Source organism: Tachysurus vachellii, chromosome 6 (genome assembly GCF_030014155.1).
Source record: "Tachysurus vachellii isolate PV-2020 chromosome 6, HZAU_Pvac_v1, whole genome shotgun sequence".
Lineage (NCBI taxonomy): Eukaryota > Metazoa > Chordata > Actinopteri > Siluriformes > Bagridae > Tachysurus > Tachysurus vachellii.
The window spans coordinates 8,825,359-8,969,537 of NC_083465.1; the positions used below are offsets into that span (position 1 = coordinate 8,825,359).

The following is a 144,179-nucleotide window of genomic DNA, read 5'->3' on the forward strand; positions in this document are numbered from 1 at the left end:
GATTCCCCATTCCATCAGACATAATGAAGCTCTTGTTTACCAACAAGTGTTTTTAATATGAACAAATCAATTAAGCAATTTATGCTTAGCTACTCCCTGGCACACAATCTATTGTCTTCATAGAACAATTAACTACCACAGGTTAGGTTACGCCACATTTGCTGATGAGAACACTGCCACGTGAATACACGTAAAAACTGAGAAAGGGTAGAATAGATTAATACTTGATATTGTTGGATGGTGAAAACTGTAAATAAACAAACAGCCAATCTTTTAAAGCATTTACTGCCCTGTAGACTAAGAAAAATCTATAGCCAGTAGCAAAATATAATCTTAATTATTATCCATACAAATGTCTGTTTATGCATCAGAGAGGAAAATAACTAAATCCAAATCTATAAATGGCATACATTTATATTGTCAGAATTCATATTGAATAATCCATCTGGCCTTGGAACTAGAAACTTTCACTATCCTTTATAGCCAAGGGAGCCATTAGGACACAAAAACCCTAAGCAGAGGCCAGATTTTATTTTATGACTATTACCGGTGCAGCTGGTGATAGGAGTAAATTTATCTTGTGTGAAAAGGAATCTCCTTTGCCTGTGTTTATTGTGAAAAGGTTGAGGAGTACTTACACATTAGGACTGCAACGCAATCTGGGTCGCACTGCTTGAAATCATAACCACTTATCCCGAGGCCGGGCTTTTCTCCATGAGCCTCTCGCTGCTGGGGATCTGCCAAGCAGAGCAGAGGAAAATTGGATAGAGAGCTCTGTCAGTGATAGCGGAACATCTTGCTGACACTTTGGGTAATGTATTTTGAAGTCTCTGTTATTCTAATGACCTTGTGCGATTTTGCTTTAACCACCATTACAATTACATTTTACTTTCGGTCACAGATCGGGGCTCCGATGTCCCAGGAGAAAGACAGAATTGCTCAATTTGAGTCGCTTTCTGAGTTGCACAGAAGAAATCAGGCTCCTGGCAGATTTCACTTGGAGGATATTCAGTTTTTTCCAAAAAGGAGGAAATTTTTCATCAAGACAATAAATATAGTTTTTCTGTGTTAGTTGTGTTTATTGCATTGTGCAGTTCTTCCTAATTATGCAGAGCGACTTTTCTTCGGCATTGTTTTTTAGCCTCATGGTCTGAGAGATGAGAGGCTGTAGTTGTGAAGTAAACAGTGACTATTTGTAAAGCCTGCTCAAATTACCTTTTCACACATTATCAGAGCCTGACAGGTTGTTAAAACACAGATATTTTACCATCCAATTTCAATGGCTTTGTAGGCAAAAATGTGAGAAATGAGCAAGGAAAATAGGGGAAGTAAGTTATTTCTATTATAGCTAAATCTTACACAAAAGGAGTTGACCAAGAATTTGCTCTTATCGAGTATAGCACTCTCCTGTTCGTATATATCACCTCCGCTGAAGGATGGTTATTTGTCTCTGAAAGCTGTTTGCTCAGTGGACTGAGAGAGTTTCATTTCAGTTGAGAAACAGAACAAAGCACATGAGCCTTGCTACCTATTAAAGTTCAATTTCAGAAGAAATGGACAAGGAGTCAACAGCACTCCCCAAAACATTGCGAATTAGAACTCAAAGTCTAAAAATGATCTAGCTTAAATGTCCTTCCTCCAAAATTTATATTAGTGACAGTTTTTATGGAGGTCTTTTTTATAACACAGCACTCTGAAATTCACTTTGAGAGATTGTGCAGAACAATACAGAAATAATACAGAACAGCTTGGACTGTAGTGCTAGCTCTCAGGCAACTCACAGGTTTCACTTATTAATTTAGAAAGAGCCAATTAACAAAAAACTGTGAAATAGACAATCTACATAATCTAAGCTTAACAATAAACAAACAGAAGAATGTGTGGTTATTTAACAAAAGACAAAAATATAATTATGATATGGAGAAAGCGATCTGTATGTTTATTTAAAATTTATGGACGTACAGAGTTCCATAGTTTCCAAATTTCTTACATTTTTCAATATGAGAAAATTTAAATAGGTCAAAACTTGCCTCTTGCTTACATCAGAATCACCATACATTTATTTATTTTTTATTTACAAATTATGACTATGATCAATGATCAACAGTAACAGCTATAAAACTATCATGTACATGTGCCATGTTTTCATGTGTGTGTGTATTTATCTTGTGAAAAGTGGACATTTTAGATGAAAGCCTCGACAGACTAATGGTTCTGTACATAAATGCAGACCTTTCGCAAGCTGAAGGCTGCAGTGGACAGACTAAACAATGCTGACCCTAATCCTGACCTTGCCAGTCACCATGGCGCTGGTGCCCCTGTGGCCCCAGCAGTCAACCCCAGCCTGGTAATGAACGCTAGAGACAGGCTTTGTCTCCACAGTGGAGCCTTATACAAACTGTGTGTAACCTATATGAGTGTCATTTCCTCAAGAATTCAGGTGTCCTTTTATGCATACTAAAAACAGGCAACATGTATCTGAGTGGCTTTCTTTGTCTCCAGTGCTTGTGAATACAGATTGTGTTTATTCACACATAAGCCACAATTATAAAATTACAGACAGAGGCTACATACTTCAGGAGACATCACTTTTTAATTATTGTAAATATTATTCAGCCATAGCACTTTATCTTACAAACACTCATGTGGATATGCAGACACGTATATTACCTATAAAAATGAATTACAATGCAGAGATCACTCAGACTAGCTTTTTTTTTTTTTTTTAATTATCCTCAAGGCTGTTTTGCTCCCCAAAGGTCAAACCACAGAAGACCAAAAAAATACCTAGAAACACCTATTCCACCCCCAGAGGGAGAGATTACCAGTGTCTGGTCTTTGTCACACACAGATTCTCACGCTTGCCATGAGTGTAAGCTGTTAGAAAAACAAACCCTATGTTGCGGGCTCATTCTTTTCCCTTTACTGGAATTTGTTAAACATGTGGCTCGGCGTTCCTATTCAAGATTCAAGTCTATACATGCTGTACTACTCGGGGCTTAAAATAATATTGCACATTCAGTTGAGGTTTACTGCTGAACCTTTACACAACCTAAATTAAAAAGGCTTTTGAAAGCAGCCTTCTCAACGCAGGATCACATCTGAATCCTGGCCTGAGGGCACATCATTAGTCGGAGAATCAAAATTTCTAATCCTCCATGACATATCTGACTCGCACGACAAAGCATCTGTGATGAATTCAAAATCTAAGTCATGTTCTACCAACCTGACCTAATCTTTACAAAACCAAAAAAGAAAAGACTCTTTAAGGATGCTTTCATTGCTGCTCTGTTGAAAAGCCCTTCAGAGCACAGGGCAGGGTGAATCAGATTAGACGTTTGGAGGTGAACTATCAAAGCAAGCAGCCCTGCAGGTTTAATAGCTGCAGCACAACCAGCCCTAAACAAGCTGGAGGCTCGTTGACACCCGGCGGCTTCAAGCCACTGCGCTGATGGGGCTGCATTGATGTTCGGATTAGGGCACGCCTCTGTGATCAAGTGCTCAAACACTAGATAAAAATGAGAGAAACACCCTTTAATCCTCCCAAACTCCCCTTTAAATAGGATTTTAAGGCAGGTCGTCTCAAGTGACTTCTTTCTACAATGGCCCAATGTTTTGGGATTAATTCGGATGGCATTTCAGACATGGATTTGTTCAATTGTTGGACAGCTACAAAGTGTGTGTACAGAAGGCTGGCTTACTTGAGCAATTTTTCTGATCAGCTGGCAGTTGGCAAGAGGTTTTTTTTTTATCCACCACTGACCATTCAGTCAAAAGAAAGCCAAATATGATACATAGAGTGAATTCTGTCTGCTGCTAAACAAAGTTTTTAAAGGGACCCCAGAAGTTTGCCCAAGGTCATCAACTTCACTGACAGCTAACGGTAACAAAGAAGCATGACACGTGTCTGTATAAGCACAATAAATATTTGTCTGTGTTAGTCTTTGTCAGTTTCGGGAGAATACATTCTCATAAAAAGACCATTCACAGCCAAAACAGTAAGGTAAAGCATGGAAGCTCCACAAGGTCCAGCGAAATTAGGCTACATCCTCATTAAGAAAAGCTTAATGAAGAGATTGGCCCAGAGCTCTTGCTTCTCTTGATAAGGTAATATGATAAGAAGTAAAAGGTCATTACTTCCTGAGAACAATTACGTTACTGACTGGATTAGCCAGCTGCTTTAAGATCTTATAGCATACCTCAATAAATAGTGCTCAAATGGGTCTAGATTGATGCTTTCATGACATTGTTACTCTGTTGTTACATTGTTCATGACATTGTTCATTGTTACATTGTTCATGACATTGTTATATATATATTTAAATATAAGTCTAATATTAATATTAATATTAATCTTGAAATTTTTGTACTATATTTATTATGTTTTGTAAAGCTGCTTTGAGAAAAATGTCCAAAAAGTGTTATATAAATAATATTTAATTGAAATGAATTGAATTGAATTGAATTATAATTCTAGAAACCGCAGAGCCCTCTGTCCCGAAGACTTTCCTGTGGAGGAAAATTTATTGTCTGTTACATTTTACACTGATGCTATAGACACTAGAGACTCCTTTAAATATAAAAGAAGATAAATAAATGTTTTCTTACAGAACGCTTCGCCACCTAAACAAATATACAATAATATAATTCTGAGATTTTTTTGTTGCTATTATTGGCAGAGCATAAAAAAATAAAAATTAATCAACACCTTTAGACCAATCAGATCTGAGAATTCTCCATGCTGTAAATTGTGATGGTAAGTGGCAGATTTTGTATTTGTCTTTGTCTCCCTCTGTTGGATTTATTTAATTCCACCATTATATAAGATGCTCATCATTCTTAGTAAGAACATAATCTATGAGAAGTTAGTAAAATGATGAAAAACCAAGCTGGCTCTGTGAAACTGCAGTTTCTAAAAACTGAAAGTTGGGCTTTTGAGAGTTAGTCAGGTTTAACATGTCCACTGTTCTGCCAGGCCTGGAGTCATTAATCACGGGGCTGAGTGGTGGTGTGATGGAGGCAGGGGGCTCTGATTACGTCCTGATTAAGGCCTAGTTTGAGTCTGTGTGTGTGTGTGTGTGTGTGTGTGCATGGGAGCGTGCGTGGTGCTGATTATGTCCCCAACACCCCACAATGTGTCTCCACATCAGCTTGGAGAACCACAGGAAGCCACAGAAAACCAGTGTGTGAATGTGTTAGACGGCCATTTAATGGGGCTGTTCATACTGAGCTCAGCAGGAAGGGACAGAAAAAAACTGTGCCATATTCCTGTCGCTACATAAACACAAAGCACAAGGATGTACTTAGTAAATATGAAAAAATAAACATGTTTTTTAGCCCTCTACTGCATGCCTTAATAGAGTAAAAATAGATTTGGCCACATTTCATTTCATTTTCATTCACATATCATGGCACACAATACGCTAATCAATTTTTTTTTCAGGGGAGGAGGTACATTTGAGTTTGTTTGTTTGTTTGTTTGTTTGTTTGTTTGTTTGCTTGTTTGTTTTAAATAGAGGTTTAAAATAGAAACATACATGTTACTGAAGGTTCACTAATGTTAGTGGATCTGATAGTCATTTCAATTAAATGCAATTATATTTGTACAGCACATTTAACAATGTACAGCGGCTTTACAGAAATATATAGCAAGCCTGAGGCAACGGTGACAAGGAAAAACTCCCTGAGACTGTATGAGGAAGAATCCCTGAAAGGGAACCTCATCTGTGTGACACCAGAGAGTGATTATAAAAAAACTGTCTATAGTCAAATGGAGTTGCATAACCAAGTTTTGATCAACTTATAAATCAGAGAAATTTCTATATTCATTAGAGTTTTAACATTTCTTTCTTTCTGTCAAAGACATCAAATGTTCAATGATGGAGACCTGAGTGCAAAACAGCAGTATGGCACCATATTCTCCAAGTGACAGTCCTATATATCCACAGGTACTCCACACATAGTCATCCACAGCAGCCTCACAAGCTGAGACTCTAGCCAGATTTACTGCATCAGGATGGATTAGCCAGAGAGAGAGAGAGAGAGAGAGAGAGAGAGAGAGAGAGAGAGAGAGAGATTTAGGTGTATTTAATGGTTAAGGACAGTACACACACAAACACACACAAACACACAAACACACACAAACACACACACACACATAATTCATTTAATTAAGCAAGTTCACACAAATGAAATTTGTGGTACATTAAAATTACAAGTAACATTAAAATTACAAGACTTCGTAATTAATTCACAAAGTTTTCCTCTGTACTTACATTTGATTCTTCTCAAATGGCAAAAAATATCCACGCAATGACAAGTTCACGCTCAGACAGTTGGGTGGTATGGCCCTGTGTTGTGGATCTAGGGGTGTTGTGTGATTTACAAGTGTCAGCATTAAACATTTTAATGTTCAGTTGTAAGTCTTTTAAGCAGCTGTCATTTTAAGAGACTCAGAAACATTTTAGTTTTTTTTATATTATTGGATTGTGTTAAATCTGCCTCTGTGTTAAGTCTGCTCCCCTTCCCAATGTGCTGAACTACATCTATGCTCGGTTTTGAGGAATAGAATTGACTTTACCACACCTCCTCCCAACAAATAGGTGCCTTACCAAACCTTTGTCTTACCTCAGCTGATGTGAAGAAAACTCTATGCAGAACTAACCCACAAAAAGCTGCTGGACAAGACAATATTCCTGGCTGAATGGTCATGGGATGTCTTTATTGACATCTTTAACATTTCCCTGCGCAGCCTGAACAACCTGGCTCTGAACACTGAGCAAACAAAAGAGACAATTGTTGACTTCATGGGAGCACAGAATAACCATTTTCTCTTGTACATTCACAGATCCTCCATAGAGATCGCCAAGAGCACCAACATTTCTTGACAGAGAACCTCACCTGGTTCCTCAACAGCAGCTCCATCACAGACATTTACACCACACAACACTTTCACTGTGTACTGCAACAGCTATATATGGTTGAAATGACAATAAAAGCTTCTTGACTTGACTAGACTTGACAAAACATCCCAACAGCACAAGAACAGCACACACTTCACAAACACTCTTCACCCTCCTGACATCTGGAAATAGGTGCAGAAGCATTCGTGCCCTCACAACCAGACTTTGTAACAATGAAATGCTTTTTAAGGCCCTATTTCCTCCTTATTTCCTAGAGACTGGACTAAAACCAAAACAACAAACACACACACACACACTCCAACTGCAACCAGTCTCACATCACCCAACCTCAGCTGACTATTTACATAGTATAGACTCTTTGTACAACACCCAGTAATATCAACTGACTCTTCTGCACAGTACACTTTACATTTCTTAAAAAAATTCATATGCATGTTTATTCATAACAGATATTCCTTACAGTCATCCCATATTCATACCACTGTATTCATCAGTAACTGTATCAGGTTTTTTTCCCACCTTATGGCCAATGTTACTCAATTTGCTTTTTATTTACTACTCTTCTTTACACAGCTATTTCCACATTATCTTATTCTATTTTAATATTTCAAATCACCTTTTGACCTTATTTTATTTGATTAAATTTAAATGCGTAATGTAGGTATTATGTAGAAAATATAGAACAATGTCGGAACGTTGCTTCATTTCACTGTGTACTACTTCAGCTATATATGGTTGAAATGACAATAAAAGACTTTTGACTTGACGTGACTTGACTTGATTGACTTGACTTGACTTGACCTAATTAGAATGGGTAGATCCACCTCCACCCTCTACCCCACAGTATTCCTCACCCAGATCCAACACAGGATCCAAGATCCAACACTCTTCACAGATATTTCTTGTATAGTTTATTAGCACTGAAAATCAAAATTTAAGCAATAAAATAAAATAAACTTTACTGTTAAACAGCAATAAGTACTGTATTTATTGTATTATGTATTGTTCCCCATCATCAATTTGAATCCTCTTTTGTCATTATAAGTCATCTGTGAACAGGGTCAATGATTCAGGGTCCCCTCCTGTCTTGATCCTCCAGTCTTTTTTCAGTACACAAATCCCATGCACTGAGGACCAAATTCAATTTCCATGCTGCCCCTGCTGAGCCCATAAACAACACAGAAGAGCATCTGGGGCAATTTATGCGCATTTAAATTGAACCTCCCATGTCCAGAAATGGCACTTTGTAGTTGTCACAATCAGTTGAACACGGCCAAGTCAACATCTCTGTTCTAAATGCAGCCATTTAATCTACTCTCATTTTCACTCTTTGGTCTGACCAGCTATCACAGGTCAGGTTTGTAGATCAAGTTTACCAGCTAGTAAAGGTTTTTTGTGTTTGTTTTATTGTCTATTTGACTATATCAATCAGTAAATGTATATTTTTTTTCAGCAGAGATAGCACTTCTCTCTTTCTCTGGGTAAAAAAATCTGTCTGATGGTCAAATGTTCTAATTTAAAATAAACTTTATATTCAGAGGATTAGCTTTCGGTTGGTTAGAATAAGTAAAGCAGTTCTGCTGTACTGGTGAGAATGAAAAGGATTATATCTATTGATAAGGAGATGTTGCGTTGTAGAGTGATCATATACTGGTCTATTTCTGATAAATATTTACTTAAAATCATGCCTGATTTGAGCTTGTTTGTGTTGTCACCATAATGCACTCATAGTAAATAAAGATAAACCACCTCGTTCACTTCTGTGCTCCTTTAATCATGTGTTTATTTAAGTAACCTTTGAACTTATTGTAGGCGGTTTCCATTTCAGGTCCCTGATTTCTACAGATAGTGTCCGGATGTGTACGGATACAGTATTACACAATCACTGAGCTTTTTTCATCTTGTGATTTAGCAACAAAGCAACTGCAAAAATCAAAGGAAGAATACTTACACAAGTGTACCAGGATCCAGTATTGCAAAAAAGATGCATCGTGTGTAATAGAAGCTGAGAAGTCAAAAGGTCACAGTTAGTTTTGAAGGTTACTGCTAAACCATTACTCTTGGGTAATGAAGTGCTCCGGCTTCATGTGACACCATGCTGGCATTTCTGGCTTCCCCACACTCAAAGCAGCTTTCTTTCATGCTATCAAAAGGCCTAAACACAAAATTTGTCCTCTCTGACCTGGCTGTTACCATGGGACAAGTCAAACAGACATATTTCTACCCACGCTCTATAACCCGAGGGCAATGCTGAGTGTAATTATACATCAGGCACACAGTCTGGCCTGGCTCCTCATAAACAGAGGCCTCACAGCTATTCCAGTGCATTCTTGACACGCTCATTTTCTTTAGCCTCTTGCTGTTTTTTTTTTCCTTTAAATTCTGTTTCACCCTTCTGTTCCATTCTGTTGAACTCTTATAGCTATCTCTGTTTAGCTGGATACTAAGCATTTGTGCGATTTTAAATAATAATTTTCATAATCCGTAATATCATTATGTATGTATTGTGTGTGAAGCAAGAAACTTGCAAACTCGTGCAATTGCTTTAAAGAAAATTAGAAAATAAAAACAAATGAAAAATTTCAGCTGATGCTAGGATGACTAAGCTACTGAGTAAATAAATATAGAAAATATTACAGTGAAATAAAGCTGTGTATTATTATATCATAGCTTTAACATGTTTGTTTTAATTGTTTAAAAATAAGAAATGTGAATGTCTTTTTTTTTGTTACAAATGATTTTAGTTACCAGAACACAAGCCAAGCTGGTCAACACTAGTTATTTTCCAGTTTCCTTATTATTTAATCAATTAATCATTAAATGTTTGAGATTTCCTAATAGCCTTACTCTTTCTTGTAAAATATGATATAGTACTAGCAATGATATAGTACTCAGAAATTGTCTTCTTTCTACTAGTACTGTCCAGATGGCAAAGATTCTCTACCAAGTTGCCCAGCATCAACCAGTTTTCTGTAAGATGAACAGATCAATCAGGACTTTTCAGCAGGGATGCTAATAAAAATATAAGCAGTGATGTTTATGCACATGACGTTTAATGAACAAGTTGTATGTTCTTAGTATATACAGTCCCCTCTAAAAGTATTGGAACTGCATTTGGGTTTGAGATCAAAAGATTTTTGAGATCAAAAATCTGGAAATGAATTCAGAATTATAGGATTCATTTCCAGATTTTTACATCAAGATGTATTAAACAACTTAGAACAGGGCACCTTTGGTGGCTGACCAAGTATTGAAACCGAATATTTGTCTTTGTCTACGTTCCTCCTAATTCTATTTCTATGTAAATTGGCAGACAGAATGTTTCTGAACACTTGTGAATTCATTCTCCTGCAGCCATCATGAGGTACATCATCAACATAAGGATAGTGAGACATGTTACAGTAGAGGCCATGCAAGCCCAAGTCATCACAATCCCGTCACCATGTTTCTCAGATAAACTTGTTATGTATGTTATGGATAATGAGCACAGATCTTTCTGCAAACCTTGGCCTTTACATCACTTTGGTAAGGGATCATCTTGGTTCCAGATTTTTTCTTTTTTTGGTTCAAATCTGTATTTTTTTATTCTGTCATTCAGATTCTTACTGCTGGTGAGTTGTTTGCTTCTGTAGTATGGCCTCTATGTTTGGATGCCTTGTAGAGGTTTTTGGTGATGGTGAGAGATTATGTGATTGCAGTGAAATTATTATTTATTGTCTCATATACATCTTTAGATCTCAAGTATGTATCTGTCTTCAGTGTGTAGCAAAAGCATGGAATTGGCCTTGTTTAGTGGAGACTATAAAGCAATCAACCATAACATTAAAACCACAAGATTAATATTTTGTTTGGTCCCCAAAGACCTCTGAAGGTGTGCTATAGTGTCTGTAACCAAAGACGGCAGATCCTTGAAGTTGTCTAAGCTGTGAGATGGTGCCTCTATGGATCAGACTTGTTTGCCCAGCACAGCCAACAGATGCTCGATCAGCATGAGATCTGGAGAATTTGGAGGCCAAATCAACACCTTGAACATTTTTCTTGTTTCTCAAACCACAGTATGGCAGGGGGCATTATCCTGCTGAAAGTGGCCACTGCCTGTTGCTCTGAAGGTGTGTTCTTGGTCTGCAGAAATGTCCAGATAGGTGGTATGTGTCAAAGTAACATCCGCATGAATGCCTAGAACTAAGGTTTCCCAGCAAACATTTTTCAGTGCATCACACTGTCTCTGCTGGCTTGCCTTCATCCTGTAGTGCATACTATTGCAACCTCTTTCCCAGGTAAGTCTCACGCACACACACACACACACACACACACACACACAAACACACTCACACACAAACACACTCACACACACACAAACACACACACACAACCACACACACACACACACACACACACAGCACATGCACGCACATGCACAAACACAAACACACACACATATACACACACCACACACAGCACACACAGTGTGGAAAATGTGATTCATCAGACCAGGCCACTTTCATCCATTGCTCCATAGTTCACTTCTGATGCTCATTTTGGCAGTGGTCAGGGTTCAGCCTTGGGTGCCCAGTGACCCTGTCGCCACGCCACCTTGGAAAATTTTGGTAGGTACTAACTGCATAACAGGAACACCCCACAAGACCTGCTGTTTTTGGAAATGCATTGACCCAGTCGACTAACCATTTCAATGTGGCCCTTGATAAAGACACAAAACTGACTGTTCACCTGCTCTCTAACTTATCATAACCCTTGAAGGGTGTCATTGTAAGAAGATAATCAATGTTGTTCAATGTTAATGTTAATGTTAAGACTGACCAGTGAACATGAACATCTCTCATCATTCAGTTTCATCTTATCATTAATTTAATAATAACAGTGTTAGACTATTTTAGTTTTAATATAAAAATTAGATGTTTACATATTATTTGTTTTTGTTTTCGTGTTAGAATACATTTTTTAAAATGCTTTTAATATGTCCTCTGTTGGTGTTTGTGCCCTCAACCACTAGATGGCGCTAAATATTAGGAAATGTGTTTAGGTAACCATGGACTCATTTGTCAGTGAATGCTGAAGGAAAGGAGTTGGAATGTTCCTGTGTTTCAGGGAAGTTATTGGATTTGCCTAAGGTGGTGCACTATAGTAATAGAGGGATTGTTACTTTTAAGAAGGGATCATAGTGTAAATTTCTCATACATGTTGCTGTGATCTCTGGCAACCAGACAGAAAAGACAAAGCCATGTGAGGTGTGTTCTCTGGCTGCCTGGAAATGTGTAGGGATAGGGAAATTTATACTGTAACAGATAGCAAACATTTATACCAGACTATATATTATATAGTAATTATTAATATAGTATTTTAATTATATTATTCAGTAATAATCATATAAATTCCAAAACTGTAACTAGTGATTTCAGTGATTTCTTTTAATCACTGAAATCACTAATTGCAGTTTTGGAATTGATATTAATAACAATAATGACAATATTATGATGCAGGTAATAATGTTACCATATTTAAACTGTGTGATTGTTGACTGCTGCATTCATGCATGATGTCAAACTTGTCTATGCTGCTAATTTGTTGTATTATGAATATTTGATAGAAGATATTTTCTGTCAAACATTGTAAGATCTGACCAGCCAAATACTTAACACAGAAATGTATCATAAATGTGTTTGATCCCGTTTCAATGATGTGAAGATCGAGAGCTCCACACAACAGCACACGATGATCAGCACTGGTTCTACTTAGCTGGCACGCAGGACCATTGCAATCCAAATTTGCAATTGTAAGTACCCTACAACAGAGGGCTTCCCCTTTCAACAAAGATCAAAAGTAGAGGCCTGTTAGAAATCTAAAACTGTTAACCACACAAATAACCCTAGAGAAAACCAATATATTATTGTGTATTATTATAGATTCTGTCATGATTAGAAAATGGTCAGTAAGATAAAGCAGCCTGACAACTGCAAAATATAGGAAGTTCAAGAGAAAGAATAGACCGTGCAGACTGCGCTGAATGTGCGTGATGTTTGAGAAGGGGGTGGTAGGGCTGTAATTACATGCTAGACTGTAAAGCACACCACCCCCAGGCCTCCAGGGAAGCGCTTGTAAAGGAAGGAAGGAAGTCATTTTTGGAGCCTAAACAGAGAAAGCCTCAGGAAGAAAAGGAGAAGAAAAGAGAAAGAAAGATAGAGAGGTTAGAAGGGGTAAAGTAGACCAAAAACAGACAGACAAAGTATAAGGAAATGTAAATGTGGCATGATTTTATGGGAGCATTAGAGGAAGAGGCACAGTTTCCAAGCCAGGAATAGAGGAAGAGAGGCGAGGACGAGGTGGAAGGTTATAGCTCATTGTCACACAATGCTCTCTTTCCTTTGGCCATGACTGTCTCCATATCAAGGCCAGGGAGGGTAGGAAGTAACTCAACTTAGCACAGAACACTTCCTGTAGCACATGATCAGCAACAAATCCTCAAGGGACTCATTACTTGATTTCAGGATTAAAGGACCAATATACAAAATGAAATATTCTGTGTAATGAAATTTGCTTTCAGTTATTATTTGTGAGATCTTGTGCTGGAAATATATCTGTAATGCTAATACTGATTTATACATTAGTTGTTTTTCTAGCAATGAAAATAAAACACAATCATTGGTTAAGGCTTACTTTGGGCTTAGTGTCATGAGCAGCTTTTTTGGAGTAGGTACATTTTGTTACTAAATACAGCCAAAACCTTACTACTTTCTACATTTACTGTCATCACAAATGACAAACTATTTACTGGAGTCTATCAGCAAATGTGAGGGTATCTTTCTATTTTCTTTGTCTTCTGTGTGTGTATTTCAATCTGCTGATGTGTAATATCTTGCTCTGTATTGCCGATTTTGTCACACTGTACGTTTCCTATCAGAACCTGGTGCACATGAGCAGAGAACAAATCAGTCTGCAACCTTCAAGATACTTCAAGATAATCTTGTGGCCAGCTATATGTACAAAAGATTTCATAGTGTAGATTCTTCACCAAATGATAATAAAATAGGAACATCTTGGTGATAGTAGTTGACAGTAAACAGTAATGTAACTGCTAGAATATCAAGATTAGTGTATATAATGCAAATGTTCCTGGTGCTTTGGTGAGCTGCTGCTCAAACGGTTAATTGGTGTCACAAACATTCCTTTAAAAAGACAAACAGAAACAGTTTATTTGCTCTGGGCCTGGGTCAATAACATTTTATAAAAATCTTGTGTTTGGAGTTGGTTGTAGTGTCTGTTCATTAATTTCAATGAGCAGAGTGCTGTAGAACAGAAGGGGAGGTGAACACACACTGCTAAAGTCCTATAACACCGAGGCACTGCAGGGAGCTTTGCAAGGGACAGACGGGTATCATGTTCACATTTGTTTCAGATTTCAGCCATGTAAACAAAGGGAGGCAGTCAGACACGCCGGGGCCCGTTTAAATTAGGCCCCAATAAGATCTGTTAAAACCACCCCTCCCTCCTGCCCTGAGCTGTACATAAAGCCCAAATCCTTTGATGGGCTCCAAGTTTGATCTTGTTAACAATTATTGTTGTTTTTGTAATTATTGCCTGGTTCGAGTCAGAAAATGTGCAATGCTTTGGTGGAAATGGGGGCAGGGAACGAAGCCTTTTGCTCACTCAAGCACTTTTGCACATGTAGAGCGAAGCTAGGAGATGTAGCAAAGTTCCCACATGAGGCTTAACTGTGCTTAAAAATGACATCATCCCCTATATGGTTTGTATGTGGGATAATGTAAAAAGAGAAGGCGGTCCAGAGAGTGAGCTGAACCTTTTCTTTTTCATATTCATTCGTCATCCCTGATTCAACTTGGTGAAGTGAGTCAAAAGTAAGTAAGCCTCGAAGTAACACAAATATGAAAACAAACAAACAAAAATTGGAATTCTTGGTGTGGATGTTGAGGAAGCCTCTTCGACTACTGCCCACAACATTGGAGTAACCATGGATAAACTGTCCTTTTCCTCGGACATTGCTAATTTGACACGCTCATGTCAGTTTCTTGTTTGCAACATCAGACGGATTCGGCCATTTGCCTTTGCCTCTGAGCAAAATCACTGACTGTCTTCAAACGGCAGGTGAGGACCTTCCTCTTCACTTTTTTCCTGTTTTATTTTTTCTTCCATGTGATTTATTTCAGACTTCAAATCACTTTTGTACATCACTCTGGATAAAGGTGTGTGCCAAATGCCATAAATGTAAATGCAAATGTAGGAAGTATTCATTGAATTAAGTGCATGGAGTCTAGCTGCACTCTCCAGCCTCTTTACACCACAAGCTGGCTGGAGCAGGCCAGAGCAAACAAGTTAAAAAAAATAGCATGCATTAAGCGAGCCAGGGTCTGAGGAGCTCCACGACACAGATCAAACCAGACTTTGTTAGTTTCTGGAAGCAACTTCTGGGGAAACCAAGCAGCCATTGAGAAGCAGAGGCGCTGTATAGAGGCTGTTTTGTGTGGCAAGGTCAGTCATGGATGTGTGGCCAGACTGGGGAGACTGGAAACCTTGCAGTCCCTCTCTTCCTCTGTGAACATGCAGTGCCTCCCACCATGGCCACAGGCAGCCAGAGATGGGGTTGATAAAGTAGATTTTTGCTTGGCTTCTACTGACCAGTGTGGGAAAGCAAGGGCTCCTCCCAATCTAGGCAGAGGATATGGGGGCCAGCAAGTGTTATCTGTGCACAATAACATCCTGGTACACATTGCTTACCACAGTCTTCCCTTCCGTTACAGCAGAACACAAGAAAGAGACACCTCAAAGGAGGAAGTCCCTCATCAGACGTTAGCTTGAGGACAGTTGGTGATGCCAACTAAATTTGAATCTCATGTACACATTAAAAATACCAGTTAGGAGTTCATTCTTTCAGACAAGCAACAACATCCAGAGCTAGAAATTCATTAAAAAAAAATGCCAAGCAGGTATCCCAAAGCTTTAAGAGAAAACACGCATGAACTCGGTGCATGTGTTCAGACAGTGACCTCCGGCCTGGAGTAACCAGATGGTGCAGCAGCAGCAGCAGGGTCTCAACGAACACAGCACAACATCCGCAACAGGACATAAACAACAGGTGGAGAAGCTGTCCAAACAGGCAAACAGGAAGCAAGTTCAGACAGCTGTCTTCCACTCCCACCAGACAGGAAATGTGGGGCTGAATCTTTAGGTTGCGCTTGATGTGTTCCTTTCCAAAGTATTGTAGTCTCAGACGGAAAAAATACCCGCAAAACCGACAGCATCTTACTGTTTTTTTCAGCTATTTTTGTATGTCCCATGTCTGCCTAAGAGCACAAACTCTGATAAAACACAAAACAAGAGCTGCTATAGACATGTAATGGGCAGATTGTATTTTTATTTAAAGCCTAAAGCAGACTCCGATTATGTGTATTTCTCTATTAAAGGTTATGCAAGGACAAGGAGCTCCCCTGTAAACTGTGACAGCATTGATAAACAGCACAAACACAGGGCCACAGTCAATAATTGTATTTTTGTTTTATTTTTATTGGGAGCTAGGACACACATGTAGAACTACTTACTGGCCAGGCCACACTTCTGATAGTTCTGACACGATCTACCTGTATTTACAAAGTACTTTCTTTCTTTTTCTTTCGTTCTTTCTTTTGTCCTCTGAAAAGCAAAGAGCTTCATTGAAACATACATGTTAGAAACAATAAAAAAAAAATTAATAGAAATAAAAATGTACATCATACACTTGATATAGATTTTTTTGCTTTTTACAGAGGTAAAAATTCTTATTGTAAAAAACAAAACTAATCAATACAATAGGGTTTATTTCGTCTTGCTTTTTAGTATACAAGGAGACAGAATAACAATATGCTTCAGGCACTTTTTAAAACATGTATAATGTGTGTAGTAGCAAGACTGCACTGTGACAGACGTACAGACTTCACTTATTTTTTTTTTTGTTGTGTTTTAACCCACAGGTATCCCGGGCTCTTAGTGAAGAGGATGATGTTTATTCAGTATTGCCAAAGCTGATGGAGAGCCAAAAAGGATGTGCTGTGGATAAAGGATACAGTGACACTCCTCTCCCGAACCTTCCATGTACTGACAGACAATCTACATTTTCAATGAGACACATTTGTGTTTGTAATGTACTAAACACCACACACTCTGAGTGAGACTGTCGCTCCCAGGAGCAGGTTGAATGTCACGGTTTAAACACAGACATTAGTATTAGCCGTGTGCATTCAAAGACACAATCGTGCACATACAGCTTTCCTATCTAAACCAGACAGCATTTTCTTCAATGCATGATTTAGACAAACAGTGACTGGATGATTTCAATGTCAATCATGAGGTTGAACAGGATCTAATGTCCGAGACAGACTTTACAGCCGTACCGGAGCTGCGTCACAGATTGTACGATGCCATTTATCCCTACCATGTCCTTCTACATTTTTAAACACATTCTCTTAATAAAAAAAAGGCTCATTTGAAGTGATCATATCTGATAGATTACAAAAATATTCTTCACTTTCTCTTGATTTAAAAGAACTCACAATGATGCGTCTGTCTTGTGAGTAAACGTCGTGGCAGACACAATGAAATTGCCATCACTTTTTTTTTTGTTTTAACCAAAATTAAGGCTTTGAGTAACATTAGAGATCATTTTGACAAATGTCCCTTTAATAGATGTCCTGTTCTTTTAAGCTTCCTATAGAGCAGGATTTGCTTTGAAAACAAGAAAAAGAAAACTTTTTCCATTAGTTTTAAAGTGTTAAAAGCCACATGTCAGAGTCGGGAAACAGATACGTGTTATGCATTTCAGTCCAAGCATATCTGTGTTATACACTGTTCCAACTGGGCTCCTTCTAACTCTCACATATGACCAGGCTTCCAGTTCAAACTCTATGTCCATATTACCTTCTCCCTTTGGCTGGTGATTCAATTGGACTAGGAAAATAAATATGATCAAAAAAAACAAACAAACAAAGAAAAACAATCTTTGGATATCTATCATGGTCATTTAAAAGATTATCCACTTATCCACTATTCTAATCAACAAAAAGTAAAAACTCCACAAATGTGGTTGTGGACATAATGATCACTTTTAAACATATACATATGAGTATACAGTATTTACATATACTCACACTGCAGCTTATGTAAATTTGGCTTAAATACAATAACGACAATACTATGCTGTAATACAATGTTCTCATTCCTTTACAACACACATGCAGGCTTCTGCACTATTTCTCTCTCACACACACACACACACAGTCAGGCACACACTGCGAACCTCACTACAGGTTTAGTGTCTTGAACTAATCTCATTCTTATTATTTAGTAAATTTTAAGGGTTTCAAGACAGATTACAACTTACCTAGCTGGCCATGGCGAACAAACTTAAAATTAACTGCAATCGAATGCACGCACCATTAAAAATAAAGAATTCAAGTTCTTGAAATTAAACTCAGTGTAAAAATATAAAGTACCTGCATAAGTAATGCTTAACAAGTCGGCTCCTAAAGGGCCACCTGAAAAAAACCAAGAGCCTTTTTTGTTTTTCATTGAAGAGAACGTCTTCAGAAGATGAGAAAAGGAAACATACACAGGAACGCACATACACGCACGCACGCACGCACACATTTATATAATATTCATAATATATATATATATATATATATATATATATATATATATATATATATATATATATATATATATATATATATATATTCATATTTATATATATAAAAAAAAAAAGAAAAAATATTCAAGCCATTTTAAATGCACCATTTTTGTTCTTTTCGTCTGTCTGGAGAAGGAATTGAGGCAGACAAAAAAAGAAACTGAAAAGACACGATGAACTTTCTTCCTGCCTCCTGCTGCCTTCCTCAATGCACCATTTATCTGGGTGCAGTCAAAATGTGATACTTTGGGTATGTTCAGCATCAGGGGTCATGCAGAGGCCTTGTGCTTTCCACCACAGCAGCCACAGGCCACGGCACATCGGTGACAGGCGTGCAGTGGTGGGTAGCAGCAGAGGCAGGGCGCGAGCAGCGCAAGGCCGAGCAGGGCAAGCCAGCGCAGGCAGAAACGTTCGTCAGCCGTGTCGCACGAGCAGGGATCAGAGTAATCGCCCTCTGGATCAGACATGCAGTGGTAGAGCAGGCTATCTGCACACCACATGCAGCTGAAACGACGGATGCACGAGCGTGCCGGGTCTGGAGCATCAGGGCAGCGACCACGGCCGTTCTCCTCATGCCGGAAAAAAACGCCACAGTAGACGCAATGTTGCCTCTCACCCAAACCCTCTTCCTCATCGTCCTTGTGTTTGAAGCTGACTGGCTGTAAAACAACAGCTCTACCCTCTCTGCGAGGGCCCTTGCTCAGTTCTGAGCCCTGTGCATACGGATAACTGTAGTCATGCTTGGCTGGTGCATCCCCTTTGGCGAAGTGCACATATGAGTCGAGACCCTGAGCACGTGCTGCTGCATGCCGGTAGTCCTCATAGCCTGAGAGCCAAGCGCGCTCGCGTGGGTTTATGCGCACAACCTCCTCCTCCTCATCTAGGAAGCTCACACGCCGCGCCAACCTCGGTGCTGCCTGCATGACAGACACAACAAGTTCTGTTTATTTTTTCTAATTAACATTTTAAAGTAACTGATGCTGACCATAGACTGGTCATAAAAACTTAGAAAGGAGAAAGACGAGGAAACACATTGCAGTAAAAGAAACAAGACCCAGTATAGAATTGAATTAAATAAATGTGCAAAGAGTACAATAAAGACTGAGGCCTATATAGGTACACTATATAAGTATTTGACGACTGTGATCTGTCTAAACACCACATTTCCATTCCGGTTAGGTGTTTATTAAGATTGTCTAGGATGCTGTCACCCACCTGGTCCAGAAAGTAGCGCTCTGAGGTCCTGTACTGCTCATGGAAGTGACCCAGAATGTAGTGATGGTGATGCTGGTGGGGTTCGTAGAAGGTGGAGGTGGTCAGTGGCTGCATGACCTGCTCCTTTTTCTGGGATGAGTTGGATGAGCTGTCAGTGGCTGTCTATGGCACAGAGAAGAGGTCCAATCAAAAATACAGCTTAATGATCAGGAAAGTTTAGTGCAAAGTAAAGGTTGAGGTGTAAATACAGATAGCAAAGCAACGTAAGGACGAAATTGTGTGGTCTAGTGTTTTAAGGTAAGATAAGACACCAAACAGGCAGGTGCTGTGCGGTTTAAGAGCGTTTTTTCATGATCTCATAGGCTACACTGCTCTGTGACTATTCAGAATACACTACACAAACACACTCACAGACACACACGTCATTGTAGTAAAACAGACGTGGCTCGACTTCAGTATGCAATTTACCAAAAAAGCCCTTAGGCCACAAGATTTGTAAAAACTGGTCTGAAGTCTCCCTGTTATTAGAGAAGCTCTAAATGAATACAGGCTGCTCAATTTTTGGCCATCGCACATGAAACCCAGAGCTCTAGCCGATGACTTCACCAGGCAGAGATCTATACAGGCAAATACTCACTATAGGCAGCTCTTTTTCTGGAAGAGAAAAAAGGGCCTCTGAAACAGATTAACTTTCAAGAGCTTGATTAATGTGATCACAAAGTGATTAGACTAAATCATGACCAAGGGAAAAGTTTCTAATTACGCATACTTTACACTGCTTCCTGAAAGATTAAGGCGTGTGCTGTAACACCATGAATGTTTTACTGTGCACATTCCAGCATGTGTCTGTGTGGCTATATGAAGTCAAGCAGAAGGGAAATGAGGGTGGATTTGTGCAGCAACACAGCAGCCACACTCACTGCCAGGTAGGAGAAAAAGAGAGGCCCCAAAACACAGCCCTGTTTCAAGCTGTCTGAGAGTCGACGGACATAGGACTCCCCTCCCTCCCTCCCTCCCTCCCTCATTTCCTCCCCCCCTTCTCAGCCTCGCCACAGGTCCTGCATCCAACACGTGAACAGCAATGCAGCCCTTTTTCTCCCAGGCTGCTCTCCAATGAAAACGTCGGCACACTTGCAAAACACAAAACATAAAAGTGGTGCAGACAGCCAACTGCCTGTGGAGAAACAGACAGGCAGACAGATAGACGGACAGAAAGGCAAGGCGGACAGACAGGTTGGTCGGATGAGACACAGCCCCAGAGATTAGTGGCTGAGATTCTGGATGTGCAGCTTCCTTTTTGGCTGCATTGCTTGCATCCACCACTACCGCCTCCAAAACCACCACCTGCCAGGTGAAGCGTCTGCGTGCGCAAACACAGTTTCCTGAATGCAGCATACAGCCAAATGCACTCCTACACAAATATTAGACTTGAAATGTTGGTGAGGTATTAATGAAGGATATTGTTCATCGGCCTACACGGACATAGACCTCAGCGCTGGGTAAATATAACTGCTCACAAAACTGTAGCCAGTCAAAGGGGCTTTGCAATCTCCCCTTTTTAGGACCAACTCGGCAAAGAGTTCACAGACAGCGGGCTTAAAATAAGATCGGCTCAGTACAAGAAAAAGGTTTGCTGAAGTGCCACTCAAACCGAATTTTTCCTTTTTCCATGTGTGTCTGAATACGAACAGAAGAGTTGTACTGAGCTCTCTCTCCAGGTTCCAACCCAAAGCCTCGACCAAGCCGGTCTGATCCACGCTTCCCCTCCATGTTCATGTAAAGCCCTTAGAACTATGGGCCAAAAATAATACAGGCGTCCCTCACAGCACTGCCAGAAGTCTGAGCCAACATGATTTAAAAATATGCTCAGAAGGATAGCTGGACCAGGCCTGCTAGAGATAATTGAAAACACAGACCCATTTAAATGTTTACAAGGCAGGCCCAAAAGCACCAGGCCCAAGCTTCTGGCCCAAGAGGGAGACGATGGAGATCTTACAACTGAGTGAGAACAAAAAGTAGGGGAGAGATGATCGAGGGAATGCAGACACAGCAAATTTACCCAAAACACCAAAAAAAAAAAATACAGTCATCTTATCAAAGGACTCTAAAGTTAGTGGTGTGGTAGAGATAAAGAGGGACTTCAAAAAGCACATGTGGCTTGACTCCAATTCAAAGGCATAGCTTCATAGCAAGCACAGCAAATACAGCAGTCTTAATGATTCGCAATCAGTGGTGCAGCGGAGGAGGACATCAAGATAATGAAGGGGAGACAGGGCTGGGTGGGGGCAAACATTTGGGGGAGAGGGATGGGGGTGGCTGCAAGTTTTTGGATAATTTCACAAATTAGGCTCCCTTCATTAAGTCCAAGAGTCAGAGCGGCTAACCCTGCAGCACCAAACCATGCCAGACCACACCATCGAAACCCTAACGTAATATGGGACATTCTGTCAACCCATATGGGATTGTAAGGGCAAAAACTGTTTAGTATAGCAAGATCAAACCAGAAAATAAAAGGTAAGAAGAGAAAAAAATAATCCATAATAACTGCCTCAAAAACATATATATTTTATTCCTGTACTGTAAAGAAAAATGTCTCATACTTGTACCTGCTTTTTATGTGATTTATCCTGAGTGCTATCACCAAAGAGGCTGATGACCAACCCAGGGGGGAGAATGGGTAAAAGAAGGAGCAACAAAACGGTATCATTCCCCCCCCTCCATCCCTTTTCTCCTCCCTCCCTCCCTCTCCCCAGGACTGTTAGTCCTTCATATCCCACTTCCTTTGTGTGTCCTCCAGGGCCCTGGCTGTGAGCTCCCTAAACAGTGAGGCCCTTCTCTCGCCTGGGCTTTGCTGCTGTAGCACAGGAAGTTGTCAATCACACCCTCCCCCTTCTCCACCCCTTTCCCCAGTCAACAGACAGCCAGAGTCAGAGACACAGCCTTTTTCTCAAACAGCGTGAGTGTGTTTACCGACCCAACCTGAATCACACTGTGTGCAGCAATGGAACTTGTATATTTAACCCACAAGCACACCTCAATTCAACGCTCAGAAGCAAAATCCTAAGAACATAAAGATAAAGTTAAAATGATTTTCACTGTGGTTTATTAATGTGTTGATCTTCCTGTGGCACATTATCACTCTGTGCTGCGACAACACACTAAAGTTTCAGACTCTGACTTTATCATCTGTCCTCAAAAAAAAATTAAAATTAAAAAATATTTAAAAAACCAACCAAACAAACAAACATAGCAACAAGATGTAATATCTACCAAATGTCTACAAGCACCACCTTTGTGTGGAACAATGTTGATTCTACAGGACTGACCTGTCACACATTTTTTGGAACAGAAGAGTTGTAAACAGTGTGTGAGGTGGATCGTCTTGCTCGACCGCTGAGTGCACTATAGGTGACTCATGCAGCATTGGGCTTTTCTCCCGTTTTCTCCTGCGTGGCACGCTAATGTTATGGCTGATGCAACAGAACCATGCAAGGCATGTGCACATGCCCCCACCCTAGCTAAGCGCACAGGTTACACGGGCTAAAAGAATGAAGGACCTCTGCTCTGCTTCTAAGGAAATACAACACAATCAATTCTCAAAGGCACTGCAATTCCTGTGTGAATGGCTAGACCTCCTACAATATGTGTGTGTGTGTTTAAATGACACACCCTGTTTAACTGGAAGCATTTCAACAGTCTTTGAATGACTCCTCTGCCCCATTCTGAATGAACTAAAATAGTGTGAGGTTAAGTATAGGTTAGCTGAGGAGAAATTATTTGGGAGGAATGCACACCCAGGACACCAGTCACCCCTGAACTCCCCCTGCCCACCCCCACCCCACAACTGCAATCATTTGGAGCTGTAAATCTGGAACAGCATTTCCCAACAGCAATATTTGGAAAGGTCATAAGCAGCCTCAAATGCACCACTGCAGCTCAGTGCAGTTCCTACAGCCCATCACCTGCTCCCTGACAAGAAAGCATCTTAATATATCTGATACAAAACAAGACGTGATTCGAGCATATTGAAATAACTTCCTACCTCCATTCCTAACCACTCAGGTTTGATTCAAGAGAATTGTCCTGAATGTGTAAATTCCTGGAATAGGAAATAATTGAGGATTAAGTTTCCCCTAAACTTTGGGGTGTCTGACTTAGCAATTCACTGGTTTTGGCTCAAAAATGAGACAGACAGCAAGGGAAAGAGGAGCCATGAGGTTTCCCCTGAACACTCTACCTCCCTCTCCCCTGACCCTGGTCTGCAGTAAATCAGGATAGCAGTTAGCTAGAAGGCAGCTGCTAATGATAGTTTTACAGAGGGGAGCAGGAAGTCACCTCCTGACCCCGATTGCTGCTCCATGTCTACCACGACTGGTATCAAGACAGGGACAGAAACGTGAATTCTTATTTAAAGAAAAAACCCTACAGGAAACCTGCCCTGTGTTCCTCTACCATCCCACCATCTCGCTGAAACAAAGGGCCACCTCTCCCACTGCAGCTTCTGCAGGGTAAAAATATCACAAGGACCAGGCCTTTTCTGGGATGCTTCACACACAGCCAGACAGTACAAAAAAAACCCAGGAAAAAACAGCTGGAGGGAAATGGATTTGTGTGAACTATGTGGGTGATAAGGTTAAAGTTAACCTTGCAATCTCTGTGGTTCACTTGTGGTTCACACACACAAACAATCTGATTACAACATATTACAGCTTAAACACTGGCAAACTTTGTGCATGATGGGTAAAAATGTCTTACTGTAAAGACGTCATCATCTCCGAGTTCAGCTTCATTGTGGAGTGTTGAAGAGGAAGTTGTGGAACCTAAAATACAGCAAACACACACACACACACACACACACACACACACACACACACACACACACACACGAGACATGACCGGACAGAACCTCACATATCCTGTCTGTCAGAGGCAGTAAAGGAGGGTGGGGGATGGAAAGACAGCAGAAAAGAAAATGCACACAAAGGGACAGGGAGAAAGAGAGAGAGAGAGAGAGAGAGAGAGGGAGAGAGAGAGAGAAACACACAACTGATCATATGACGGTTCGCTGAAGGATGAAATCCAACTCTGAGTGGCTATTCCAGAGCAGATCTCTGAGGCTTGTATCGCATGCACATTGTCAACATGTGCCTTGTGTACTGTTTGCAGCTGGTCAGCATTTAGTTCCTCCGCAAGCTTCATCAGAAGCAATTCAGAACGGAAGCAGTATAGATCATTGCATGTAATGTTAACTAACAGGCCCTGGTCTGATACTGAATGCTGTCATTTCTCTTCCTTTTAGAAACATCCATTTCAGCTTATTAAAATTAATCATGGTTAACGTGTGATTGGTTAAAGCGGTTGTGTAGCAGTAGCAACAGATGCTTAGTCTCAACACTTTTGTAGAATGCACGTACATGTATGAAAATTGTGTTTCTTCTCTAACAACGCTACCTTCTGTTATGTCCTCCAGGGCTTTCCGTACACCTCGGTCAAAAGCACGGGCATCAGCAGGACTCTGGAAAGTGAGGCCACACTTTTTGTTGTCAACCTTCCAGTGATGAAACGTGGGTGTGGCCTTGGTGTAGATAAGATCTTTCCTCACAAAACATTCCAGAACCACCTGGCAGACAAAGCAACACCACCCATCACCAACATCCTACCAGCATGTTAGCACTGTAATAATGAAGTCGCAAATTGAACAGACACCAGTCACGCTACAGTGGACAATGGAAATGATGAAGCTTTGCAGATTGAATGATTCATAGTGCTGGTGTAGTGAATCTAGTGAAACAACAGAAGTTCAGGTTTCTACCTGCTTGTCTTTGAGACGCTCTCCGTGGATGAGGAAGTCGCAGTGGCCGCTCAGCTCAACGGGCGTCACCTTACAGACGCCGACTCGGCTGAGCCCTCCACCCTCCTGCGCTAACCAACCCCCACTCGAGTCATCCCGGGTCATTACCACCGCTTTGACGCGTACAATGTAACTGTCACTGAGAGTGGAGAGAGAGAGAGAGAGAGAGAGAGAGAGAGAGAGAGAGAGAGAGAGCGCAGAGGAAAACAGTTAGGTTTTAGTAAATATAACCAACAGTAAGTAAGAAAAATTGTTATCACTTTACATGAAATGTCCAGTAACTCACATTATTTTTAGCTAAAATTAATATAAAGAAAGCATGTACTTTAGCATGAATACACCAGAAATGATTAACACTTATATGTTCGTTTCACTGATGTGTAAAATTATGCCCACAAATGACCAACATGACACCTTATAATGAATACATTCAGTATTTATAGTTCAATAAGTAAGCGACATGCTGGAATTGAAGCTTTGTTCATTCATTAATATATTTATTCTGAGAATATATATATATATATATATATATGCCAACACGGGTACATTTTAGTACATTTTCATTTTAGGCTTTTGGTAGATGCTCTTATGCAGCGTGACTTACATTTAATCTAATTTTATATAACTGAGCAATGGAGGATTAAGGGCCGTGCTCAGGGGCCCAACAGTGGCAGCTTGGTGGACCTGAGATTAACAAAATTCCAATTGTAAGTACAACATCCTGCTTAACCACTAGGCTACCACATCCCCAGATCTTTTACACCATTTTACACACATGTGAATTAATACATTTTAAACTTGTCAACATTCCTTTTTTCTGAAATAAAGATTATAATGCAAATCCCTATCACCATGAATTCTACTAGATGGAGAGTGGGAACAGGATATTACGCTCAGCAAGTGTGCGAGCAGGACAAACTCTGCACCCACTTGTATTCATCCAGAACTTTGCTCAAAACAAAACAGAGCAACTGTGTTATGTCGCACATTCCAATGAGGCAATCAGCTTGTAACTTTGAGAGTGACCGTACAAACTCAGTGATTGTAAACACTACTCGTGGCCAAGAGACAATAACCCAAACGGAAGAAAATAGCTCCCTTTGGTATATTTGCACAGGAACTAGTCTAAAGACTTGGGTAAAGTTTACTTTTACATTTACTCAACTTAGCAATGCAAACAGCTCAGTGACGTTTCTCTCCTGTTCTTCCTCTGTAATGCTTAGCAAGCCAAGTGTCAGCCTTATATGGTAACCTAAGTCAATGTGTTCAATAATTAACCAGATCGAGAGAGGGGAGAGAAAGTGAAGAAGAGAGACAGAGAAAGAGACAGAGAAGTGATGGGAAGGAGGTAAAATCTGTCTGAATACGACAGTCTCACTTATGGATGACCCAGAATGATCAACCAAATCAATTGGTCTTTTAAAGTCAAGTAAAAAAGAAAAAGACTAGAGAGAATTAGTGGAAGTACTATACACTCATCTAACACTTTGTTAGGAACATTTACTCATTCGTGCTAGAGATCTGCAGAAAACCATGGAGATTTGGGTGAGCTTCAGGTGATGTTCTCCTTAACCAGCAATGGGTAACAGAGTGATCTCAGTGACTTTAAATGTGGCATGAGTTGTGGTGCCAGATGGGCTAGTTTTAGGATAACTAACTGCTCGTCTCCTGAGATTTTCACACACAGCACTCTCTTAAGCTTACTCAGAATGATGCAATTAAGAAAAGCCAACCAGTGAGCAGTAGCTCTGTGAATAGAAATGCCTTATTGATGAGAGCAGTCAATGGGGAATGGGCTGACTGATTCTAACTGACAGAAAGGCCACAATGGCACAGATAAACACTCTGTACAATTGTGCTGAGCAGAAAAGCATCGCTGAAGGCACAACGCATTGAACCTTGAGGCAGAAGACCATGTCAGGATCCACTTCAGCCAAGAGCAGACAGCCGAAGCTGCAGCGGACACAGACTCACTATAGCTGGATAGTTGAAAACTGGAGAAATGTAGCCTGGTCTTATGATATGGTTATAAATCTATGGAACCAAACTGCCATGGGTCAACAATCCATGGCTGGTGGAGGTAGTGAGATGGATGGATGCTAAATATTTTCTTGGCACACAATTGGTCTGTTAATACCAGTAAATCATTGCTTGAATGCCTCAGTCTATGAGTGTTGTTGTATAGTGTTACTAATAAAGTGCTCAATGAGTGTATATAGAATTGTATTATACTGTCACAAGAATGTGACAATGCCAGTAAGTTCAGTCTTCTGAAGAAACTGACATACTTTTTTTTTTTTTTGGGAAAATTCACTCTTTACTTGTTCTAAAATACAGCTTAATAAATACAGGTCCCTAAAAAAGAAATGAGCTAAGAGTGGATGTGGCTTATCAGACCACACAGGACACACTCTTATTGCTACTTAACATAAAGTAACATTCATTACTTTTAATACATTGCAACACCACTGCCACTGAAAGCAACACTTGTACAACAGTGACTTTAAAAGCTTGTTGTACTTCTATTCTCTACCAAACATTCTGCAGTTATTTAGCCAGAATCCATCATAGTCATGGTTTTCGTTAGATTACATTTTACTGGAATAAAAGGTTATGAGGCATGACAGACCACTACCAGGTGGACCAAGAGTAAGACCATGAATGTCTTTGAAAATCAGGGATGGTGATGCAGAGCAAAGAGACAGCAGATTACAAGAGGTCTCATGAACCCTGAAGTTCAGGTGGCAGTCCGTGTTGGCTCTTAAGCATGTTTTTTTGTGTTTGTGTTCCGCTTGTGAAGAAACTAAGAAATATTTTTGTTAAATGTTGAGTTAGACATTAAATTAGAGATCTGCATTTGATCTGTTGAGGGGTGTTTTTTAGCCAAGGCTGGTTTTATAGCCAGTGTGTAATCTTGTGTAGAAATCACACACGCGCACGCACGCACACACTCACACACGCGCACACGCACGTATGCACGCAACCAGCAAATGGGAGGTGGTGGTTTACTGGCAATTGCAACAATGGTCATCTATATTGCTTTATATTAGTAATAATAATTAGTAAAACTATGTAAGTAAAAATTTGCTAAAAATGCTGAATTTGAACGGATTAAACTTACAATACTACTAATAAAAAAATATCACTACTATTAATAATAAAATACTTTCTCAATAGCCAAAGTAAAAGCTTCCGCCAGGTTACATTCATGCTGCCAGACGTATGTGATTGCTCTCATCTAACTCTCAAACAAAATTTTTACTAGTTAAACAATGCAAGGGGAAAGCAGTACGTGCTAAACATTACAGTAGGACAGACCGAGGTGCCATGCTTGAGCAACTCTGGAGAAAGTATCCTCTCTTATGGTCTGGGTGAGAATGTGAGTGTGTTGATACACCCACCTGCAGACCTACCCACACATCACACATGCTCATTAAAGGCAGAGAAAAGAACACGGCAACATTTTAGTCACGTTGACAACCGTGCGATTTGCCACAAACGCAAGACGAGCTATTTGGCAAAACTCTTGATGAGAATGTAGAATATGTGAAACCAGACAAATGCACTGTCCCCTGTCTTCTTCCACAGACACTTCAAACTCATCCAATTCAATTATGTCTTATCTAAGAAATCCATGTATATAACTCACTAGGCTTCTTTATAATAAAAATATGAAGCTGTCTGAGGACAGCTCAGTTAGTTCTGTTTGGAACCCAGAGTGAATGGCAATTTACTAAATTAAACCTTACTGAAATAGACACATGACAGAACTTGGAGCACTTGTCACTTATGCAGCCAAGAGAGAGAAAATGTCAGCGATATATATATGTGTATATATATGTGTGTGTGTTTGTGTGTGTGTGTGTGTGTGTTCGTGTGTGAGAGCATGTGTGCATGTCCGAGTGAGTCATACGTCCCATCTGTGATGTATAATTTCACAAAAACACCTCTCTTTCCGCTTTTCTTTTTCATCTCCTGTTCTGGAGCCATCACCCACTAACGGATGTCCACTGACAGGACACTACCTCAGTGCGAGGCCTGAAATGATGTGCAACACTGAGCAGTACAGTGTGATCGACCAAGGATTGATGCAAGCAAAATAATGTGTTCTTTAACATTCTTTAGCCTGTAAACCTCTTTAGCAAAACATTTATTTACATTCGACATTAAAGACGTCTTAAGAAATCTCAACCTACGTTACAAAACACAGACACAAATCATTATAGGACCTTTTCCTAGATCTTTTCAAGATGATCAAATTTCCAGCCACTAAATTATTGTTACATAATGCACAGGGTGATAGATGGACAGTACACGGTTTGTGTAATACCCTATTTTACATAATGAATCCTTTATGCAAGCATATTCTACCATGGTGCAGGGAAGCAGACTGGAGCAAGGCGACATCAATTAATAACACAATCCATACAAGTGTGTCCTATTACCCAAATGTGTGTGTGTGTGTGTGTGTGTGTGTGTGTGTGTGTGTGTGTGTGTGTGTGTAGAAAAAAGTTTTAAAAGTTTTTTCTTTGTGTAGTCTGTTTACGGCCAAAAACTGAATAGGAACGACATGAAAAGGACAACAAGGAAATGACACATTTGTAATGTGTCAATAAAGGTCATTCTAAGTAATACTAAATGACTTGAAAATATGTCCCAGTGGGAAAAAAAAATCATTTCCATTCCTTCTCGTTATACTTTATCAACATGTTTTCATGTAACTATCAAAACACAAAAATTCAACATGAAATAAAATTTGATTTTTCTGTGGGTAAATGCTGGGAAATATTTACCCTATAGTCAGCTATATAGACAGACAGGCAGCCAGACAGATGTACAGACATGTACAAAGACAGATAAACAATCAATTAAAAATAACAGTGCATACATGACAATATTTTACTCATGTTTACATCGGATATCTTTTGCTGTTTTTCACACTGTTCTTTAAAGCTCTAACTCTGTTGCCTTTATCCATATACATCAACGTGGGAAGATATCTAAAATTTCTGACATGAAGGTCATGTCAAAGAGAAACATAAATAAAATACAAGCTGTCTAAATGCCCTGCAGCATTGAGCATGGCACACAAGGCCAAATCCCACTAGCGTTCCAGCCATTTAAAGCCACGCGGTTACTCTACACACATCCTTACAGTGATGCTAATCTTTCCAAAGCTTAGAACTATGTTTTACATTCTCATTTAGCATTGTCTCCCACCAACTATTTGTGATGGGACACCAAAAATGGGGGTTATAGTGTTATAGACCCACACACACACACACACACACACACACACACACACACACACACGTAAGAAAATGTACAAAGGCATCTGTAGCCATGACTCCCTCTGTTCAATTTCATCCCAGGCTGTTAAGTGTTTTATTGTGTGTGTCTCTGTGTGTGTGTGTCTGTGTGTGGAGTTACACGCTGCTAATTTATATAGATTAAAAAAAGAAACACTCACAAATCTACAAAAGCATAAAGTTCAATTCAGTAGGATTACTACCAATTGGGGCTAAAAATAATCATTTTTGAGGTTGTTTTTTTTGGAAGCAGGAAAATATATATCAGAACTAATGCAGTCACATTATAGTGTAATGTATATATGCTATATACATTTTCTTTCTATATGTTGAGATATTACTTGACTAGAATTTAGTCATTTTAAACCTGCCTTACAAAGACAGCAAAAGTGTGGGATCTTTCATTCATGTGCTTGTGAATTAAAGTTAATGGCAGGTTAGGTCTTCCTCACTGTGTTTGTAATATACACTAACATTAGAAAGTTTGTGATATATTACAGTGGTGGTTATTTTACACAGTTGTTATATACTGTGTTATATCCCATGTAGGGTGCAAACAATGTGATTTTTGTATATACTAAATATTCACAAACACACAGTAAAACAGTGTATTAGTAACACTAGACTAATACTAAGTAATGCCCTTCCTTTGCCTCAATTCTTCGAGACATGGATTCCACAAGATGTTGGAAACACCTAAGTTGGCATGATTACATCACATGATTCCTGCAAGCTTTTTCAGACACACTTTAGTGCTGTAAAACTCCTGCTGTACCACATCCCAAAGATGTTTTACAGGATTCAGATCTGGTTACTGAGGAGATCACTGCCACATTTCCGAATCCAGATTGAGGCGACTTTTGCTTTGCGACACGGTTGTATGTGGTCGTGTCCACTACAGCCTGAGCTTTCTGATCTTGGCTGACAGATGTGGAACCAGACATGGTCTTCTACTGTTGTAGTCAATCTGCCTCAAGGTTTGTGCGTTCTGGCAGGCTTTTCTGTTCACCACAATTGCACAGAGTGGTTATCTGAGGTTCTGCAGCCTTTTGGTCAGCGCAAACTGGACTGGCTATTCTACATTGACCTCATATCAACAAAGCATGTCCATCTGCAGAACTGCTACTCATTGGACTTGTTTCTTTATTACACCATCCAGAGTTCCCAGGACATCTGTGTGTGCATGTGTGCGCATAAGGCCAAGTTGTCTGGTTTAGCTTTAATAGGAAATAACCTAGATCAGCTGCTTACATCATAAAATAAGTTATTGCTGACCACTAAATTCCAATAAACACAAATATTTCCCTGACTAACCACAAAAGGAGGAATAAGGACATCCAGTGGGACAACACAGTGGTTCTTTCCGAACGCGCCACAGACAATAAGGTTGTTCTGCTGCCAGGTTTGACTTCTGTGTCCAGTCTATGACTATAAGGGCTGTTTCAGAGAAATGGCAAAAAGAGAGTAAACACCACTGATTTCCCCGTGTACGAGCTGGAAGAATATTCTCACGTATGTACTGGTTAAAGGTACTGAGAAAAGGGAAGTAAAATTGGAAGATGTCAGTTTTTCCCCTCCGTAGTTATGCCTGTTAGTTATGAACAGGGGACATCCAGGTCTAAAGAGCACACATGACTGAATCCATTCTCACTTAATAGATTGCAATTACTAAGTGAACAATGAGCACCACCAAGAGTACAGACTAACCGTGTCATATTGGGCACCTACAGAACATGTGCACATGTATACGGTTAACTAGGATTCATCAAGAATGAAAATACTAGAAATTCAACAGGAAATTAGATTAGCGCATGTTGCTTTCTACAGTTGTTTCCAACATCAGAGGGTGATAGAGAGGTAATAGGGGAGACGGACATTTTACACATTTCTGAACCTGCATTCTTATAGCACCAAATGCTACCAAAAACACAGAATCGCACACTAAGGGTATTAGTCATCTATTTATGGAGAACTTTTAAAGATGGCAAGCAGCAATTAATGACTCTTTCTGGTCTGGCTAAGATGAGGGTGAGTAGGCGTGTGCTCGGTTTGTGGATTAGGCAGAAGGTGGAAGATGGCTGCATAGAAACACTGTAGGCTTGTTCTGAAGTCCTGCCAGAGGAGGAGGGGAACCTGAAACACCTTTGAACCTACTCACCTCTTTGTAGGGAGGCTGTTTAAAAAATTGAGTAGAATGATACATGTGGTTTGAAATGATGTGCTTATTTCAAACTCCGGATCATTCTCTTTTCTTCATCTACATAAAGTCAGCGGTGAATGCTAAACCCGCACACTAGACCTCCTCCTTTCTTTCAGTGCTTGATGTGTCCTCTCCTATTAAGTGGGTTGGAGTAAGGTCTGAACATTTTGGACATTACTGTCTTGCGTCTTTAATCTTTTGAATGATTATGTGATACTCTGTGTAGCTGTGGGTGCACTGGATGTTCAAAAATCCACACAAAAAAATGAATAAATAAATAAACATTTGAGTTAATGATGGCACTCTGTGTGTTTGTAGGAGGCACTGAGTGCAGCCCACAACGCTCCCTTGCTCAGCCTGAAAACCATGGCACTGATCACCCACACGTGTGCGCACACCCACACACACTCCCACACACCAGAACCGTACAATTCAGAACAGCATCCAGCCAAACCGTCTTCTCTGTCCACAGAAATTACAAAACAGACAGCCACAAGTGCCGCAGCATGGGGAGGAGACGGAGAAAGAAACCAAAGCAGCAAGGAGGAGGAAAAAAAAACAGTCAATCACACAGCAATCTGGAAAAACCAGACATGACAAGGCTTACCGGCTGCTCTCATTCATCTCTGTGCATCCAGTGGTGTCGCTCAGGGCATCGGAAGTACAAAGAATGGAGGATGAGCTCGGCCATGGGCACTGGAGCCTTAGTCCTTAGAGTGCACAACCAAAGCTTCAGCTATTTTCACATACGACGAATGATTCAGTCTCCTTGACAAACATGGCGAGCGGTGGAGGATGAGTCATCCGCAGGCAGCCATTCTGCCTTCAGCCGCCGGCCTACAGCTCAGTGCTGCTTTCGCTCTCTATCCTTATATTCTTTCTTTCTCTCTCTCTCTCTCTCTCTCTCTCTCTCATACCCTCCCTCCTTCCATCCCTCCCCCTCTCTATTCCTTTCTTGCAATCTCAAGATAAGACTGAAAGAGTATGTGATCTCTACACAGCATAGGTCCAACACACCTACACTTTAAGCTAAGGCTACATCTAATGACACCCACACATGCTGTGGGAGGTGCATGTGCATCTGTGTATGTGAGAGAGACAGAGATCAACCTACCATGAAACAGTGCAGTGACTGTGTACCTCCACATCAATCCACCTACATGCACACCAGTAGGTTTCTGAAGCCTATACAAACGCCTATGCTTTTAACGTTCCATAAGCTCATTTAAAAAGAAGCGGTACCTATAGAAAAAGGTTTGTTTAAAAAAAAAAGGTACCTATAACACCTACACTAGAATTCGCGCACAGCAAAGGAACCCTCAGCTTCAGTAGGCACACATAGGAACAAAAGTATATCTAATACCTGCAAGCCTTTCATGTACCATTATCTGTGTGCTCAAGTAAATTGTCAGAAAACAGCACAAAGAAATGGCCAAATCTAAAGGAGGAGCTTTTGAGAGTTGCCAGAGTGCAGGAGTAGCTTGTCATGATAACCAAGGTCAAGCCACATACAATAGAAACTCATTTTTCAATGTTGATGACTAACTGTGAAGGTCTTTAGGCTCCGTCTAGCCCTCTGAATAAGTCAGAGGTTAGAAACCTTAGGGAAACTTTTAAAGCTTCTGAGTAGAACACAAGGCCATAATTACTCTCAGAGATGATTCCATGTAAGTAGATCACTTTCAAAGAACCCCTGAAAAGCCCCATTTTTCTAAGAATGTATGAGACTAGAATATCCGGCATACCTTTAAAACGGCATGGTCCCAGTTAGATGGAGATGAACAATGGTCCGAGTGTAATGCGGGTGCTACCTGTAGAGCCAAATGACTGATGGAAATTTGAAAGATACATTTTATTAATTTTGTTATTCACGCCAACATTTTGTGCAGCTGACAGACATGTAGATGCAGGCAGACAAGTGAACATGTGAGCTGTCACATGATGTTGGAACGGTGAGTAAATTCAGTACAATTTGTGCACACACCTTCAGACGCACAGAAAAATTTTCAGACTGGGATACGACTGATACTCATTTGTGATTTGGCTTCTTTTACCACTGTGTGCTAATGATAAACTCTGATTAACGTTTCTTAAAATTTTAGTGAGTTTCAGTGACAATTTTAGTCAATATTGAATCTATTGTTAATGCTAATGCACTTTAGCCAAAGAGCTGAAAAGGAGTTTGAAAATGGAAATGACAGTGGAACAAATATTAAAAGAAGTCAGAGAACAAACTCAAAAAAAAAAAAAACAGCCTGAGATATTAACATGTAAAGTCTGACATGAGGTAACAGCAGCCAAAGGCTTCAGATGAATAACATCCTGTGACAAGAAAAAGAAAAATAGTGTACAGAAAATTTTAGAAACTTTTCGGGACACTTTGAGAGTGTTCACACCTAACGTCTGCAATTGTCAATTAAGACAATTAGCGCAACATACGATCTCCGACATTAACTGCTTTTGAGAGACATCTGACACAAACTTCATTATTCATAGTATTTCAGAACAGTTGGAGCATTAAAGAAAAAGACATGAGATTTGAAAGTAAACATTGTACTGTTGTCCACTTGAATAAAATGGCAGAATCATGATTGCTATACTGGAGACTGAACTCTGAAAAAAGTTTATAGAGTTTGACTTATTTACTTTAAAATGAGTAGCAAAATTAGCTTTAGATCAGTTAATAACATACAATGTTCTCGGTTAAAGCTATAGCACTGATGGTTCTTATCACGTTTTTGACTACGTAATCATCACTATTATCACTAACAATTGCCAGTTAGCTATCAACTCGCCATTGTCTGCTTGCTAGCTTGTGGCTAAGTTACTCGCTGTTAACTGCAGTGTTAGCTGTTAACTTCAATTACAATCTCAATGTTGTAAGAATGTTTCAGGTTCACTATAATGGAACAGAGCCAATAGCCACTCAGGCCTGTAACTGTTACAGTGAGGTAAAGTAGATTTTTATGGGCTTTACCTGCTCTGACAGAGCAAACAAAAGACACTCACACGGTGGCGTCCATGTTGCTTCCCGCTTCGAAAATTCTGAGGTGGGAAATGATGCCATTAAAACCTGCAAATTACCACTTACAAAGCACCACAAGAGCAGCACAAGCATGTTTAAGGAAATGGCGTGAGACATGCTGTAGGAGCTTCCAGCCCTCCATTCATTCACACATCATATACTCACAGTCTGCGCCATCCCATCCACCTTCCCAAAGCTATGAAAGCATTGGATGCCTTTTCAAATTGAAGTAAAAAAGACCCCAGAACTCCACAGATGAAGTGGAACAGTAAATGTTAGACAGGGAGGAAACAGCTTTTCAAGTCTGTTATGTAATTTGTGACCACAAAGTAGAGGCCTGGTGGTTCATCACTGCCTTTTATTTCGACCATGCAAACTGGCAACAAACACAACAAAGGTCAAATAATAATAATAATAATAATAATAATAATACATTTGTACTGTTTGGTTGCTGAAATGAAGTAGCTGGTTGTTAACAAGAAAAATAAATAAAATTCAGATGCCAAGTATTACAAAAGAATGACAAACGTATTGGTATTCCAAGTATTTACTAACAGCATCTAGGAACTAGGAAAGTTGCAGATCACAGTAACACAATTTTAACCCTAAAACATTTTCAAGTACACTGCCACAACAACGCTCTCTGACTCTTAACTGAACACAGCACTGTGTTGTGTGTGGATGATAACTGAGTTAGTATCTTCATGACATTTTCTGTTCTAGATGCAGGCAGTTTCTGATTGGAGTCAAAGTTCAGCATCATCACCACACATGAAAAGAGACTCTAAAACCACAGGCAAAGGGGGAGGAAAGCCTCGGGCATAGTGGCTTCCGCCCTTCTTGGCAGGTGGGTTGAACAGTTGTACCAAAGCTGATAAGAGTAGACTGTTACTTCCTTAGATAAGGCTTCACTAACCCTTCCTGGCCCACGAACACCACTGATCCAGCACCATGAAAGGAAAAACAGACGCACATTCAGTTCTTAAGGAATGTATTCACTATTCTGTTCTGTATTTATAATATACAAATGTATCCCTGTTACCTCACCGTGTCATACGCAGTGGCATAACTTTATTTCAACGTAATTGGGTGCAGAATAATTTGAGACCAGGCTGACAAGGAGACTGTTTTGGCCCTAAACTATAGCTATAAATGTAAAACTATGTAACAAACCAGACTGGCTGTAAACGGATTGGGTTATGAACCTCTGAAAACTCTTGTCGCTGCATATTCCTCTCAAACGAAATGTGAAAAATAAATATAAAAGTAAACAATTTTTTTATTACAAAACCAAACTTTTAGAAATTTATTTTTATGAACTATAAATACTAAATATTGACACAGATCATTTAAATGTGCTGTTAATATTTTTGCCGCAATAAGACATGAGTTGACAAACTTTTCGTGAGATTGGGGCACAGTAACCACACTAAACATGTGATCATATTTCTGCACCGTAAGGAATCAAATGATTACATTTTTACACATGCTGTTTGTCACTGAGCACAACTGATTGTCAGACTTGTCAAGCTGCTTTTCAAATTACAGGTTTAGATCGTACACTGCATGCTGGCCAACACAAACACAAATGTAAATAATATCTTAATCTATTATCTAGGGAGGGTGTTAACTGCTCTTACTGACCCTGGACTTATTTTTGAATGGACGGTTATAGAAGTGGACTAAGCAGGATGCCTGTGCAGTTGCCTCCAGAGCCCACCTACACATTACCATATGAGAGTGTTGAAATGAAAAGGGCCTCGTTTGCTTGGGCAAGTGTTTAAAAGGGGGAGCATTTTGTCAATTGTAAAGGAACAACAGGTTCAATAAAGCACAGATAATGGCTTCCTGTCTGGGGTATGACTGAAGGACTATCAATGCTCCCTCCCAGCAGAGAACAGGGAGGAGGGGGAAATGACAAGTTTCTCATTCTGTGTGAGGTCCCTGTATGTACAGACCTGTTTTACAGCAGCAAAGCGGCCTACACAAATAAACCATCACATTTTAATACTCAACTTAACCAACAAAGTTCAAGGAAACAATCAAATTAATAATTAACAGCCTGACTGGCTGAGCAAAGAGCATTCAGTCTTTCTGCTGTTCTATTCAACAGAAATTAAACATAAACCTAGAGAATAATGTAAGATCATTAGGATAAACTAATAAAATTAGAGGAGCGCTAGGGCTCTAAAACTTATCTATACCACTTTCAGGAACTGCTCTACTCACAGTACACGCCTTAGATTACACACCAAGAACCGACTGCAGAGGTCAAGATTCGTTCCATATGTGTTTTACAGTGCTGACTCACATGGTCATTAAGTACAAATCAACCATCACTCTGCTTTACCAGACTATTTAATATAAACTAAATATACTCCGATGCGTCAATAAATTGTATGAAGACGTAAATAAAAACGTATGACGACATACCACAGCTCAAAAAGTAATGCAGTTATAAAAATGAGTTATGACAGCTGAAGTTACGTGCAGTTTTGTGCTTCAGGATGCAAACCCTCAGGATACACTCAGAAGTGTGTTTTAACAATGAGTAAAAGGCTGCTGCTGAGCTGTAAGAGCATGAATGAATGTGTGAAAAGTAGATCACACGATTCATTCGCACCATTCTCAGACAAACATGGCAAGCTTCAGTTTATTACTTTTGAATAAAAGACTAAGTGCAAGAAAAGGTAAAACTTTAAAATGTACTCTAGCAATAGAGTCAGTAGAAAAACAGACTGGGACCAGACGGTGCTCAGACTTCTCTCAGCCATGTGCCTTGTGCTTAATGTCTTTTCATCATACAACTGGAAGCACAACTAAACTTTCTAAAACACTTTAGGACAGCATTACCTCAAATCAAATTCCACCAAGAAATAAAGGCTATTTGTACAGAAAAAAGCACCACCATTTAATACATTACCTTCCGATTTGAGCAAACCTAATCTTGTTCAACTGAAAGCCAAAAGAAAGCACACCAGCAATGTATCCTCTTACAGAAAATGAAGTGGTCATCAGAACACATCTTAGATCAATGAGAGGGGCATAATGCATATCACTTCACAAACCACCTCCACGCTGTTTCAAACGGCAGAGACGCCCAACACTAACATAGGACTAAAAGCTATTAATGTGTACATTACTGTCTAAAAACCTGTATAAGTGAATGCACTTGACTCTGTATCCATATTTCTGTTAGACTGGTGCATACTGTATTAGTTATTAACTCTATACAGGTATTAGTATTAGTCTGTAACTATACAGAATATACAATTTTATATTGTTCAGCAAGACTATTTAGTACAGGCACAAGGTTTGTACAGCTGTAAAAAGTTAAAGTTCAATTGAAAGCAGAGCCTGGCCCTGTGAGTCACATTGAAAATGAGGATGTGAAATCGATTCTTGCTGCGCCGGATTGCCCATGGCTGCATTGACCTTTAGCTGAATGTCATTTCTTCATCGTGGTCTTCCTCTGTGCCAATCCCAGAACACATCTGTGTTGTGGAAACGCTGCTAGGATGAACCGAGGTGATCTGACTAGCCAGTGTGTGTTTTTGTCCTCATGCTCAACTGTCTGACACAATGTGGTAATAAACATAACCCAGTTTTAAATCTTACAAAAGATTAAAAACAACAATTAAAAACAAACAAAAAGGGTTTAGTTTAACTAAGTGTTGTAGTGAACATACAGCTAGTGGCTAAGCACAAGTCAGAGCTAAGCTTTATCCTACAGCACACATTTAACTGACTTACTCTCAATTATCTGCTTGTTCACAATTCTCAATATATTAAACATCGACATTCGATGTGATATAAAGGTGTTTATGTGTGTGTTTAACGCTGTGTTTTAATCCACAGAAAATAAAACTCGGCCCACAAGGTCCAGGTACTTGGCCGGGTATCTAAACAGAACACTATGGGACTAAATAGTGGGCAGAATGTTACCCCACTGGCACGATTCTGAAGCGCTAGTGCATGTGTGCGTGTGCGCGCGTCCCGTTGTCCTGCTGAATGACGCGTGCGCGCGCGCGGCCTGACAGTTCAGCTCTTTTATGAATGAGAGCAGCGTCACGCGACCCCGAGGGAGAAAACAACTCCCTCTGCCCTTCTTCCGTCCGATAAAACTGCGTCCATTCAACACCGAGGCCTCTTCTTATTTTTGTCTTTTTACGCGTTTAGAAACACAGCATTGAAATGTCCGCGATATCTGCACGTACATTAATAACACCAATCTATACCTAAAGATCAGACTATAAACAAAAGCGTGGCTTAGAAATAAACGTCTATAAGCCATAAGGAGAAACCCTGCACATATACAAATGAGAAGAAAAAATGAAACTTGAAAATGAATCCTTAAAATTCAGGTACTGAGAAAAAGGATATTTGTAAGTGTAGGAAAGCAAAGCAAGAAAACATTCCCACGTTCTACACGTGAGCTTCACGCGTCACTAAATAATAGTACGACAAATATATACATTATATAGATATGAAACAATACACACACGTCAAGTGTTTGTGTTTGTGTGTGCGTGCGCGTGAGCACGCGCGTGCTACACAAGCATAAACCGCAACAGGGCTTTTTTATGAATGAAACACTGTATGCAAATGAGCGCGATTCAAAAGATGGGGGAGAGAAAAAAACAAATGGCGGATTCACTAAAATCATTCAGCTCCAAAGGCTCTGTTCAGCGTGCTGCATTCGCATAACGTGCTGAACGCCACATACACTTCAGGGCAGAAAGCTAAAGTGTAATTTAGAGTTAAATGTGCACGTAAACCTTGTGAGACGTCAAACGACACGGAGCGACGTGTTTACTAAATGCCTTTAGTGGAGAATGTGATCCGAACCGCCCCCCACTCTCCCCTCTCCCTCTCCCTCTCTCTGTCAATACAAAACATTTAACCCGAAAATAGTTTGTCCAACTTTCCCCGCAGTCACTGATGATCCTCACGTTCACCGAGCAGAAGCTCCACAAGCAAACGCGTGCAAAGGAACAAACAAACTGTAAAAATGTGCATAAATAAATAAATAAATAAATAAATAGATAAATAAATAAATGTCTTCACCGTGTACTTACTCGTTTGGGTGTGTTTCTTCAATCATTTTCTCTTTTCACCTCGCACAAAATCCCAATACGGGTGCATTCTTTTCGCTCGTCATTTTTTCTCTCCACCCTTTTTTTTTTCTTTGTTTTTTCCCCCAAAATTAAATCCCTCACATATCGCAATACTACTGACAATTATTATTTAGCCCTTTTTTGTATTCGGTTTGTTTTTGTTCTCCTCTTCGTCCCTCCGTCCCTGATGGCTCTTTTGGATTTTTTTCCCTCCGGATCGAACCATTTGCTGATGAAAATGGTGAAAAACTGCCGAATCCGCAGACCAGAGTGAATAACGCTTGTTTATTTTTCCCGTAAGGAGCATATGCATGTATTCCGACCCGGCTGTGGTGCTAAATGCGCGGTTGATGTTGCTGAGGGTGGCCCCGTACGAGCCCCATCTCTCATTACTCCATGTTGGATTGTGTGCAGAAGAGAAGGCGAGCAGACGCACAGCGCGAGCAGGGCGGAAGTGATGACGTCACATCGCACCCCATTCGACTGCAGTCTCAACGACTTTCAGGCTCCAAGACCTCACGTCTGCTTCAGATAGAATCGCGTGTCACCCACTAGTTAAAAGTACTATTTTGTACAAATCCCCTGCTGTAGGCACCCGAACATTACATCAGCTGGTCGATTACAGGTTAAAAATGATAACTATATTAAATACTTTACTGTAGCAACCCTGCTGAAAACGAATGTCAATCGCAGCGCCTATGTAGTAACTATAATTTCATCTAAGAAGTGGTTTCTTTACTGTGCCATGTCCTGCGAGACGTGTACTAAAGGAGCAAAGGTGGACAGAGCAGCCTTTCTGGCTCCGTCCCAAACCGCACACTGGCCCACTAGATAGTGACCTACGTCACAACACAATTGGCGTAAGATTGTGACTATTACACGCAGCCTTAGTCTGCTTTTCAGGACCAAGCCTTTATCAGTTTCCCTTAATGAGAGCCCTGAGGATAAGAGCGGCTTTGATCAGGGTTTAACGATGATGTTAAACAGGTCTGCTTTAAATTCCTCACTGATCACTTTATCAGGGCTGTTCTCAAAAAGATCATTAATCATTGCTGTTTTATTCTTAGCGCACTTGACATGACAATAGTTAACTGTTATGGAAATCTCAATGAAAGTTCTCTCACAGCGTTATTTGGATGCCACCATCTGGTCAAATCAGAGATTTTTTATTTTGTTTTATTATTTTTTTTTTTTTTACAATTTCTAAAATCGAGACCATTTGCATGAACAGTTTAAATAAACCCCCTACTTTTTCCGTTCACATAGACTTTAAGAGTGCATAAAAGTTCATTTTAGTAAACCAGTTACTTTGAATGAATACTGAAATATTATGAAGTATTAACAGCTGCAAAAACCTCAGAACACAGATGAATGTGTAAAGACGTTATAAAGAAAATAATGAAACTAAAGAAAAAAGATCCATATTATTTAGAAATCATGGTTTTTATTTAAATCAGCATCAGGCAGTTATGCTATGATCAACAAAAAAAAAAATAGCAACAGGAGATCCAGCCACATCAACTGCCCTTGGCACCAGATTAACATTTATGGAAATGTACATACAGACAGTATGAGGTGCCCCTTGTATACATGAGGCCAGGACACTCAAAGAAATCTTTTCACGTCTGTCCATCATACATCTATTCATTTCACAAGCATCAGGTGTAGATTTCCCCTTCAGACACAAAGCAACTCCCTTTAACATGTAATCTTTTTGTCTCATCTTACAAGACTACACCCTCTCGCATTCTATGCCAGACAATCTGAATAATGCACTGCAAAAGACAAATTTAATGTAAAAAGGCGCAAAGAAAGGCTTAGCAATTTCCTCGTAGGACCATCATCTGGAAACAGCTTGAAGATGAAATAGACTGGCTAATGCCCATTTTAAAGGGATCTTTCGGTAAATGCTAAAGCGAAAGAAAAGTGAAATAGAATGCAATTGAAGCTGAAAAATAGAAAAATACAAAACTAATTTTAGCCCAACACACCAAAAACCCTGAGCATAAGAACTCATTAATGACAAGCACTTGACACCTGGACAAAGAGAGTGGATGATGGGAAAGACTGAGAAGTGCTTAGCAGGTCCCTCACACAAAGATCCATGTTAATGTACACAGAAGACAAAACAAAGAACCACCTTTGCCCTAACAAAGATTCTATAGAGGGTAAAACACTTCAATCTTACTTTAATGGGCAGCCACAACAGTGCTGTGTGAGTTGTCGCAAGAAGCCTTTTCCACTTTTATCAGTTTGTATCCCAATGCATTAAAGTGGTAATGAGGCTCACTTTATAGAGACAGTCTATTTTGGTGTAAGAAAAGCAGAAGGCTGGCTTTGTGTGTGGGACAAACACTGACATAAGTTGAAATGACAACTTGTGACAACTTGATCTGGTGCAAGGATAATAACAGAGAGCCCATAACTATAGATACCAAACTCCTCACCTCCCTCCCCAGTTGCTCTAATACAACTCCCGGTATGTCCTTCCCAAAAGTGATCATGTGACTCAGTGGTACGAGTAGCAGAATGCAGGAGGTGAGAGTACGAGTGACACACAGCTAGACAGACGCTCTGGATATCCTGTAGGCGGGAGAGTGGAGAGGACGAAGAGGGTTTAGCAGACACTAACAGTTTATCTGACTGTGACGCCGAGCTTCTCAAGCACACGCATGCCCTTCTCCTGATACTCCTCCCTTGTTAGCCAGAAGTTGTCCTTGTCCTTCATGATGTCGGCCAGCACGGCTCCACCAAGGAACACCATGTGTTTGCGCCGTGGAGGATCCTCAATCCGTATCTTGAATTTCTGCAGAGTGTTACATAGACAAGCTACAAGTCAAACACAAGGAAACTGTTGTTCTGTTCAGCACTATGTGGTGGGGTGAAGGGGGGGTCTTGGGGGGACCCATGTAAAAAAAATTACATATACAGTATGCAGTAGTTAAGACCATACATTTTAGGCTACACCTTTACTATCTTTAAAAAAAAAAACACATGCTTCATGCCACCTGGGTGAGCATTGTTCTTAAATACTACAAACAAGGTTAGGATTCATTTAGCTAAATCTTACAATTTTCAGGCTATTTTCAGAGATGCCACGGTGACTGAGCTAAAAATTTGCACACTCCTTCTGGCATGAAAATAACCCGAATTTCATTAAATATTATTAGGCCTGCTTTCTGGAATGGACCTCATGAGTACTCAAAAGCAACCCTGGAGATTTTCTTTCCATCAACACATCTGGTCCACTTCATTTTATTATATGCTTTGGATCAGGTGTATTTGCAGTTGAGAAATATTTAAAGAGTGTAGAGCAAAGAGTTCCCTTTAGTTTCCTATTTTATTACAGTTTGAAAACAGCTGACTAAGAACTCCATATAGAAGAGGTAATGACTTGTACACCACAGTTAGATATGCTGACCAACATCATCCGCTGATTTAAAAGCAAACAGCTCAGAGTTTCCTTTAAAACACTTTTCTGAGCTAATGGCAGCCAGAGTACTCAAAGTTCACACAGTTCCACCTGCTGGTCAAAAGGCAGTACTTCAAAACATCTGCTGTGCAATAATAGCAAGAATATATAGGTGGGATGCTGGTGGACACCAAGCAGCATGTGCTGTTGGAAAATCTGCAGTAGTTTTGTGTTAGATTACTGTGTAATTATAGAGCATACTCACAGAGAGCTTGTCTACATCCCCTTTAAGCACTCGCTCTAGATAGAGCTGCTTAAGCTCCCTCTCCAGCCGAGAGGGCAGGCCTGGATACATGGTAGAACCTCCTGAGAGAACAATGTGTTTGTAGAACTCAGACCTAAAAGAGGAAAGAAAAGGAAAGGCACATTCATACGTTTATTATTTATGCTACTGGATTTTCAAATCTGATTGGCCAGAAGGAGTTAATTAATTGTCTATAACAATTCCTCTGACCATTGTTAGGCGTTGCATTTAGTGGTGAAAAGGAGAGACAAAACCTACAGACTGAATATAAATTACTATAAACATTTGTGTTTAACAGTAAACTTCGATCTAGAGTCCAGCCCAGTTTGTCTCTAATTCAACTCTTCACTTCAATATCAAGTTTGAACATAAGTGTTAGATAAAACGCTGCTGGAATCTGACTAACTAGGACTTCTAGTTAGTCAGGACTTAGGTACCTCGGAAGTAAACTGATTTTACCTGGTATCAATGTCCGCTGCCTGAATGGTGTTGAAGAGCAGCTCAGCCACTCCAACTCCCTCCACGTTAATCAGGTGAGGCTGGAAAAGGGCCTCGGGTGCCTCAAACCTCTCCCCTCCCACCTTTATCACTCTGCCATCAGGGAGCTACAGAAAAATAAGAAATAAAAACAGTTTGGTTCTGCACTTGCTATCAATTACTGTTTCTACAAACTACTTAAACTACTTCAAACATCGCTCCTTAACATCTCTATGTTGATATATGGATATAATGGTAGATAAAAATGACTTTACAATCAAACCCTCTATCCTGACTGGTCAGCTGGAACCCAGCCACAGGTCTAAGTGGGATCCCAGAGACCAGCAGTGATGAGATGGCGGAGTGTTGCGTGGGTACATAAAGAGTCTATTGAGGGGTATCCAGATGTGGAAACACCCAGTGGCCCAGCTGGGGAAGGACTGTAGCCACGCAGGAAATGATGTTACATGCTAGTTAGGCAGCTCTAACGCCACACTGACCTCTTTGTTTCCAAACTCTCCATTTTCTTGGCTTTGCTCCCCCATCAGTTCTCTCTTTAGGAAAATGTTGGAAAAATAATTAAGCCTTCAGCGGAAATTTCTACTCCCACACTTAAGACAGGCATGACAACAGAACACACTATTTGTCAGCAAACTCCTGCTTTCCCTCACAGAAACTCATCTCTAACCTGATGCAGTGCCAGCTGATGCTTGTCATTTTGTAACCAGTTGAGTCGAGTCGGTGCCATAATGCCAAGGGCACATTACACAACATTCAGAAGCTCTAAATTACTGACCTCTTCATGTCACACAACTTTCATTTCTTGTGATCACTTGTTTGGTGGAAGTAGGTGTGTGTACATTTGAGGTACACACACTACACACGACCTGGTGAGATCCCTGCCAAGCACTGATCCTGTTTTATCATGAAAATAATTACAGGAGCTGTCGATCATATCACTTTGTGTAGTGTTCAGAAAAACAATTAGGGTATAACATGCCAAATAATCTGTTACTGAAGCAATCAAACAGACTGATGATTAAGAAGAAGTGCAGCACATGAGACTTTTCTCTTTACTTCTCTTTAGTGTACCTGCAGCTGGTAGCAGAAGGGTTCACTCTGTCTAATCTAATCAGATCATCTGCAGGTTACAATGATAATTGCAAAATTTATCCTACAAACATTCACCCACTTGGTTTATGTCATATTATTGCTATAATGAGAATCTCTATATGACAAACAAGAAAGACGACAAATAACCTTGCTGTGATCTTGACCCTGTTTGAAATATTTCTGAAATCTAATCATTTTATCTGGTTACAATGAAACCCGACATTACTGATAGATCAAGTTAACTGAGAATCTGCATAGACACATGGACACAGAACCCAAAAACATAATGTAAGAATGTAAAGCAGCTAAAATAGAGGGGAAATTTAGGTTCAACTGTATTTTTAATCCTTTAGTCAGGATAAAAAAAAGCTTTACTATGAAATGGTAGAGATGATTAAGTAAGGAATAATATATTGTCTGTGAATTCATGCTGGCTGAGGTGGTGTGTGTGATATGTTTCGACCCTGAAACAGATACCACAGAGACTAGCCAAACATTACAGCATTTATTAACAAACGATGACTTGTATTTTAACTTCCTTTGAATTATAGCCACACCACCAGCTATTATCTCTATCTCAAAAAACAAAAACACACACAAATAAAATCCTAGACATTTTACTAGAAAGCGCAAGATCCTTTGTCCTGAAGGTTCTCCTGTGCTGGGGAACTTTGCAAAGCATTGATGCCTTCCATAAAATTTAAATAAAATGTCTCCTACCAAAAAAACGTTACCACATTGATAATTACATATTTTTCTTTGTTAGAAAATAAAAAGGTACTGATTACATTGTTTCTTCGGTTATGCAGAGTGTCCACTGTACATCTCACTGTGTATGCACTGTGTGCACAATAATGACAATAACTTATTAGGATATGTCCACTAATATAAACCTGTCCTTTCTGTTACAGCAAGAACTAGTGTCCGAGTATAATTCACTTGTCATGACTCTTACCCAGCCAGTTTACACACCACAAAGGAGTAAGAGATTACAGCATCAAAAGGGAAAATAAATAAATAAATCACAAGAAGCCACTAACAAGTGAAAATATTTCCACATACTACATATAACTAACTACTGAAACCTATTTAGGGGGCTTTTTACACCTGGTCACTTCACGCGTTTTCTGTGATCGGATAGCTATCCGATTGTAAAAAGACCAGGTGTAAATGCCCTCCGAAACGTTTTCGAGACGGATATAAATCTGATCGTTCAAACCACTTCAGGACGCATTTCAGATGAAACTGGACCGGTGTAAATGAATGTGGTTGTTCAAGCCACATACGTCAGCGCTATACTCCTCCCAAACGGAAGTACGTCACTCACAAGTGATCTTTCACCCAGGTGTCTCATTCGGCCTTAAAATGCACTGCTGCCACCAGCGAAAATGCAGCAAACAGTAAATGCTGTTTTTTGTAGCATAACCATCGTCACAAGTTTTTTAGTCTTCTTTTTGATTGCATTCTGAAAACCGCATACACCAAAGCGTGTTCCATTTCAATTGCCCCGGAAATGAGGTAAAATATATCTGCATTTTGGGCGGGAGTAGAAAGATCGGATTGATATCCGATTCGCCAAGACGCATTTATGTGGCCTAATGTAAATGGAACAGTTTTAACAAATCAGATAGCTATCGGATCAGAGAAAACACATGAAGTGACCAGGTGTAAAAAGGCCCTATAAAATGTACATTTATATTTTGTGTGTGTATGTGTTTTGGACTGACCGTGTAGGATTCCACCAGCACAGTAGTCTCCAAAGCAAGCTTTTGCTCCTGCTCGATATTGTATCCTACATAACAGAGTTTCTCCTTCATCATGCGCACAGTCTCAAAATCTGCAGAGTGGTTGAAAGCATAGCCTCGCAGCAGCAGTAGCTAGAGAAAACACAACGCTCTATTATTTGGCAGCTTTCACTCAACATACACTCCTACACAGAGTCCTTAACCCTTGCTTAATAAAATCAAAACAATTCTTTATTACTAAACGACCCAAAATTAGAATATATTCACTAATCAATGTCAAGTTCAACAAGCAGAAGGAATACCTTTATAAGATATCGAGTGATGTCTCTCCCTGCTATGTCCAGCCTGCGGGTTAAATGAGGAAGAGAGAACCCTTCATATACTGGGCAAATGTGGGTGACGCCGTCACCTGAATCCACCACGACTCCCGTTAGTAGACCTGTGTATCAGAGCAATACAGAATAATTCAGGGGCAAATTAAAACAACATTCATGTAGACAAATACAAAAGCAAAATTCTTAGTTACAGTAGAAATATGTCCCCCCCCCCCCCAAAAGAAAAAAAAAAAAAACAACAACAAAAACAAACTACATATTTCTGCTATTATAAGAAAAAGTTTAAACCAAGATAAGTCAAGTCAGATCTTTTCTATCTTTAATACTGATACTGACAATAAAATGCAAGTGAAAAAAGGTTAGTGGAAGAATACAATGCTTCAGATCTGTGAAATAGTGACAGCCCTCTCCAAGTCCTTCCACAGATTTTTGACCGGATTTAGATCTGGTGCTGTCTGGAACAATCCAAAGCATTGATCATCATCTTCTGAGGTCATTTTTTTTAGTGACTTGGATTTGTGCTTTGGTAAGATATCATGCTGGAAGGCAAAAAAATTCATAATCTTCATCTGTCTGAGACCTGCAGGGTTTTTTTTTGTTTGCCAAAATGGATATAGAATTAAAATATAATAGGGCTGCCCATGTCCCCTGGCATCCTGACTAGAACGCAGGATGAGTGAGATAAACTGTCTAGTACTTGTGCCACACATGCTGCATCTTTTAGAGTTATATAAAAAGGTCAATTTATTCTCATTAAACCCATATAGCACATTTTGCCACATGGTTTGGATGATTCCATGAGAAATGTTCATTTTCTTGCAACCCTACCCCATAAGCATGTACAGAATATTTGCGATTGGTGGCATCCCAACGTCAGGGACGTCCTGTTCTTTGTAACATTACTGCAGCGTCCCAGTTTCTCCAGCTGGTGATGAAGACCTTCACAGTGTTCTGTTGTACATCCAAAGTTTTTAATCTTCTTTTGTACAGTTATCCTGACTTTCAACAATGAGATATTGAGACCAAGATGGGTTCAAAAAGATCCTAAAGTAACAGCTGATCTTTATATGTGGTTAATAAACATCATTGATGAGAGGTGCATCCAAATGACATTTGAGTCATATGCCCCATTAAGAAAGTGTGTGCACCAGCATGTGACCACAGACAGAGCCTCACTACTGCGTTATGCTATAGCCCTGTATTTAATTCTTTAAGGAAACTCAACAATAGGCAGTTGAGAATCAACAGCATACATACAGACATTATGCAAACTAACAGCTTGTTTTTTGGGGGATTTAGACATGTGTGGATCCCCCTGTGGATTAATAAAGTATTCTGATTCTTTTAGCTGTGTTTCTAAGCAATATCATTAACCAGGGTTACAAAATACCTGAATTCTACAAAATACCTGAAACCAGCACAAAAACCTGGGCCTTGGAAAATGGAACAGTTCGTTGGAGCCTCTGAGTGGGAAATAAGTACATCACACGTATTTCTGATGTACAGATATCGTATGTACGTACTCTCCTTTCCCTCACTCGGTCTTTAAAATACATTCTACAACAGAAATAGTTCTGTACATCATAGATTCACTGTCTCTACTTACTGATTGAAAGAAATGTATTACATTTAATTCAGATTATTTGCAGAGATACTGGCCATGGCATATTTTTATAGCCCAATCTGCCATGTTTCTCCTCTGCTGAAAATGTGTCTATAAGCACTTTTTAACCACTAGGGCAGATGTGCCCTCTCTGCCCCATGATTGTGTTTCTAGAGGTTGCAAATGAAACCTAATATGTCAAATTACAACAATGTTTAAAATCACCGGTGACTCAAAAGAGGTCATTAATATATCAAAGAATAGAAATGAAGTGGCTACATTACATATAGGTGGAAAAAGAGCCAACATCATTTATCTTGGTTCCTTTTTACATTGCAATAACAGGCGATTTATTTTCAGAAGACTTTTTATAACCACTGTGTGAATTTGTGCAAATTTAAGTGGGTTTATGTAGTATTGTAATATTGTGCTGATTAAACCATAAGCGACGTGGTAGCTTACCTTGAGCATACAATGTGAGCACGGCCTGAATAGCAATATAAACCCCTGAGAACTGATATGTCTCAAACATAACCTACAAAAAATATAAAAAGAGACAAATTAAAAAGTGCTACCATTTATATTGAGCACATATACAGTGGCACTAAACACCTGGTTTAGAGAAAAGCCTCCTGGGTACTCAGACATGGGATACATGTAGATAGTGATGGGGCCAATAACCGAATAAAAAAAGGCAGATGCACAAACACAAACTCTGCTATGCATATTATTCAATTGACATAAATACGTATTGTGATACCTGTGTAGCATTTTCTAGGGCAATGTGCATACCTCAATGATCTTCTCACGGTTTTTGGTGGGATTCATAGGAGGCTCGGTGAGGAGAATCTTGCAGTTCCTTGAGTCAATGTTCAGTTTCTCCGGACCAAAAGTGTAGTCCCACAGGTGCTTCATGTCATCCCAGTTCCTCACAATGCCATTCTCCATCGGGTAGTTCACCTCCAGCATGGAGCGCAGCTCACTCGCCTCATCACCCACCATCAAGTCCTAAAACGTCAAGGGTTAAATCTTACTAACACTTTTCTCTTCACTTCTGAGTTTATAATCAGTAAAAACCTGTAAAGATATTTACTGCATCTGCAGCGTTTCAACATGTTTTGCTGTTCTGAGAAAAGAACAGAGAACCTGCTCTCTCACTCATAATGAATGTCTAATGGCAGTAAAGGTTGTTCAATTTGTGAAATTTCATGCCCCTCTACGGATGCATCCGACCTACACAGCTGGCATTATGGATGGCTTAAGCAGCATGTCCATAGGATGCACACAGCACTGGGGTCTTTGCATCACAATCCTGACTCTGGTGCCGTCTTTCACCATTTGCACTGTGGGTGACTTATAAACCAAGGATTATAAGTCAAGGATTATTGTCCGCTGTGGCTCACAGTGAGCATTAGCATGAGAGGTGCAGCCACTGAGATGAAATGGATGGAGAGCCGGATAAACCCCTCCTCAAGGGGGCTTAACTATCGTTAGTTACAGCATGCACAGAACTCAACTCCCCATGCACGGCAATATGTTAGCCAATATCACACACATACTGTACAAACCTTATTGACCATTCTTTATTCTTGTCTGCGGTCTTTACTCAAATACACCGAATGTGCAAACTGGTGAGTAATATCTACATCAGTGAGCGCAGCTCCCGTAACCCCAAATTATTAAAAGCTGATTTATGAGAATACGCCAGTGCCTTGTGTTCAATTTGAGCAAAGCAAACACATAATATAATAAAACACCTGAATGATGGGCTATGTTTTCTGAACAAATGGATCAATGGACGCTTTTTTTGCTCTAACCAGTTTCATCATACACCAGGAAATGAAAGAAGAAAGGTTTGTAACCAATAAGAGAAAACTGGATATGCTATGAACACAATCTGGCTCTATTGTTCAATATAAAAAGATTGATTTTCCATTTCTAAATCTCGTCTTCGTTGAGCACACCAAGATAATAACTGCTGTTAGACCATGATACTGACAGTAATGCATTGACTATTTTCACATTGAAAGATGCAACAATAAAAAGCAGAAATGCATTTATTTCAACAAGATCGCACCCTTTTGTGTTTGTGTTTTGTAATCTGTTTTTATTCGTTATTATCATGTTCCCTACATGGTACAAGCTAGCCTTAGACTTGATAAGTAGCATGAATGTAATCACAACTCCACCCATGCTCAAACCAGCAGTACTGCTAAGCGTCGTTGCATGAAATCTTTATTCTGCATAGAAACCTAAAACACACAAGTCACTACAGAGCACACAGATAAAGTGGACAGCTAGTCTTTAACTGAAAGCGGACATCATTAAAGCCTAATGAATCCTGTATCAACAGAAACAAGATATGGCCATAAGTTTGTGGACACTTGGCAATCGTACTCATATGTGCTTGTTGAACAAGTTCCAGATTCGGTTTATCTTTACTGTTATCTTTACTGTTTGTGCTACATTTTGGAGTGTAGTAGTGGGGATTTGCTCATTCAGCTACAAGTAAGGTGAGGCATTGATATTAAATCAGGAGGTCTGACTTACTGATCAGTGGGGTTGAGGTCTGGGCCTTGTGCAGGCTGCTCGGGTTCTTGAACTCAAAACCTGACCATGTTTTCATGTACTTTAATTTGTGCACAGGGTTATCGACATCCACAACCAGGTCTGGGCTTCTTAGTTCCAGTCAAAAGTCATTATACTACAAAGTAAGCACAAAGACATCCTATACGTTTGTGCTTTTAACTTTGTGGCAGCAGTCTGCAGAAGGCCCACATGACATCCACAAACCTGTGATCATGTAGTGTACTCTGCTACCTGTTCTGATACGACTATAAGCTTTGCATGTAAGCACAACGACTTTTTAAAGTACTGCCTCTGCTTGGACTCTGAATGAGTCTGGCAGTGCTGTGTGTTTTGCTGTGTGCTTAAACTGCTTCCTGGGAACGATAGTCTTCTCTGACCTACACAAACATCATCTGCCCTGGAAAAAAAACTCTATCTGAAAGGCACTGTGAAATTATGCAACTGTAATTTAAGAAACAAGGAACAAAAACAATGTTTTAGCAACACTCAATGATCTAGGGCTTGCAAAATCACTAGCCCACCATCCCAGGGCTATTATATATGTCTTCCAGCCAGGCTACCAAAATGAATCCCCACCCTGCCCATCAAGCTCTCATAGGGACAATGATTCCCCTACACTCATTTTACCACATCAAAAATCATCCCTGGCACGGCTGCAGATTCTCAGTGACACAGAGGAGACAAAGGGGTTGCACACCATACACAAAGTGATGCACTAAGTCTTTAAAATTAAGAGTACGGACACCGGAGGCACCACTCAGCGTCTGCCACAGTTCAGAACGCTGTTCAAAATCCTGCCGCGCCTCTCACATAACCGTCCTTTAAATGACGCTATATTTGTCTTAATGCTTACAATATTACTTGTCATAATACTTACATAATAGCATAAATGCATAATAACTTCACCCTAGTAAAACGTTAGTCTTCCTGATTCCTTAAATGTCTTAAACATTTCATATGTGAGCTAGAATAATACTGTGTATAGGGAGCGGCAGTGCTGATTTTTTTCCCTGACGCTCTGGATCTGTCGCACACAAATTCCCTGACATCGTCCTGTTAGTGATTACTATCCTCACACGATAAGTGAAATCTGGTGCAGCAATGTGATAGAGATTGTATTCACAGTGGAGAAAATGACAAAAATCATTTTTGATTGATGTTTTTTCTCTTTTACAATATTCTACACTAGTCGACATTTGAAGTGGATCATCATCATTTGATCATCATCAAAGTTGTCCTAAAACCAAAATGAGTTTCTTTGACAATTCATGCATAACGTGTCTGTCTGTAAAGTTGTCATTAATGAAATCATACGTCATGGCTTTTGATGGTCTCCAGACATGATTGTTTGTCACTAGGTAACAACTGACCTGTCACAGGTGTCCGTAATAATTGTGAACTGGTCATCAATTAAAGGTATTCAATTTTTGAAAGCCAATGTTGACATATAAATCACCAAAACAAACACACCCCTTAGTTAGGTTAGCTAGTTAAGTATGTGTGGACGGAGCTATCAATACAGGGGTGGGACCCCTTTGGGTTAGGGGCCCTAACCCACATGGGCCCCACCCCTGTATTGATAGCTCCGCCCACACATACATACGTAACCCAGGCAACTAATGGAAAGAAATGTGTCTTTATCATAGCTGAAGGGAAGAACAATACGATTGCAGATAAATAAACAAGTAAAAATGACACAAGCATAATCATGCAAAGGACGGCATATATTAGTTCTGTGTAACAAAACAAAACCAACGTTACTCACCTATCGAGAAGGAAAAAAGCGCCTCGGCGAGTTAATAACTCCTGAGCTAAACACTGTTACTACACAAAACACGGTTGTAGCTGCCTCTCTACATTACTACGACAGAATGATAAATACATACACATTGTGAACTATATATATCTAATAATAATCTATTATATTTAATTCTTTATATTATTCCTTATGTTTACCTTCTGTTCTATGTTTATGTTCTGTAAAGCTGCTTTGAGACAATGTCTATTGTAAAAAACGCTATACAAATAAACTTGAATGGAATTGAATTGTTTAGTTGTCGGCCCGACTCAGTTTTCTGAAGTATTTCTCAAAAATCGGAGACCCTACCTTTAAGGCTCTGAAAGCTGCACTTGAGGTCAGAAAGCATTGAAAAATGCCACGTTTAGTGATATTGCAGGATTCTGACCTCAACAGGCCCATTGGTATGCTGCAATGACTCAGGATGAAATTGCAGACGCATTGAGAACGTCTCAAAGGGTCATTTCCAGAGTCTGGAACAGGTTCAGAAGGTAGGTATTCAGCACGTATGCTGGTGCTGCAACGTAACCAGATTTCATGCTTCTGGATGACGGCGCCTGCCCACATCGAGCAAGGCTGGGGACGGAATTCTTTCAGGAGGAGGGCATCTCAAGGATGGAGTGGCCAGCCTGGTCATTGACTTGAACCGCATTAAACACATTTGGGAGAAGCTACATTTAGGTTGCAAGCACACCATGTCCCTCTAGAATATTCAAAAACTCATCTCAAGCATGCAGAGGCGATGTGAGGCTGTGATCAATGTCTGAGGTGCTAATACTGACTACTGACTGGTTGTCTCAATGTCTCAACCTTTGTTGTGTCTTGTTTATGACATGTGCAATAACATCTTTTGTTTAACTGGAAAAAGCTTTCTTTCCTGTTTTGGGGCCTGCTTCAAGCTCTGACACTGATGCTCTGCAATCATTTTTAAGAGGCATTTGCAGTCCATTGTGACTTCAGGTGAATCACAGAAGTACCATCAAGAGTGACGATACATGTTATACATAAAATCAGAACAATAGCCGTTCTTGTCTTAGGACAACTTTGACAAACATTTTTGATCCACTTCAAATGTTGACTAAAATACTGTTGTTGTTTTTTTGTTGTTTTTTTTCGGGCTAGTTGGGTAACACTCAAGCTGAATGATTCTTAAAAAATGCCTTCTTCACTGACTATTTAGACAACCAATAAAACTGGTGGAGTTCAGTTAAATCAAACATCAAGACATTAAACTGCCTGTGAAATAAAGTCGGCAAAGCAGAGAAGAGAAACTATGGGATTTGGTGTGTCTTTGAGGCATGACTAAATTCTGTGACAGCCTTTCACTTTTATAGCTTGAGTCAAAATACAACAAAGTTGTATGAAGTTTCTGTTTTTTAATAAGAAAAATACTGCAGAAAAAAAGGGTGATATTTTCGATGAGACAGGCTGTGTAAATTTTAAATAATATATATTGTTAGTCACAACTGCAATACAGCAAAACAAAGAAAAAGGGAAAAGCAAAATGTATTAAGAAGCAACACTCAGCAAATATGCTAGTGAGTGAGATAAAATTCAGAAAAGTAAGGAAAATTACTAGAACCACTACGGCATTGAGTTTTCATTAAGCTGTGCTGCATGATGCATCACACGATGCTCAGCAGGCGATTGGTGCAAAAGCACACATCAGTCTGCACTTACCATCTTTTTTTTATTCTACCTCAACACATGGAGACAGAGAGAGAGAGAGAGAGAGACAGACAGAGAGAGAGAGAGAGAGAGAGAGAGAGAGAGAGAGAGAGAGAGAGAGAGAGAGAGAGAGAGAGAGAGAGAGAGAAAGAACCAGAGAGAGAGAGAGAGAGAAAGTATAAAAGAGGGAGGATGAAGAGGGCAGTCAAATCATGGGAAAGTATACTGTATACTATATATATATATATATATATATATATATATATATATATATATATATATATATATATATATATATATATATATATATATATATATATATATTATATAAAAGCCTAAAAAGAAGACTATACTGATCCCACAGTGGGGAACTTCACTTAACACAGCAGCTCACAGAGAGTTAAAATGCAGGTATAAAAGACTTAAAGTAAGAGAAGTTTAATATAAAACAATATTTGAAAAAAATTATTATAACAAATAAATAACTACATAAATAAATATAAATTATATAAACAACAATTGGATGGTCCTCAAAAACAACAAATTTCAAAAGAGTCATTTTATTAATTTATTTTTTAATTATTTGTTACCGATATTCAGAACCCGGATGGCACCACAATGATTAAGAAAGAAATTAGCAGCAAGGTACTATTAATGGGATTTGTAAGATTAGATTGATTTGTGACTCCCTGGATAAAATTAAGAAACTGTTCTGTAGCACTCAGAGGTGTGTGTGTGTGTGTGTGTGTGTGTGTGTGTGTGTGTGTGTGTGTGTGTGTGTGTAAAAATCATGCAAAGACAGGACATCAGCCATCACCTCAGAGAAGCAACTGTTTGATGCTCAACAATCTATAAAGGAGTTCTACCAACCAATTTGCTATTCATTGTTATATATTGAAAGGGATTGTTTACACATGGAGAGACATTAAGACAGTAGGACTTTCTGGCAGTCTAAGTGTGGCATCATGTGACCTACAAGCCTCACATTAAATGTTTATATTTATAAACAGAAAAGGACAGATCAAGTATGGCTTTCATAGAAGCATGGCCAGGGTTTCTCTCAAATAAAAAAAAATATGGCAGCATGAGGTTGGTAAAATTAAATCTTAACAAACCACAACAGTCCTGGAACCAAATCCTTTAGACTAATGAGATCAAGGTGGAAGAGTTCATGCATAACTAAACACAAAACCAAAAACACAGCACATCACCACAAACACCTCGTACCAACTGTCAAGCATGGCTGTGGTAGGGTGATGATTTGAGCTTGTTTCACAGCCACAGGACCTGGAAAACTTGCAGTCATTGAGAGAATGACAAACTTAGATGGGTTATAACCGGGTCATGAAGCAAAACATTTAACCCCAGAACACTAGCAAATCAACATCTGATGGCCAAGTCCAGACCTTAAGTTCACTGCCATACTGTGACAGGATGTTAAGAGAGCTCTGAAAGAATAACATTTCAATAGAAAATATTGACCTCAAGTTACTGTTAGTAAAGCTGGTTCTAGAGGTTGAATTGTGTTTTCGTTTGTTGTCATCTAATTTTATTTGTTTTGTTTCATTTTAAGATGTTGGTGAGGACCACACTATTGTTATTTAGGCTTTGATAACATCAAATTTAGAAGTGAAGGATAGTGGATTTTTTCCCCATGACTGTATATTTTTTAAACTAATGTTCTTTCAAAATTAAATGCTCAAAATCTTTCTTGTATCATTCCAACAATGAAGTGAAAATAATGAACAGACAGGTTGTGGACCATGTGAAACTCACCTTAATCTCAATGTTCCCGACTTTAGCTGTAGAGCGAATGATAGGCCTGCCGACCAGCGCAGGGAAAATGTGCTCCGGAAAGTTGGAACCTGCATAGCCACACTTCACAAACTATACACGAGAGAGAAAACAGAATAAGAGAAACAATGAGGGATGGGGAAAACATTAAGAAAAAAAAACTTTATGGATAATTTTCCCGAAGCAAACAGACTAATTTGTTCAGCAGTATCTTTATATTTATCTTGAGATATAACTATCATGTCAGAGAAGGAGATTATTTTAGAAACATGTCAACAATATCCACATACATTTCATAATAATGAAATGGAGAATGTGGGTTTATTTTAATAGTAAAATCAATAACAAATGTGAGTGTGCAGTGTGAGTTAGGGTTTTAAAATGTATTGATTAAAAATTATGATTGAAAAACATATTGAATTTTCAGAATGTGAGGGATTCAAAGAAGTGGGGGGTTTCAAATCCGTGAGCAGGGTTTATAAAACAAGCAGAACAGAACATCCAAATCGATAAGCAAAGAACACAGTAGGAAAAACAAAGCAAAAATCCAAAATACAGAAAAGACCGTCAGTGAAGTATCAGTAAAAAAAAGAAAATTCACAAAAGCAAACAGCAAAAACGAAAAGAAGTCATGGGTCAAAATACAGGAAGGCAAATAAAACACAATAGAACAGTATAGCTAAACTAAAATCAGTTCGTTTGGAGCTGTTAGAAACGCCGGCTTTTAAGTCCATAATGGCAGGAAGTAACCTGGAAGAAATCAGTATTCTGGCAAGAGTTCCCTCTGGTCGTCAGGAGGAGCGGCCACCGGTGGAGTTTTTACAGAACAATGCTGGGCTCTATACTGTAAAAGTTAATAAAGAGCAACGGGCCTAGGATGTCATGGGTGTTCACCAATGATCTTACCTCAGGACAGTAACCATCCCAATCTACAAGGTACCGGAATTGGCCTTATCTCCAGGAGAAGCCCAAGAAAGTGTACAAGGTAGGTTCTTTCAAGTGGCAGTGGTGGATTGAAATTAGAGCTTTCTGCATTGTAGGCGGTGTGGGTGGCTTTCAAGGGTGACAAACGGAAAGATAAAGAGATGCGGTAGTGGGGGGGGGGGGGGGGTGTTTACATTACGTGATTGATATAAAGATTTTGAAGGGTCCTATGAACCGGGGTCTGAGCTTGAAACTGGGCACTTTAAGTCTTAGATTCTTCACTGACAGCCATACAAGCTGGCCCAGTTGATACGGTGGATGAGGATGTCTATGGCGATCAGCCTGCAGCCACTGGTAGGAAATGGCACATGGGCACTCTCCCACACTGTCTGAAACCAATCACCTATGGCCGATATATCAGATGGTTCTCCAGATGAGGGAAACAAGGGCAGTTGATACAAAGGACAAGCCAGTGGTAGTGTGAAACAGTGAGTTTTAGGCATACGCCCACAGGAGGAAGTCAATCCACGAGTGCGATTCCTGATTATAATACGTTTGCAGGTAACGGCCCAGTTCTTGGTTCCAATTCAGACACTTTTATATTTTATATATATATATAGGGTTGAAACTATTTACTAGAATGATTTATGAGTAACTCGAGTAATTCCAATACAAAAACTCATCAAGGCAGATAATTTGGAGATGGAGATCGCGAGGAAAATGGAAACGCGTGGAAAATGGAAAGCGAGGGGAGAAGAGAAGAAAACGGCAGAAAGTTTCCAAAGTTTATGATAATTTCAAACTAAAACTCTGTACAGTGTGTTTTCTGTAAGACTGAACTAGCGCACCACAACAGTTCGAGGCTTCAGCATCTCATCCACAAAACTCAGTCTTCGCATAAAGTCGACGCAACGAAACATTAGCGTTCATATTTAGCCTAAATCATTATGAAGGCCCATAAAAATATAGGCTGGTTGTGGCTATAGGGACTGTTTAAGACCGTAAATTAATATGGTGGCTAGTTATAATGTCCCCAAATTAGTTAAGTTTTGTGAAAGCCTAAGCGTCATTTATGTTCATAGTCTCACTCTCTCTGTCTCACACGCTCACACACATATACATACATATACATATTTTAGACATTTAAAAAAATCCTTGTCATGGATGTATAAAGGGGACATACAAGAGCTTTAGTACTCTTTATTAAATATATAATAGACAAGCATTTTATCTCTAGATTGTTGGTGATAAAATGTCTGCCATACATGGTAATATTGTGTAGTTGGCGTGAGCACAGGCTGTGGCTTTTAGGGCCAATCTCACTTCCTTCTGATTCATCGCCTGCAACTGGTCTGCCTTCCACTGCTGCACTTCCTCTTCACAACAAGAAAGTGTGCTTTAAAATGTGAACTAATCCTTGTACCAAAAACTCTTAATGGATGTACAGATGGTTAAATCCAGTGTTGCCAAATTAGCAACTGTCACAAGAATAACAACTTTTTAGATGCTTTTATTGATCATTTATATTTAAGTGTCTTTTTTTACACAACTGTCCTGCACTCAATACGGCTCTCCAGCTCACATTACAGACGACGAATATAAAGAGCAAATACAGTCGATTCAACTCCAGTGTGTAAAGCCAGACTGAGCTGCACCGATCATCTCATCAACCGCTCACTGCAACACTATTCATCTCACTCACACACATCTTGCTTTTACTCTTTCTTAAATGCTCTTCTTGGCTGTCGGGTTACAGATAACATTGAAAAATCGAGTTATTCATTTACATTTACAGCATTTAGCAGATACTCTTATCCAGATTGACTTACATTTTTATTTCAATTTATACACCTGAGCAATTGAGGGATAGGGGCCTTGCTCAGGGGCCCTGCAGTGGCAACTTGGTGGACCTGTGATTCAAACCAATGAACTTCCGATCAGTAGACGAACACCTTAACCACTGAGCTACCACATCCCTTTAGTTAGTCCATTTATAACCATCAGTTTCCTTTAAGTCCATTTCCTCAACGACTTACAACCACGGCTTGATTTTTGTCTAAATTCTTTATTAAAATAAAAGGATTTTAACAAATAGTTTCTTCGACGCTATTGATAAATAAAATGTGGTGTTATTTTCTCTCTGATAAACTTCACTTGTATGCAAAATCAAAATGCCTCAACTATTCAGTGGACATGCAGAATAGTACATGAGGTCACTGGGTGACTGCTGATGATACACTGACTATTTCCGCTTAAAAAGAAGTGGAGACACTGATTACATTTCATTTCATTTCATTTCCCGTTTTCTTTTCTATTCCATGCTCGATACAAACTCGACATGGATTTTCCATTCAGTGATACGCGTCACTGTGAACTGTGTTCGATGACAGGAGTCTGACACACCTCACTTTCCTCAACAAACTAGCAATAATGAAGCTAAGGAAGTCACATTAACTTACCAGCAGCAGTGTGCACACTTATATGTTAGTGTTTAAGTGTTAGGGCGCAGACGGTTTGTTCTGCAAAGGACAGAAAGTGTCCACACGATCATACAGCTGACACCGAGCTGCTAACTAGCGAGTTATATAGCAAACGTTTGAAGCTGTTTCATTAACGTCACTATTGTCTTAGATCATATTTTCTGTTTGGATTTTTTGTCCCACTTACAACTAATATATCTTTTTTTTTTTTTTACCAAGCCGACATTTTTTTCGACCTTCTAAAATAAGTATAAGCAACTATTTCTAAACTAAGTACAAAAGCACGTCTCCTCAAACCGAAAACAAACCGACGTGCTAACGGAGACTAGCTGTGCAGGAAGTTAGCTAGGTGGCTATTGTTGAAAGAACTTTAGAAAGCCGAATGCTTACATTTCTTAGACAAAAGTGGTATATATAGCTTTATCGTTCAGCTGATAGATAATTCGTAGTTGAGGAAAGGTGTCACTTTTAAGCGAAGGGTTAGTTGTGCTTTGACAGCAAGCTAACTAGCTAGCTAGCTAACTTCCTGTCAGCGTCTGTTCTTTCATGTTTTGCGGCTTATTCAAAATGCTCCAAAATGAGCAGAATTCGATATGAAATGTTGGATCAGTAGACTTACCCCAGTTCCGTTATCACAAACCACGACTTTCCTGCCTTGACTGTCCATTTTTAAAATGTAGAAACTGACAGAATCTTATCAAGTTTATGAGCAAACCAAAGCTGTGCCGAACAGCAGGGTTTTACTTCCTGCTGCTGCCTCAGTGTCCCTCAGAGGCACTCAGTCATAGAGCCGTCACACATCAGCGTCTGTTCAACACCACACATTTAAATCACTTTATCAAACTTCTACTGCCTACTGATCTGTACAAAGCCAGATTAAAAAGATGTTCACGGTTTATTTGCATTCGGTAATGTTTGATATGGTGAATTTTAGTAGGACAGTTTTCTGAGAAATATCTCTCTATATAATATATATATATAGAAGGAAGTATATGGAAGAAAAGAGACAATAAGGAAATATGTGGAAATAAATTGACATTTGAAATGGACAGATAATTTCATATCAACATATTAGCTCTGGACCTCCAAAAACATGAATGTAGGTGAATTACCAGTGGGTTTTTTTCCTGATTCACTTGAACAAACACATTATCTCTAATCATTTTTGCAGAGACAAAATTGCTATTACATCTGCCACATATTACATCAATAACTGAATAATAAATATTACTAAATCAAAGGAAACATGTTTTATGAGCGTATGATGTAAACCAAATGTGGGCCATTAATGGTGATGAGTAACTGATGCATGATTCCTTGTATAAAGAAAGAAGAAGGATTTATAAAGAAGGATTTGTATTGTAACTAGTTTGATGTTTTGCAGTGGAAAATGTTTACACAGTAGAAGTAGACATTCAAAAACACAGACTTGCATAAAAGACATTCTTATAAGGTAATAAAAAGCAATATGTAAAAGTAAACATGATATTGCATTAAAATACAAGGAGTAACAAACCACTATTTAAGTGTTATTTGCAAAGTTTAGCATTTCCTTTTTCAAACCCACACAACACAAAAGCACATAATCACAATACATCTATAATATATACTAGAACAAAAATAACATTCCTTTTGTGTAGCACTAATTAGTATGCTTTGTTTACATCTAAAATTACAGAATATCAAATTGTATCTCAAAATATTAATATCATATAGTCTCCTTCTTCTTTCGTCTTTTCCTGTTATGGGTCACAACAGCAAATCATCTCTTTTAACACATCCATATATCTCCTCTTTGGCCTTTCTCTTGACCTCTTACATTCATCTCCACCTCGAACATCCTTCTACCAATATAACCATCTCCCTCCTCTGTTCATGTCCAAACCATCTCAATCTAACCTCTCTGACCTGGTCCCCAAAACAGCCAACCTGAGCTGTCCCTCTGATGCGCTCGTTCCTCCTAAACACAACCTCAACATCCTCATCTCTGCTACCTCCATCTCTGCCTCATGTCTTTTCCTCACTGCTACAGTCTCTAACCCAGTCAATATCATATTTATAGTATATTTTAAAAAGGAATATGCACTTTCAGACCTGGACTTAATAATTCTTTCCTATAGGCTCTATGGTAAACATGGTTTATCTTTTTAAAGCATTAATAAAGGTTCCCCACCTCATGTGCATAAGGTGGATCAGACAAAGGGTTGAGAGTTAAGGGATGTTATTAAACTGATAAAATTAATCAGATGTGTTGGAGTAGGCTGCTTTCATAAACGATAGCAGATGCATCTGAATAAAAACTCATTCATACTTATAAATATAATATAGAAATAATCATAATAGTATTTCTGCAGTTTAAGTCGCGTAGAAGTAAGGAATGTTATCATCAGATATCAGCGGAACTCTTATCGGTCCCTAGTTTCCAGCCGGAGTGGAATTGTTGTGATGGTCCGTTAAAAATCAAAATGGCAACTCTTCTGTCTCCGAGGCAGTGCGATAGTAATCCTGCTACACCTGGAGCACAGTCCTTAAAGGTATATACAACTATTGCGTGATGTCATTTGCCAAATATGTTTCTATTATTTATGAATTAAATACGAAATTTGGTCTAATTAAGTTTATAATTCAAAACAGGCGCGAGCATTTGACCATTTTCTTTGTGTCTTGCTAGGTTGCTAACTATTCGGCCTGGCTAATTGTATAATCATACAAACACACAGGTTCAATGGTTAATGTGTCAAAGTGTGGCGCAAGACACAATAATATGTTGTGCCGTGTGGCTATAAATGTCACAACCGTGCAGCAAAATTAGCGTCGCTCCGAAAAGCAAAACAAACGCAGCGACATTTAGCTAATCATCTAACTAATAGTACCGTGAGTGTTAATTAGCATCAAGCTCAAATCCCCTAAAATAATCGAGTACAGCTTATATTAGTTATCAGGCAAAACTAATCGAACACAACAGGAATAATAACATGCTGTAAAAAATGCTAACTGTATTTAACATGACATTTTTCTAGAATATCAATTTAGTATGTCATTATGAATAAAAATCGGGTTTATTGCCCAAGTATGTTTTTTTTTTAAACACAATAGGAATTTGGTATTGATGACCCTCAAATGTACTGAGATAAAATAATGACACTATACAATTCACAGACAATGTTATACAGAAAAATGAAGTAAGTAGTTGCATAGTTGTGCAAATAACAGTAACTGTTTTTACAGAACAACAATATACAGTTCAGCATGTGGGAATAGTGCAAGCAGCAGTAGTAGTGTGTGTAACATAAGTGATGAGATTCTGTTTGTACAGTATTTATAGATGCTATAGTAAAGTGGAGGGTAACACGTGGTAGTAACCTAGTGGTTAAGGTGTTGGGCTACCAATATGAAGGTTGTGAGTTCGATTCCTACGTCCACCAAGCTGCCACTGCTGGGCCCCTGAGCAAAGGCCCTTAACCCTCAATTGCTCAGTTGTATAAAAATGAGATAAAATGTAACTCTGGATAAAATCATCTGCTAAATGCTGTAAATGTAACATGTTTGTAAGGAGCGTGGTGGCGTTTTTAAAGGACGAGGTGCATATAGTCAAGGTCAGCTGTTTATGATGGGGATTGTTTAGCCTGTGGAAAGACACTGTTCCTATGCCTGGCAGTTTTTGTGTTATGTTCTGTAGTGCCTGTCAGATGGGAGGAGATGAAAAGTGATATTTCATGCCTGTTTCCTGATCCTTGTGGAGTATAAACCAAGGAGAGTGGGCAGGGATATACCTAAGATTATTTTTCTGCTGTTTTTACTGTCTTCTGAAGCCTGTACCTGTCCTGTTTTGTGGCTGCTCCAATCCAGACAGTGATGGATGTGAAGAGGATGGATTCTATGGCTGCATTGTAGAACTGTATCAACAGACCAAACTTCCTCAACTGATGCAGATGGCTGGGGATTTTTGATGATGTGGGATGTGGTAGCTCAGTGGTTAAGGTGTTCGACTACTGATCGGGTCACTGGTTCGAATCCCAGGTCCACCAAGTTGCCACTGCAGGGCCCCTGAGCAAGGCCCTTAACCCTCAATTGCTCAGATGTATAAACTGAAATAAGAAAAATGTAAGTCACTCTGGATAAGAGTGTCTACTAAATGCTGTATATATAAATATATGATGGAGTTTATGTTGGACTCCCATGTCAGGTCTTGGGAACTGGTGGCTCCCAGAAACATCTCTATAGTATAGTATATAGTCTCTATAGTATATGACAAATGACTGTTGGATATTGTACATTGGAGAATTGTTGATGGGTGTCTTCTAATGTCCACTGTCATCTCATAGTACCAGCCGCTACACCTCCTTCCAGGACTTCTAGTGACATCTGCAAGGAGTTTAACAGCTGGGTCCTTCATGGTGCAGTCATTAGTATAGAGGGAGAATAGTAGTGGGGAGTTTACACATCCCAGGGGGTGCCAGTGCTGGCTGTCAGCATATTGGAGGTAACCCAGCCTCATATGCAGTTTCCTGCCTGTCAGGAAGCTGGTATGACAGATTTTACAGGGCGCCGTTAGCTGCTGGAGTTTGGAGGAGAAGATTTCCGGGATTATTCTGTTAAAAGCTGAAGTCAACAAATAAAATCTGTGCATATATCCCTGGGCATTTGAGGTGTTGCAGGATGTAGTGCAGTTCCATGTTGACCGCATCATCTACTGGATTGGAGCCAGTTGGCCTCTGGATTCACACTGTTTTTGCAGATTGTGAGTGCAACTTGAGTTTTGGGGAGTTGCTATAGGAATTACTAGAGATGTGATGGGGCAGTCAGTGGGCTGGGGTGGGTCTCTTTTGTGATGAGTTTCAGGATGAGTTTGTCAGGTTTTGCAGGTCCGTCCACATTGATGCAGGATCTTTAGCTGAAAACCTGTTTTTCAGCTTTACAGAGTAGCTTTTTTTAAGCAACTCTTAGCTCTTCAGTAAATTTCTGGCTTGCTTATACAGGGATCTGTCCCCATCCTCCTTGGCCTGCTGAAGTTGTTTCAGTTTGGCTGTAAAGAATGGCTTCTTGTTGTGGTTCAGAAGATTTAGGTTGGAAACACGTCTTCACAAAAACTGGTGAAAGATATCACAATGTCAGTCAGTCCATCCAACTGCAGCTTTAAAAACACTTCTCGGTGCAGTCAGAGCAGTCATGTAGTTCATGCTTTGCCTCACTGGTTCATCTCTTTACTGACTACAGGCTTATCAGATTTAAGTTTCTGTCTGTAGGTTGGGATTAGACGAACCAGGCAATGAATAGAGTTTCCTAAAGCTGCCCGAGGGTACTGATCAATATGCATATTTAAGAATTGTCTAGCAACGATCAAGAGTTTTATTTTCTCTGGTGGGAGAGTTTGTATGCTGCCTGTATTTTGGTGGTTCATGAGTTAGTTTTGCTCTGTTAAAGTCTCCAAGGATGATGCAGAGAGAATCTGTTTTTTTTTTTTTTTTTAAAGACAGAACTTAGATTGACAGGTCTTGCAGTGCATCACTCACATTGGCCTGGCAGTTTATGACATAATTTATTTGACAATTTATGAATAATGTTTCCACGCCTGGGCCACAGTATCTGTTCAGCACTGTGACATCTGTACACCAACCTTTAAGTGTTAAGTTCATTAAAAAGGTTTGATTTTGAAAATGAAAGTGTCATTGATCCTTTTGGGAGCAAAGCCGTCTGCTCTCATCTGAAATGAGGCATTATTCCCATCATGCATTTGTACTTTCTTTAGGATGACACTGAAGAGAATTCGAGCGACGGCAGTCAGGCACCCAAGAGACGCAGAATGGGTTCAGGAGACAGCTCAAGGAGCTGCGACACCAGCAGCCATGAACTGGGGTACGAGCTTTTACTGTGTTACACTCACTCATTTCATACAGTACATGTGGAAAAGAATTACTACTGTTTTTTTAAATATATATATTTTAACATAAATTGTTCGGGGAAAAATAGAAACGAATCAAATTACATCAGCCAAGGTATAATTGTCATGGGAGCTGTGTGCCTTAAGCAATATTCACTTTACTATAAAATATCAGCAATGAAGTTTAAATGTACACAAGTCTGCCTTTAATATTGTAATTATATACACTATATTGCCAAAAGTTTTGGGACACCAATATAGAGGCATGCAGGCTGCCTCTATAATCATTTGTGAAAGAATAATTCGCTCTCAAGAGCTCAGTGAATTCAAGCACAGTACCGTAAAAGGTTGCCACGTGTGCCATAAGTGCATTCGTATAATAATACCACAAATAAATATTCCACAGATAACAGTTACTGGTATTATAACAAAGTGTAAGCAATTAGGAACAACAGCAACTCAGCCACAAAGTGGTAGGCCATGGAAAATCACAGAGCAGGGTCAGCACATGCTGAGGAACACAGTGCTCTAAGTCACCAACTTTCTGCAGAGTCAGTAGCTACAGACCTCCAAACTTTGTGTGACATTCAGGTTAGCTCAGGAACCGTGTGTAGGGAGCTTCATGGAATGGGTTTCCATGGCCAAGCAGCTGCATCCAAACCTTACATCACCAAGTGCAATGCAGTTGGTGTTGGATGCAGTGGTGTAAAGCACGCTTCTCTGGCTGGCAAGCCAATGGATGAGTCTGGCTTTGGTGGTCACCAGGAAAACGGTACTTGCCTGACTACATTTTGTAGTGTAAAGTTTGGTGAAGGAGGTATTATGGTGTGGTGTTTTGCAGGGGTTGAGCTTGGCCCCTTAGTTCCATTTAAAGGAACTCTTAATCCTTCAGCATACAAAGATATTTGGACAAATTCATGCTCCCAACTTGTGGAAATCGTTTGGGGCCACTTCTTATTCCAACATGGCTGTGCACCAGTGCACAAAGCAAGGTCCATAAAGACATGGATCATCGTGTTTGGTGTGGAGGAACCTGACTGACCTGCACAGAATCCTGACCTCAACCTCACCTTTGGGAGGAATTAGAGCAGAGACCAGGCCATCTCCTCCAACATCAGTGTCTGTCCTTACAAATGCACTTCTAGAGGAATCTTAAATTCCTCAGATTAAGAATGTGATGTCATTAAAGTTCATGTGCATGTAAAGGCAGATGTCCCAAAACCTTTGCCAATATAGTGTATCTTTATATATATTTTCAGATTTTTGATCATTTTTTTATTTAAATTCATGCATGTTAATACAATTTATTTACTTACCTTATTTAAAATACATACTACAGAAAAAATATATGGAAACTGAAACTGATGCACATGAGAGACATTTTAGAGGATGTACTTCCACCAGGCTAGAAATGACCAGCAAAGGCTTATCAGAGGCCGAGCTTTCTGTCTTTTAAATCTTCTGGGCTTCTCACAGAGGAAATACAGACATACAAGTGTGCCAGCGTTTGTCATGTTGCATATGTTTTGCTTGAAGCTGAACAGCAGTTTCTGCTAAAGTAACACACTGTTGTTCTGTAAGTAAATGAGATGCCTCCATTTTGTATTATCTATCAAAAATATTCAGATGTATTTTCCCCCAGCACTCCTCGCGCACTGTGAGAAGCCACATAGACAAGTCTATGTAGAGATTTAAACTGAAAACTGTGGCTTTTGGGGTTATTTTGATGTTTCCACAAAACCGTTCCATTGTTTCATGAAGTGTTCAAAAATCTTCCTACATTGTATTTTATTGTACATTGTACAACTTCTCCTCTTATTGATCTGAACTCTTCCATGTCTTGTTACAGGCCGACATATTTTCCTGCTGAGAATCTGACGGAGTACAAATGGCCCCCGGATGATACGGGAGAGTATTATATGTTGCAGGAACAAGTCAGCGAATATTTAGGAGTCACCTCATTTAAGCGAAAGTATCCAGGTATGAGATTTTGAATGAGATTAAATGAAGTGGTTGATATACACTGTATTTTTTTTTAGTGTTTAAGACCCTTCTTTTTCTTTGCTTTGGTCTGTTATGATGAATAAAATGGCTGAAGACTACACATGAACTGACACATAAGGCACTGAGTGCTTGAAGTGCTGCGACAGAGTTGGTGTCAGATTCCATGCCCTATTTTTTACCTATCATGTATATGATATACAATATATAAATGTATAGTGAAAGCTGTTGGTACCTGAGCCATGTCTCCTGTCTGATTTGTAAAGGTATAAACACAGCATATTAGCCTGTGTTAATACAAAAATAAACAAACAGCTACTCATCAATATACAAATAAACATGCACATAAATACATAAAAACATACAGATTTTTGGTCTTACTATGGACGATGGTGATACAACAAGATTATAAATATCTTTAGTCACTAGTTGGGCTTTCGCCTTGCCGCCTTGTGAGATGCCTCGCTATAGTCTCACTAGTGATCGACAGTGGATTCGTCTCAGTGTTCGAGCGGGCTTTTTTCCTACAACTATGCTGAAGTAGCCATCGGTATATACGATACTTCAATGCATGTATGATACATAGCTGTAGCAATTTTATTTTAGGGTTAAAGTCATTTTTAACAAATTACATTTGGCTAATGCAATCTAATACAAAGTTGGTCTAAAGTGTGTCTGTCTTGTCTTGTGTCTGGGTGCGCCTGTCTTGTGTCTGCATGCGCCTGTCTTGTGTCTGCGTGCACCTGTCTTGTGTCTGCGTGCGCCTGTCTTGTGTCTGCGTGCGCCTGTCTTGTGTCTGCGTGCGCCTGTCTTGTGTCTGCGTGCGCCTGTCTTGTGTCTGCGTGCGCCTGTCTTGTGTTTGTGTGTTTGTGTGACTCTGTTTGTGTGTCCTTTTCCAGATCTGGAAAGGAGAGACCTATCTCACAAAGAAAAACTTTATCTTCGAGAGCAGAATGTCATCACAGAGACACAGTGTACATTAGGTAAGGTCTAAGCTTTTCTCCAACATGTAGGTGTGTAAGATATTTTTTGTGTAAGAAGTATTTTCATGTATGTCAGTGCAGTACTATATTTTATTTTTTAATTTGTCCATTAAATTAAAAATCTATATGTTCTTTGTTGGGAATGTGTCTTAAAGGTTTAAGCCTTTGTTATAAAGGTGCATCTTTTATAAGAAGAATAATAAAATGCCATCAGTGACAGTTCTACAGTGTTTGGGGTTTTGTGTTTGACTCATGAGTGTGAACATGTTTAATATTGTCTTCAAATCATTAAAGCTCTAGTCTAATATTTGTTGTGAGCATTTATCTGATTGCTTTGTGTCTGCTAGGCCTTACGGCTTTGCGCAGTGATGAGGTTATTGATCTGATGATTAAGGAGTATCCAACTAAACATTCAGAGTACTCGGTTATACTTCAAGAGCGAGAGCGGCAGAGGATCACCAAAGAGTACTCAGTAAGCACTCTGAGTGCGGTAAGAACCATTTATTTTAGAAATCCTCAAACTTTAGCTCAAACTTATTTAACTAAAGTTTTTGTCTTGAAAGCTGCAGGATGTGACGATGAATTTTGAAGTCTAGTGTGCATTTCACTCGGTTCTTTAGTTCCCTAGGTGTAGAATCACCTATATCATGTACATGAATTCGGAGGCTATGACTCTGAGGATGGTCTGCTTTCAGGTTGGCTGTTTTGGGGACCAGGTCAGGGAGGCTAGATTGAGATGGTTTGAACATGTAAATAGGAGGGAGATGGTTATATTGGTAGAAGGATGTTGGAGGTGGAGCTGCCAGGTAAGAGGTCAAGAGGAAGGTAGAGTATAGAGTTAGGTGGAAAATGGAAGGAACGAAGAGAATAGAGTTAGGTGGAAACAGAAGATTCGCTGTGGCGACACCTAACGGGAAAAGCCGAAAATTAGATGATGATTATTTTTGTACCCGTAAGGCATCTCATCGCTTTAGTATCACACAGTTCCCGTCACTCATGATGCATGTGTGTTGTGGAAACTAATGATGTCATCAGCTACAACACCTCCAGGTGTCCACATGACAACTTTCACATAACCAGTTTTTGCAGTGAACCCTGCTCTGTGTGAAAAGCCCATAAATTATTCATTTTTTAAGTTATCCAATAAAATTAAAAATTGCTGAAGTAAGCAATCGTGAGATTACTTACAAGAAATGAGAGCTACAACAATACCAAACTACTTATATTTGTAGAAGAAGTTAATTGAGAATTTGCCAAGAGTTTTTTGAGCTTCAGAAAATGTGATGCCATTTCCAGCAAGGGATCATGGTTGGGTAACACTGATGATCCCTTTTTTTTTTTTTCTTTTTTTTTTTTGCACTGTTATTTTTAGGAAGTGAACATTACAGATTTTGTGGTGTGTGCCCCATTATTCTCTACTGAAGCAGATCAAGCTCTCAGCTGTGCAGTCCAAGAGGATTCAGATTTGTGTACCTGAAATTGCATCCAAATATAATTACACCATTGGTTTGCAGATGGACTGTTTGGTACAAGAGAATGCACTTTGTGATACTAAATATGTATTTCCTACTCTGAGAAAATATAAAAATGTTGTAAGTCCATACGAGACCACCAGTTAGTGAGTTCCTGTAAAAAGGGTGATTCTGTGAAGGTGGACATCAGCCGGCTTCAGTGTGATAGCTCTGTGCATCTCTGACAATAAACCAGTAACTCTTGCTAGCTAGCCAAACTACAGTGCTGAGAACAAAACGATCGCTTCTGGTTATGTCTGTTGGTTTCTTTTGTATGTAATTCTCTGTGTATTTTATTCTCAAGGAAGCCCTTGAGTTATATCATCTGTCTGTTTGATTATATATTATTTATTTGACTATATTTGAACCTGCTTTTTATTTATTTATTCATTAATTTCTTCATTTTTGTGTCTTTGACTCTGTAGCAGCAACAAAATCCTCAAAAGGTTGAAGCTAGCAAAGTACCAGAGTACATCAAGAAAGCTGCTAAAAAAGCAGCAGAATTCAACAGTAACTTCAACCGAGAGCGCATGGAGGAAAGAAGAGCCTACTTTGACCTTCAAACACACGTAAGACTTCACAGCAGAGTGAAACTCACTAATCAAATCTACATATCCATCACATTATATTCACATACAAGATGAGCTCCTGATTCTTTTCTGAAACCTGAAGTGAATGATACAGCAGTTTCAGTGGAAAGGTGGGATTGGATGTTTGTATTAGTTATGTACAAAACAATGTGTAGAACAGACTTGCGTTAGAAACAAAACTACACAAAATCAGATTCCAACTTAGACAGTAGCATGTGCTACTTTCTATAACAACATATCAGAAAGTTTTGAGTGACTCAAAACCATCATCCAGCCTCTGATTCACTTTAATAAAATCTAGGTTATATATGATCTAGATCTGAATTATTGTGGTCTAAAACCAAGGGGTTTCATATTCATTGTCCAACCCCTGTACCTTTTTTTTTCTTTAACTATTGTGTTGAGCTAAAATGTTTCTCTGTAAATTTGGTTTGTCAGATTTGGGTCTCACAAACAGCTTGTCCTTTTTCCACACAGATAATACAGGTTCCTCAAGGGAAATACAAAGTCCTCCCACCAGAAAGGACAAAGACTGGGCCCTACCCAGTTGCCCTCATCCCAGGACAGTTCCAGGAGTTTTACAAAAGGTGTGATGAAAACCTTATTTCTAATTGAGCTTGCTTTCTTGTGTCAGAGACATAACTGTATGGTCTTCCTGTTCTCCCTGTGCTCCAAGTGCTATTTACATAAACGCTGGCCTGTAATAGTTTTTTGTTTACATGTGCTTGCAGGTATTCTCCAAATGAGCTGCGCTACTTGCCCTTAAACACAGCTTTGTATGAACCTCCACTGGATCCTGAACTGCCTGCCCCAGACAGTGACGGTGACTCTGAGGATGGTGAAGATGGAAAGCTGGATGATGGCAAGAAAAACAAGGGCTCCTCTGTAAGCTTTAAAATCTTCATTACATATATGTCTATCAGCTTTAGGTGGGAAACATTATTCATAGATTTATAACTATAAAGCACATGAAAATAATCATATATTTTGAAAAGATGACAACATTTTAAATACTAAATGTAAAACACTGCCATGTCTGTGAGTATGGGTTTGTTCACCCCATCATCCAGAGATCACAGGTTCAAATCCTGATAATGTCACAGCCATCAGTGTCCAGGAGTCCAAAACAGTAAACTACTAGGATGAGGATAATCATATTTCTGCAGCCATGGTGATATTATTAGTTGACTGTATTCATTCAGTAGAAGAGGAATTTTAGTTGTTAACACTGTTGCGGTTTCCATCTAGGACAGTTCAACAGGAAATACGTCTGATGGAGACAGCCAAGACAGTGGGGTCCAGTCCAAAGGCAAAAGCAAAGACGCCACTCAACGCGCCCTCCAACACAAATCTGTTCCTGGGTACAAGGTAGAAGACAAAAGCCCCTGATATATTTTTTTTTTACTTCCCCTTATTTTGTCTTCTTGTTTTTTTCTAGCACTTTTAAATGAGAAATCCAGCTCTTTTCATCTTCCCCGAGTCTAAACGATGCTACAATCTTAAACAACCAACACACAAACACAGGCAATTTTTTCGGGACTGCAGTCATCAAGGGAACTTTTATTTTCCGAGAGAGGTACTTGTTTGGTACCATTCAGCCTTTCGAGTGGTCACTTTTATCAACACTGACTTTGGGAGCAATAATGTTCATGCCAGTAATGTGGCACTGTTGTTACTTTAAAGTTTTAATGCTGAGTTGCACACACTGGTTTTTTCTTTCTTTCTTTCTTTTTTTTTTTTTTTAAAGCAAACAAAAAATATAATATATATATATATATTTACCCCAACCATATAAACATTACTTCAGATGTTATGAAATACCTCTTGGCCAGTTAGAAAGGCGAGTGTGGCGATGTGATTGGCTGCTAATATCCAAGGAGTTATATTTATTATCTGTAGAAATTAAAGCTATGCTTTCTTCTTCGTATAGGAGAATTCCTTCCAAAAACAAACACCAGTGATGTTTAAAAAAGTGCATTTTATTTTGTTTAAAAATAAGTGATTTTTTTGGAGCATTAGGTAAAGAAACAGTTAAGAACAACAAAATCTGGTCATTTTGGGTGGAATTCACCTGCAAGTTCTTGTAGCATGCAAGTGTTCCAAACTACTGTTTGACATGAACCAGTCTGGGTAAAATGGACGGCTTTGATTTTATAGTCAACCAGCCAAGCCATGTTTGCTTTCGGCTTTTATTTTTTGCTTCTGTCTTTTCACTCAGTGAATCTGTTACTTGTTAGTAGTTACATTAGCCTTGTAGCTCAGACTCTAAGAAGACACCAAGCATGTCTTGGCTGATCAGCATTGGTTTTTTTTTTTTTTTTAATTGTTAAAGCACTTTGGATCAACAAAAGTTATACCTTTACAAGTTAGGACTAAACTAGGACAAGCACTGTTAAAAAAAGATATTACTCTTTTTTTTTTTTTTTTTTTTTTTGGTGGTTAAGAACTTTAGAGAAAAAAAGGTCATACTTTGCACAGCTCTGTAGTAATGAGCAATGAAGCTCTTCTAATCCTCTCAAGCTTCGTTGTTCTGTTAACTTTACATGTAAATCCTCTTATATTTTTTGTTAGAAGGAACATAGATTAAAAGTAAAGGATTTATTTAATAACATTTATTTAACACATCTATTTCACCCAGCAGACCCTATTACACAAACCTGAATGTGTTCACCATTGCTGGAGCTGCACCATTCCGAATGCCGTAAACAGAATCGATTTTTGGACTGGATCACAGTTTGACCAGCTATGTAAATGTAAGGAGCAGTGTGTGTACACACGCAGTGTGTTTGTGACCGTAATGACACAATTATAACGCATTACCCAAATAACAAAAATACCCGGCATTTAGTTGAAAATTGAAGTTGTGTCAGAATGCCAAGAGCACAGCGTGCCTTTGTAAAGTGACAAAGAAAGCAGCCTGATTACCTGCTGGTTACATCATTAGTTGTGTCAGTGATTCAGTTCTTCTGTCAACACTAACTCACAAGACACATTTAATATGCACTACACAATAGTTCCTTCTCACTGCAAGCTTGTTTTATTTATATATATATATATATATATATATATATATATATATATATATATATATATATATATATAAAATCACTTAGAGTTTAGTGTTCCTGTGTTGTCCCTGAACTAATAACCTAAAAAAACACTAAACATATCGGAAGATACATCTTGTGGTGCATGTTTTTCCTTTCCAGTATTATATACTTCAGTTTATATTTATTCATTTAAATCCTTAAAGTATAAACTCCAGTTACTATAAAATAGAATGACGCTAAATAATTTAGTGTAAATACTGCTAGGTAAAGCTTCTGTTGATCCATTTCCTGTACAGGATGATAAACTTTTCATCTCTTCTACGAGTTCTTGTGTCCTGTTGAGTGTTCTAGTGTAACTGCTGTGTCTTTTACAATGATAATGTTTCCCCTCTTTTGTAATGCATTTCATTGCATTTGAACATCTCTTACTGTGACAGAATGAAGGCTTTTCTCCTCATGTTGACTTAAATGTGAGCTTTATAACCAGCGACGGTTTACCCTGCACATTGATGTCCTGAGACTGCTGTTTCTAGCAGTTTTTATAGTGTGGTCTTTGACCTGTTAGACCTGCATATTAGTTAAGCATTTGAATAAAAAACATTTTAAAGCAAATAGATTGCAGAGACTTTTTAATGGTGCGAGCACTAAAGGAAAATATTCAGCCTATTTTCCGAATCAAGTGTTTCATGTGCGCTCTTAAAGCGTGAAATATGAAATGCTTTTTTCTTTTCTGCACACTTTAGACTATAATTACACTTTTTATATTAAAGATTCACTGTTATAAAAAAATCAGTGTTGCTTTAAGAAACAAAACAAGAAAGTAGCTCTGCTTTGAGTTGTGAGATGTTTATTTAATGTGTGTAAAAGTAAAGAAAGACTTTAGAGAACATTGAAGATATCTCTATAGTGTGAGAAAAGTGCAGTATGGCATTTTATAATAATGAAATATATATTGCTAAGTCTGCTGCCACTTTACTGACAACGTTACACCAGTGCTGTCCAAGATTATCCCCAAAGGGTCGGTGTGGGAGCAGGTTTTCATTCCATCCGAGCAGAAGCCACACCTGAGTCTAACGAAAGTCTAAATCAACTGATTATACAGGTGGGAGCAGGTAGAGCTCCTGCATGACTGGAATAAAACCCTGCTCTCACACTGGTCCTTTGCAGGTAAGACTGGAAGCCCCTGCATTCCACATACTGTGATGTTTTACATTGTTTTGTACCTTTTGGCTTTAACTAAAGACTTGAAATGAAGTTGTAATGGTATGTGTGGTGTGTGAGGCCCATGCCCACTGAGTCTTATGGAAATTATAGGACCTTTTGGTTGCCATGGTTTTATAGCATTGCTCTGCCCTTGCAGCCTAAGGTCATACCCAATGCTATATGTGGCATATGCCAGAAGGGTAAGGAGTCCAACAGGAAGGGCAAACCAGAGGCACTCATCCACTGCTCTCAATGCCAGAACAGCGGTAAGTAAATACTTCAAATGTGCTTCAGGATTTTTTATGTGTGTGTGTGTATATGTATGTGTATATGTGTGTGTGTGTGTGTATATGTATGTATATATGTGTGTGTGTGTGTATGTATGTATGTATGTATGTATGTATATATGTATGTATGTATGTATGTATGTATGTATGTATGTATGTATGTATGTATGTATGTGTGTGTATATAAGAAACTAATACCTAAAGTTGCACTCTATACTAGCTTTTTTACTGTGTAAATATTGTGAAATAATATTATTGTTGTTATTATTATTATTATTATTATCAATTTAAGATAAATAAATGTAATTGTAAATAAATGTCAGATTTACTTATAAATATATATAATTCATAATCCTTGCCTTTTATTTTTTCAAAGCTTTCTTATTGTAATTTATAATTCTCTATTAATCTATAAAGTAATAATTTCTTCTTATTATTTATCATTTATTTGAAGTCTTTAAAAACATCATGTGGCTTAACCATTTGTTTACATCATGATCCTCTCCATCTCCTGTCATTATGTTGAGAGTACTGTGTGCACGTGTGCGTGAGCACTGATGGAGACCTGTTTGTGTATTCAGGTCACCCCTCCTGCTTGGACATGAGTGCAGGGCTGGTAGTGCTAATAAAGACCTACCCGTGGCAGTGTATGGAGTGTAAGACTTGCACAGTGTGTGAGCAGCCCCATCACGAAGAGGAAATGATGTTCTGTGATAAGTGTGACCGTGGTTTCCACACCTTTTGCGTGGGAATGGAGTCCATTCCCTTGGGTAAGAGACTCTCGCTGATTTGGTTTGTTGACTGAAGTTAATAGTGCACTTAGTCACCATGGATACGTACATAAGGTACTCTTAGTTAAAGCTCCTTTGCAATAAAAGATTAGGCTAGAATTGAACATGGTGCAGTAGTGACTACAGTATGGTGCACCTTAACCTTTATAACCAGCAAATATGTATTTTTATTTGTTTCTGGCCCTGATCATGAGGAACAAGCGACAGTTCTACAAGCTAGCTGCACAAGTAAATCGTTGCACAATATCCTGTGAACTTCAGCTGCAATAAAGATTAATTATTGAGCTGCATTCTCTTTAGAATAGTTTTCTGTCTAAAGTTAATTGTGCTGTGTGTTTATTTTAGGATGCTGGGTTTGTGATTGCTGCCACAAGGACATTTCAACACCCAAGAAAAAAGTCACTGGCAAAACACCAAAAAAATCTAAATAGGATTTAATTTAAATGTCAAGTGAGTGTGAGTGTGTGTGTGTGATTTTGTATTCCTGTTGTTTTGTATGTGAAAGACTAAACATGCAATCATTTGTGTGTTTCTTTATTATTATTTGGTATAGTTGTTAACATGTAGTGTGTTTTTTTTTTTTTGTTTGTTTTTTTTTTTTACACTTTGTACAATAAAATGCAGAGGTGTGGCTCTCCCGTTACTCTGTAGCACATTTATTCATCTGTTTACTAAATATTATTGATAATCCTGAATGAAAGATACCGAATGGCTGGTCAATGAAATTAAGGAGGCATTGACAGTCTGCTGGTGATTACCGTCTTATCTGCTGTTTCACAAAGCTGAACTTGGTCACCTACAGTGTAAACACTCCTATAGCACATGCCTGCCACTGTCTGTAATTAAAGGCATTCATGTAGGATTTTTCTGTTTTTGTTTATTGTAAAATACTTGAGAATAAGAAGAAAGTGAAGGCATTGTACTTATTTTTTAGTTTTCTAAATGATGGTGTGATTCTGCTTAATGTGCACTAGATGGAGGCAGAGCACCTATCTAACCTGGCTCTGATTTTTATTTCTTTACTTAATTCTAAACAGGATTTATATCCTTGCTGCTTCATGAAATATATCGATTCCCTAGGCATATTGTCTTGAATTGTAAAGTCATTAGAATTATATTACAATTACAGGCATTACAATTATATACATTACCATTTCCAATGAATGCAGATTTATTTTAAACCTATTTTATGGTTGTTTGGATGAAATATTTATTTTGTTTATTTAATTGGACTAAGCAGTAAGGATGTAGATGTAGTACAGCATGCTATCTTGACAGTAAAATAACCACAGTGACTGGTGTACAGTAATTTCAGCATGAATGTTAATTCCTTAAAGAGCAACAGAATTATTGTACACAGCTGTGTAACTTTACCATTTATCCCCTTTCTAATTTTCTGCAATTTGTTAATAATTGTGCCATTTCTTAATAGCAATCAGTAATATTACTGATTGGATACTTTAAGCATTAGAGTTCTAATTCTTTCCAGACATGCCTGTGCTTTTCAAGACGTAATGAATGTGTCCAAAATCTGTGCAGCTGCATAGTAGATAAATTATTCACCAGCCAAGCCTGACCGAAATTGAAATCCCATTTTAAGCTTGAAATGAAAGCTTTCTCTTTGGCCTGCATGCCTGAGTAGAGGATTTGTGTAACCGCAGTATTTCCCTGTGCCTTTTTGATAAACTAAGTGGCAGTTAGGCTGTAATGATGGTCCTCATGTATAGTTTAAAACAGTAAACCTCAAGCACCTGCTTCACACCTGTCACTGCTGACCAATGAGAGCTCCTTGTCTCTTTATTAGTGACTTGAGATCAAACACTTTTCACTTTCAGTATTATATAGAAGGTGTAGTAAAAAGTTGTGTAACAAAATTTGGTATTGTTGGACAAGAACAGCTTTAGGTTATCAAAATTCTTTGAGAGCAGCTTGCTGTGGCCAGATGGAGAATAGACTATAAGGCTTGTATAAAAAAAGGTTTGCCCTCTGCAAGGTCATGGCTAAATACACCATGGTTATGTTCTTACCCCGTAGCCCATTTGTACTTAAAAGCAGTCATGTTTTTATTGTGTGGTTTTTATGCCTAATATTGTGTAGGCCCCCTTGTGAATCTGATCCACCTCTGACCCATTGAGGCAAGATGGACGCAACAGTTGTGAAAGTTGCTCCCTTAATGGATTGAGATGTAGGGAATTTTGAGGCCAAGCCAACATTTTGGACCTTTTAATCACGTTCCTCAAACCATTCCTGACGAGTGTGGCAGGATGCATTACCCAGCTGAAAATATCCCTCATAAAGGTGTATGCTTTGTCTACGACAATCTTGAAGTAGGGGTTACATGTTAAAGTAACATCCACATGAATGCCAAGACCCAAGGTATCACAGTAGAACATTACCCAGAGCATCACACTGACACTGCTTGCTTGCCTTCTTCTCCAAGTAAGTGACACATACACAGCACCTTTTTTCTTTTTTGAATCCCAGGTCCACCATGTTGCTACTGCAGGGCCCCTGAGCAAGGACCTTAACCCTTAATTGCTCAGTTGTATAAACTGAAATAAAAAAATGTAAGTCCCTCTGGATAAGAGTGTCTGCTAAATGCTGTAAATGTAAAAATGTTGGTTCTATGCAGGTTTTACACACTATCACCTAACACAAACCTCCACTTACTGCTTTTTTGGGGGATTTCTGGTGGCTTTCCTGGTGAAACAAAATGGGTGGATCCTTATAATACAAATATTATGAGGTACCAGTGATCATATTATGGCTGTCTGGAGTTATTTAAATATTCCTGGCTTTGCCATCATAAATTTGCCACACTCCTTTGAGTGATGACAACATATGGACAATGCCCTGGCTTCCTGTTTTAATGCAGTCTTGTTCAGACTGGGTGGACTCCTGGGAAGAGGAGCGCTACCTTTGACCTCTGGGAGAACTCATTTACTCTGGCCCACAGTGAGAAGATGATGGGATTTGCAGGAAGAGATGTAGTCAGCCAGCTGTCTTTGGAAACAGTGCAATGCTGTAGGATCCCAATGAAGTGAAAGCTGCCCTTTTACACAGAGCAACAGTGCCTGCCAGACCCATCCATTACTCACTAAGGTCAGAATTTCTGAAGATTTTAAGCTTAAGGATTTCTTTAGGAAGCTCATTATTTGGATCATTAATTTTTTTATCCCCATAGGTCACAGGTGACAAACTCCTCAGTGGGTGGTTAATCATTTATCTTCTGCTTTCTAAATCTTTTTCTGTTTGTTTTCTGATATGGAGTATTGTTCGTTGTTGGGTGTGCAGCACTTGCACAATGTTTTCACAAAGAAGTGTTTGATTTTTACCAGGCTTGCCCCCTACTACCTCCATTCCTAATGCAGGACAGCTGTGGAACCTCATTCCTGAACCTTTATGTGGCGCCATGGACGTAATTCAAGCAGCCATTATTTACACACTCAGACCCATCCTTCTTCACAAAAGGAAGAGAGCCTGATGAAAATTGTCAGAAGCAATAAAATATCCCAGAATCCACCTGTTGATGTGATGTGACAAACTATCATCACGTTCAACCTGAGTTCAAATGTGACCTATCATAAATGAACCCAGTGACAAGAGCAAAATGTGTGAGTGCTACTGTCAAATATCAGAGAAATTCATATTCCACGTGAAGATGTGTGAGAACGTCTTCTTTTAAGGAAATTAGCAATAGTTAATAATATTAATAATATAAATAATATTAATAATATTACTATTAGCAATAGTTACTAATAGTATTAGTTAGGTTAGGTTTATAGGTAAGTATTCAAGTAATATGCAGCAAAAACCTCATTCCTTTATGAAAACAAATAATTACTTATTCACTATTTGATAACTAGTTTTTATTTATATTAATACGTTGTATTTTGTAGATGCTGTGCTTCTCTGAGCACAATTAAATTCAATATTCCTAGAATTAAATATGTTAATACTAAAATTAGTATAATAAACGAAAACCACAAAGTGCATTGGTATTCAGGGCCTTCTCTTCAGATAAACCTTAATTTATTCAAATTGATTTAAAATGACATTTAATTTATTACATTAATGAATTGATTAAATGGTCTCTGCTTGTATGCAGGATTAAATCAAGTAACTAGGAGAGTCCTCAGTGAAACAGTGAATATTCATTCATTCATTTTCTACCGCTTATCCGAACTACCTCGGGTCACGGGGAGCGTGTGCCTATCTCAGGCGTCATCGGGCATCAACCTACCATGCATGTCTTTGGACCGGGGGAGGAAACCTGAGTACCTGGAGGAAACCCCCGAGGCACAGGGAGAACATGCAAACTCCACACACACAAGGCAGAGGCAGGAATCGAACCCCCAACCCTGGAGGTTTGAGGCAAACATGCTAACCAGTAAGCCACCGTGCCCCCCACAGTGAATGTATTCATGCAAAAAATCTTAATAGTAAAATTATTGAAATCTGTTTAATCAGTATCTTAGCAAGGCAATGATCTAAAGCCCATAGAAAGGGATGTGGTGGCCTAGTGGTTAAGGTATTGGACTATCGAAGGTCGTAAGCATGAATCCCAGGTCCCCAAACTGCCCCAGCTGGGCCCTGGGGCAAGCCCTTAACCCTCAATTTCTCAGTTGCATAAAATGAGCTAGAAATGTAATCCACTCTGGATGATGGCGTCTGCCAAATGCTGTAAATGTATCCTGGAGTGTGTTTAGAAAAGAAACAACAATATTTTTGTGGGGCTTGAAACCGCAAACTGAATCACAATGAATTTAATTTCATGTAATGCTTTCTACCGTGTTCTTCAAACTATTCCTGAACAGTTTCAGTGAGGCAGGGAGAATTATGAAATGATGAAAGTACACCTGATGAAAGTACACCACATGAATGCCAGGACTCAGCATAGTTTCCCAGCAGAACTTTGCTCAAAGCATAAGGTAAGTGATGCACATGCACCCAGTCATCCGTATGATGAAAAAGAAAACATATTCTATCAGACCAGGCCGTTTTCTTCCATCGCTCCATGGTCCACTTCTGATGTTCATGTGCCCATTGTAGGTGCTTTTGGCAGTGGACTGCATGGGCACTCTTAATAGTCTGCAGCTACGTGGCCACCATACACAGCAAGCTGCAGTGCACTGTTTGTTCTGACACCTTTCTATCATAGCCAGCATTGAACTTTCAGCAATCTGTGCTACAGTAGCCATTCTGTGGAAGCAGACCAGATGGGCTAGCCTTTGCTTCTCATACGCATCAATGAGCCTTGACCACCTGTGACCTTGACACTGGTTCATTGCTTGTCGTTCCTTGGACCAGTTTTGGTAGGTACAAATGACTGCATACTGTGAACAGCCCACAAGACCTGAAAGATTTCGATATGACCCAGATTGACTTAGATGACCCGTTGCCTAGCCATCACAATTTGGCTATTGTTGAAGTCTCTATGATCCTTATGATTGCCCATTTTTTCAACACATCAACTCTGAGAACTGACTGTTTACTTTCTGTGTAATATAATCACATTCTTTCTAGTAAATACATTTATTCCACCAATATGATGTGGAAAAGTTACTGAATGTATTTACTTTTTGAACTTGTTTGTCTTGACCATCTTCCAGCAGAACTCATGTTGAGTTTAGAGCCAGTCTATCAGTCAGTCTGCCTAAACATTTCTTCACACCGACACTGTCACATGTTTGTAATGTTTGACAATCTTTTTTAATCAAATACCGACAGCCAAAATGACTATAGTGCCCCTGTGTTTCAGTCAGAAAGAAAAGTTTCTCTTCTACCGCTTATCCGAACTACCGGAGCCTGTGCCTATCTCAGGCGTCATTGGGCATCAAGGCAGGATACACCCTGGACGGAGTGCCAACCCATTGCAGGGCACACACACACTCATTCACTCACGCAATCACACACTAGGGACAATTTTCCAGAGATGCCAATCAACCTACCATGCATGTCTTTGGACCGGGGGAGGAAACCGGAGTACCCGGAGGAAACCCCCGAGGCACGGGGAGAACATGCAAACTCCACACACACAAGGTGGAGGCGGGAATCAAACCCCGACCCTGGAGGTGTGAGGCGAACGTGCTAACCACTAAGCCACCGTGCCCCCGGTAACCATACTTAAAAACACTAAAAGAATGTCTTTGGTCAATATAACCACATAACTCATAATCCTAAACACAGATCTAATACTTTTGGCTATTTTTGTCCAAGTTTTTTTAATATGCTTTTCATTTGATAATCATTTATCACATATAATTTTTTTATGTAAATTACTGTTTTCAAACATTTATATGCCTACATGTCTATGGGTCTTGAAAATATTAATTATAATAAAAACTTAAACATTTGATTTTTTTTAATGGACACTTTTTTAATGGAATTAAGAAAGTAGTGACATTAGATTTACAGTATAGTAAGTTACACTAGTTATGAAAACAAAAAAACATTCTGATGATGTTTTATTCAGCATATAATGAACAAGCATATCTAAAGTGAAAGAAATAATTATTTGACTATAATGTCTTTGTAACCTTATAAGGTTACACAGACTTTTTAACAAGGACCATTAACCTGCCAGTAACCTAGTGTATGGCCTTATTAATGCTATACAGCCTGAACTGGCAAACTAAAAGCAGATGATTTGAATGGGTGTGTTAAGTATTGGCGAAAGTTCTGCAGTTCTGTAGCTCTTCTATTCTTGAGTCTGATCTAAGCGTAACAATAAGCTGATTCATTTGTCCAGCACTTGTGTCTCTCAGCATAGCCATTTCTTTAAAATATGCAGTTCTCTTTACACTTTGTAAAATCTTGCTTTTATTCAACTAAGCTTCCCCCAAACCAGAATCACAGGGCTCAGCACTTGGCAAAGCAGTCACTTTAAACCCCCAATTATCCAATTATCAACGAAAAGAGTAATCCATCTTCCTCAATCACAGCTGGCAGACATAGCTTTTACATGTCAAAGACAATCTTGATAAATTATGGTGTGGCTTTTAGACCATACCATGCTTATAAGAGTCATTTTTAACAACATTTTGAAAACCACAAAAAAAAGCTCTTAGGAATACATGTCATACAAGGGATATAGTCATCAAATCACACATTAATATGTAGGCTACAAGAAAATCGGAATATTGTTGCATCGATTCTGTTACAGTCGCTTAGTCCCTTACTCTGCTAGAGGCTGAAGCATTGTCTTTTCTTTGCTCTGATTATTAGCTATGGTTCAGAGTAATATTAAATTATTAAGGCTCTTGAAGTGAGTTAAAGGGATGAAATAATGCCAGTTCTTATTAATGTCTTTCAAGACGTGTTAATAATGGAACTCTGCATTCTCAAAAACTCTACCTATTCACTTCAATTCAATTTATCTATATAGCGCTTTTCACAATACACCTTGTCTCAAAGCAGCTTTACATAAGAATGAAACAGTAAAAAAAAAAAAAAAAAAAAAGCTTTAAGTTTTAAATTAAGTTACTAACAAGTTTCCTTAATGAGCAAGCCAGAGGTGAAAGTGGCAATGAAAAACCTTGAGAGCAACCAGGCACAGAACTGAAGCCATCCTCATTTGGGTGATAATAGACAGTAAATAATGTAAATGTAAATAATGTCCTTTGTACAACAGAGACAATGTCCTTTCTAGCCGCTCTTTTTCATTTCTTGAACTGTGTAAATTATAGCTTCTCATTAATGATATTGATAATGACTGATAATGAATATACACAATCAAGATGACTGTTGTGAGAAATCCCAGCATGCTATCAGTGTATCCATTGATGGAGACGTCAAAGCACTTTTCTACGTCACTCTGGATAAGGAAGTCTACCAAATGCTGTAAATATAATTGTAAATATAAGCATGGCTGTGATTTGGCTATAGGCACAAGGCCTGAGGCAACCACAGGCAGGCTGATATTGAAGGTTCATTGTTAATGACACATGATTGTGATTGTGTAATTTCTGTACATCAATTTCATAAACAAACAAAAACAAAACACTGATTTTTTTTTTAAGACACAATATGTCCAAATGACAATGAAAATAAAGAAGCCACAAAGAAGCCACAGCTGTATAGTGTGTTGCTTGTTGCCATGTATACATACAGACTGACTGTAGTAAGTGTAGTATCGGTTTCAGTGTAACATACTATTGCAAAAACTGGAATTTTATGTAGTCTACACACACGAGTGAAATGACACACACAGTGAAATTTTCCAGTGCTGTTTAATATTAAATATCAGCACTCTTGGACAGTTTTAAAGGACTGGAATGAACTGTTGTATTATTATTTCATTAATAGCATCAGTTAAGGTGCCAAACATTTTCTAATGTCAATGTTGAGATGTTTTATAAAGAATAAGCCAAATAAGTCACCTAATGAAAAGCTACATGAAGACAACAAGGGGCAAGGTATTTAAAACAGTAGTCTTTTTTGTATTTGTGGTACAGATCTGTTCGAGGAATTTTGAGTGTGTAGCTCAATGACCAATAGATTTTATATCACATTCAGCTTTTTCCTTGCAAATTTCTGATATTCTATTTCAGATCTGTTAATAATGTTCATTTCATTTACTGAGCATAAGCATCTAATGAATATAAACCCATTCTTATATGGGCAGACGGTGACTCCAATTATCGGTGCAACAAATTCGTACATGATATATCTAGCATAGATGTATACATACTATGTAATTGAGCTATGAACAATTAATGAACAATAAATCCTGTGTAATATTTTCATCTGAACCAGCTTAAACAAGTTCATGGTGAACACAGAGATCCTGGCCATCTAATCACCAGCAGAATTAGACAGCTTGACCAAAAGTGCCAGAGTCCCAGATCACTGCAGAGATTGTAAGGGACCACAGACAAGAGTTAGAGACCCACTGGGAAGAGAGAAAACATTCGCTGGCCCCGTCTGACACAGAGGGTCAAGAGGTCAACCCCAGCCACTGTAGGCAGCTTAGAAGAGAGGGTGTCCCTGCTCCCCCCAGCGCCATCATTCTGAAGGCCGGGCAGCTGGCAGGTGTCAGGAGTTACAAAGGGCCATCTGTGCACAGAGAACTGTCCCCAGTGTTCCCTCGCTTCACTACTTCATTAAACTTTTCACTCTATAAACCCACTGAGCTGACCAGGGTGTGGGACACACTCCAAACACTCCTATCCCAGAATGCCTCACTTAGCCAACTCGACTCATCTGTTATTGTATAGTTACTGTTATATTGTTTGTGCCAGTATTTAGAGGGAGAAGTTTTGTTTAGTTTGTCTCTCTTTGTCTTTCCTGAAGTCATGAAGTATTCCGTCTCTCTCTGTTTTAACAATCAAAAATAAAAATTGCATATTATAGGAAATTATTTGTCTGAAACCTGCACATAGTCTGGAATGATATATAATTAATGCCAAAATAAGGCCAAAGTCACACTGGTGAAGAATAACTAGTGAAGGATTGCATTAATATTAGATATTTAGTGCAAATCCTTTGGAACTTTTACGTTCAACAACATTGCAGAAAGCTGAAAAGAAAGATTTCTAGCTTAAATTTCATTCTAATTTACTTTACACACCCCAACAGTGTTAATTCATCACCAATTTTTAACTTACAAAAGCATATACTGGCATCCTATGATCCCTCGGTAGCTTTTAATTGCCCAAAAATTTTCAAAAGCAATGACTAGACAGAATACTGATGTAGACAGAGACTGGGCCCCTAGGACTAGGCTGCTGTTTCCTTGTGACTTCCTTTTGGGTGTTTAAACAGTTAAGTTGGTAACAAACTTGTGTGGAAAGGGTGGACTCAGGATGTGGGAGGGAAATGGCTGGAGTAAGGAAAGACTCATTCTTTGCACTGTCAAATAGGAAATGGGCACAGATTCCAAGGAAACTGTCTTGTTCCTGACTAATAATCTGGTCAGGACCTCCAACTGTGCTGTTTATCTGTCCAATATATGTGTAGCTTGATGGCCAAGTGTGCATGTATGGGTCATGCAAAATAGAGGAGGCCACTGCTTGAAATCTGAATGGGAGAGTACATAACGCCCAATATAATACAGGAAGATCTGCCCTTTGATAAGAAGAGACAATCTCATTGTTAGTAAAAGCATAAACATAAAAGCTAGAGCATGCACACATAAAATACAGCTGTCTCCACAACAGTCCTGATTGGATTTTGAATAATGTTATGAAAGAAATAACAGATACATGCTTCGGTTTTCTTTAAGAACAGCAATAAATATTTATAACTAACTTGCTTCCTAGAATAGAATAGAAGCCTTTATTTTGTCACATATACATTACAGCACAGTGAAATTCTTTCTTAGCATGTCCCATCTTTGGAAGTTGGGGTCAGAAAGCAGGTCGGACATGATACAGGACCCCTGGAGCAGAGAGGGTTAAGGGCCTTGCTCAAGGGCACAACAGTGGTATCTTGGCAGAGCTGAGGCTTGAACCCCGGTCAACAACCCCGAGCCTTAACCGCATGAGCCACCCTATTTTTTTTTTTTAAATAGTATATAATGAAAAGGACAAATGGGCATATCTGTAAAAGACTCTTTAGTCTGTGACAGTATGGGAAATTTGCCAAGATGGCCAGTAAATGAACAGATACTCATTCATACCCGGGGCAATTTATAGTCTCCAGGTGAGACAATGACCAAGATCAACACCAGGAACAAGAAGCTCTGAGGTGGCAACACTAATGCATTCAGCCAGCAAAACACATATGATTAATTCAGCAAACTATGATTAATGGATGTTGAGCTTCAAGTCATTTTAATGTTAGAATGTCATGTACAATTATGGGAAATACTAAAATTGTCCATAAATGTTGGGTCAGGAACGGTTAATTGTGACTGGTGCAGCACAATGTTAAAGCAGGTAATACTGGTGTCTCACAGTTAGACAGTGGTGTCTAACAAAAAAAGCAGCAATTTGTAGCTGGCTAGATTGTTTGAAATCATTTCAATATACCATTTCATGCATATATTATTTATAATCATATATAACATGTTTTTTATTACATCAATTTTATTCAGTTTTTATTTTCTCTATTTACAACATATTGAACGTTTGGCAGAGTCTCCGGTCAGAGAGATCTTCAACTCCCACCTCCGGCAGAGCTTCAACCAGATCCCGAGGGAGGTTGGAGACGTTGAGTCTGAGTGGACCATGTTCTCCACCTCCATTGTCGACGCGGCCACGCGGAGCTGTGGCCGTAAGGTCTCTGGTGCCTGTCGTGGCGGCAATCCCCGAACCCGGTAGTGGACACCGGAAGTAAGGGATGCCGTCAAGCTGAAGAAGGAGTCCTATCGAGCCTGGTTGGCTCGGGGGACTCCGGAGGCAGCTGATAGGTACCGGAGGGCCAAGCGAGCTTCAGCCCGGGTGGTTGCAGAGGCAAAAACTCGGGTCTGGGAAGAGTTCGGTGAGGCCATGGAGAAGGACTATAGGTTGGCCTCGAAGAAATTCTGGCAAACCGTCCGGCGCCTCAGGAAGGGGAAGCAGTGCCCTGCTCACACTGTTTACAGTGAGAGTGGGAATCTGCTGACTTCGACTGGGGACATTCTCGGACGGTGGAAGGAGTACTTCGAGGATCTCCTCAACCCCACCGACATGTCTTCCACTGAGGAAGCAGAGGCAGAGGGCTCAGTTGAGGACTCATCGATCCCCCAAGCTGAGGTCACTGAGGTGGTTGAGAAGCTCCTCAGTGGCAAGGCACCGGGGGTGGATGAGATCCGCCCTGAGTACCTCAAGTCTCTGGATGTTGTGGGGCTGTCTTGGTTGACACGCCTCTGCAACATCGCGTGGCGGCTGGGGACAGTGCCTCTGGACTGGCAGACTGGGGTGGTGGTCCCTCTGTTTAAGAAGGGGGACCGGAGGGTGTGTTCCAACTACAGGGGGATCACACTCCTCAGCCTCCCCGGAAAAGTCTATGCCAGGGTACTGGAGAGGAGAATTCGGCCGATAGTCGAACCTCGGATTCAGGAGGAACAATGTGGGTTTCGTCCCGGTCGTGGAACACTGGACCATCTCTATACCCTCACCAGGTTGCTGGAGGGTTCATGGGAGTTTGCCCAACCAGTCCACATGTGCTTTGTGGATCTGGAGAAGGCATTCGACTGTGTCCCTCGTGGTGATCTGTGGGGGGTGCTCTGGGAGTATGGGGTCCGGGGCCCTCTGCTAAGGGCTGTTCGGTCCCTATATGACCGGAGCAGGAGTTTGGTTAGCATTGCCGGCAGTAAGTCAGACTTGTTCCCGGTGCATGTTGGACTCCGGCAGGGCTGCCCTTTGTCACCGGTCCTGTTCATTATTTATATGGACAGGATTTCTAGGCGCAGTCAGGGGCCGGAGGGAGTCCGGTTTGGGGACCACGGGATTTCGTCTCTGCTTTTTGCAGATGATGTTGTCCTGTTGGCTTCTTCAAATCAGGACCTTCAGCGTGCACTGGGACGGTTTGCAGCCGAGTGTGAAGCGGCAGGGATGAGAATCAGCACCTCCAAGTCCGAGGCCATGGTTCTCAGCCGGAAAAGGGTGGCTTGTCCCCTTCGGGTTGGTGGAAAGCTCCTGCCTCAAGTGGAGGAGTTTAAGTATCTTGGGGTCTTGTTCACGAGTGAGGGAAGGATGGAGCGGGAGATCGACAGGCGGATCGGTGTATCTTCTGCAGTGATGCGGTCGATATACCGGTCTGTTGTGGTGAAGAAAGAGCTGAGCCGCAAGGCGAAGCTCTCTATTTACCAGTCGATCTACGTTCCTACCCTTACCTATGGTCATGAGCTTTGGGTCATGACCGAAAGGACAAGATCCCGGATACAGGCGGCCGAAATGAGTTTCCTCCGCAGGGTGGCTGGGCGCTCCCTTAGAGATAGGGTGAGGAGCTCGGTCACTCGGGAGGAGCTCAGAGTAGAGCCGCTGCTCCTCCACATCGAGAGGAGTCAGCTGAGGTGGCTCGGGCATCTGTTCCGGATGCCTCCTGGACGCCTCCCTGGGGAGGTGTTCCGGGCATGTCCAACCGGAAGGAGGCCCCGGGGAAGACCTAGGACACGCTGGAGGGACTATGTCTCTCGGCTGGCCTGGGAACGCCTCGGTATTCCCCCGGAGGAGCTGGAGGAAGTGTCTGGGGAGAGGGAAGTCTGGGTGTCCCTGCTCAGACTGCTGCCCCCGCGACCCGGCCCCGGATAAGCGGTAGAAGATGGATGGATGGACAACATATTGAAAAGTAAATGGATTGTACATACAGGTATGCCTTTAGTAATGAATTTTAAAATCCTACTGTTTTTATTAACACTGTTTTTTTTTTTTTTTATTAAAAAATGTTTTAAATAAAATATAGCCATATTCTTATGCATAATTCTTGTTTAAAAAACAATGTGTTTTAATTAATTTTTTTTTTGCCTTTTCATTAGAATTTTTATTTTTATTTAGAAGGTTAGTAAGATAGGTTGGATACAGCCTGCACTGATGAAGATGTAATTGTTAAACTCTAATATGAGGAATAATTCATGTTGTACTATGAGCTGGTTCAGTGCATGTTCGTGTTTTAGGGCCCCATGCTCATGATATCACCTAGGCCCACAGGCCAACCCCAGTGGTTAGGGTCATCGTATAGTTTAAATTACTAATTTACTTAGATAACTATGTGAGCCAGTGGGATTAGTCAAGAGTGTCTGTGGGAGCGAGAGAATCTGCAAGAGTCAATGGGAGTGCAGAGTCCCACACACTTCTGCTTCACAGCTCCAGAGACTGGGATATTTGGTAGCCAGCCACTGCATCTTCTCAAGCTATGTTTTTTCTGTATAGTTACCATCATCCTTCCCATTCAAAAAGAGTTTGACTGTGAAAAGAGCTTAAGAGTTTAAAGGTGCCCTGCCATTACTTTTGTGGTAATGTCTGAAGTTTACCATGGACTCTGTAACTTTTTTGTGTAAATAATGCCTTGGTTACCTTGTTTCAAGCCATTCTATGGTATAGAAAGCCTGCAGGAAGACTCAGCTCGATTTGCGCCAGTTCTCATGAATATTCAATGAGCTATGCTGCTTGGCTCCGATTGGCTAACCGCTAGGATATGAGAGCATGACTATTCATTCACCCAGCGCAATAAGTAGCCTAGGCTAGAGGAAATTTGTTTACAATCACGTTGAATTGTGGCAGAATGGCTTCTTCACAAGCCCGTTGACGTTCAGCCATCCTTGCTGTATAGGAAACTCACTGAGCTACACGAATTCTGGGGGCGCGGTCTCAAGTGGGAGAGCTCATGAATAGTAATGAGCTCAATCATTACGACGTGAGACTGACCAGCTTTTCCAACTGACCTGATTTCTCCCCTTATTTCTTTTAACTGGCTAGAACTGACCGGGGAGGTAACAGATCGTGTTCATATTCACGACACAACACAAACACATATGGACCTAACACATATCAAAAAATACAAGTAAAAACGGTTTTGCGTGGAAGGGCACCTTTAAGAGCACCCACAATGAGAACATGGATTTTATTTTCAATAACACCCTTCTGACATGACACACACACACACACAGTGGGGTCACAAAGAAAAATATTATCTATCTAGATTAGGTTTGCTGTATCAATTCTCTGTATTAGTCATTACTCTTTTTTCTCTTGTTTCTTCACCAGAGGATCACTGGGTCTGATGGTGCAGACCCAAGCTAAACTCTATCCTCACCTACTACAATGGCATCACATCGTTTTAGCCGCATGTACTCTTAATTCTGTGAAATACTATACACTGTACCTTGGGTAGTACTGAGTATTTAGTATGTACTATCTTTAAAAACCTGTCTAATATTGTCTAATAATATTATCTGTAGGTCTTTCATCTGACTCCAAAACAGACTCATCAAAGCCCTAGACTCTTTGAAGGTGTGTTGTGGTTTCTGACACTTAGATGTTAGCAGCAGATATTTTAAGTTGGAATATTTTAAGAGGAAGCCGAAATAAACACCTTGTACTTTTTGTTTTGTTCCTTAAATCATTCCTGAACAATTTTTGCAGTGTGGCAGAGCAAATTGTCCTGTTGAAAGTTGCCAGTTAGGGTGTACGGGTTTACAATCATACCTAACAATTTTTTTTCTCTATCTCTCTGTCTGATCTTCTCCACCCTTCTCCTTAAGTTCTACCCCTGGTTGGAGTCTTGTCACCCAATGGTCACCCTGCCAGGGATTGATCTGCATGGTCAGTTGTGGATGGTGGATTGCTGTGGATGGACTGTCATGCCTTCTTTGAACCATTGTTGTCAGGCACTTGTTTGTCTGGTCTTTATTATAAACTATTGTAGAATGGACTTTATTTACATTTACATTATTTACTCACCAGTGTCACCCAATTGAGGATAGGTTCCCTTTTGAGTCTGGTTCCTCTCAAGGTTTCTTCCTCATTTTATCTCAGGGAGTTTTTACTTGCCACCTTTGCCTCCAGCTTGCTCATTAGGGATAGATGTTAGAGATATATAGTATTTTAAATTAATATTTTTATATTCATTTCAAACTTTACATGTATATATTAATTTTTTTATATTTATTCTTATTATTATATATATTTTATATATATGTATGTACATTGTTAAAAGCGCTATACAGTTAAATTGAATTGAATTGAAATGTATGGGTGTACTCGGTCTTCAGTAAGTGGTACATGTCAAAGTTTTATCCATATGAACTTCAGGACCCAAAGTTTTCCAGCAAAACATTTACTAGAGCATCACACTGCTTCCACTGGCTTGTTGTTTTCTCACTCTGCATCCTGGTATCATCTCTTCTCCAGGTGAGCAACGTACATGCACCTGGTCATCCATGTGTTTTAAATGAAAACATAATTCCTCATACCACACCACCTTCTTCCATTGCTCTATGGTCTAGTTAAAATTCTACATTTGGCCATTTTAGACACTTTTGGTGGTGGACAGGGCTCAACATGGGCACTAGCCTTCACTCACCATGTGTATCAGTGAGCAATGCAAAATGATAAGTGAAATCTTATCCAGTGCAAAAAGTAGCCAACTGTAACACAGACAATAGACCATGCAAAATTATTAATGTGCTCTTAATAAATAAAAATAATAGTAGACTGTAGACAATGTATGCAGTCAAATGTGACATAGTCAGAGATATTGCACACACATACGAATGGGAAACAGATGAAAACATAATTTAATGGCACTAATTATACCAAAATTCGATTTTAAGCTGTTACACCAGATCAGTTCTTTTTCATGTCTACCCTTTTATTTTTTTCACTGTCTAGCTTTTGTTATTAAACTGAAGGGGGGAAAAAGGTGCCAGACAAATGAAAGTGTTTTTCTTCTGACACATTTTCCTCACATGACTGGAGCCCATTGTACAGTTCCAACAAAAAGAGCCCAAATAGCCAATCAAATTAAGATAATACAAGGTCCTTTATTTGTCCCACAGCTGGGGAAATTAGCATTTTAGCTAAATCTCATTATTGTGCCTTTTTTAACATTTTTATCAGACTTAGAGAGTTAAGAAGACTATACAATATGATGTCATCAGAAAAAAAATAACATTCCACCAGTGTACAGGGGCATAAATACTCTCTACATTGTGTCAGCTTCAGTCAGTGGCTTTATGGCTGAGGCTCTGTTTACTTTAGTGTTTCTTTTTCCCTTTTCCTTTTGCAGTAGATATAGGGCGGATACTGGCGACGGCTTCCCCTAGGTCCTGTACACTTCCTCACTAAAATGTTAGCCCTCAGCACTCAGTAATATCAGAAAATTATCACTCAGTAATATCAGAAAATATCAGCACTCAGTAATATCAGACGCAATCCCTGACTGACTGTTTGTACACATGGAGACGGCTGAATTTTTTATATGTATTATTTTAATATAAACTTTGAAAGTTTTGAATTCAAACATAATATGTTTTAACAAATCCCTCTTTCTAAATTCCATGTGTGAATGAATGTTCTCCCTCATCCTGAACGATAAGCTGCTAAACAAATCATGGCCTCCCAGTGAAAGATATGAAACTCTACTTAAACCTCAGTGGTGACAATGCAGCAGGCAGAGTGAACGAGTGCGTGTACGTGCGCTTATAAAGCATGTGGGTGATGTTTAGTGAATAGAGACCTCTGCCAGGCTGGCGCTGACCATTAGAGGAAATGTGAGTCCGAGTGACTGGTGTTATTGATTCCAGTCAACAAAATGAGTCCGTGTAATCCGTCCGCCTTTGTTCCGTCCACTTGCCTGAGTGCTCTCATTAGCCCCCTGTGAATGGTCAACCTGTCAGCGGGTCAGCTCTCCAACTGACTGACCTTTGACTCTCGCTTATTCTTGGACAAATTAAAGCTCATAAATGATAAATCCAGGCATGCTGTATTACCTCCACAGCATGCTTGACCCAGATCTGGTGCCCATTATACAGCCAGGCAGGCTTTTTATTGGCACTCGTTAGACCTGCGATTGCTTTAATGTTCATCCTTCTTGACAGCAGGCAGAGTAATATTCTTGTGTTAGGAACACGATTGCCTGATCTGCTCTGACACTTATACTTTGTATCAGGCTGTAGTAGCCCAAAACTCACTGCAGAGAGATTCACAGCATTCACAGTTACCTGTATGAGAGTTTTTTAAAGCAAAATTTTAATGTGAAATAATGTAAATATATTCTCTTCTATTTTACCGATTATTAAATTAGTGTGTTAACTGAAATCTCTCTAGCTTTTGTTTTTATGTCTTTTTGGAACACACAGGAGGAAGCGGCACTGTTTCCTGCCAGAGTATTATTGGTTCTCTGCCGGCTCCTCAGCATAGATATCTTAATCAGCAACTGTCTGTTATTCTACCACAAGAGGAAGCATTCTTGTTTGCCGTAAAAGTTGTTCCATCACCCACCATGCTTCGGAATGCTTTGGTCCAAACCAATTATGTGGTTTTAAAGAGGTAGCCTGGAAGGATTTTTCCGACACTGTTTGGCCATTTGAATTTGGATTATTAACAATTCAGATAAATTCAGATTCTCTCCGCAAAACATTAAAAGATCTATAAACAAATGCAGTCCATGAAGTCAAAGTTGTCCTCAGATTCTTATTCATTCATTTTCTTGAAGCACTGACTGGCTCAGCTACCTGCATGATGAAATATCTTTGTTGACGAGTAAATATAAATATGTGATGAAAATGTGCTAAGAAAAAAATAATGACTAATTAGTGCAGCTTTTGTGTCTTACTAAAATAGCATCACAATAAATACAAAAAATTAAGTAAACAAATGAATCTATCCTAAAAACAATATCATGCATGATAATAACTCTGACAGTAACAACCAATGCTACGCTAATAGCTAGTTCCAAGAATTCTATCTGCCTTCAAAATACAAAGTAAATGAAGCAACATATAGATGTAAATGGAATATGAAGAAAAAAAGTCAAGTACAAATACATATAAAATAGTCTCAAGTCCACCTTGATGTCCACAAATTCCTTTACTTTTGCCCATCCTTTTACTCTTACGTGAGGTGAAGTGACATATGGCTAAGTATGGTGACCCATACTCAAAATTTGTTCTCTGCGTTTAACCCATCCAAAGTGCACACACACAGCAGTGAACACACACCCAGAGCATTGGGCAGCCATTTATGCTGCGGCACCAGGGAGCAGTTGGGGGGGTTTGGTGCGTTTTCAAGGGCACCTCAGTTGTGGCCGGCCCGAGACGCGACCCCCCCACCTTAGGGTTAGGAGTCAGACTCCCTAACCATTAGGCCATGACTTCCCACGAAGAGTACTTCCCATGAAGAGACTACACATGAAAAGTATCCTATAAGTGTTACTATAAGATTAATATTTTGCATGTCATAGCATTTAATGTTCAGTTTCTGGTATTTGGAAGACACTCTTATCCAGAACAAATTACAGAAGTGCTTAAAAACCCTGTTTGGAAGTTTACATTAGAATGAAAAATATTCTGTGGAAGGTATGGTGTGGACTTAGATGTAGATAAGTGGTAATTTCAGCTTGTTATAAAGAGGTATTTAATTGTTATTTGAAGGAGTAGTTCATTCCACCACCTATGCGCCGGAACAATGAAGGGCCTTGATTGATGCTTTCCTTGTACCCTGAGAGATGGTGGGCTCAGACTATCAGTGTGGGATGTGATAAGTGCTTTATGGTTAACAGGTGGTCCATTTTTGGCTTTTTGTATCAGTGTATTAAATCAGATGCAGGAAGCTAGAGGAAGCTAGAGGAAGCTAGTGGACGGAGTGTAGCAATGGTGTGGTGAGAGAGAATAAGTCATGCAGCTGCATTTTGGATCAGGTGCAGTGGTTAAATGAGGCAGACCTGCCAGGAGGAAGGTGCAGTAATTCAGACTTGAAATAATAAGGGACTGAACAAGCACCTCTGTGGATAGGATTGGAATACTTCTGATGTTTTAATGGAGACACTTGCATGATCATGTCCATTTAGCAATGTGAGACAAGAAGGACAGGTGAATGTTTATAGTTACCCTAGGGTTACAGATGGTGAGCTCTAAAAGTATCAGGGTAGATCACAAGATACTGACATGAGGTGAATGAGGATATCTTCGGGGATGAAAATCAGTTTTACTGTGTATTAAATTTCACCTGCCCTCCCTGATTAAATGTCTGGTAGATATGCTGAGATCTGTGTAAAAACATGTGTGTTGAAGGAAGAACCTTGAGGATAAGTAGTGTTGTCTTTATAGCAGTGGTATGAAAACACATATAAACATATGACCTCAACAAGAGAGGAAGTATAGAAAGAGAAAAGAAGAGGATGGAATGCTTAGCCTTGTGGAACACCAGTGCAGAAGAGAGCAGATGTGGATTTGCTTTTGTCAAGTAATATGACCATTCCTCCAGGTAGAAATAAATGATTTACCATGCCATGTCATGACTTTGAGTGATTTATGAAGATGGACAAGAGAGTCATGTGGTTGACTATATTGAAAGCTCATGAAAGGTCAAGGAGAATGAGGGCTGATAACAATTTGGCTGATATTGTGGCATGGAGTCTATGAGATGGCCAGAAGGCATCTTCTGTGGAGTGTGCTGTTTTGAAGCCAAACTAGTTAGTATCTTAAAGGATACTGTGAGTGATATAGGGGTTGCTAATTACTGATGTCTGTGTTATCTAGAGTGGGATTTAGCAGGTCAAAATAGACATGGAATGCAGTTGGAACATGACTAGATGTTGTGGGATGGTGGTGGGATTGCAGGACCAGATGACTTGCATGACGAACTTCTGTTGATAGAGGGGGAAAATGTGTCAGAGGAACAGAGAAAGTCTGAGAAATCAAAAACAGATCTTATCAAAAACAGGGCAAAGTCTTTAGCAGTCACAGAGAAGCATTTCAGAGAAGCTCATAGAGTGAGATCATAGACAGGCAAGAGTGGAAAGAGACGGGATCAGTATTGAGTTGTGATTCCCACACTTTCCCTCTGCTGCTTTTTTCTACCTCTCTTTGATTGCTGCACAACATATCCAACAACCAAGGAACAGGGTCAGAAACCTTCCTGGGTTTAGAAGATAGAGGGCAGAGAAGGTCCATGGATGAGGAATATGAACAGAGGAATGTGATAGTGCCTAATTCCAGTGGAGAAGAGGCAAAAGTGTCTGGAAGGGATGATGAGGTACAGGACGCAGGAGAAAGGGAAGATAGAGTGGAGGTTTCAGCGAGTAGGAGAAAGGTATCAATATTGATTAAGGCGGGATAGGGAACATGATGGTAAAGGATGACCATAAATTAAAAAACTAGCCTGTCAAATCTATAAAAACAGTAAAACTCTATACTCTCTATAAAACTATCCTTCCTTTTTATCCATTATCTTTTTTCAAATTAAATTATATCCATTTTTGCCAATGTGGGATGGTTGTTGAAATTAAATACCATTTTAGAAAAAAGTTTAATGGTTAAACATCTTTTATTCTACCATAGTTCTTTTAGATTTTATCAGTATCACTGAAAGAGAACTATGGCTTTTAGGCCAATTTATTAGTGACAGCAGCATTAATACTAGCCAGCGAGCCATAAGGCACTTTTCCAAAGTTGAAATAACATTGAATTGTTATATATATATATATATATATATATATATATATAAGTGCACCGTGTATATATATATATATAAGTGCACCGTGGCAGGCTGAATGCATAGTAACTCAGAATGCATAGTAACTTCGTTAAACTTCAACTAGCCATAAATAGTTATAGTAATAATATAGTACTATAGTCATAGAGTATAGAACAGAGTAATATAATTCAATAATTTTTTGGCAGTTCTTAAAAAAATGTTAGGTAATCCTTTGTGAGGTGTAAGCTCCATCTAGCATAATTAACATGGTACAGACCTTTTCAATGGTTACTTTAGTCATATCATTGTTTTAATTCATAATGGTATTCCTTTAGATTGACAGGTGCAGGATCCCCAGCTTCAAGAAAAAGTGAAAGCTTGATACCTCATGTCATTGTAGTTAATGATTGATTGACAGTAAATAACATATGACATCATCTTTCCTAAATGACACTTATTAATTGTTGCATACTCCAGATCAGTAACCTGGGGGATAAAATCGTGTCCCTTAGTTTTGTGTAAAGCTTCATTCAGAAGCTTTGGATAGCTTTTCTAATAATCTAAAACTGCAGACAGTGTGCTACTAAAGTGTTAGAACCTCACTAGTAAGAATCTGGGGATATACTGTACGTAATAAATAAAGAAATGTATTGTTTTTGTAGCAAACATTGTTTTATTCAGTTTGATTCATTTTCTTCTGCTTGTTCCTTTCATTAAAAAAAATGTTGGCATGGGTGATGCGTGCGCATTCTATTCATATTCAGATGAAAGCAACTCTCTCTATCTGGTTATTTACATACTGAAGAGGTGCTGGCGAGAGATGGTCGTGTCCACTGAGGGATGTGAATGAGGATGCCAAAACAAACCAGCAGTTACCAAGACATGGATGGAGCAATGCTAGTCACTGTGTTAATAGGTGGTGGTCACCATCTGTCTATTAATGTAGTGAAGCAGCCTGTAGACCGGTGGCTTCCACTGCAAAGCCGGCAGTCTGTAGTCAGGGCCAGAACCACAGAGGAACACATCATCACATTCACTGTGGCGGGGGAAGGGGGTACAAGTTTGAAGACGAAGATGAGACACCATCGTTCTATTCAATTATATTCAGTAGAACGTGTATTATGAAATCCACTGTCTGTACACCAGACTACATATTTTATTGTTTTGTTGCTGGAAAACAGCTTCTAATTAGTGCTATGAACAATTATATAATTAATACTTAATTAAACTTTTCTGTTTGCTTTAGCTCATATTTTCTTTCAAAACTATGTTTATGTTACATTAACCATTATGAGATTATGCTGTAAAACATGACATCCTGATTAAGTTTTGTTAACTTATTTCTTCTTTTCAACTCTAATTGGCATGAAAAAATTTGTATATTGAAACTTAAATCTTTTTCATTTTATTGACTTGTGAGTTGAAACAAAGCTTACGTTCAAGTTGAGTTTACTCACAATTTTAAGGCAGCAGGTGACCTTTAATTTCTAAGTTTAATCATCTTGAAATGTTTTTAAAGTGAACTTTGCTTTTGAGAGTAACAGAAATAAAAGTGGTTGAAAAAAAGCTGGGTTTTAGGTCCTGTCATATTAGGTCCATACTCATATAGCTGTGGGTCCTTCATCCCACAGCTATTCGCCTCTGCATCTTTTAAAAAACATTGTGCATTTGATTAGATTTTTTATGTATTTGAAATAGCTGTTATAGCTGTTGTAACTGTGATATGTTTCTTATTCCAACTGTTAACCATTTATTCCTTAGCACAAATGAATTCAAACAAAGAAATACATTTTTCAATATTTTTGTGAAGAGGTTTAAAGCATGATACTGAATTTCTACGAACATAAAATACTATAGCCTACAAATGCTTGCAGGAGGACATAAGCTTCTGTCTTTTGTCCTCAACACTGAAGGATTGCCACTCATTGTAGGAAAAGCAACGAAGGTCCAACTTTTCCCGTCTGCTATTGAAAATGATTATCATGTGAAGAGAATGGAGCATTCAGTGTTTGTGGTCATTAATCAGCCGTCAGTCCGCTTGTCCATTCCCACACATCACACTTGATAATGTCTTTAAAGGCACACACCCCTCTCTCTTCTCTGCAGCCAATTGCAAGTCATCTGGCTTTCTCCAGTTTTTCTGGATCAAATCAGTGGGCTCCAACTTTATATATGTTCGCACAAGCAAGCCATTTATTGAAAGTGTTGGGTCTTTTTGGTGAGCAGTGTTCATATGGGATTCAACATGTTGTGTGCTGTGACCTTCACAGGTCATCAATGGTCCTTCATATTCAGCATATGACCTGCAACGACCACTAGCATTATGGCCAGCAGCTGCATGCAGTGCCCTGGGTGAGCTCAGTTCACACAGGCCACCAGAATACAAACACATAAAGAATAAGATGCATTTATCACTGTGTGACAGCTTCATTTTCTTACAGTGTTTTTTTTAAGTGTGTTCTATTCTCATAGACTTTGAGGGTGGATTAAGCCCATTGAATACACTGAAAACAAATGTTATGTCCTCATATTGACATTTGGTGCACTGGTGGACTGATTGATGTAGTCCTCATTAACGTAACTGTTGCGTGGATTTCCCTGTATCTTTTTCTTAATCCGAGACAAATTATTTATACAGAAATGTCACAGAGGCCAATTGAAACTGACCCAAGATTAGACAGTGTCACAAGCTGTGCATTTGTCTCTGTGTAATCTGATGACGCTTCATTTTCACAGTTTTTTTTTTAATCAACTGGAACCAACACAAATAAAAAAATAAAACCTAAAGCATACATAGCATACAACTAATTTATTTAAGAAATAAAATGTTTAGAACCAGCACTATAAGAAAATCTGCAGAAATGTTGCTCCAGTTTCCTATAGTGTAGGAAAAATGTCACTTGATTTTTCTTTGTGAAAGTTTCAAAATTAAAGTATATGTTTAACACCTTCCTGTGCCAACAGGAAATGTTTTAGAAAGTTCATCATCATGATATGTTCACAGAAAGCCTACACAATAAGACAAAGTTGTAAGTACATAAACCTCAATTTCCACACTGTTTATTGCTTGCTCTTCTTTTAGAAGCAAGCCTTCGGCTATTATTTGGGGGTGCTTTCATTCCTCCTCCACATTCGGCTCCTCTTTTATGCCGGACTTGGAGATGTGTGCTTGGCTCATACTGAATACTTGCTTTGGGGGCATCTGTTGCCTTATAGTCCTTCTAACATCTGCTGCTATTGCTCCCCATTCCCAGCATGCTGTGGGATATGGTTTCTCCCAAAGGTGGCCTTTGTATGCACCATTGTGAATTCGATCATTGTTTTCTACAGGCGGTTCCCACGATGCAGAGGAAGTTACTGCCATGCCTAGAGAGACACATTGCCACACTCCCCTAACTGTCTAAAGTGATCTACCTTAAAAAATAGTGACTCAGCTTTTGAAAGTGTTACATGAAAAAGAGAAACAGTCCAATATTACAATCCATGACTCTAGTACATATGGTATGCCTGCACACATTAGTGAAATTCCATAGGATAGTGACAGAGAGGCAGAAACATATAGGATGATGTCTACAGGTTTTTAATCGTGAGGTGGTGAACTTACATGGTGTAGATGCAACTTGGTATCATGAGTAATGCAACATAAGCATTTGAGGCTTGTGGAATTTGTAAAATCTGTAGATTGCATATCTTATGTATATTATATCTTATGAGCACAATATTCCACTGGTATTTAATTATTTATTTGCTCCGGTAAATTCTGAGCATCCCTATGAGAGATAGAAGAACTGCACTCAGAGTCACTTTTAAAGTCACAACTGAACAGCACACCACAAGGCTGGATTGGTAGATGAATCAGATGTTAATAATAATATTTATAAACTGTTCTCTTCAATGCTACTAACTCTGGATCCTAAAGAGCAACATAGTATTATTATACACATGTTGCACCTAAAGGTAGGCTGCATTTGGATCGCTGTTCTCGAATATGCAACACCAATGATTAAACAATGAATCAAAGAAATCTAATGAAGTTTCCACTTATCACTGCTTCTCAAAAATATTTGTTAATAGGGAATTCCTGTTCTCTTTTGTTTTTATAGAAGTTTTTATTTGTCAAATATACATAATAGCAGAGTGTTTTTTGTTTTTTTTTGCATATTCCAGCTTGTTAGGAAGTTGGGGTCAGAGCACAGGGTCGGCCTTGATACAGCACCCTGAAGTACAGAGGGCTGAGGGCCTTGCTCAGGGGCCCAAAAGTGACCACGTCATGTTGCTGGGGCTTGAGCCATAACCATTGAGTCACCGCTGTTCTATTTACTATTATGTAAAAAATAAAAGCATTAGAAAAATGATTTTATCATTTATTTTAGATATTATATAAAAAGATTTGCTAGGAAAGATGTATTACACTGTGTAGCAATTTGAGTAAATTCTATATTTACTCATGATTGTGTAACTAATGCGTACTGAGCTAAATTAAAAACCTATAAATATCCTGAAAAGAATTAACTCAAGTACAATAACATACATTTTCATTACTTAAGATTTTCTAGTATCTATACTGTATATGTAAACATAATAAAAGGTACAAATGCTTTTTTAAAAATGCTAACAAGCTGGTTAAAATACAGGAACGCTCAGGTTTCCTGATATGAAGATTTAGAAAGTGTTTTCTCTCAGTTTTCAATACTAGACAGTTAGAGAGACAACTGGAGAGGCTTTTGTGTTGAATTGTCTCACTGAATGGTTGTTACCTTTTTTATGAGTGGCAAGTGTCAGCCCTTACAAGTGTTTAGAAAACAAAGAGGAAACTGCCACTCTCACGGGTTTGAGGGTTTATTTTTGGAGAAGGACTTCCTTTAGTCCAGAGGTCTTTAGGTCACCCTTCAAGACTGAGAGAGTGATTGATGATCTCCAGGTCCTGAGGTGCATTGTCACCTTCTGGCTGGGTGGTCTGTCCTGAGTAGTGTCAAGGCACACAAAGTGAAAGGTCCTATAATATCCTCTGTACATGCTTGTCTTTTGCTTATTATTGAACATGCAATTGACACATGGTGTTGACGTGTTCAGCCTAGCAAGTAGACCTAAAGATAATTTGAACAGTTTCATTGCTAATGACTGGTCCAGCAGTAATAACAATCTGTGACCATTTGGCTGAGTAATGTGCCAATGGATAAGACATATGCTGTGGCCAGGAGTCTTACTGTGTAGTGAATTAGAGACCCACATGTTTGGGGTGGTGAAATTCCTTTGCACATAAAAACTATGTAGTAAAAAATGCAGCACAATACATAATGCAAATCTCTACATATTAAAACATTTAAGAAATATTAAATTTGGGGCCAGGACAAGCAGCTTTCCATCATCACAACACACAAAGCCAAAGATCTATTCATGTGCGTCAAACACGAGTACACTTACAGTATCATAGAAAGTAATTACATATGTGTCTTCTCTGGTAGTAGTATAAAATAAGACTCCTGGGCTTGGAATTTTGTCAGTTCAAGTACTTTTCTGCAGAAAAAGCACAAAAAAGCTGCAGCACGCATTTAAAAAATACATCAAGCATTTAGCCACAAAAAAACTCCAGGTTATCGAGGAGACACTAAATCATGGCTCCCAATTCTGTAACAAAGCTTGCTGTAATTTCCCTAAGTGGCATGAAAAGTCCAAAGATCTTATATCTGTGTCTGTTAAAGAAATCATTCCTCATATACAGTATCTTCAGAATTTAACTTGCGGTCTGATAGAATTACAGAAATATTGAGCATTATACTTTCTTTAAAAAAATAATGCAACAGATTAATATGCAAAAGTAAATTTTGAATTGATTTTATAGGACAGAATGGAAATAGATTGCCCTCACACGAATAAGGATAGATACAGTATACTGTATAACTACTATATATGTGTGTGTATTCAGAGTTTGTTAGTGAAGAATGCTTCCAAGGTAGAGAATACATACATATATATATATATATATATATATATATATATATATATATATATATATATATATATATATATATATATATATATATATATATATATATATGGCAAAAGTTCACTCTAACACTGTTAGCTAACATTGTCCCATTGGGGATTTTTGGAACCCAATTTGATGTGAAACAAAGATTAGTCTGTAAAGCGAGATTGATGTGTGCATGTTTTTTAACCCCTTTGTGGGTTTACATTAGAGCAGACACAACTGTAGACCACCGAATCTGCCAGCTGATTAATCTTGTCAATTAATTGTCAGTCCGCTGTATAGTTTGGTGTCTAAAATGATTTTATTATTTATTCTTGGAAGCAAACATTTAACATTTGCTAATTAGATGCAGCAAGCACACAGAAAAACACACTACAGAATACTTTATTAGTAGAATCTGATAATCCAACATGTAATGGAATTATGTTTTTAGTAGTATACATATAATCATATAATCATAAACATAATAATTTGTTAGTATCCAATACAATAAATTGAGCTGCCATTTGGACAGCAAGCAGTTTCCTGAGAAACAGGAAGTGTCTCACAGATGCTCTGTTCATATGAGAATAGTACTTATGTAGTATTCTAGAAAATTAATTAACTAAAAATGTATTAAATACTAACACTAACTGTTTTCTCTACAGCTACAGGTTTAGTAGTAACACCTCTCATGTACCCTTCAAACCTACTGAAAGGTTTGTTTTGTTTACCAGTATATTACCAGACATTTTTTTTTTTTTTAGAAAACCAGACAAACAGAGATGCTTGGCTCTGACTTGAGAGGCAGAGAAACAGTGCAAGCACGAGGGCACACAGCCCAGGCCAGCCTGCTCACCATCAGTCATGTTGGCTAGGGTGCACAGAGCCCAGGCACAGTGCTGCCGATAATGTAGTGATATCCTTAACCTTCTCAATGTAGTCTTTGCAATGTGGAAGAATAAAACTTTTCATTGTAGGACATGAATGAAACAGAGTATTTGGTTCTTTGACCTATATGTTAGTATCCAATCCAATAAATTTAGCTGCCATTTAGACAGCAAGCAGTTTCCTCAGAAACTGGAAGTGTCTCCCAGATGCTCTGTTCATATGAGAAGCAGGGAGACAAATCCACTCTTTGGTTATGCTAAAGACTCAGCTGAAGGGTACAAGGTTCAGTGAGTGTGGCTTCACCTTGCTCTAACATCACTGATTTCATTCCATTGAAGCCAAAACCGATTCTCAAACTTTTTTTTCTTTTTATTCTGCTTTTCATTTATCATAATCCATGTGAGTTTAACCTGATAATCAAAGATGCTCTGACAGCATCAGCATCATTGAATATTCTGAATATGAAACAACTGGTCCAACAGTTGCTTCTCTGAGATTATTAGGCATGAGGCCAGATGCTACAATAAAACAATTCAGTAAAAAATGGAGTGAAATAGAACCTAGGTTTTGATTTGTGGTGCACATTGATCTCATGTGAGAATAAATGTCACCCAAATAAAGCTGGCCATGGCAGTAAAGTGTGGTCGAGCATCGACTACAGATGGATGCAGCAGGTTATGGGTAATGATTCTCACTCAGTCTTTGATTATGGCCAGTCTACTTATATGTGATTGGCTTGTCCTTGCATTGAAAGTTTTGAGTCAGAAAGACAAAGCTTTCAGAGTCAGAGCAACAAAGTCCACAAATTAGTTTAATCTGTTTGTTTTCTTTTCTTTTGGATTTAAGTTTATAAGCCGTGTTTTAGGTCGTTGTGTGTTCTGGCAGTTGGGAGGTCACATACAGTACAGAGTCTTTGCGCCCTTGTCATTTTTGGTCTATACATAGGTTTTAGATCTGGGTGTTCAGACTGGCATGGACCTCCTGGTACAGGTTGGAATCAAGGATGTTATGAGGTGAGGATGAGGAAACTTGTATTGAGTGTCCAATTCATCAGTGAAGTGGGATTTCTAATCTATGAGTAACCTTGTTTATTTTATTTTGAAAAGGTGACTGTATCTGTGGCTTAATTCCTAGCAAGCTTGTGGTGGAAGTCTTTAGTGGCTAACCAGACCAGAGGTTTGTACAGGGGGTTCTATCCTTTGTTTCAATCAGCGGTTTCTTTCCTGTTCTAGGAATGGCCACTCATTCAACCATTGAAGTACTTTCCCGCACTTGCTTACTTCTTTAGATCTGCTAGTGAATCTGTCTGGTTTGCAGTTCAGGGAAAATATTGGGCAAAATAGTTGCCACCATGTGGTAAAATGCAATAGGGTTTGATGAAACCATGAAAGAACTTTTTGGGCCTAATTCAAAAGATCTGTTTAGTGCAAAAAACAAGACTTTTTATCCCCCAAACAACAACATAATGCTATGTGGTTGATGAATAACATTCTGGGATGAACCAATCAGATCCAAGATCTTAAACGAAGCTCAAAAACAAGACTGCTTATCCCCCAAAGAACAGCAGACCCACATGGTGGTAGCAGCCTCATGCTATGTGGTTGATGAATAATCATCATAAGAATGACCAGCAGTGGCAGCACAATCACAGCCCTATTTGAGTGTTAAACACATGAGACAATAACATTTAATCAGAAGCCAGAAGAATTATGGTAGTCACATAAAGTCGATTATATCTATAATAATGATACCAGTCCATTTAAACATCTATTACAAAGCAATAAAATCTTAAAATCAACTTCAAACGAGAGAAAAAAACAGACACTGTATGACCCTACTTTGGCCAGTCAAGAATCTATCTGCAACATGCTAAACTAGCTTCAGACAAACCAGGGTTAAGTGACATACACAGGTGAACAATAAATGACACTAATGTAGCCATGAGGAAATAAAGGCATGCACAATTTTCCAGGTCTGGCAAAGTAAGAATTAATTGAAGATAGGCAACTCTTTTAAGCTGAATTTATATTCTTCTTGTGACAAAGACTGCACTAAAATTTCAGACATAATGTAAGGTATACAAAGGTTGCAAGAGTTTTTTTTGTTTTTTTTTTGATCAAATAGATCAAAATGGACCCACAAATAAAGACTGTCACGAATACTTTAATTCTGCTTCAACTCCTAAAAAAGAAAAACGGTCTCTGTGTGTGCTTAAGGAAAATGGAACAAAAATAATGAGGATCACAAACATACAACGATCTACTTCTGTTCATGAACAGCTTTAGCTAAAATGTCATTGATGTTACTGAGTTAACATCCAGGTTTTGTCTTTTGTTAGTATCATGCTAGTCAGATAAGGAATTATCTTTTATCAGTAGGAATTTCAAGTTGAAGTGGCATTTTCTTTGGATTTTGCTTGTTGGAGGTAGAGATTTACAAATTGTAAGCACCAATAGCTTTTGCCATTGGCTCAGTGTGGTAGGGAACAACACCTCATCATCCTTCTTTCTTTATTCCCTAAGGCAAGACCTCGCAAAATCTCCCCTTTCTCAGGCTGCCATTCAAACATTTAAGACTTTGAAGGAATGCATTACATCTACCCATCTGCTATTGATCCACACTTCAATTCATTGCTAGATGTTGAGCTTGATGCCTAGACTAATAAAGTTAGAACAGCACTGAAAGTCAAAGAAGCCCTCAAAATATCTATCTGGTTTAATGTTTTTTTAAGCTTTTACAGCAGTAAATATGATCTAATAACAGGAGATTTTCATTCTACTTTCTACTAACAGTCTGGCTACAATTTTTTTTATAATTCAGGGTCACTGTAGTGGTCAGGCACAGTTAATGACAGAATATAACAGCCTCAAACTAAATTAAGGTGAGAGGCTATCACATTAGTGCTAGGCAATCCTTAATTTGCAGTTGAGTCTCTTTTTAATCTTAAATGAACTTAAAAAAAAATAAACTATGTGCAGAAATTTTCTACGAAAGAACAGAAAGATGTTGTCTGTATAAATGATCATTTCTGCTCAAATTGGGATTTCAACTGTGAATTTCTTCAGCAGGTGAGGTTTCTCTACCCACTGTCAGAGATAACATCAATAATGGTGTTTTCTCATGTCACTCAAAAACTGGAAAACAAAACATTCATATAGCAAAGACAAAGTGATTTCTAACACAATCGTCACTATTCCCATCTTTTGATCTCTAGAGTGCAATAATCTCTACAGAGCTAAATGGGCACTAAGCAAGCTTCTCCACAATTGATATATAGATATTATTACTGCAGATACTGTAGATATTATTTGTTTTTTTAAAAAGTCAGAGATGATTCAGGCAGGAAAGAGCACATAACTAAATGACTGTACTATCCACTTTAATGTTATGTTACTTCTAAAGTTATTGAGTTGGATATTAATTTGGTAGTTCTGTACCGACAGTTAAAACAAAGGTCTGGGGAACAATGAACTACCTATTATTACTACAGACTGCTTTGTCATTTTGCTGGTGTATAAATCCTATAATGAATAATATGCTGTAAAGACATATAATTGCCTATTTGAGAATTTAACTTGAGCTTCAAGAAAGAAGGAATTCAAGAGTATTCAAAAGTAAAAGCCATAAATCTACTTCTGGATCATCAATGTGCTAGTTTGCATGGATCAACATTAGAGTGGTTTCAACATTCGACGACATTAAACTCGAAAGGATTTAATATGACAGCATGGACTATATGGTCTAAAGTTTGTGAACACCTAATTAACATCAGCATGTTTACTTTTTTTAACATCCTCTTCCAGATTTAGTCCTCTTTTCTATTATTATATGCTCTACTATTCATCCTCTACTTCTACCTTGCACTGGAGCAGGGCTGTGGGGATTTGTGCACATTCAGCCACAAGAGCATTTGTGAGCTCAGGCACTGATGTAGAGTGAGGAGTCTGAGGTACAGTCAGTGTTCCAGTTCATCCCACAGGTGTTCAGTGGGGTTGAGGTCAAGTCTCTGTGCAGGTCACTGTAGTTCTTTCACTTTAACCATAGCAAATCATGTCTTTTTGGAAGTTTCACTAAGGAAATTTGGAGCCATACCTTAGCCATTTTGAGCAAACCGAGCAGCCAGGAATGAAATAAGGACTGAGACTATTGACTAAAGAAAGAAAAATCCCAATAATATTTTATTACAGCACTTGTACTGTACATATGTATATTGTACTTGTACTAAATAATTTCCCACACCAGACTAAGTCATTTAGAAATATTTAATACAGGATTTATTTGGAAAAATATTAAGGTGATTTTCTTCATGAACAAGACGTATAAAACAATTCCCGTAAGTATTAACAACACAATTAAATACATACACTGTTGGAAAACAGTCACTATGACCCGAAGTGCCTTATATACAATAAACAAATTTGCAAAATGTGAAAAAGATTAAATTATATCTGGGTTAACTTCACAAAAAACCCAAACAATTGAACCACAAATAGCATTTAAATAAAAAAATATTACAACTTAAAAAAAAATCATATCAACAAATCATAACATAACTGAACATTTTTGATGGCGGTGTTTTTCCCTCCTGACCTGTGTAACGGGTCAGAGATAGACACTGCAGTCAGTGCATACTTATATGCAGTAATTATGTTTGAATGTTAAATACATTTAAAAAAAAAAAAAAAAAAAAAAAAAAAGCAACCCTCCATAGTGCAATGAGGTAAAAAATAATCCCTACAGGTAGTGCAACAAGTCCATCTGCCACATTCCTGGGAATAAACTTTGAGCGTGCGAGCCAGTATGGCTCAACATCCTTTTTCTGCAGTCACTGTGCTTACTTCAGTTGAGAACCAGCTCACTCTGAAATTCACCATGAACATAAGACCCACAGCAGCAGTCATAAGAAGGAAACCTTCCCTCTGGTTTGAGCAGCAAATACTGGAGTAAAACCTCCTGTAGAGCAAGACGAGCTACAGCTCTGTTGTGGCATTATACCTGCAAAATAGAGAAGATAATTTCAGTTTCCTTGAAGTTGCAAGAATTTGTGCAAACTTCTATGTTAATGGGAGATAAACTCACCTCAGTTGCAATAATACATTCATCCTTTTCATCTGATATTACAAAGACGGACTGGTACTTTGTGTCTTTGCATGCAGCTTCTGGACTTTTCTCTGATGTCTCACTGAAATTCAAAAATAAAACAATTAGGCATTTGAAAACCCAAATGACAGAAAGACTCCGATCAAAATCATCTGGGGTTTCTCTGATAATCTTTCAGGATTATTCACCTTTTTAAATGTTTTCTGTGTCTTTCTTCTGAGTCAGAGTCAAGACCCTCACATTTTACATCATTTTTTTCCAAGTCCTCTTTTCCAAAGTCCTCCTGCTTAAGCTCATGAACAAGATTGTAATCCACTAATGAATAGCGGGACCGGTAAGCTTTCTTTTCTCCACCCGTGGAATCACTCTGAAAGTCCACCTTCTTGTTGGTATTCTTCACCTGCGTAGTGCCTATAATGCTGACGGTCAGATCCTTCTCTCGACTGCAATTGTTGGTCAGGTTGTTCATGGTTTCACTTTCAATGTGACTATCGGCTTGCTGGCTTCTCTGCTGCAGTTTTATGCGGATGTAGACAACCAGAACAGCACACCCAAGCAGGAGCAGGAGCACCAAAATAATACCAGCACAGACTGCTGTCCATGGGAATTCGTTATCCTCCTCATCGTCAGAGTACCTCTTATCGGCTTCCTCTACAACAGGCAGTCCTTGAGGGTTTTCAGGGAGCAAGAACTGGCAGTTACGTCCTCCGTACCCAGGAATGCAGGCACACACATAGCGATTATCCCTTTCATGACATGTAGCTCCATTGTGGCAAGGGTTATGTGCACACTTGTTGAAAGGCAGGCTGCAGTTCTTGCCAGTGTATCCAGGTGGGCAGGTACAGATGTAGTCGTTGACTCCATCTTGGCATGTTCCTCCGTTCTTACAGGGGTAGGCAGCACACTCATCAATATTGTCATCACAGTGTGTGCCTGTAAACCCCTCTGGACATTGACAGAGATAGGAGTCCACAAGGTCTAGACACTGAGCACCTGAGAAAGATTTGAAAAGTCAAGAATTAGATAAACTAATCATCAAATATCCAAAACTGGAAAAAAAATTCCATTTCAAATCAAATGTAGTATTAGTTTACCATTTGAGCATGGATTTGAACTACAATGATCAATCTTCTTTTCGCAGTTAAAGCCAGCATAGCCTGTGGGACACTGACAGAAGTATCCTCCGTCGGGATTGTCGGCACACCGTCCACCATTAAAGCAGGGTCCATCAGCACAAGTCATGGCACTCAGCTCACAGTTTCTTCCATAGAAGCCAGGAGGACAGGCACAGCTATATGTATTCTCAAGATCCTGTGAAACAAAAAGATTTATAAGGAAAAGGTGTTTAGAGAAATGTGGTTTCAAGTTTGAAAAGCTTAATGGCTTAGTGCCAAATTGTCTTTTTGGACAAACCCCCAAATATATCACTCAGAACACAATAATACTTACAGTGCAGCTTCCTCCGTTTCTGCAGGGGCTCTCAGAGCACTCATTAACCTCAATCTCACAGCTTGCCCCAGTGAAACCAGGCTTACAGGTACATGTGTAGCTGCCTTGACCAGTGTTAGTGCAAGTGGCTCCATTCTGGCATGGTTTGTGGTGTGTGCAGTAATTAAGATCTGAAACACAATACAAAACTATTACTCCTTCAGTTCCATATTCAGCCAAAGGTACCTGGTACCTCATGATGCTGATGCATAAATGCTGTTTTGAAAACATTTTTAAACAAGATTAACCTTGGTTGCAGAAGAGGCCACCCCATCCCTCTTGACAGTTGCACTGCCATGGCTGCTGGCAGGTACCATGTAAGCAACCAGGATAGCGGATACAGTCATCACAGTATTTTCCACTGAAGCCAACCCTGCATCTGAAGCAACAAACAAGATAAGAATTCATACTCATATAAGAAAACAAAGTCTTTTTTTCCCACGTAAAACACTTATACTTACTTGCATTCACCAGGTTTGTCACAAAATCCATGCTCCTCATCACACCCTGGGAGACAGATTGCTATAGAGAAAGGAAAATTGGTACATTAATTAATTATTATAGCAAATTACATATTTGAAACAAATATTCAGGCACATCTGCCAACCATTTTCCAAATTCAGTAATTCTTTCAGATCTTCTCTGAGCCTAATGTGTAGGTGTCTAGAAAAACATGCTCCTGTCATCACCCTGGGAAAAAGACCCTGCTTAACACACTCACACTCATACAAAAGATTTACAAACAAAAGCCTCCTTTTCTTCTACCGGTGGGTCAGAAGTTCCTTTTTCACTTTGTTCATACAGCCCCCTCCCCATAATGTCCCAGAGATAAGGGTGGACAGCTGGTGGACACGCTGCTACTGCAGGACAGCTGCTGTATTGTCTTCTCTCACTCAGCAGCTGCCTGCTACTAACAATACATAGACACACTGAGCCAATCAGCGGTGAGCGCTCTGCCAATCAGCCAATCAGGTGAATACTTTAGTCTACGGCACGCGTGCCATTATTTATCTAACGGCTCTGTTTTGATTCACTTGAACACGTGATATAAGGAGCACTTCCGCATAGAGGTAAATAGTTTCATGCGAGATTTGATCACTATATCGTGTATTAGCCTTTGTGGAATGGTTACAATTGTGCTATCACGTGATTAATTAGTGCTCTCAGGTATAATACGTACGCTCTGTGCAGTATTGTCCTTTCCATCCGGAATTACAGATGATCTCCCCGCGCTCTCCGCACGTGAAGTGGCCGAAGGTGTCGTCTCGCGGACGGCAAAACACCGAGCATCCTTCTCCATAGTAATGCTCATCACATACGAATCTGTACGAGTACTTCAGCTCTGTTCTCCCAGACACTTGTAGATCTTGAGACCATTCTTCTCCCACTGTCAAGTGCCTCTGGGTGGTCACACGGCTGATCAAACGCTCTGGGTTTTCTTTAACACAAAACGTGCCATTAATTCTCCCATCCAGTTAAGAGAAGATGAATACTCATTGTTTTTAAACTTTATTTATTTATATATATTTTTTTGTCTTACCGGTTGATAAATCCTCAGCAGAGTCTGTATGTAGTGCCTCAATAATTAGTGAAAACGTCCCCTGTAAAAGGTGAGAAAGGAAAAAAAAAGTCAACGCTTAGGTTGTGGTTATGAACACTCTTACAGTCGGAATCCTGATGTCTATAAAGGAAAAGGAGAATAAATGGAGGTGTGATGACTCTGGGTTTTTCCACAGGTTCACACCTCCTTATCTGCGGTAGAATGAAAGGAAATTCACACTGAGCTGACTATAATATACCATCCCTAGGGGTGTAACATGTCCATGCGTTCAGCACTACCACTAGTGTAAATTAGACCACTAAGGATGCTTAGTCACCTTTGTGCTATTAAGCATCCAAAGAAGACTACAAAGCAAATTCATTTAAATCTGTATCTACTCACCGGCCAGGTAAATCCAAAAGGGAAGCGGATTGGGTTGGTGAAGGTGCTTTCTGAAACTAGCTCAGGAACTTGGAATGAGTTTGACCCGAGAACAGGGGTGATAATTCCTCCATACGTGCACGGAGGCTCCGGGGACACGTTCGCCTGGTAATGCTTCAGGCAGATCTTAAAAAAGGTTTTGCATTCACACTGTTGAATCCCTGGTGAGGATCCTCCTTTACAGCAGTTAGTGTTGGCTGTTATTCCTTTCTTATTAAGAAACTCTTGTAAATTCAACTCAAAAACCCCAGAGCATAAAATCTGAAAAAGAAAAAAAAATACAGTTAATGAATCAAATATTTAAGGATGTACTTTGGGCTCTGTGTTGTTTTAGCGGGACCAAACAAAAGACACACAGTTTTCATTACCTGGCTTAGCATGGCACAGAGGATGGCAGCTATCACAAGTCGCCCCATGGTGGTGAAGATCTTCTACGAGATGTTACACGTCCACGGGTCGGTTTGCTCAAGAAGTCATGTAAACTACAACTAACTCAATATGAAGAGGTGAAATCTTCGGTCAAAACGTTGATGCACTTTTTTTTATCTTCTTTTGCAGGTCATGTCTTGCACAAACAGACAAGTAAATCCCAAATGTCACAGAAAAATGAACGATAACTCCAAGTTGTCAATGCGTCCGGTTAGCTTGCACTTTCCAAATAAGATGCAGCAGGCAGAGACTGTGCTGTTTACTTTGCGCTGATATGATTTGTACGGGTCCAGTTGCTTTTACTCCGACGCTCTTGATTCCATTTGAGAGAGAGTGTATGTGTGAGTATCTGAGGTCCAAGTCCGCCTGCTGCCCGTTATATACACAGTGCGCCTTCTAGGGTAATGAGATGCAAATCAGAGCTACTCCCCAATCTGGCTCGAGTTGTCACAAAGGGACACTTTTCCTCCCCATCCACCCCCCCCTTTCACACACACACACACACACACACACACCCAAAGATCGCCAAATGGTCACTGAGCTGTAAAATGTGCAACCTTTCCCCACTGCAAAAAAGGAGTGGGGGGAAAAATCTCATTTACATAAAGTAAAAAAATTCAACCCCAAGAATCCTACACATCCGGACACAAACATTTACATCACACAAACATTACATCACATATCCATGTGGAAATTGCTCCGCCTTTATTAAAAGCTTTCAGAGTTCAAAGATTTCAAATAAAACACTTATTAAATTCCTTCCCCAATAATACCACATTCTCTAAATGTGAAATTTCACCACTGATCATTTGATTAAGTATAATACTTTACTTAAGTAGAATTGGATTTGGTCAGTAGATGCTGAAACCACGATTTGTCTTGATTATTATATCATTGGTCATTTTAAGAGGTTAAACAAGATCCTAGTTTGAAGGCTCTGAACTTTTTCGTTTAAGACCTGTTTGTAAAACTTGATCAAGTATTTTTTTAAAGTGTGTGTGTGTTTGTGTGTGTGTGTGTGTGTGTGTGTGTGTGTGTGTGTGTGTGTGTGTGTGTGTGTGTGATGATCAGTACTGTATCTAAACTAACTTTAGATAGACAACAGAAATGTAACCTTGGTTACACAGGGAACTTTACATACAGTTCTATTTGTCTCAGGTGTTCACATTATATAGGGCACGGAGTTGCCCTAAAGTTTATATTTTAACTTCTTGTATGTCTAAGCTGGGTAGTAAAGCATAGCGGGTGTGTGTCGCTCGCGTGGCTGTCATTAAAGCACTTTGTTATTGTGTGAGGGAAGAATAAGTTTGTTCTTTGTGCTCTCAGCTGTATGGTAATGCGGTCAGCACCTGCTCCCATCACAATGTAGTGGGGAGAGAGAGAGAGGGAGAGAGAGAGAGAGAGAGAGAGAGAGAGAGAGTACCAAAAACATTGCCTAAATAACTGTCGCCTTTTATGTGAGTGTATTCTCTTTATTTCAACAACAACAACAAAATAGAACACGTTCATTTCTCTGTGATTAGGGAATAAAATTACACAATAGTCCTAGTCGTTCGCCGATTTGCGCATGCCCAAGCTTGCGCGCCCGCGCGTGTGTGTGTGTGTGTGCGTGTGCGTGTGTGTGTGCGAGGGTGGTCTTCATTAGGGCGTTAATTGAAACGACTGGCCGTTTTTGTACTGCAGGAATGCAGTTGCATTTGAATATTTTTTTAATGGAACCGTCAGTGATGTAGCAGCTCGGGACTGTAAGGTGTAGATGCATAAACCTCTTTGTAGAATTATTATTATTATTACTAGGAAAGTGGAGGAAAAGACACTTTGAAGTTTATTATGAAATGTAAATTGACAATAGTTGGATTAAGAGATGAGTAAGAGTTGGTATTAAGAGTTCTTTTGGAAATTGATCTATAAATCTGATCTCATTATTAAATTACAACTTGCAATTCACACCAACTTCTCTAACATTATAGTCCACAGATGTCAAACCAAACGTTCTCCACATGCCTTCAAAAAAGACGAAGCTTTCTATTTAGAATATATTAATCTCTCCATCTTCCAGCTGACCAGTGAAAACATCCCCAACCATCTCTCATCACATCATAGTAGACAATTCTTTATCCGGACGTAGCACACATTTCACGATTACCACAGCAAAGCGGAACTGAAAGGCAAAGTGAAACCTCTTGGATTTATGCCCACTTCGTTTATTCTTTTCAAGAATAATTTATGCCACGCGATTCTGTCTTGGTTAAATCAAGCAGAAAGCCCCTCTCCTTTCTCCCCTTCTCCCTCCTTTCTGGAGCTGGACTATGGAGAGACTGTTTAACTTAAGTGTTTCTATAGGGGGCTGTTGTACTTTAACTCCTGCCCACCAGTAGCTGTGCTGAACAAAGCCCGGGACTCGAGGTTCGACTATTCATCTTTTCTCTGCGCTTTAATTTTCATTGATTTTGAATACAAGGGGAGCCTTTTGGGGATTCTCTCTGAAGGCCACGACACGCCTTTAGACGCGCTCAGCACCACCACCCTCTCCACCCCCTCCACCCCCAAGCCAACCATCTGCTCCCAACCAAATGGCGTGTTTTTCCCCTTCTTTTTTTCCCCACATTTCAACTGCATGTCTCCACTGTTCCTCCGCACAGCACAGTCTTCCTCTAACCTGCACTGAAACTCATGGCAAAGAAGCCACAAGTGAATGGCAGGCCACTGACCATATGGTTAGGGGAGCTGAAAGCGCGTAAAAGTGGGCCGTGGGAAATCCAACGTGCTATAACATATAGATAGGGGTATGACTTCAAGGGTAAATATTTTGCCTATAGATCAGTCCAGTTAAAGAAGAAGAAAAAAACGCAAAAATCATATTCATCTTATCAAACACGTCCCTGATAATACTGTCACCGACTAGTATTTGTTACATGCATTAACACATAGCGCACGATTCCTTTATCTAAACCAAACACACAGAAATGATGTGGCCTACTGATGTTTTATTTGAGAGAAAAAAAAACAAAACAAGCTGCAGCAACGTGACGCAGCAGAAGTCGCGCGCCGATTACAATGACAAAGGCGCAGTCGCGTGGCCCGAGCCTGCGCATATGATTGATAAGAAGCAACACGGAGGATGAAAACATCCAACATCCAGGTCCAGCTAATGGCAAACGACCATCTGTGGTCTCCTTGTGTTTTCTCTTTGTATACTAACAGTCCAGCCACGAGATTAACAGATTACTACTGATTCTAGGCAGGTCTTTGTAGTTTAAGTCTGATTCATTTTGCCAGCTGCTGCAAACTTAGCAGGTAGTCTTCGCAATGCGAGTGTGTGTGTGTGTGTGTGTGTGTGTGTGTGTGTGTACGCGCGCGGGTTAGATTCTTCGGTTGAGTTGAGTCGCGTGCCGATGCCCCTTAGAGAACATCTGCCCCTTTTCCCCAGGGTGGTTTTGTTCATTTGAGAAACTTCAAATGAAAGAGGAAAAAAAAATCAATAACCTAAAAAGGACCAAACTGCACTTTATAGGCAGTGATATAAATTAGTAGCAATAATATTGATGTACAGTATTTGTACAGTCATGTACAGTACTTGATCATAATAGGAAACTGTAAAACTGAAGAATGTAGTCAAGCTCAGAAGTTGTGTTTTTTTTGTAGTTGTTCTTTAACCAAAATGTATTAGTGATTACAATTGATGGTAAAATAACAAGCCAAACGTTAAAGCCATTATTAAAAAAGCAATCAGGAAACACCACGTGAAAAGTGATGATTAAACTGTTTCTTTTGGGATGATCCATTTTTGTGTTTAACTACCCATTAGGCTTGTTGTCGATCAGTTTAATGTCTAATATGTTAGTGTGATGTGGATACGCTGTGTTTCAAATAGGTTATTTATAAAAGTAGCCAATTGGTAGGTTTTAATATTAGTACAATTATTAAATGCATTAAATATAAAATTAAATATCAATTTGTGTATTTGTGTGTGAGTGTGTGTTTGTGCGTGCGTGTATTTGTGTTTGTTTGTATTTGTTTGTGTGTGTGTATTTGTGTGAGTGGGTGTTTGTGTGTGTGTGTGAGTGGGTGTTTGTTTGTGAGTGTGTGTGTGTGTGTGTGTGTGTGAGAGAGAGAGAGAGAGAGAGAGAGAGAGATTGAGAGAGAGATAGAGATCATTACGGTATGTACTGCGCCTTTAATGCGTCCTGGGGTTTGCCGGAAGCGGAAGTATGTGCAGATATTCTGTGTAAACATTGTGTAAATCACTGCGTGGTGTCTGACAGTCAATGTGACAGTTCGTTGCTTATCGTGAAGCTTAATGGTATGGATTGATATGGATCTGGATTCTGAGCTTGTTCGTGTTATCAGTTTGCATGTCAACTTTAGCATTAGCCTAGCAGAAGTAAGAACCTCTACAGTCTTGTGTAAAGTTTACATTACAGCTGCGACTTTTTGTCCACTGGAGTCTATGTTTAAAAATCGTTGCATGTAATTAATTAGAAAAAATATTTAATTAAACATGTAGCTGTATTTTATTCTGTCAAGTCGATATATAAATTCTGCCATGTTCTGTTGCCTCATATATTTATTTGTATGTAGACACTGTTGTGTTGCTGTTAGTCTAGTCTGTGGAGTTGCTTAAAGCAGGGATTCACAAACAGTCAGGTATGCATTTAGCTTTACAGGAATTAATAATAATAATAATTCAAAAAGGCGAATAACTATTAGAACTTAATCATAAATGCAACTGTGATAATGGTGTGTTGTGATCACCATCACTGAAACACACAAATATATTCACAGATACCCAGTAAATTCTACTTTACTTATGATTCAAGCTTCCTTTATGCAAACATAAACAAAACACATATACATCAAATGCGACATATAAGTAAATAAAATTAACTTAGGAAATTATTAATTGATGAATACTTAGATGAAAAATCTATTCATATTTTTGAATGATATACATTTGAATCCTGTGTTGCTTTATTGTATTGAAAAGAATATTGACTAATCATGTTTCTTTTTTCAAGTTCTGAAACTGCAAAAAAAAAGTGTGCAAACATGGGGGTAAAAGGCTTACAGTTCTTTCTGGAGAATTGTTATCCAGAGACTTGTCTACATGTGGACTTGAGACAATTGGCTGCAGCTCATGCCAAAGCCCATCCTGACATGATGCCTACCATGGTGGTGGATGGAATGGTCTGTTTGAGGCACTGGTATCAGTGTGAAGCCTGGGTTCATGGTGGTCAGTGGCAAGAGTACATGCATTTTCTACACAAATTCGTGGAGGCATTCAAAGTGTCAGGCTTAAGATTGGTCTTCTATTTTGATAGCACTATAGAGGAACAGAAGAGAGCACAATGGGTCAAGAGACGCCTGAGAGTCAACCAGGACATAGTCAAGATATTTAATCACCTTAAGAATCATCACCAACAACCAAATAGAAAAATGTTCTGCCTCCCTTCTGGATTGGCCAGCTTCTCCACGTTTGCACTCAAATCACTTGGTCAAGAAGCATACTGCTCTGTTCGTGAAGGGGACTACGAGATCGCTGAATATGCACTCCGTAACAACTGCATAGGTATTCTTAGTCAGGATACCGACTTTATCATTTATGACACAGTTCCTTATATGTCCATTGATAAACTCCGATTAGAAAACATGACAACAGTGCAGTATTCCAGAGAAAAGCTGTGCCACATCCTGAAGCTTCAAAAATCTGATCTTCCTTTTCTGGCTTGCATTATGGGTAATGATTTTGTCTCAGAGCATCAACTGCAGAATCTCCGTAAAAACGCTTTGACCTTGTATGGGAAAAAACACCCAGGTGACAAAGTCCATGCAGCCGCCGAGTTCATAAACAGTCATCGTCCAAACAGTGATGAAACACATAGCGTCTCAACACTACATTTATCCAAAGCTGATATGGAGGTTGTTGAAAAAGGAATCCAGTCATATCTTCTCCCAGGACAAACATCACCTTGGTTAGATCGAAGCCTACCTATGCCAAAGCAGGTGTGTGTGATGGAAAAGTACCTAAACAGAGATATATTGCAGGTATTGTATAACTGAATCTCTGCACTATTTTAAAAATTAGTTTACAATTTGAGTAATTTTCTGAAAAAAGATGTTTATGTCTTGCAGGCAGCAAAAGAAAGGCACATCCGAGCAGAGGGTTTTATGATCTATAATGTCCTGAAGTATGGGGTGGTGGATTGCAGCAATACACTGGAAGATGAAGAACTTGGTCTGCCTCCACAGGCTATTTTATACCAACCACTAAGAGAACATATCTACAGTATTCTGATGCCGAGTAAGTTTCTTCTCTAACTGTTATATTAAAAGACATTTAACTTTTCATGCATTCAGAATTAATCATCAGTTGCAACTTCATACAATTAGAGACAATTCACTTTTTATAGTCATACTGTATAATTAATGATAAAAGCACAAGAATTAAGAAACGCATGACTTCTCTGAGAATCCCGGGTGAGAATAATACAATTCAACAAATTTCCAGGAATACTGTGTGTGATGTGGGTATACACACTGGATGTGTCACCAGTCTATTGCAGGCAATGAAACACACAAACAAACACACACATAAACACAGTCTAGCATGTTTTTGGAAGTAGATGGAAACCACAGAACCTGGTTTAACCCCAAAAGGACATGCCATGATAAATGTGACAAAGAGTAACCCGAGGTCACAGAATTGCATATAAACTAATAGATCTCTTTTCACCTCTGCATCTCTTTTGTAGGTTCTTATGGTGAAACCTTGTCCGTGCAGGAATGGTTTGTTTTTCCTGGGAATCCACTTAAAGAACCAAAAAAAGTCTTTCCAAAGGCTCTAAACCTTCCAGGTGCTATATATTTTATGAACCTAAAACCTAAAACAAGCATGTCTGTCTCCCATTTTGATGAAAATTAAACTCAGTCTAGGACAGTCATAGCTCAGAGGTTTACGGCATTGGGATACACAACTGCTAAATTGTAAGTCACTTTTAAAAAATGGCAGTTAAAATGATAGACATATGTTGAACGTTCCATAAAAGTAAAATAAAAAAAATTGAAATCTCATATTAAAGCTCTGCTCCCTCCTTTCTGCTGTGTTTGTTTTTAAGACGCTGCTTTGTGTATGTGGCTATTGATATATCAACACTGAAAGGTTAACAGTGTTTCCAATGACAGATTTCTAGCAGAAGATACACAAAGCAGTGTATACAGCTATGACTTGTGTACGCTTTATATTTAATCATTTTTTTAAAGCAGTTGAATAAACATTTAGGTTTGTGGCCATAAAAAGCTTATGCAGTTTTGTTTATTACAATGCTCTAAAATATCTAGTGGTCTTTTTAAGACCACTTCTTATAAGAACCAGATATCATAGTGGTTTTTCTTGGGGGTTCAGGAAGAGCTCTTCAGATTATTAAGAAGAACACAACCTGGTGTGAAATATGAATAGCAACAAAAGTGCATAGCATTTTTTTTCTGTTAGCCATTCTGTTAGTCATTCCTGCTGCCATTCCATTAATCTCTTACTGTATCGGCCAATTCACAGATGGAACTCCTGACCTTATGACTCTGTGGTTTGGAAATGACCCGGAGGTGAAAAGCATCCGAGTGTCCACTTTCTTGGCTGTTTTTGACCTACAGGACTTTAGTGAAGATCTGAGATCCTTTGACACTCCTTTGGTAGCTGTGATTTGTCTTGTAGCATACATAGCTAATCAGGTGCGTTTACTGCAACATACATGTGGCTGTATTCTGCTTAAATGTACTACATAATGTTTGTAACCTAATCACACACTGACCTATTTATTCACCCTGGCCTGTTTACATAACACTTTCCTGGTTGTTTCACCTGAAAGGCCTTTCTTTATATCGTTTTAATTGTTTGTTTTGTACACTAGATTATAACTTTCACTGCTTGCAAACTAAAGAGGAATATTTGTTCTTATTTTAGGCTAAACACTTTTCCATTGAAGACATAGATGCATATCTAAGCCAAGCCGTCTGTATCAGATATAAGTCTCACACAGACCTGCAGCACATGAAGGTAAGCAGTTTATTTTCCCCTACTTTAGAACTTTACAGGCAGCTTGCTCTAGCATGGTGTTGAAATGGGTCTACATTTAGGTCTTTCCTTCATCGTTAGCTTAAATATGTAACCTTTTCCAAAGGTGCCTTTCAGCTAAGTGCACTTTTAACTCAACATAAGTCTCCACATAAACAGAAACAGTGCAGTGTTTTGGGTGTTGGTGAATGATTAAAGCCCATTTGTATTCTGCGTTCTCAAGGAGACTGCAGGCTGATTTCCACAATGCTGCAACTCCGGGTAAATACTTCTCTCTCCTGCCAAACCAGCACTTTATGAAACCATCGTTTTCTCCCAAAACAGCAAGTCGTCTTGAACGATGTGTTGGATTCTCTCACTCTTCGGGAATAAAGAGAAAAGAGAGACCGGGGGGATCATTTCTGGTCGCTTTGTGACATTCCTCCCTAAAACTGCTCTAATTGTGGTCTGAACCTGAGAGCAGTGCTCTGGTGACAGGCTCCGAGACGTCCCTGCTGTCGACCACAGGCCTATTTCAGCTACCTCCCTAATTTAAACCTACTACACACACTATTTAAGACATTGCCTCCACGGGCGCCCATGGTTTTGGGGTGGCCATATTGAATGTTCTCTGTGCTGTGTAGCAATGTTTGACTAATAAGATCCTCACAGGAGATATCCAGGAAGCCACTGCATGAGTTACATGTTTTGTGCTTCGGTGTATGAACCGATTCCTGACCTCCAAATACACGCAGTCACGGTTTGCATTCTAAAAAATGAAATCTAAGGTAACTACAATCCCTATAGAGATAGTCTAATTTTTTGACATATCTGCTTACTCTGATATATCAAGTTATTGAAGCATATTGATCTTTTCATTCATAGTCTTTATATCTGCTCTAAAGTTTGAGGGTCAGCTTGAGGGAAATACCACAGTTGGCAGATAGTCTACCTTTTTTTGTGCTTTGATGGTTGTTTGTTGTCAACATGTCAGCATTGTTACTGTGTGTACATTTCAGTAAAGCTGAAGTGAGATAGGGGGGTTTATATTTCCAGTAATATGTAGGGTGGTGAATGATTGTGTTCAGGGTCTATGTGTTTTGGGGGCACCAAGCAGCAGGTGTTGAGCTGCTGAGCGACTCAGGCAAGCGTGTGTGTGTGTTTAAGTCACGGTGGCGACAGCTTGCCGCTGGCCAGATGAAAGTGTGTGAAGCTCTCCTGCCTCCCATGTGCCGGAGAAAGGCAGGAGCACCTGTTGCACACGCTATTGTTGTGTCCCATCAGGAGTAACACTGTCACATCTGCCTGAAATGTGAAAGGGGGATCACAGGGGAGGAGGTGGGGGAAGAGACGAGGCAAGCTTTAAGAGCCAGACAGATGGCAGGAGAGTCTCCTGGGGCTGCTTGATACCCCCCTCAATCTCTCTCTATCTCCTTCTTGCTGCTTTGTAACAGTGAGGGAATGTGAATACACACACGGATGCCTCTGTGTGCCGAAAGCAACAACAACTACACATGCTTAACATGCCTAATTACAGGCAGTTTATGTTTTGGAGAAAGTTTATGAAATAAAAGTTTCGCCCCAGTATTGAAGAACTCTAGTTTCTTTATATGCAAAATCTACACATTTTGTTTCCCCTTTGAATACTGAATTCTATTGTTCAGCATTTTTCTCCATACATGAATGTTTCAGGACATGTAATGGCACAGATGCATCTTCACACAGGTGAATGATCTGCTCAGAAGGTTAAGAGTTACCATTAATGTTAATCTCTGCCCCCAGGCCCTGCCTTAGTTCCACAGACATCTGGCTGGAGCAGCTTTCATTGTTTCTGTGGTCAAATGCTGGAAGAACAGCTGCTGCTCTTGCTTTTAGACTAAAGCTCTGCTCTTTATCTCTGTGCCTAACAGCAAGCTACCACTGCTAATCATTGTCTAGATATTTGCCGGCAGGTCTCCTAGCAGTGAATATTTTTTGAATCTGGTTTTTATCAAAACATACCCAATATTGTCCAGCTTACACGAAATACGATAATCACTCAGCTAAGAAATTCATTGAGTTGCAAATTATATTAATTAAGTCCACAAATAGAAATGCTCTGAATTACACTCTCCTGGAGAGAAACCCCAGTCCCCATTCAGTGTAATGTTATAATTGATGACATAAAGGCTTTGGCCGTTAGCCACTGCTGAAGCTTTTGATTTCATGTGCTGACCACCTTTCGTTTACTTTAGTTTAAGCTGTGTTTGAGAGCAGAGCAGGTGGTTGGCAAGGCTTTCTTTAGGTTTCGCAGGCATTAATCAGTCAGTCCTTCTCTTATCTCTCTTGGCTGGGCGGGAGGTAGCCAGGTGAGCAGTGGACAGTTGAGGGGAAATCTGCCTCAATCCCCCACTCACGTCACCGTTATCTCTTCTTTTTCTTCAGGTTACATTCCAAGTGCTCTAGCCTCAGTGTAGTCAAATATATAATGGATTTTGAGGTTTTATTATGAACAGTTTTACGATATTAAACTGATCGTTTGTGTAACTGATTTTGCAGGTTCCTCAGGTGGACCCAAGGGCTGTTCATCTTGGTTCCCTTTTTGTACGGGGCCTAACCTACCTGATCGCTGCCAACAGTGCCTGTGGTGTTCCTTTTGCAATGAATGAGCTCATGCCTTGGAAAATGTTCGATGGCTTGCTGTTCCATTCTAAGTACCTCCAGGCACACTCTGGTTGTGCTAAAGAGGACCTGCTAGAGGGCAATGTGAGTAGAGTATGAATGTTGAAATGTGATGTGAAATGTGTTATAAGGTGTAAGGATAAGATGCAATATATTAACATACAGTGGAGTCCACACTGAAGATCTGTGGGATTTTCTTTTAAAATTGGAAACACAAAGAAGGTTTTAGAATTTTTAAGTATTTAAAACAAACAAATAAATGGTTAATATCCAGAATATTTACTATTCTAGTTTCTGCATTGGTTCAACCTCTGTATTTAATTGTAAACAAATATTGTCCATGTTAGCTGCTTTGTACAAACAGTCAAGTTTCGTCATGTCTAATCTCTTCTGTTGAAGCGTGTGTTCAGACAACTTGCTGATGGATTTGATCTAAAATGGATCATAATCTCATAAAGCAAAAAAGGGAGGTACCAAATATGTGACTCTGAAATTCATGTAGATATTTAAAATGTTCCTTTTTTTTACTCAAATTATTGTGAAAAATCTAATTTGTAATAAAATTGTTATATTAAATTAGAGAAGAATTCAAGTATAAGTACAAGCATTTTTACTATCAATAACTGGCAAAAGGCTGTGGATGAGTAACATTGTTTATCCAGTGCCAGTATGTCCTTTGATAAGTCAGGCCAGTCCCAGCCAGCGGTCCATCTGTCTGACACATGCTGCTCTAGCTTTGAACCAGAGTTCTTCCAGCTAGTTTGGTTAATTAGCTGCTATTACAAGACACTTTTTAAATCAACCAATCCAGCAATGCTTTAGCACCTGCCTGATAAATGCTTTAATATCGACCACCTAATGAATTTTCAGTCTTTTAAGTGCACAACAAATGAATCAGTATATAATAAGTCTCTCGGGTTTCTACTGCAGCTGGCTCGACTGTGGCATAGATTAGCTGATGAAAAATAGCTGTGCTAGAAATTAAGTGCTCGCTAATTTCCTGTAAAGACAGCTCATTAAACAAGTAATACTGCCACTTCATTTTGTATATCAAGATAATGTAGCAAGAGCAATAAAAAACTAGGCAAACATCATTGTGGTGCTCCTTCACCTGCTATTATGCATTAAATGTGACCAAGAAAAGAAGCTCGCTTTCAATAGCTGTTGTGATTGGCTAGGATTGTGAGCCTGGCTTGTCTGCACCTTCTCAGTAATCCAAATGTTTTTCTTAATTACTTAACCTAAAAGTTTCACTTCTTGAATGTTAGATTTCTTGAATAAATTTTTTTAAACCTGAATTTATTTCTAGCTAAATTTCCCACAGCTTGAAAATTTAAATGTGATTTTTTTTTTTCTTTACTGAAATTATTTTACCAAAATTTTTCAAATATATCACATCTACACAATGTATCCTCAAGCATTACAAATTCAGGTTCATGTCATTCCAATTTCATGTTATATGATTGTCAAAGGAAATATAAAGGATGAAGAATAACATTCATTAATTTGAATTAATGTACTAATGAATTAAGTACTGAGCATATCCTCAAGTACTGCTTTGTGTAATAAAAAGCACATTGTGTCAGTGAAGAATGACAGGTCAAAACACACAAGACATCATAAGTATTTAATAAACATTGCATTGTTTATTGTTTTCTTGAGTAATATGCAGTTTGTTTATTTCCTTCCAGCCTGCTTGGGTATCTCTGTTTCTCACACTTCGAGATCTGGTTCTCAAAGCCTGCAGAAGACATGGCTCCACTATCCGTAGTTTTCCATGCAGACTTCAGCATGGTGAGAGAGCAGCTTTATATTTCTACAAGTTTATCCACATGTAAATCTGAATTTCCAACCACACAAAGCTACAAAAAATGTTGCTTTATACGTAAATTATTTGTGGGGTAAACACTTTTCTCTAAAGTGACTTAGGAAGTAGCTGAATGGCTGACGTGAGACACAGCATTCACAAGCCCAGAAGCTAAACCGCTAAGCCTCCCAGCCTCATGGAAAAAAATAGCTGAATACTCAGAGGCTGCTTATTATTATTATTATTAACATTGTTATTATTATTATTATTGTTGTTGTTATTGTTTGTTTATTTATTTTTTATTATCTATTAATTCACTTCTGAGATGCAACTCAAAACTGGAGAATGTTGCTGTCTTTCTACTATGCAGGTTTGCTCATGCTGTGTTTAGTTCCTTTTTCAGACAGATCATCACAGCATAAAGAATACATGAACATAAGAATGGACCGATAGAGCAGAACATGCACTGTACTGCAGAGAATAATTCAGTTGTAGACAAATAAACAATATCCTTTTCCCTGCATAATACACACCATCTGTTCTGTGGCAATGACACACTCTACAGCCAACTTTAGATATGGCCACTGCTTTGTCATAACAAGAATAGTTTTTTTTTTTATAGAATGTGAGCTATATTAAGTAACATAACAAGACAACAAAATTATAACGTGGGGGCTGTTAAAAACTACTGGAGCCCTGTTTCTTTTCACTGGCATCCAGCATACTGTGGCTCCTTAGCATGATTAAAAGAGACCTTGTGGTGAAATCGTCTCCATCTGTTTTTTTTCTATTGATGTTGTACAGTGTAAAAAACGCATGTTGTGTCTCAGTGGCGAGCCTTGTTTATGTTTATGCTGACACTATCATGTTTGCTGCTTATTTATGTATTGTGTCATCTAGAGTCTACCACTAGATGCATTATTTATCTGGCTGTATTTATTATATGTTGGTTTTAATTAAGAATCATACTGCGTTACAATGTCACTGGAGTAATATTTCTTCTCTTGGTGAAAATACCACATTGACATTCATAATAATACAATTGCCTACATAACTGTGAGACAAAAGAGAACATTCACTGGTGTTTCTGGTTTGGTTCATTTTTCTTGATTTTCTAAGAAGGGGATTATTTTGCCCTTCAGATTGTGTATTCTGTCAGTAGAAATATGATATTCAAGTATATGTATAAAAAAGAGTCTGTCTCTAATTTATGTCTGCATTTGAGCTGGTAATCACTGCCTCAGGCTTGTGGGGAGGTGGCGGTGGAGTTCAGGCTTTGGAGAATTATATGGTTTATGTTTCCAGTGATTCGCAATTTCTCTATTCCTTAGTAAATTAGGGACCGAGCCCCATAATTAAAATCATGTTTCAATGATACTGTCATTTCCTCAGGCAGGCCCATGGATGGAGAGTCTCACAGAGAAATGGAATCCCAATTCTTTAGCACCTTTGACTGTGACTATAGACAGCAGCCCAGGGGTCCAGCCTTCCACATGCAAGGTACACTTTTCACAGCATAGAAACACTAGAATTCATTGGTGGTGTTGGCTGTTTGTCTGTAGGTAGAATCTAAGGTTAGAAAGCACACACTAATTACTTCTTTTTTTTTTAACCTATAGGACGTAGTTATAGACCAAGATCAAGTACAAGACACCCTAACAGAAGGCATCACCATCCCCCAAGGTAGATCTGCTAACCGAAATTGCTTAGCCTGAATGGTCTTATTGTGAAATTTTACTGTCATAAAGCATGTTTGTTACCTACTCTGTTACAGATGGCCTCGGTAGCAAAGTTAAAGACCAGATTTCACTTGACCCAGAAATGTTCAAGAACAGAAATCATGGAGGTATTTGACTGATCATTCATTCCAGTGATATGAAAGCATCATTTATCTTCATGGATTCTCGGTTTCTTTTGTGTCCCCTTATCGTCCTGTAATGCAGCTGGCAGTATACAATGCATTGTCTTGTCTGCTGTGGGTTTTACTGTCTGGCTTTGATGACTGAATAGGCTTGTGGTAGTTTTATTGCACTCTTTTCCACACACTGTTTTGCTATCAGCTAGAAGATGCTGCCAGAATGAAAAACCAATAACAATATTCTCTATAGCTACTTATGAAAACAAAACTGTGCAATAATAAAGCTTAGAGCACCTGCCATTGCTATTGGCACATATGTATGTCACTTGTTTGCACAGTCATTTAGTCAACAAAAGATGAATCAAGTGTATTCAGAGTTTGTTAGTGAAGAATGCTTCCAAGGAAGAGAATACATATATATATATAATGACATACAGTATTTCTCCACCCTGATCCTGAAGTAGCACTGCCCAGCATATTTTGGGGTTTTCCTGGCTCTTATCTCTGAACACTGATTCAAATAATTATCGATCTTAATAAAATGTGCAGAAAGGTGGTACTATTTTATAGCATGTTGTAGTATAATTAATGGGAGTAATGTGTTCACACTCAGAGTTCCATCAAAAAGAGCTGCCTGCATGTTGCACTTATTCAACTGAAAAAAACAAGTGTGGAATTTTAGACAATTCAGGACAGTTCAGGACCTCATTGTTTATGTGGCAGAAGAGGACTACGTTCAAATTGGACTACGTCGAGGACAACTCGGTGGACAAGTCTTTTTACAGATGTCTTTTCAATTAGCCTACATTTTGTGGTTTATTTTTTAACATATAAAGGATCCACTGTTTTCTGCTGAAGCTAGCAAGTTTGCATTGCATGCATTTGATGGCTTTTGCCATAATTTGTATTCCAGTAGAGACGATACTAATATAGACTCTTCCAAAATCCATATACTGGACCGCAGAGTGCATAGTGGAAGTGTACAGTACGTCGTTTGGGACGTCTTTTGTAAACGAAATGCATCAGTGACACATGAGTGAAATGCCAAAATCCTACCATGATGAATATGCAGCTGGAGCACTGATTAGCCTCAGGTCATGTATTATTTTCAAGCATCTCTTATTTTAGGGGGATGTTTAATCAAACAATTGTCTTGTCAGTGAGTGTAGGTCTTCTTGAATAAAGAGAGTAGATGAATGAGTGGGAGTTGTTTCTATACAGCCAAACATCTGTCCACCCAACCATTACAAATGATTTTTAGAGTGTTATATAAAGCCATTTTAGTCACATTTATCAAAAACACATTTAATTTAATGAAGAAAAATTGCTTTTAAAAGCCTCATTTGTTGTTGAGGACAGTTTCAAAAATCATTTTAGTATCAGGTATTTACCCTTTACTCAGTACTTTCTTGAGCTGAACTTTTGTTCACTTTTCAGAACAGCAATCAGAACAATTTTATAGGAAAATGGGAAATATAAAAAGGGACTCCAACCTGGTTGTGGCTGTGTTCCAAATGAACCAATCACATGATCCAAAGTATTTATAATACAGCTGTCATCAATGCCATTTTGATAAACCCCAAATAAAGATCAGCTGTTTCTGTACAACTCTCTTCACAGCTTTTTTTGAAGCCATGGTCTACAAAGAGCTTACAAAGCTTGCATATTATCTATTATCTAATTCTGTTAAAATCAGAAGGGGGGTCAAAACATTAGACGTAGCGTGGAACACTGTAAAAACAGAGAAAATGGAGCAACATAGTGACATCACTAAGCACAGGACGTCTCTCTAAAATATATACAGGGACAAAAACTTACCAGGCAGGCTGCCATGAGACCTACAGCAACATTAATATTTAATTAACATTAATGTCCTTACATTAACATTAACATGACCTACAGCTTCAGGACTGTCTAACAAGTACTGATTCATCTCTGTATGTGACAACAATGCCTGAGCTATGGGGTAGGGAGGCTAGAGTGAAGCCTCTTCTCACTAAAACCATCTAAGCTCAAATAAATCACCACAAATCATGTAGCAAGATATATTATGGTCTGATGGGAACAATTCCAAAAGGTATAATAATTCCATAATTTTTGTTTGGTGCAAAAAATAAAAAAAAAACACATCACCTAAAGATAACTATTCCCATGGAAACATCAGCTTTACAGCATTATTGTTCTTGGTCACCTCCCTGATTAGAGCCTGTCTCCTTTGTTTGTGCTCTTTGGCTTAGTGGACATATCTTGGAAGAGTCATGGTTGTTCCTGATGTCTTCCACTGAAGAATGATGGAAGCCTACCGGATCTTGCATGGCCTTTAAATCTGCAGGAATCTTTTGGTCCCATTCCGCACCTGTGCCTTGACACAAGCTGTGGACATTAAGCATTGACCTTATAGCTCGCTCTGATACGCACTGTTAGCTATGGGGTTTTTAGAAACAGATGTGTCCCTTTCTAAATCATGTCCATTCAACTAAATCCGGTGAACATTGAAAAAAATTCTATAGAAATAAGGTACGGTATTACAGGTTTTTCATAAAAGTTTGTTTCTATTCTTCTGGATTATTTTTTAATTGAAAAGAGAAAAGGGGTATTTTGACCTACTTATTTATGTGTATATATCTATCCATGGCTTGTACAGGTTACTTTTCTGTCACATTTTTAAAAGCTTTTTCTTTTCCAAAAAATGTTTGTGCTTCATGTTTTGTTTTTATTGCATATGTGCTTTGACCAGGCTGAACATGGCTTATTGGCCAAAATATCATTACTAGAATGCAGTTTATTATTCAGTATATGAACATGTCTGAGCTGCTCTTCCCTCTGCCCATGAGGCCATGAAACAGTGGCACAACTGGGATTTCTTAAACTGTCCAGAGAGGAAATAGGATATGGAGAAAGTTCCACAGTTCTTCCTCTCGTCTACAAAATGAAGCCCATGCTGGAATGAAAAACAGAGCTATACAAATACACTCCTTGACCTTGGCATGTGTGAAGCATGTAGGAATAGCAGGAAGCGGAGTCGATGGATTTATCCATGACAAAAGAACAGATTTTAGGATCTACTTTGAAAAGCTTAATAAAATAAAGAAACTTAAAAGAGAACAGAAAGCAATGCAGTTTGGTCTAATAAACGAGGAACAACACTGGAATTGAAGTCTTTTATTAATAAAGATGATGATGTGTATATGATAATAATGATTTGATCCTCCTAGTAGGGTCATATATGTGTCTGACTAATCTAAGACATCATTTTCTTGCTGTGGTTTGAGTTCTAAATTTTGCTAAGAGGATCTGTACAGTTTGATTTCCCAAACAAATCCTGATCATTTACTGTTTTGTTCTATTTATTCATTTCCTGGAGGCCTTGCATGCTGCTTGTGTCTTTTTCAGAGGCATAAGGCAAAATTAGCAATACAACAATGGAATGTCAGCTTAATTATAGTTTGTATGGGTCAAAATTAGCAACCCAGAGCCATAATCTTCTTTTTATCGGTTCACATTTAGCGTGTGTGTATATGTGTATGTGCGCGTGTGTGCATGCTCGTATGGTAAATATAGACTCTGTGCCCATGGCGCTGTGGTCACAGCCTAGTGGGTTGTGGCTGAAGTGGGCGTGAGTGGGGGATCTGGTGCAGGGGATCAGTGGTGAGCGGTAGTCATCACTATAGCTATAGTGGGGATCTGAGCGTTTGTTGTGCAGCAGACTCTGTGCATTTGGGGTGGGGTGGGCTCTGCCACAGGAACCCAGACTTTGGCACATACTCATCTCTGTTTCCTTTATAAAGGGATAGAATTGTTGGCTCAAAGAAGCCACAACTGCAAGCTGGGCCTTATTCTTTTATTTATTTATTTTTTAATCAAGCTAAGTATCCTACAATGGTCAGTTGGTGGTGCATCTCAGTAATGCAATAGAGGGTGAATGGATAAGATATTCACCAAATACATAAGGATATAATAGCGTTTACTTGATGTAATGAGTGTAATTATAGATAGCCTGATCTGTTTCTATAGTAATAACCTCCTTGCAAAGACTTGGTCTTATGAGCAAAACACAAAGTCAATTCATAGTTTAATATTACACTCCGTTACACGTCTTGGAAGGACTGTAATTGTTTCCTCATGTTGGGAAGAGCTTGTTTAAAATTAGTATCAGGTAGGGATGCTGTTGAATGCATTGTGTAGCTGTTTTGCATTTAATCAGGGTTATTTTTGTCACTTTACAAAACCTCTAAAAATACAGGACTGTTGTGAATACATAGATCCCCTGATATTTATGGTTGCAGCTATAAATAGAGGACTGTTAACCCAGGAACCGGGCCCATTTCTGCATCTGCCATAATTGTATGTGTATTCTGAAAATTACACAAAAGCAGCTGAGGAAAACAGACAACTGAGGGCAAAAAATAACTTCACTATTGACTGTTTCAGTGATGCCTGGTGCTCTAGCTGGCCAAAAAGGCTTCATGTCTTTATGAAAGAATCACATTACTTAAACTTTGCTGCTTCATGTTTTGCAGTTCAGTGATCACAGTTCTGTGAGTCTGCTTTTTTAACTAATGGCGTTTGTTATATATTACTTCACAGAGAATATACAGTATGTTACACTGGTTATATTGAGATTTTAAAAGGAAAGAGATTTGGAAGCTCGTGCAAACATCCAGGAACGGATTATAATATCTTGGGGTTGTTGGTTTTTTTAGTAAAGATACAGTGCAGTTTTTTCATGCAAAAAAAGAAGCAAGTGTGAAAGTCTCCAGAAAAAGATGATGATTCTTCAAGATACTCAGTAAAACTTACTAGCCAATTTCCTTATAACAATTTTATAATAATTAAAAAAGTGCTGTCACAACAAACACTGACTTTTTATTTTATTACGGTTAACTGCTCTTTATACTGTGTTTTAATAAACACAGAAATGTTTATTTTTTATAAATAAACGTTTATAATGTTTATAAAAACAGAAATGTTTATAATTTATTGTTTTAAATGCATCTTTGCTTTAGAGCATTTCTTTTGCATGTACTTAAGACTTTTGTACAGTGCACCATACAGTAAATCCTTTAAACTATCCTGTTATTATAATTATTGCTTATCTTCTGGGATTTTCACATACAGCAGTTTCTAGAATTTGCGCAAAATTTGGGGAAAATAAAATCTAGTGAGCAGCAGTGCTGAGGGCAGAAAAGTTGATGATAGAGGGAAGAAAAGAATGGCTAGACTGGTTTAAGCTGACAGGAAGTCTACTGAAACTCATATTAACCACACTTTAAAACCACAGAGAGCAGTAAAGCAGCTCAAAATGCACATTGTGTTCTTCTCCTGTTAGGAATCTGAAAACAGTTGATGAAAACCATCCCCGTTTTTTTCCACAATCTTAAACTCAGATCCCTGACAGGAGCAGAACCCCATGTGGTCTTCTGCTGTTGTAACCTCACTGTTTGGATTATGTGTATTGCTATGTGTAATTGTTCATTATTGGTTGTATATAGTGGTTATTTGAGTTCATAACAGTCTGGGCATTCTCCTCTCACCTCTGTCATCTGCAAGGTCTTAATGCCCACAGACATTCTGCTCACTGGATGTACATCCATCCTTCCATCCATCCATCCATCCATCCATCCATACATACATACATAACAGTTAATATTATCCTTGTCTGATGGACAGTTAAAATACATTTATAATTGTGTAATGGAAGCATTTGTTTATAGTGCAGTATAGTGTAAACTTATTGCATTATTATTATTATTGTTGTTATTGTTATTATTAGTAACAGTGGTGTCTCAATGTTTAAGGCTCTGTGTTACTGATCTGAGAGGTTCAAGCACTAGCATCGCTAAGCTGTTGGTGTTGGGCTTAAGCAAGGCCCTTAACCCTCTCTGCTTCAGGATGCTGTATCATGGCTGAGATCTGCGCTCTGACATCCCAGGGATATGCAAAGAAAAGCATTTCACTGTGCTGTAATGTATATGTAACAAATAAAAAATTCTTCTGTTATCGTTGTGGTAATTATCATCAACATGTCCATGGATTTTATAGTATTGAAAATACGTTGTAGAATTGAATTTTATAGTAGATACAAAAAATAGTTGAAAATCGAAATAAAGTTATTTCTAATGCCACGTATCCAGTAAACTGTTGCTGTGTGTACAACTATGTAACATTCAAAAATTGAGCCCCACCACCTTGAGGATGTCATGGAACTATTCCTCAGGGAGCAGGACATATATCAGTCAGAGCAAGCAGTCCACCTCTTTCCCAGCCTGTGAGATAAAATACAGCCTGTCCACACAGCCTGGTTAAGTAAAGCTAGTGGAAGAAAATGGCAGGGGTTAGTAATTTACCTTTAAGGAGTTTTTTGCACAGCCATTCACTGGTGCAGGATAATCTCTCTTTGTGATTCGTAACAATATAACTCCAAATGAGGAGGAAATGTCAGGTTATGTTTCAGAGGCGACCTCCTCCCCACCCTCCATCTGTAGGAATGGCCAGTGCTCATTGCAACATATGCTGCCTGTTGCACAGCCGCCATCTGTTCCCTCCTAACTGATGAAGTGATCCTGTTGCCATGGAGATTAGGCCATTCAGTGAACTGGCCTTGGAAACGTTTCCCGCAGGAGCGTCCCCCTTTTTTCTTTTTTTTTTCTTCTCTTTTTTTAATGTCTCTCTTTGTGTTGTACAGAAAAGCTTCATACAATTCTGACCAGCAGAGGAAGCTAAAGGAGGGCCACATCAATTTGCTGTTGATTCCTGTTATCGTGTTGATCCCTGTTAACCTTTCTTCAATTTGAAGTCATTTCATACAGATATTTTTTCCTTTCATTTACAGTGAGCTTGCATTGTATGGATGAATAAAGGTGTGTGAGTTAAATAGAATTAAATAGTAATATAAGGATACAAATTTTAAGAAAAAATCTAAAAGTATAACAGAACTAGGTTTAGTAGCAAATAAAAGATGTCTTCTATATGTTTGATGTTATTACTTGTCTGCTTTTAACAATATAATATTAATATGACATCATTGTTTACGTCTGAACGATTCCCAGGAGTATCGACCAACGGCAGACTTCCCCAAGGACAGAGGCCTCGGCAGCCGGCTCTTTGTGTGGCTACTGTACATGGCTCTGAGGGTGATGGTGTCTGATGTCTTTGCTCATAACTGCCACTTTTCTGTTAAATCCAGGCCACAAATAAGGGGAAACAGCAGTGCCAAACAAAAGAGCCAAACGAGAAGCCAACGTCTGTGGAAATCCAATCCCAAAGACTATGCTTGCAACCTGTCTGCTTCTTTTCAGCTCAACTTTATCTAACCAACTCTTGTTTAACAGACACAGGATAATGATTGAAGGAGCCGTACTTCTTTATTGGACCTGTTAGCCATATGTCAGTCTTCAAAGTGACATTGAAAAATGGAGTCATAAACTCAGCCAGTGCTAAAGAACAATAGAATATACAACCTGTATTGAGTTTTGACACTAGCTCTTGAATAGGTCCTGAGTTTATCTCCAAGTATGTACACTAAAATAATACTGATCAACATGTGAAGACGTAAATAAATGAATAATTTAGTACAGAAATGTGTGATGTGTTAAAATTGCAGGCTTCTATCTAGTAGGTTCACTGTAGTGATACGGAGGAAAGCAGTTATGCTTTGCTAACATAATGTGCAAATCCTCTACATCAGGAAAGCACCCACAGGACAAAAGAAGGACAGAGGGAGTTTGTGGAAGTGGAAGTCAGATGTGAAAGGATGTAAAGGGAAGGGAGTGCACTTCCTGCCTGCTCCACTCAGGCAGACAGAATGCTTGTTGGACATTTCTGGATGGATTTTACTTCACTGGTCCTTGCTTCCCAGCCCTGCCCAATGAATACAATGTGTTATCAGTTTCAAAGTTCCATGTAGTAATGTAACCTTCTAAGCACTGTAACAGCAGTATGTCATAGGCCACCCTTAGAGCTTTCGTCACCATAAACATAAACCGTTTCAGCTTCTGACTTTTACATTTGGCGATATTAGGTAACTAGTTAAAAGACTGAACGTACATGCTCCAGTTTGTGTTGGAAAGAAAATGGTTGCAGCACTCTTATCCAAAGCAACATTTATTTATCTTCTGTAGCTGAGCAGTTGAGGGTTAAGGTACTTGCAGTGCGGCCTAGGCAGTGTTTGGATATAAACTCATGACCTTCTGGACAGTAGACTAGCAGCTTAAATACTGTGTCTCCTAATCAACTCTCAGTTAACTGTAACTAATTTTATTTGATTCGGTTCTTTAAAATGTAACACTTTCTTTACATTTACTTTTCCATGTTTTTACTTAGATCTCTCATACAGTTCTACCCGAGCCTCGTGCAATGTGATATTTCTTTGGTTTATTTAGTTTGAGTAAACTGTGGTTGGAGCCGTCATAGTCTTAAGTGTACGTGCACGTGGGCTAAGTGAAGCAGGAATTCCAGCTTGTTAATGCTAAAGACTGGTTGGTGGAATTTGATGCCTCCACTGCACTGAGGAATTTACACCACTCTTCTTCATTGTGAGCCGTAATGAGTGTTATTGTGAAACTGACAGAATGCTGGACTGGATACTCACAGCTCCAGGCTGTCTACCAGTTCCCAATGTAGATTGTCCTGAACTTTGTGTGACTGAAACAAAAGCTGTGATTGACATCCACTGCCACAAGTGCATGTGGTCAACAACAGTTTCCTCTAAAATGAGACGTTCTATGTATATATGGCACAAGTATACTCACACATTGTGTTATGGATCTCTAATAACAGGATAACAGTCCACAGATTGATGTTCCTCTGGGATCTTCTTACTTAATATCCAGCATGTACAGCAAAATACACTGTAAACAATTTAAATGGCATTTTCACACAAATGTGTATTTACTGTTAATGCTAAACTTATTTTTTTTATTTATTCCTTTTTCAAACATATTTCATCATTTTATGACTTAATTGTTGTTTTATATATAAAACCATGCATATATTTCCACTGACACAGACACACACATCTGTATACATTTAACACACATAAGTAATCTAGACATGCTCAGTAGCTTCACTTTAATACTATAATAATTCAGGGTTGTCTCGTGGGTCTTTTTCTAGTAGGAAAAATCCCACTCCCCTCTTCTAGAAATGATTTAAACACTGCCAAAATAGCAAACATGAATCCCCACACAAGCTTAGAATTAAATTTAGCTGAGTTGTGATTTACTGGAGCCTGTGAGTCCAGTCACAGCTAAAAAAGTGGTGTCTCAGAAAACAAAAGGAGAGAGAGAGAAACCTCACATATTGCATGCAGTGGCCAAACCAAAACCCCCCAACCCCACCACCACCCTTTCCCCCCAACCCACCACCACCGCTACCACCATAGTCAACAACGCCCTACTAGAGCAGCAAATCAAAACCAGTTTTATTTTTTTTCCCACATTTGAGAGAGGCTGTTGCTGATGATCCAAATATATTTTAATGTGAGCCTCTAAAGGCAACCAACAGGACAATAAAAGACAATAAAAAAAGGACCAAGAAGGGAAAAATGGTGTCGAAACCTCGACAGCCTCTTATTATCGTCTCATTTCGGCACCGCCCCTCTCGCATCAGTGCACTGACATTTGGGTTGTGTTATTTCTGAGAGCTCAATTCCTGTTGTTAAAAATAAAGCATTACTATTTAAAGATTGACCTCTTGTAGAAAATTTGTTTTGGTATCCAATCTGAAATTGTAGCATCTGGCAAGAAATCATGTTGCTTTTCACTGGACATGGCACTGGTTCTGGTTGTCTTTAAGAGGCACTAGACATGCTTCTTAGGTTTCTTCAGTGTCAGTTCATCTAAATATATTTGTTTCATGATTTGGTTTTCTTAATCATGTTCATTTATTTTTACAGACAACATTTTTGGTTATGTTTTTCTAAGACTGAACTGATATGCTAAGCAGTATGAATGTTAAAGTTTTTTTTTCTCTGTAATGGCCTGACATAAAATGGACCCCAACCAATAATACACAACCCTGTTCTATTTTATGGAAATGTTTACAGAGATTTAGAATGTGACCTCTTTCACTTTTCTGAATCCCCAATTATCCATGATATCATATGGAGATAGATAAAATTCAGGGGCTTTTATCTTTGAAAGATTTATGCTACTCTTAACTGGAGTTGCTGAACCATTAGCTCTTGTTATGTTCTTTTTTTTTCAGTATGATTTGGGAACTGACTTATTGCATGGACTCCAGTGGACATCTGGAACTGTGGCGGGTCCAGCAGGTCCTGTGATCATTTAGCACATCTTAAGCAGAAGAGCTGTGAGACAGCATATGGTTTTGTAGTTAGCACAGGAGTCACCCCCTCCTTGACCAAGGAACAACCATCTCAGCAGTGTCCAATTACAGCAAATTACATGTACATTTTAAAGACCAATCCAGCCTGTAGGTCTTCTTCGGTACTCTGTATGACTTTCCTACCCTCTGCAGGTGTCCCATGAGTCTCCTTTGGAAAGTTCAATTCCCTCCATGCTTGGCTTGGTAGAGGTTTTCAGCAAACGTGCTAATGTCCCACAGATGGTACCTGGAAAAGCCATGCACTTCCTCTGATCTGATGTCAATCACATGCATGTTAAGGCTGGAGAGTGGGAGGGTAACATTTCTGTTCTGCCGCTCCGAGTTGCCTGGGCCTCACTCAGGTAACCCACTCCTGGGTCTTTTGACAATAAATCTTAAGGAAGCTGCTTTTCCAAAGGATCTTTGATCCTGTGCTCAGAAGCAGTAAATAGCTTTGATGCCACATTTAGCACTGACCATGTTTCACAAAGCCAGGCTCTATGGCTCGGGACTGAATAGAGGTGTTACCTTGATCTTACAGCGACACTGGAGAGAATTGTGAGAGGTGAGAATGGGAAGTGTGAGTGCAGGGATCAGCAAAAGCTGTTTAACTTTTTTCTCTACTGTGATGCAAATTTTAGTAACAATTTTTTTTGGACCAAGAACATCGTCTTTGCAAAAAGACAAAGGCAAACACCTCTTGTACTACAGCTGCAGAAAGCAGACAGACGTCTGTGTCAGCATTACTTCAAAAGAGGTAACACTCCCATGCTTACTCTCCACTGTGTGTGTTGTATGCAACAAATACTTTTGATTATTTTAATTATTCCTTGACATCAATGAATGAAAATAAATACATTTATATCATTTGTACTGTTTTATGTATATCATGTACTGTTGTATTTTTCTTTCTGTACAGTGAGTGTTATTCATTTGCATCATAGTGGACCACAATCTAACAGGGTGAAACGTGGAAAATTTTGTGTTTGCTTGACTCAGGAAGTAACAGCATTTCTCAGTCACTCAGTCAGCCAGGTATAAAATATTAGGCCTAGCTTACCTCAAAACACAATTTGATCTCCTGCCTGTATGGAGAGCTCCTGTAAAACAAGCACAAGGTGTATCCTGCTGACGAGCCAGTTAATTGAGCAGTAAAATGGACTCCCTGCTCTGCAGGCAGGTAAGTGTCACATCACAGATCTCTTTGATAAGTGGTAGGGCTTCCCTTTCACAGAATCGTGTCAAACAGCGGCCTGCCACTCTTCTCTCCCCAAAGAGGAGCCGCCAGCTTGTATGTCATCCTACAAGTTGCTCTAATAGAGACTCTAATTAAGCAGAAAGGTGATAATGGACCCTCTGTAGCCAGAGCGGTGTGAGTGCAGCGGCTTTATGTGGGTGATTAGGTTGTGTTCTTTTATTTTGATCATAAGTCTCATTGTGGATAATATTATCCTGAAAAAGGTAGGAATGGCAAAGAGGCGCATAGTGTTGGATTTCAGTGTTGTTGGGTTTTTTTATACCAGAGGCTGTGTCCTAATGCCAGTGTAAAGTCCCCTAAGCCCCTACTGCCAGCAAGGTGTGAATAACCTCTATTCTCACCATGATCAGTTCCTACGTGCAAAGACGCCCTTCCTACACCCTTTCACGTTGGCTTGGGAAAGAGTTAGACATGAGTAACGGACAAGGGACTTCATTTCATGTGCAATTATTTCTGGTGTATCTTGGAATCTATTTTAAGATATGTGACATTAAATAAAAAGAAAGACAAAATGGACTATTTTAAAAAATAATGTAATATCCCTTCATCTGAAGTGTTTTTAGGAAGCACTTTGAATTGGATTATTTGGGTACTCCAATACACAAGCCCCATGGATGAGGCTGTTAGTGGAAGTCTGGCAGACAGCATCAGCCTGTGACGGTGTCAGAGAGGCAGCATTAGCAGGCTTTGGTATCTCCAATCAGCTGATTAAAGGCTGCTTTTAGAAACTCCCCATCCTGCTTCTATTCCCCCACCTATTTCAGTGCTGATAACTCCTTTGCTCTGCTCACTGTAAGAAGCAGCGCCTAAGATGTTAAGCTAATAATGAGCAGTGTATGAAGCTGATAAGACACCGGGAGCTGCTGATGCTGAAAGGTGTAACAAAGTCTTTCCTTGACGATGGCCTTGCGTATTTCACAGCTCTGTCACACCCTATCTTGTCTCTGTCTGTAAATGATTTACACACACTTAAATTCACATACAGCAGTACTGGAAATATATTCAGTGGAAAGCTGAAGTCTTTCTGTTTTATATAACTGTCTTGTATAATTTCTGTTATTTAGTTTTACTAAGAATAATTAATTAGTGCTTATGATAAATAGCATGTGAGAAACAGCTTTGGTTAAAGTACATAACAATGTCTTTGTGTACCAGAGAGAACATTTTAAACATGACAGTGATTTTATGATTTTTTTTTTCTTTCTCATTATTTTTAAGCCATCAGCAAACAGCTAGACGGGTTCAATCTTATCACCCATCTGCATTGTGCCCTTTCTTTATGAACGTATCAGCTACTTTGAATTCCACACAGCACCCCAGGAGCGAACAAAAACAGCCTTGTCTATTTTGTAATGTGATTGAATTATATCTTTTTCCCACAAGCTGGTGTCTGTTTTCTCCCCGTGACACCCCTCCTCACGCCACTCTGTGGGAAAAGAAAGACATCCTGATTTCAGTGTATAGCATGCTTTGTAACAGGTAATTTAATTTTACACCGTGGATGTATGTTGTACAATAGAGAGTTCAGGGGCATGTAAAGACATAGAAAGGGGTCCACTAAGCAGTCTTTCATGGCTCATGTGCCTTTTGGCATGTATTTAAAAAAAAAAAAAAAGTTCAGCAAGTTGAGTGCATGAATAGGGTCAATTCGATAGAAAGGGTTTTGGTGGCGTTAAGCACAAGTGCAGCAGACAACAATGCGCCACCTGATAATGAAAAAGATCATGGCCTCATCCTGATAGCAGTTCACATCCTAGGGCAAATAGCTTTGTCATTCAAAATGAGCTAAAAGAAATTTGTCAGCAAGTGCAATCTTTTACTTTTACAGTCAATGAGTCTGCCTAATAGGCAGAAATCTGTAAGAACAACAGAAAAAGTGATCTAAAATATCCCATTGTTCAGCCTCTCATGTTTGCTTTGTGTGGTATATATGGATAGGCACAGTGTGAACACAGTGTGAATGGCTTTCAGCTCACACACAGCACAAAGAAGTTCACTTTGAGTGAATTTGCCATAGCAGAGAAGACAACAAGCATTTGTTGTGTGAAATGTTGTGAGAGCTTGTAAAGGTCTTCCCCACTCCTTAGAGTTCAGTGTGAGAATGCGGGCCTGTCATGGTGAAGAATCATAGTGATCAATCAATCTTTTGGATTAGTGTTTCTGCATTTGCACAGACCTTTGCGTATCTCTGCAGCTTGGAGCCCCATATGCTAATGGAAGACGTCACCATGTGTCAATTACGAGGAATGGAGATGTAGGAGATGGAGGGCAGGACACCTAACAACCAGCCCACTGCTGAGACATACCATGAAACATCATAGACCGGAACTGAACTGCAAGCTCACACCTCACTGGCAATGCATCTCCACATGCTTCTTTCCATGTGTGTGTCTGTGTGTGCATCTACCCCCTTCTCTGCTACATCCTGTGTCTTTAATGGGTTTTAGTGTGAAAACTAGGATGAAAATTCAAATGTGACTCTGAAGCAGAGGAAGTTTGGAAGTCTGTGTGTGTGTGTGTGTGTGTGTGTGTGTGTGTGTGTGTGTGTGTTTCATACACAATTATTGTAGATCAAAGAGCACTCCTCAGAGGTTTGATTAGAATTAGCACCTACTCGTTAGTCTAGATGAGGAGACGCTAAGGCCAGAGTTGCCTGAATGGCTTATTCACAACACCAAGACATTCATTATACTGAAATGCGAAAACAAATATCAATCATTAGTTTCAGTAGCTTACAAAGATTGTTATTTTTTTCTGGTTTGTCTCTTTATGTCTGTGAATGTAGTACATCTCTATTTACAGCAGATTAACTTCTCTAAAGCAGTTTACTGAACACACTGAACATTTCTGCTCAAACATTTCCTTCATATTCTTTCACATTGTTCTTAGATGAACAGTTTGTTACACACACAGCACATGTTCATCATTTAGTCATTCATTATTGCTAGAAGTTTTCAAAAGATCCATGTATATTTGTTCAGCATGACATCTTCAAGGACCACTAAGACTTCAAACGTAATTAACTGAGCGTTCATGAAAATAAAGACTGCATTGAAGGCAACAAGATTAAACAGAATTATATATGTTTGTTCAACTCATGTTCCAAATATCAATCACTCTGTTCCGTTGCTGTTATAAGAACATTAATCCTTTTCACTCCTAAACCTTTCCTTTGTAAATATTTACTCTTCACTTATGCACTTAAGCTTTAAAAGAGTGAAATCTGACAAATTCACCTCTGTGGTCGAACACAGTGCATTAAAACTCATAACCTTTTGTACACACAAATAAAGAATAAACTAATTCGTACTATCTGTTTACTCTAAAATGTTGTTAGTTACATTTAAACAGAAATAGGTTTTTTTTTGTAAAACAGTGTAATTAACCGTTTAATTTGTTATAGTTTTATAATAAATAGTTTGGGGACTT

The 144,179-nt window shown here is 39.1% G+C and overlaps 5 protein-coding genes across 12 annotated transcripts; 2 read left to right on the top strand and 3 right to left on the bottom strand.

The window, feature by feature from the left end:
- Positions 1 to 18,689: 18,689 nt before the first annotated feature.
- On the bottom strand, positions 18,690 to 42,065 carry spred2b (sprouty related EVH1 domain containing 2b). The gene is made up of 6 exons (XM_060872043.1): positions 41,294 to 42,065; positions 25,643 to 25,820; positions 25,282 to 25,450; positions 24,586 to 24,650; positions 19,831 to 19,992; positions 18,690 to 19,532 (listed from the first exon to the last, which is right to left on the bottom strand). Exons 1-6 carry the CDS (start codon positions 41,317 to 41,319, stop codon positions 18,885 to 18,887), a joined length of 1,248 nt encoding a protein of 415 aa, XP_060728026.1. The 5' UTR covers positions 41,320 to 42,065; the 3' UTR covers positions 18,690 to 18,884.
- A 691-nt stretch (positions 42,066 to 42,756) lies between these two features.
- actr2b (actin related protein 2b) lies at positions 42,757 to 62,361 on the bottom strand. The gene is made up of 9 exons (XM_060872045.1): positions 62,194 to 62,361; positions 58,153 to 58,263; positions 51,114 to 51,329; positions 50,784 to 50,856; positions 48,686 to 48,822; positions 48,366 to 48,515; positions 45,508 to 45,653; positions 45,010 to 45,142; positions 42,757 to 44,138 (listed from the first exon to the last, which is right to left on the bottom strand). The coding sequence occupies exons 1-9, from the start codon at positions 62,239 to 62,241 to the stop codon at positions 43,968 to 43,970; spliced, it is 1,185 nt and encodes a 394-aa protein (XP_060728028.1). The 5' UTR covers positions 62,242 to 62,361; the 3' UTR covers positions 42,757 to 43,967.
- Positions 62,362 to 63,998: 1,637 nt separating this feature from the next.
- phf10 (PHD finger protein 10) lies at positions 63,999 to 78,394 on the top strand. The gene is made up of 12 exons (XM_060872046.1): positions 63,999 to 64,108; positions 67,324 to 67,430; positions 69,305 to 69,435; positions 70,356 to 70,439; positions 70,787 to 70,929; positions 72,376 to 72,519; positions 73,018 to 73,127; positions 73,272 to 73,425; positions 73,789 to 73,908; positions 76,951 to 77,059; positions 77,662 to 77,850; positions 78,217 to 78,394. The coding sequence occupies exons 1-12, from the start codon at positions 64,040 to 64,042 to the stop codon at positions 78,300 to 78,302; spliced, it is 1,446 nt and encodes a 481-aa protein (XP_060728029.1). The 5' UTR covers positions 63,999 to 64,039; the 3' UTR covers positions 78,303 to 78,394.
- A 32,105-nt stretch (positions 78,395 to 110,499) lies between these two features.
- Positions 110,500 to 115,119, bottom strand: dld (deltaD). The gene is made up of 11 exons (XM_060872055.1): positions 114,733 to 115,119; positions 114,326 to 114,625; positions 113,924 to 113,984; positions 113,564 to 113,821; positions 112,845 to 112,905; positions 112,632 to 112,762; positions 112,345 to 112,514; positions 111,990 to 112,206; positions 111,084 to 111,888; positions 110,875 to 110,977; positions 110,500 to 110,790 (listed from the first exon to the last, which is right to left on the bottom strand). The coding sequence occupies exons 1-11, from the start codon at positions 114,778 to 114,780 to the stop codon at positions 110,785 to 110,787; spliced, it is 2,160 nt and encodes a 719-aa protein (XP_060728038.1). The 5' UTR covers positions 114,781 to 115,119; the 3' UTR covers positions 110,500 to 110,784.
- A 3,901-nt stretch (positions 115,120 to 119,020) lies between these two features.
- Positions 119,021 to 137,285, top strand: fam120b (family with sequence similarity 120 member B). Of its 8 annotated transcripts, XR_009648596.1 has the most exons (14): positions 119,021 to 119,177; positions 119,375 to 119,440; positions 119,812 to 120,838; positions 120,926 to 121,094; positions 121,546 to 121,647; positions 122,346 to 122,518; positions 122,751 to 122,843; positions 125,379 to 125,585; positions 127,193 to 127,295; positions 128,701 to 128,808; positions 128,928 to 128,991; positions 129,083 to 129,154; positions 135,999 to 136,026; positions 136,216 to 137,285. XR_009648596.1 is itself a non-coding variant. In XM_060872057.1 (12 exons), the coding sequence occupies exons 3-12, from the start codon at positions 119,843 to 119,845 to the stop codon at positions 129,093 to 129,095; spliced, it is 2,028 nt and encodes a 675-aa protein (XP_060728040.1). In that variant the 5' UTR covers positions 119,021 to 119,177; positions 119,375 to 119,440; positions 119,812 to 119,842; the 3' UTR covers positions 129,096 to 130,363. The 8 variants fall into 8 exon arrangements, 5 of the variants coding, with proteins under 5 accessions (XP_060728040.1, XP_060728043.1, XP_060728041.1 ...); XR_009648595.1 differs by lacking the exon at positions 135,999 to 136,026; XR_009648597.1 differs by lacking the exons at positions 135,999 to 136,026; positions 136,216 to 137,285 and adding an exon at positions 134,965 to 135,166.
- Positions 137,286 to 144,179: the final 6,894 nt, after the last annotated feature.

Coding starts and splice junctions, on each gene's coding strand:
- spred2b (XM_060872043.1), bottom strand. CDS start 41,319: ATGATTGAAGAAACACACCCAAACGA. Junction 25,451..25,642: donor AGCGTCTCAAAGACAAGCAG/GTAGAAACCTGA, acceptor TTTGTCTGCCAG/GTGGTTCTGGAATGTTTTGT. Junction 19,993..24,585: donor GAGATGATGACGTCTTTACA/GTAAGACATTTT, acceptor TCTGTGCCATAG/ACAGCCACTGACAGCTCATC.
- actr2b (XM_060872045.1), bottom strand. CDS start 62,241: ATGGACAGTCAAGGCAGGAAAGTCGTGGTTTGTGATAACGGAACTGGG. Junction 48,516..48,685: donor TCACTCGATATCTTATAAAG/GTATTCCTTCTG, acceptor TGTTTTCTCTAG/CTACTGCTGCTGCGAGGCTA. Junction 45,143..45,507: donor GCAGCGGACATTGATACCAG/GTAAAATCAGTT, acceptor TTCCTCTTTTAG/GTCTGAGTTCTACAAACACA.
- fam120b (XM_060872057.1), top strand. CDS start 119,843: ATGGGGGTAAAAGGCTTACAGTTCTTTCTGGAGAATTGTTATCCAGAG. Junction 125,586..127,192: donor AGGACCTGCTAGAGGGCAAT/GTGAGTAGAGTA, acceptor ATTTCCTTCCAG/CCTGCTTGGGTATCTCTGTT. Junction 128,809..128,927: donor TCCAGCCTTCCACATGCAAG/GTACACTTTTCA, acceptor TTTAACCTATAG/GACGTAGTTATAGACCAAGA.
- phf10 (XM_060872046.1), top strand. CDS start 64,040: ATGGCAACTCTTCTGTCTCCGAGGCAGTGCGATAGTAATCCTGCTACA. Junction 70,440..70,786: donor AGAGACACAGTGTACATTAG/GTAAGGTCTAAG, acceptor TGTGTCTGCTAG/GCCTTACGGCTTTGCGCAGT. Junction 73,128..73,271: donor TTCCAGGAGTTTTACAAAAG/GTGTGATGAAAA, acceptor ATGTGCTTGCAG/GTATTCTCCAAATGAGCTGC.
- dld (XM_060872055.1), bottom strand. CDS start 114,780: ATGGGGCGACTTGTGATAGCTGCCATCCTCTGTGCCATGCTAAGCCAG. Junction 113,822..113,923: donor TGCTGAGGATTTATCAACCG/GTAAGACAAAAA, acceptor TTTGTGTTAAAG/AAAACCCAGAGCGTTTGATC. Junction 112,207..112,344: donor GAAACGGAGGAAGCTGCACT/GTAAGTATTATT, acceptor TTTGTTTCACAG/GATCTTGAGAATACATATAG.